The following is a 144179-nucleotide window of genomic DNA, read 5'->3' on the forward strand; positions in this document are numbered from 1 at the left end:
AATCAACTAATTAAATACATTAAAAATTTTTTTTTTCTGAGACAGAGTCTTGCTCTCTTTCCCAGGCTGAAGTGCAGTGGTGCAATCCTCCTACCTCAGCCTCCCGAGTAGCTGGGACCACAGGCATGCACCACCATGCCTGGCTAATTTTTGTATTTTTTATAGAGACAGGGTTTTGCCATGTTGCCCAGGCTGGTCTTGAACTCCTGAGCTCAAGCAATCCGCTAGCTTCAGCCTCCCAAGGTGCTGGGATTACAGGTATGAGCCATCATGCCTGGAGAAAAATATATTTTTTAAATGGTTAAAATGGTAAATTTTATGTTATGCATATTCTTACCATAATGATAAATAAAAGAATGTTTGTAACTGCCTAAACTTACCACATCATTAAAAAAAGATAGCATGTTGATCATTAAAGGGCAAACACTATGAAAGTCACGGGTGCTAAGTTTAGAGGAAGTGGGAGGCCCACACACCCCCTGTACCTCAGTGGTTTCATCTTGGGGTTGAGGATGGGTAGGACTGGATCCAGTACTCCTCCTAGCTCGGAGTCTCAGGACCTCTGCAGATGCCAAACATAATTTTTAAAATTCTCTGATTACTTGCAATATTTCCTAATAAAACTCATTATTTTACCTTCCAAAAGCCTTCCCAGAGCAATAAAAAACATCAGGCCTCTCTGCTGTAAACAGGAATTATAGGACCTCAGGGTGGACTCACAGGTTATTAGTTACAATTTTTATAGAGTGGGGAGGGATGGGTTCAAGCCACTTATGTAACAGCTAGTACTGGTGGTGGCGAGGAGACCTCGGCCATATAGGCTCACTGGAGAAGCACATCAGAGCCAGCAAAGGGGAGAGCAGTTTGAACGTGGGCTGCAGCAGCTGCAGCTGGAGAAGAAGTAAAGGATGTCATAGCTGTATGGGCACAGGTATTTGTGGTAGGGGCAGAAACAGCATCTTGGCTGATACAGTCACGCTTCCAGGTTCTGCAACAACCAGCGCTGGGCTCAGCAGAGGGAAGAGGAGAGGAGGAACATGGCACTCACTCCATGGCACCTGAGAAGACCAGAAAGTGATTCCCAACACTGTTGATTCCCTAAAGTAGTGGTTCTCAAACTTTAGCATGTTTCAGAATCACCTGCAGGGCTTGCAGAGTGCCATGCCCCGCCCCTAGAGATTCCATTTCAATTGTCTGCGGTAGGAATAAGAGGATTTGCATCTAAATTGTCCCAGGCAAGGCCTGATGCAGCTGGTTTGAGTACTACATTTTGAAAACCACTGCTGTACTATACTGATCCAGATAAACGGTGCTTTGCTACAGTAATAAATAAACTTCCAAATCTCAGAGGCTTAATGTCATAAAAGTTTATTTCTCACTCACATCTCAGTTCCATGCAGCTCAGATAATCTTCCCCCATAGTGAACCTATGCCAACTTAACTGTGGAAGAGTAAGAACTCTCTTACTCCACAGAAAGAAAGCGCTGGAAAACAACACAAGATGTTTTTAAAAGTGATGCCCAGAAGAGGTTTACATCACCTCTCCCCATCCCTCTTGGTCAGATCTTAATCCCAGGGACCCAACCTAACTGGGAAATGTAGTCTTCCTGGGTACCCAGAAAGAAGAAAACAGTGTGGTAAACACACATTATCTCTGACCCACCAACCCACTATCCATTTCCACCACTGTTCCTTGCTTCCTCCTTACTAGCAGATCTTGTTTTTGTCCAAGGGATTTACTCCACCTGTCTCATGGGGGTAAGCCAACAGCATGGTAAGCTCTAGGAGAGGGTCTATTAGACTAAGACAGTCCATCTTGCCATTGATTCGTTCAAGTACCCAAGTTCAAGCCAATCAGTGCATGTCATTCTCTCGTCAACTATTATTGGTCCAGGGGTGTGCATGTGACCCAATCACGCTGAAGGCAATCAGGAGGGTGGAGGGAGCTTTGTTCTATCCTACTGGACTTGGGTGACGACGCATCCTGCTTCAGTTGCCACCAGCAACCATCTTGAGACCAAGAAGCTAAGCCAGAGGAGGGTAGAACCTACAGATGAATAGAAAAATGGAGCCAGAGCCCTGAACATTTTTCAAAATGTAGTCCTCAGAAACCTACTTTACTTCTGAGTTTATATTAAGTTACACTGAGTCCAGATCTCTTCTGCGTAGCAGAAAGTCACCAAGTGGACACATTTCTTAAAGTATAAGGGTGGGAACAGAAATACTTTGTCTGCTAGCCCTGTGACCTTACTCTTACTGTATGGATTCTACACATGAAGAAATGGGATTACACTCAATACATGCAACCAGAGTTGTTATGAGACCAGAGTCTCATCATACTTAAAGTGCTGAAAGAAAAACCTGTCCATCTTGAATTCTCTACCCAGTAAAAATAACCCTCAGAAATTAAGAGGAGATAAAGACATTCTCAAATAACACAAAGAGAATTCATTGCCAGAAAACCCGGTCTAAGAGAATTGCTTAAGGAATTTCTTCAGACAGAAGGGAATCATACCAGTAGGAAAACTGAGCATCAGGAATAAAGGAAGAGAAACCACATGATCATACCAATTTATGCAGAAAACGAATTGGACAAAATGCAATATCCATTCACAACTAAAATGTGCAGTTTCCTCAACTTGATAATGGACATCTACAAAAAAGCCTACAACTGACATCACACATAAGGTTTAGGGAGACTGAAAGCTTTCCCCCTAAGATCCAGAATAAAGCAAGAATGCCCACTCTCACTACTTCTATTCAACTTTATACTGGAAGTCCTAGACAGTGCAATAAGACAAGGAAAGAAATATAAGTCACAGATGTTGGAAAGGAAGAAATAAAATTGGACCCATTCACAGATTACTTGATTTCTCTTTTCTTTTTTTTTTTTTTTTGAGACGGAGTCTCGCTCTGTCACCCAGGCTGGAGTGCAGTGGCGCAATCTCGGCTCACTGCAAGCTCTGACTCCCAGGTTCACACCATTCTCCTGCCTCAGCCTCTCCGAGTAGCTGGGACTACAGGCACCCGCCACCACGCCCGGCTAATTTTTTTGTATTTTTAGTAGAGACGGGGTTTCACCGTGGTCTCGATCTCCTGACCTCGTGATCCGCCCGCCTCGGCCTCCCAAAGTGCTGGGATTACAAGCATGAGCCACCGCGCCCGGCCTCTTTTCTTTTCTTTGAGACAGGATCTCACTGTGTCAGCCAGGCTAGAGTACAGTGGTGCCATCACAGCTTACTGTAGCCTCAACCTTCTAGGCTCAAGCGATCATTGCAAGTAGCTGGGACTACATCACATACCACCACACTCAATTAATTTTTAAATTTTTTTGTAGAGATGGGGTCTTACTATGTTGCCCAGGCTGGTCTCAAACTCCTGGGTTTGAGCAGACTTCCTGCCTCAGCTTCCCAATGTGCTGGGGTTACAGGCATGAACCACACGCCTGGCCTCTTAGTGATTTTTCTACATAGAAAATAAAGTTACTGGAAGTGATGGCTCACACCTGTAATACCAGCACTTTGGGAGGCTAAGGCAGGAGGATTGCTTGAGCCCAGGAGTTCAAGACCAGCCTGGGCAACATAGTGAGACCCCATCTCTACAAAAAATTAAAAGAGCATGATGGTGCATGTCTGTAGTCCCAGCTCCTGGGGAGGCTGAGATGGGAGGATCGGTTGAGGCTAGAAGGTCGAGGCTACAGTGAGCTGTGAGGGCACCACTGCACTCCGGCCTGGGCAACAGAGTGAGACCCTGTCTCAAAAAAAAAAAAGAAATGAAAAAGAAAATAAAAATCACAAGGAAGCTAAAAAAACTCTTGGAACTGATGAGTGAGCTTAGCACGGTTATAGGATACAAGATCAACATACAAAAATAAAATTTATCTCTACATACTAGCAGTGAACAATTAGAAAATGAAAATTTAAAGACAATGCCATTTACAAGAGTTTAAAAAACAAAACAAACAAAACTCTTAGGTAGAAATCTAACATAACATGTCCAGGATACATATGCTGAAAACTACAAAACAGAATTTCAGCCTTAGCTCCACTGCGTAAAGAGCCTGGAAGTCATCACTCCTGTCCATACAACAAGGAAGAGGCTCAGCAAACCAAAAACCAGTGACTTTTCTTGAGCCCATTAAAGAACTGAAATCTCAGGACAAACTGTACCCGCTGCCTGAAATCTGCAGAGATAGATGAATACAGAGTCACACCCGAGATCTGCTTCCCTGGAACAGAAGCTACTGGAGCTATAAGGTTGTAGAGATGTTGAAACAGTAATTCTGATGAATTGCTAAAGGCCAAGTGTGGACTAGCATGGGGGTGAGAAGCTCCTCAGGGCCACAGTCTTAGAGTGGGTTTTACTTTACCAGGTTCTCATGGTGAAGAGCCAGGAAAGATTTCCTCTTTGCTTTGGCAGGGGAAGGAGAAGAGTAACCATAGTAAAATTGCCCAGAGCATTGTGTATGGCAAAGGCTTACTCTCCAGGAGCCATTCAGAGCCTTATTCCACCTGGAGGAAGGGCAGCTCTCTGACTCTAGCTGCCTCACCCTTCCTGTCTCACCTAAAAGAGTAGAGGGAGAAACACGTATGAAGATCACAGCCTAGACACACAGGCCCACTAAAAGACTGAGATTTGAGGGTCCGGGTGCAGTGGCTCACGCTTGTAATCCCAGCACTTTGGGAGGCGGGCAGATCACGAGGTCAAGAGATCGAGACCATCCTGGCTAACATGGTGAAACCCCATTTCTACTAAAAATACAAAAAATTAGCCAGGCATGGTGGCAGGCACCTGTAGTCCCAGCTACTCCAGAGGCTGAGGCAGGAGAATCACTTGAACCTGGGAGGCAGAGGTTGCAGTGAGCTGACATCTCGCCACTGCACTCCAGCCTGGATGACACAGCAAGACTCTGTCTCACAAAAAAAAAAAAAAGACTGAAATTTCATTTGTAGAACACTTCCCCTCTCCCACACCTTACCAGCGTACTAACAGTGCTTCAGGATAATAATCGTGAATTACATCCGAAAAGGTGCAAGATACAGACTTGATCTGAAGCGGGCAGGGTACCTAGCAAAGCCCGAAGACAACAGAGAAGAGAGAACCAAGAAGCATGTGAAGCCTCTGGCAGCTGCAGCTACAGCAGAAATTAAACACAGCCCAACTGCGAGCTAAATTAACATAAAAACCTCATTCTAACGGCCTATATGCCTTAGTTCCCATTTTCTGACACAATATGCCCTACTTTGACCAAACTGTTACAAGGCAAGCTAAAAGGCAAGCGAAAAACACAGTCTGGAGAACAAGCATTAGAACCAGACTCAACACAGATGTTGGAATTACCAGATAGGAAATTTAAAAGAAGTATGATTAATACGTGAAGGCCTCTAATGGAAAATGTAGACAACAGACAAGAACAGATGGGTAATGCAAGCAGAGGGATAGAAACTCTAAAAAGGAATAAAAAGAAAATGCTGGGAATGAAAAACACTAACAGAGATGAAGATGCCTTTGATAGGGCTCACCTGTAGACTGAACACAACCAAGGAAAGCATCAGTGACCTTGAATGTAGGTGAACAGAAACATACCAAACCGAAATGCAAAGAGAAAAAAGGCAACTAACCAAAGAACAAAAGTTTCAAGAACTGTGGATCAATTTCAGCAGGTGAAATATATGCACAATTAGTGGTTCCAACAGGTAAACATAATAATTCATCTAACCCCATCTGATTCCTTCAGGAGCAAACACCATCTTGTTTTTGTGTGTACTTTCAGAGACACAGAAGGATGTAAATATAACTAAGAAATAGACACCCATCACAGGCCAGGCATGGTGGCTCACACCTGTAATCCTAGCACTTTGGGAGGCCTAGGTGGGTGGATCACCTGAGGTCAGGAGTTTGAGACCAGTCTGACCAACATGCAGAAACCCTGTCTCTACTAAAAATACAAAATTAGCCGGGCCTGGTGGTGCATGCCTGTGATCTCAGCTACTCGGAAGGCTGAGGCAAGAGAATCGCTTGAACCCAGGAGGCGGAAATTGCGGTGAGCAGAAATTGCACTATTGCACTCTAGCCTGGGCAACAAGAGCAAAACTCCATCTCAAGAAAAAAAAAAAAAAAAGAAATAGACATCTATCACCTACACATATGCTTATTGTAGTCACACTGTCCTTTACTTTCCTCTTTTAATATATTATGGAGATCAATTCACATGAACTCCTATAGAACTATGCATTCTTCCCTCAATGTCTCCATGGTACAGATGTGCTAGAGCTGAGTTAGCCACTCCTCTAATGGATTTAGATTTATTGACAGTATTTTGCTAATACAAAACATGAATCGAAAATTATAGTGCTCTTAGCAAATAAAACAATACAGAGATTGCATGGAACTTCTCTACAGTTGTCATTGTAGGTTGCAACTGTTTGTTCTTTGCCTTTTTCCCACTTCACATCTTGTTTCTCTTTGTTGCTTTTCCCCTCCTTTTCTGCCGGCGCCCCCCTACACACCTGTTCCTCCTGGGGAATTTCATTACTTCTTCACCACCCATCAATCAGACCCCTGCTGGGAGCTTTCCCAGACTGCGCCTCCGTTCCTGGCTCCTCTCTCTCTGCACCTCCCCAGCAGCATTTTGCAAGACAGTTTGTGATGCTGTAGTCTAACTCTGACACTTAGCCTAACTCTTGACAATTTGGTGACCTTTTTGCAGGGGAGGGGCCTGAGTCTTGTTGATCTGTGTTTCCACCACACAGATGCCAGGGCCTGTCATAGAATTAGCATTCAAAAAATGTTGGGTGAGTGATGATGTCTTAGATTGATTTATCCTATAGAGCTCACCACAGGACAATTTATGTTTCCCGTTTTGAGACTCATTTTATCTTTGCATTGGCAAACAATGCTATAGTGAAGCCCTTTCTACCCCTGGCCTTTTTCTCCTTGGTTTTCGAAGCAGTTTTACTGGACCAAAGGGTATGGAATTATTTTTTCTTGCCACTTTGCCTTGCAAAATTGTGCATACTGGTTGGTTTGTTTTGTTTTTGTTTGTTTGTTTTTTTAAGTTGGGGGGCTGGTAAGAATCAGAATAGTAATCAAAAAACCTGTATGTCTGGAATTGGTTCCTTCTGGTGGATTCTCCGTCTCGCTGACTTCAAGAATGAAGCCTCGGACCCTCGCGGTGAGTGTTACAGTTCTTAAAGATGGTGTGTCCGGAGTTTGTTCCCTCAGATGTTCAAGTGTGTCCGGAGTTTCTTCCTTTCGGTGGGTTCGTGGTCTCACTGACTTCAGGAGCGAAGCTGCAGACCTTCGCAGTGAGTGTTACCGCTCTTAAAGGTGGCGGTCTGGAGTTGTTTGTTCCTTGCAGTGGGTTCCTGGTCTCGCTGACTTCAGGAGCGAAGCCACAGACCTTGGCAGTGAGTGTTACAGCTCTTAAAGGTGGCGCGTCCCGAGTTGTTTGTTCCTTCCAGAGGGTTCGTGGTCTCACTAACTTCAGGAGCGAAGCCACAGACCCTCGCAGTGAGTGTTACAGCTCATAAAGGTAGTGTGGACCCAAAGAGAAAGCAGCAGCAAGATTTATTGTGAAGAGTGAAAGAACAAAGATCCCACAGTGTAGAAGGCGACCCGAGTAGATTGCCTCTGCTGGCTCAGGTGGCCAGCTGTTATTCCCTAATTTGGCCCCACCCACATCCTGCTGATTGGTCCATGTTACAGAGTGCTGATTGGTCCATTTTACAGAGTGCTGATTGGTCCGTTTTACAGAGTGCTGATTGGTGTGTTTACAAACCTTAGCTAGACACAGAGCACTGATTGGTGCATTTTTACAGAGTGCTGATTGGTGCGTCTACAAGCTTTTAGCTAGACACAGAGCACTGATTGGTGTGTTTCTACAGAGTGCTGATTGGTGCGTCTACAAACCTTTAGCTAGACACAGAGCGCTGATTGGTGCGTTTTTACAATCCTCTAGCTAGACAGAAAAGTTCTCCAAGTCCCCACTCGACCCAGGAAGTCCAGCTGGCTTCACCTCTCACGTTGACCTTCCTTGATGGTTTGTAATCGCCTGATGGGGTCTTCCTGCCCACTGCATAGGCCAAACCAATTCATTGAGGCTGTGGCATTGCAATAAAGAGTTTAACTGATGTGAGGCTAGCCATGCCACCTGGGAGACAGAGTTGCTACTCAAATCAATCTCCCTGAAAATGTGGAGGCTGGAGTTTTTCCAGGGTGGTTTGGTGGGCGGGGGCTAGAGGAATGGGTGCTGCTGACTGGTTGGGGATGCAGTCATAGGGGTGTGGGAAATGCTCTTTTTGCACTGAATCTGCTTCCAGGTGGGGCCACAGGACTGGTTGAGCCAACAGTCGAGGGTCCAGGTGGGACCATCCAGTTGTCAGAAATGCAAAAACCTGAAAGGATTTTTGGTTGAAATGAAAGGGTTGCATTTCAAAAGGCCAATCTTAGGTTCTATAATAGTGAACTGGGAAAGTTGCAAATCTTGTGACCTCCGGAATAATGACTGGTAACCATTTAACTGAATTCTGAGCAGAATTCAGGCAGCCTTTCATTAGTTGGCTCCGGGGGTGGTGGGAACCAAGTGGGCAAGATGGCTGAGGCTCGGCCACACACACAGAAAGCACCGACCCTATGTGAAATGACAGATGCTAGGACAAACGTGGGGACCTGATGTGACAGCCATGGGAACAGCAGTGCCATGGTGATGTCTAATGGATAATTGTCAGCAAGTGCTGTTGGCCCCACTTTCAAGGGACGTCCAGAACCCAGCCCTTTCCCCCACCCCTGCTGCCACCCCTCTGGTCCTGCCACTGTCATCACTTGCCTGGATCCTTGCAGTGGCCTCTCTGGGTTCCCTCCCTCCACCCACCCGCTCCTGGGTCCCTGGCCCACGCAGCATCCAGAGGGCTTCAGGTCCCCGATTGCATTCCTCCTCTGCTCAGAAGAGGCTTCCCTGCCGATGTAAAAGGCAGAGTCCTCCAGGGCCCTGTGCGAACTCCTGCTCCCTTGACCTCTGAGTCCATGCCTCCTCTTACCCTCCGCCGGCTCCCCCTCAGCCACACCAGCCTCCTCGTCATTCCCCCAACGAGCCAGGCACCTGCAGACCTCCAGGCCTTTGCACTGGCTGAGCCCTCAGGCCAAGCCGGCTCTTCCCAGATGCACACACGGCTCACTCACCCACTTATTTTAAGCCTTTGCTTCCACTCTACCTAACACGCCAACACCACCCACCCCAGCTCGATCTTTCTCCTGAGCACATTTCCAATCAAACACGCAACATATGATCTCTATTTACCACCATTATTGTCTGGCTTTCCTCACTGAAATCGGAACCCTGAAGACAGGAATTTTCCTGTTTTGTGCACTGTGGTAACTGCTCAGCAACTCGAACAGTGCTGGGCACATGGAGTAGAAGATCAATAAGTATTTATTGAATAAATGAATGAACAGTGTTTGCTGAAAGAACCTTCACACTCAGAAATATTTTAAGTATTGCTGCAATTCCCAACCAGCAAGATGCAGAGGAAAACCTTGAGAAGAGGACCCAGAGAAGGAAACCACAGTGTTTACACACCGGCACCTGAGATAGGGAAAATGCCAGCTCAGAGCTGGAGCCTGGCCAAGAGGACAAAGGTCCTGACAAGGACTGTACCATGCAGAGATCACTGCCTGCTACCTGGGGTATGAGACTCTCCTCAATTCAACAATATTCTGATGAGACAGTCAACCTGATTCCTAACAGGAGGGGCCAAGGCAAGGTGGTCTAGCCAGCCAGTAGGATTGAATGACAAGCACAGACCTATGCCAGAATTAGAGGCCAGGCAAGAGGTTCCACAAACGCACCTTCTAAGTGCTTGGTGCTGAGACCACATAGCCAAAGAAATGAGCCTTCTTGATTTGATTGCAGACTCAGCAAAAATGAACCTAAGCCTGCTCCCCATGGCTGGGTCATGTCCTGGGGAGGCACCAGCGTTCAGCTTGGCTTGCTTCAGTATCGTTTTTATCCGTGTGTGTGTTCTGTTGGGACTCTGGACATCTAGACATCTGTGCAGGGGGGCTGGTGAGACCAGTCTCCCTGGCAGGCCTGGATGTAGCCTAGCCTGAGGCGGGAGGGGACCACAGGTGGGGCTGGATGTTCTTTCAGCCTCCCTGGCAGAGATCAAGGTCAGCTTGGCCAAGCTTCTGCAGTGGCTGGCTCTCATGCGGGGGAGGGAGGCAGTTCCCAGAGCAAGAATGCCTTCCCTGGGGCTCGGGGCTCGTTTCCTTGCAGGGGAAGAGCCGGCCATCCTCCCCTCAGTGCCTCCTTCACTAAAGCCTATAGGAGGCGACTGACCTGGGGAATCCGTGCCCCAGGGGCAAACCTCTGGGCTCTAGCTTAGCCCCACCCTGGGGAAACATTCACAGCCCCTCGGGAGGAGAGCCCAGCTGCAGGAGGACTGTAGGGCAGGGCCCAGCTGCCAGGTCCTGGACTGTTGATGACAGTAGCCCCAGCTACAAACTCTCCTGGCCTGGGGGCAATTCCCTTCCCTGGTTACAACAGATTCCCACCCCACCCTGCCCTACTGCCCACCCGTGGGCAGGGAGGCATGGGAAGATGGTAGGAGAGGGGAATCAGGGGCCAGACAGGAGGAAGAGATGATGCCCTGGGCCAGGTGGTCACCACACCTGCTGAAGTGGGAAACTCTGGCTTCTCCCAGTAGAAATTTCAGGATTCCAAAAAATTGGACCAGCAAATAAACTTAGTGACAGTCACACCAGCCTTCTGGAAACTCATAGTAGGTGTCCACTGCCCCTGCAGGTTGCCAGGACCCCTCTGCCTGTGGCCTCGGGGACCCAGTACTGTACTTCCAATGCTCTGCAGACACACCTAGGGCTTGAATCCCATCTCACTGATTCCACAAATACTGATTTGTGGTCTACTGGGTGCGAGGACTCTGTGGCTGTGAGGGAGGCAAGGTCCCTGCTCCAGTGGGAGTGACAGGTGTAAAACAGGACGACTTCAGAACCTGGGAAGGGGTTCAAAGCAGAGTACTGGGAAGTGGGCGGGCGCGGGGCAGTCTGGGATGGGGGAAACAGCAAATCTTTGCCATCTGTTCCTGGCCGGATATCATTGGGGGTGCTACCTGATCTCTCTTCAGCCTCAGCTTCCTCACCTGGACAGTGGAGCTGGAGCCCCCCCACTCCTGGACCCTGCTCTCTGGGCTGCCTCTAGGAAGCCTGCCCTGCTAAGGCCTGCTCCCTGTCTCCATGGCTGTCAGTCCCTCCCGAGTATGTTCCCCGAAAAGGAGGCCGCTGGCCGCAGAGGGAGATGAACAACCCAAGGTGGCCCGGCCTGTACCTAGGGCCCCATGGCTCCTGAGGCCCAGCCTGGGTGGACCCTGGAAGGAGCTTTCTCTGTCTGTGGGTTTTGCCCTGGTTCCTGGAGCCCTTTCCCTATGGGCACCTCTCAGCATGATTAACACAGGCAGACGGGACCTGAAGGGGCCATTGGTCCTTCTGAAAATGCTCACCAGGCAGTGTGATTGTGGGGAGACCGCGCACAATGTGTGGGACTCTGCCCTGCACCCGCTCAGAGCCTCAGCCCTTCAGAGCCACTGGTAATGATTTGCTGTGGGTGGGGTCACCCTGATACTTCTCTGAGGTCTATTTTCCTTTCAGTTTTTCTGAGAAACTGAGAGGATCACATGACTGCATGCCGCCTAAACTAGGATGTGCACAGCCCGCGTTCTGTGCAAGGAGGGCGCAAAGCAGCAGAGTCTGTGACCCACCTGCCACCTTTCCAATGCTACTACAAGATTTGCAAGAAACCGTCATTTTTCAGGAAACATCTTTATTAAAAAAGATAAAATAGAGCAGGGCAGGGGAGAAGTGCTGCAGGCTCCCACGTTGCTGGGCACATGGCAGCGTGGACATCTCCCCCGGCTCCTCCCCAAAGCCGTTGGTGTCCACTGTCAATGTTCTTGGACCTCAGAGACTTCGTCCTCTCCAATCTAAATGCAGGGAGACATTTGACATGGACTCTCTCAGGTATTTTGCAAAATGCAAGACATTCTCATTGACTCTGGTCACTCTGCTGTGCACTAGATGTCAAAACCTCTTCCTCCTGTCCAGACTTTGGTCCTTTGACCGACAACCCCCCATCCCCTCCCTCTACCACTCTCCGGCCCCTGTTCACCATCCATCTACTCGCTACTACTATGGGGTCAACGTTTTTAGATCAGCACTTCCGGGACATCATGTGGAACTGGTCTCTCTGAGGTGGTGGAGATGCTAAGCAGCAGGATTTCCTCATTCCACAGTGCACATTGTACCGCATGAATGAATACAAGCATGATTTGCCAATTAAAATAATAGTAATAAAGACAGAATAAATATAGTAAAATACAAGAAGTGTGTCTTCACCTCCCCACCTACTTGATTTTTGTCTTCAGTCGTGCAACTATGTTGGGGTGATCTTATTACTCCTTTTCTTCGGTGGACGCATGCAACAAAATCTTAACAGAATTGAAAGGTGCATCGTCTGGCAGCCCTGCAGCAGCCCCAGCTTCTTTTTGGCAAGGCTGACGTCACAGCCTCAGGCTGCCCAGCTTAGACAACGCTGGCTTCCTACGATGGTTGTCGCTGGGCAAGGGAGGTTCTGTGTCTCTGCCACTGCTGCTGGTGCTCTGGGTGGAGAGGGAGGCCACAGGGTCATGCTGGGGGGCTTTACTAAAACTGTCTGGCTTCCTCTGCAGGCGGGCAGGTGCACTGGCAGGAACAGTGGTCTTCTTCTGAATGCTGAACATGGGACAAGCTGGCTCGCTGTGAGCCTGCTTCAGCGGGAGAGGGACAGTGGAAACTTCAGTGGGTAGAGAAGGACAGGTGGGAACCCCAGGAGGAAGGGACTGTGCTCTGATGGTGGACTGCTGCTTTTGTTTGTTCTAAAATGAGGTAGGTGTGGCCATAGGATAGTGAAATGATATTTTGTTTTTTTTTTTTAATTGGCACAGAGATGTTCTTGGCCTGGAATCCTGTTCTTGGCCACCATGAGCTGGGTTGTTTGGGGGTTCTGGTATCCAGGAGTGGCTTTTTGTATGTTGTCAGCGGCATCTCCTGGCCACAGTTCACCCACCGGTTCCTCATAACTTGTTTCAATGGGGGTCACTCCCTGGGGTCTAGTGTTAGTAACTTTTGAATGAGTCTTTCGAGTTGAAGGGGGAAAAAATGGTGGGGCATGGTAGCTTCCTGTGAGACTTGTATTCTCGAGGTCCATTGTGTTCCCTGAATAGAAGGGCAGGGTCCCGGACACCGTACGGTAGAGTATGACACCGAGGCCCTATATGTCCGTGGCAGGGCACTGGTACCCCAGCCCAGGAAGAGTTCTGAGCAGGAATGGTGGTTTTCTGCCCTGACTTCTGACCCTCCTCAGGCAACTGAAAATTAAAAGTGGGAACAGCTGGCTCCCTTTGAGCCCTGTTTGGTTCCACAAGGAAGGCAGACTTTGTCAGATGGGGAAGAACAGGTGGGACCCCCAGGAGGAAGGGCTGTGCTCCAATGATGGAGCGCTTCCTCCTCTGTAGTTTTCTCTACCCCAGGATTAGGTACGTGGCCATGGGATAATCATATATGTATTTTTTTGTGGGGGAGAATATTGATTCCGAGATGTGTGCTGCTTGGAATCCCATGGCCACCATGACCAGGGTTGTAGGGGGCACAGGTGTCCAGGGTCTCTGTATGGTGTCAGCAGTGTCTTCTGGCCGGCATTGACCCAGGGGTCCCACGTCAGCTGGTTTAGTGGGGGCCGCTCCCTGGGGTCGAGGCTGAGGAATTGTTTTACTAGTGTTTCCAGTGGAAATGAAGAAATAAGTGGGGAGTCATACTGTCACATAGCCTGAGGCAGGAAGGGACCGGGGTGGGACCCACGGAAGCTCTGAGAAAGGCCTGGGCCTCAGAAGATGGGGAAGCAGGAGGACCCACTTAGAGGCCTTCACAACCTTCTAGGGCACAGGCCAGAATGCAGTTTAGGTTTCAGAAGAGGGCTGGGTCCCTCACGCTCTTCTTGAGACTACAGAGCTCCAGCTCCTTGGGCCCTTTCCGTGCAGACATGGTTCTGGGGCCCTGGCTTACACAGACACCCTTCTGATGGTTGTCGTCTGCAGCCAGGCAGGGGGTGTGGGCCGACCCACCCCTTCCATTGCCAAGTGGACAGATTAAGGGAGCCTCTAGGGTCAGGATTGCTGGACTGGGAATTGGACTTGGAGTGTAATCCAAATGCCCCATGGGCCCCACCTCTTCTCTGGAGCTCGGCTTCAAGAAAACTGGGACAAGGGATGGCAAGACCAGCTCTCAGGACTCTTGCCCCTCCACCCCGTGATGCTTTTAGATGGTTCTCAGGGGCCACCTTTTTCAGGAAGAATTCTCAGGTTATAGGAAAGTAAAGGGAGGAACCGTGCTTTGAGTGGCACTTTGATCAGGCTCTAGACTAGGTGTTGGTTTGATGGGGTTTGCTTTTCCTCCTGCCTCATCCCACTTCACAAAACCTGAGTCCTGGCTAGGCCGGGAGTGAGATTCCTGTTTCTAGATTTTCATCATTCCGCGTTGCACAGGAGGAGGTCTGGGGGAAAAGGGGACAGATACTAGCAAGTATATAGAAGATATATATGCACCAGGCTCTGTAGCAGCTGCTGACATCTGGTCCAGCGGCCATGGAGACGGGGGCGGGGCCAGGTGGCAGTGACGCAGCGGGGGGCATCGCTCCCAACGGCCAACGGCCCCCCCAAGCCTGGGCAGAGTCGGAGCCAGGACTGGGAGGCAGAGCCAGAGACCCGTAAGCGGAGCAGAACCCCTACAAACTTGTCCAGTAGGGAACTCAGGATCCCCAAGATTGGACAGGCAAATAAGCTTAGCGACAGTCCCACCAGTCTTCCCGAGAGTCACAGTAGGCATCCACTTCCCCTGCGGGTCCCCAGGCCTGCTGTATCAGGCGACCTTGGGGACGGACCCAGGGCTGCATTTCCAATGCTCTGCAGACACACCTTGGACTTGAATCCCAGGATCTCACTGATTCCACAAATATTGATTGAGGGCCTCCTGGGTGCCAGGGCTGTGTGGCTGTCAGGGAGGCAAGCTCCCTGTTCCAGTAGGGGTGACAGGTGTAAAACAGGATGACTTCAGAACCCGAGAATGGGGACAAAGCAGAGTACTGGGAAGTGGCTGGGTGGGTGCGGGGCAGCCTGGGACGGGGTAAACAGCAAATCTTTGCCATCTGTTCCTGGCCAGATTTCATTGGGGATGCTACCTGATCTCTCTTCAGCCTCAGTTTCCTCACCTGGACAGTGGAGCTGAACCCACCCCCCACTATCTGACCCTGCTCTCTGGGCTGTCTTTCGGGAACCCGCCCTGCTCAGGCCTGCTCCCCACCCTCCGTAGCTGTCATCCCCCCAGGAGAAGAATGTCTGCCATATGGAGGCTGCTGGCAGCAAAGGGAGATGAACAAGCCAAGGTTGCCCGGCCTACACGCTGGCCCAGGTGGACATTTGAAAGGAGTTTCTCTGTTTGTGGGTTTTTGCCCTGGTGCCTGGAGCCCCTTCCCTATAGTCCCTTGACCCAGCCCAGCTCTATGGGCTGGAAGCCCTGGCTTCTGAAGAGGAGATGTCAAGTTCTACCATAGGTCACAGCCAGAAAGAATTCTGGCCTTGTCCAATGATAGTAAAAGCCAGGCCTGGGGAAGGTGCCCTCTCACAGGACAGCACTTCCAGAGGAGGCACAGCAGCAAGGTGGAGGGACAGACTCTGATGGGCCCTTGGGGAGCTCAAGCAGAATCCACAGGGGCCCTCTTTCTGGGAGTACAAACTGGCATTGGGTGGAGGGAGATCCAGTATTGACACTGGAGGGACCTTCACCCCCAATGTGGATTTAAAGGACAGCAGCTCACTGGGGAGACAAGGGGCTCCACAACACTCCCACCCTCTCCTGAGCCTGCTTCTTGCTTCCTGGTCCTGCTCTTTATTGGAGAAGGAGAATCTTACCTGACTCAACAGTGGGCAGGATCACTGCATGCTCAAGGCTGGGCACACTGAGATGCCGGCCATGCACAAGGGTGGTGCCTTCTGGACCTTCCTCAGGGTCCTTAGGAACCCACGAGGCAGCTCCCTGATAGGTGTTGATGGGGCATCTGCACCCATAGATTCACTGCCTGACACGGAAACACCGGGTTCCTGGGAAGCTGGAACCTGCCTTATGAAAGCCCCCATTCCCATCACCCTCTCCATCCCTCAGGGCTGCTGCTGTGTCTTGCCATTAACCCTCTTCTGACCCACAGGACACCTGCCTTGCCTAGAAGCACCCCTTCAACCTGGGCCTGGATGAAGGCTCACTCCTCCATCAGGCCTCTGAGGGCGATGGCGCTGTGCCACTTTTAGCAAAAGGGGAAACCATCGCAGCACAAAGGCAAATGCCACACTAGACAGCCAGGAGCCCAGCAGCACAAGTGGCCCCTTAAGGCGCTTTGGGGACCACACCCCGCCACTGACCCCAGCACAGCCTGGTTCCCAGGGCTTCGGGATCCTCCTGGGAAACTCTCAGAAGGATTAACACAGGCAGACAGGACCTGAAGGGGCTGCTGGTCCTTCTGAAAATGCTCATGAGGCAGTGTAATTGTGGGGAGGCCATGCGCAATGTGTGAGACTCTGCCCTGCACCCGCTCAGAGCCTCAGCCCTTCAGAGCCACTAATAATGATTTGCTGTGAGTGGGGTCACCCTGATTCTTCTCTGAGGTTTCGTTTCCTTTCAGTTTTTCTGAGTAACAGCGAGAACCACATGACTGCATGCCGCCTAAACTAGGGTGTGCATAGCCCCCGTTCTGTGCAGGGAGGGCGCAAAGCAGCAGAATGTCTGTGACCCACCTGCCACCTTTCCAATGCTACTACAAGATTTGGAAGAGATAGTCATTTATCAGGAACCATCTTTATTTAAAAAGATAAAATAGAGCAGGGCAGGGGAGAAGTGCTGCAGGCTCCAATGGTGCTGGGCACGTGGCAGCTTGGGCATCTCACCAGGCTCCTCCCCGCAGTTGTTGCCATCCACTGTCAGGTTTCAATGTTCTTGGACCTCAGGGCCTTCATCCTCTCCAATCTAAATGCAGGGACACATTTGACACGGACTGTCTCAGGTGTTTTGCAAAATGCAACACATTCTCATTGACTCTGGTCACCCTGCTGTGCACTAGATGTCAAAACTTCTTCCTCCTGTCCAGACTTTGGTCCTTTGACCAACAACCCCCCATCCCCTCCCTCTGCCGCTCTCTGACCCCTGGTCACCATTGATCTACTTGCTACTTCTATGGGGTCAATGTTTTTAGATCAACACTTCCGGGACATCATGTGGAATTGGCCTTTCTGAGGTGGTGGAGATGCTAAGCAGCGGGATTTCCTCATTCCACGGTACACACATCTATCGAATCCTCACATTGTACCCCATGAATGAATACAAGCCTGATTTACAAATTAAAATAATGCTAATAAAGACAGAATAAATATAGTAAAATGCAAGAAGTGTGGCCTGACCACCCCACCTACTTGATTTTTGTCTTCAGTCATGCAACTATGTTGGGGCAATCTTATTCCTCCTTTTCTTTGCTGGACACAGGCAAAAACATTTTATTTGAATGAAAAGGCATATCCTGGCAGCTCTGCAGCAGCACCAGCTTCTTGCTAGCTTGGATGACGTCATAGCCTCGGCTGCCCAGCTTGGAAGACGCTGGCTTTCTGCGATGGTTGTTGAGGCAGAAACGTTTCTGTGTCTCTACCACTGCTGCTGGTGCTCTGGGTGAAGTGGGAGGCCACAGGGTCATGCTGGGGGGCTTGTTTAGCCAGAGATGTTTCTGGGTCTGCACAACTGCTGCTGGTGCTCTGGGTAGAGGGTGAAGCCACAGGGTCATGCTGGAGCCTTGTTACAGAACACCACTGCTGCTGCTGGTGCTCAGGGTGGAGGGGGAAGCCACAGAGTCACGGGGAAGGCTTGCTGAGCCAAGGATGTTTCTGCATCACCGCCACTGCTGCTGGTGCTCTGGGTGGAGGGGGAGGCCACAGGGTCATGCTGGGAGGCTTGGTGAGCCAGGAAGGTTTCTGGCTCTCCACCACTGCTGCTGGTGCACTGGATAGAGAAGGAGGCCAGAGTGTCATACTTGAAGGATTGGAGAGCCAGGGAGGTTTTTGATTCTGAACCACTGCTGCGGGTGCTCTGGATGGAAGGAAAGCCCACAGGGTTATGCTAGGGAGCTGGTTGAGCCAGGGACGTTTCTGGGACTCCACCACCGCTGCTGTCGCTCTGGGTGGAGGGGGAGGCCCCAGGGTCATGCTTAAGGGTTTGTTGAGCCAGGGATGTTTCTGGGACTCCACCACTGCTGCAGGTACTCTGGGTGGAAGGGGAGGCCATGGGGTCATGCTGGGGGCTTGTTGAGCCAGGGATATTTCTGGTTCTCTATTACTGCTGCTGGTGCTCTGGGTGGAGAGAGAGGCCACAGGATCACACTGGGGGGCTTGATTGAAGCTCTCTGGCTTCCTCTGCAGGCCGGCAGATGCACTGGCCAGAAAAGGGCTCTTCTGCTGAATGCTATGAGTCCACTTCAGTGGGAGAAAAAAGGTGGAAACTTCAACGGATAGGGAAAAACAGTTGGGAACCCCAAAAGGAAGGGACTGTGGTCTGAGAGTAAACTGCTTCTTTCATTTTGTTTCTTCCAAAATAATGTAGGAGGCCATGGGAAATTTGAATAATTCTTCTTTGATTGCCATGGATAGGTTCTCAGCCTGGAATCCCATGGCCACCAAGAGCTGGGTTGTTTTGGGGTTTAAGTGGTCCAGGGTTTGTTCTTCATATGTTGTCAGAGGCAACTGTTCACCTACGGGCCCCTCATCACTTTTTCTAGTGCTGTCTGCTCCCTGGGGTCTACTGTTAATAGTTTATTATTGAGGCTTTTGAGACCTCGGGCAAAGCATACTGGGGAAAATTATCTTCCATTTTAAATTTTTGCTGTGAAGACCCTAATGCTGCGTGAGCAGAAGGGCAGAACTTTGCCCACCATGTGATAGAACGTTACTCCGAGGCTCCAAACATCCACGGCAGGGCATTGGTTGCCCTGGCCCAGGAAGAGTTCCAGGGCCATGCAGGGGTAGGTGCCACAAAGAGCTATCAGCTTCTGTTCCTCATGGAATATGGTACAGAAGCTGAAGTCCGCGATCGTAATGTTACCGTCCTCATCAAGGATGATGATTTCCAGGTTCAGGTCTCCCTCTATGTGAAATTTATTTGCTACGGCCATACTACATGGCCAACAGAATCGACCTGAACGTGGTCCAGGCCTTCTTCTCCCTCATGAGGCCACGGCGGTGTATCGGTTGTGTGAGTCTCCTCCTCTTGCACACTCTGTTACTAAATAAATAACTCATGATGGAGGTGTCAATCAGTTGATATAATTGTTCAATATTGAAGTGGCAGAGAGACTTCAAAATACTTCTCTCTCTCTAGAAAGTGATGCTGGGAGAGCCAGCCTTGGGTATGATTTCAATGGCCACCTGGGTCCCAGTCAGCACGTGATGAGCCAGTTTGACCTCACTGAACGTGCCACGGCCGATGGTGTCCAGGATTTTACAATTCTGGAGCTCCTGGTCAGGTGGAGTGGAGGCTGATCCCTGCTCCCTGGTACCACCACTCTATACTGACTATAAAACTACTCTCAGTGTAGTGACTATGCCAACAATACTGACCCCACCTACTTGATTTTTGTCTTCAGCCATGCAACTATGTTGTGGTAATCTAATTCCTCCTTTTCTGTGTGGACACAGGCAGAAACATTTTAAAAGAATGGAAATGCATGTCCTGGCAGCCCTGTGGCAGTGGCAGCCTCTTGTTGGCGGGGCTGACATCACAGCCTCAGGCTGCCCAGCTTGAATGACGCTGGCATCCTGGGGTGGTTGTTGCTGTATCAGGGACATTTCTGGGTCTCCGCCACTGCTACTGGTGCTCTTGGTGGAGAAGAAAGCCACAGGCTGATACTGGAAGGCTTGTTGAGCCAGGGACATTTCTGGGCCTCCGCCACTGCTGCTGTTGCTCTGGGTGGAGGAGGAGGCCACAGAAGTTTTCTGGCTCTCCACCACTGCTGCTGGTGCACTGGATAGAGAAGGAGACCAGAGTGTCATACTACAAGGACTGGAGAGCCAGGGAGGTTTTTGATTCTGAACCACTGCTGCTGGTGCTCTGGGTGTTAGGCAATTCAACCTAGCAAACATTTACCCAATGCCAGCTGGGCCCAAAGTCCAGTGTCAGACACAAAAGGGTCCAAAAGAACTTACTGATCCTAGTTCTGTCCTCCTAGTGCTGACCTTGGCAAGCCACAGTAGAAAATGCCCTGTACCCCAGGGTAGGGGCCACTGAAGAGCTGAGGGACATCGAAGGGAAGAACAAGTCCCAACTTGGGCAGCCAAGGAGGGCTCCCTGGAGGAGGGGACACCTGAGAGGCAATGCCGGAGGAAGCATGGCTTCTGAAAGCAGCGTTCAGGAGGGGTAGGTGCTCCAGGCAGAAGAGGCGGCATAAGGAAAGATGAGGAAGGGGCATCTTTAGAGACCCTGAGCTAGTTCAGTTCTGCTGATGCAAGAGCCATGGGTGGGCCAGGAAATAGCTATGACAACACTGACTGGAGGCAGGCACTCTGCAGGTGGCTTCTGTCCAAAAAGGCAGATCCCAGCCATGTGGGGAGGGCCCCCGATGCCCAGGAAAATGCAGCAGCAGGAGACAGGCAGTGCGTCCAGCGGGAAAGAGCTCAGGCGACAGAGTCAGACATCCTGGATCCCAGCTCCTGCTCAGCCACCCATGAGCTGTGTGACAATGGGCAAGTTACTGAAGCTTTCTGGGCTTCAGCCTCCTCATCTATACAGTGGGCATCAGACCATTTATAAGCACAATAAGACACTGTACTTACTAAGGGAATATCACATTTCCTGACACCCAGGGGCAGCCACCTACCACAGTTTGTTGAGCAATTATCTTTCTTGACACTCATCAGTCTAGATAAGGCACATCCTTTCTGGGACTGCCAGACTCTAAAAGCTTCCAAGGGTCGAGTTCATCTTCACAATGGAGACTCTGACCAGAAAAGAGGTTGCAGGCTCAGAAAAAAAAGGCAAAAGCGATGATGAAAATACTCATCAAAGTATTTCGGGGCGAGGAGGACCAAGTAGAAAGCATGACACCCTCATAGTGGGCAAGGAAGGGAGTTAACCGTTTCCTTGCTGCAAAGGTGGGGCCTTGAGATGGGCTGCTGGTAAATGACCCAGTCAGTGGAGACCAGATGACGTCCTACTCTGGAACTGGATGCAGGTGCCATCAACCCTTCAGGAGTGGGGGGAGTGTAAGAGAAAACCATCCAGGGTTGCTGGGACATCCTGGCATGATGGTGGCCAGGGAAGGCCCAGAGCAGGCACTTCCCCAGTCCCAACATCCCCACCACCCGCCTAGGGAGAACAGACCTGTTGGATAAATCAAAGACGCCGTCTTAGGCATCGGTTCCAGGTTCTTCCCCCTCCACTTGGCACCCCCTAAACCCACCAAGCACAGCCCGCCAAATAAGCACCCAATCAAAAGGAAACACCTCCTGCTAGCCCCGAGGTCCCGCCCTCCGACCAATCACCAATCACCACATCACTCTAAAGGACATAAATACTCAGCCCCAGCAGCTCTCTCTCTCTCTCTCCCCTTCTCTTCATCTTCTCGCACGCTGAGCCTCAAATAAAGATCTCTTGGCTGCCACTGGTGTCGTTTCTGACTAGCCTGTCGCCCTTCAAGACCCACACTCAGGAAAGAAGTGACTTTAAAGGGACTTAACTAGAACCACAAGGATGAGCCATAGCAAGTGCTGGCCAGGACATGGAGATGGTGGCACCTTCACACACTGCCCCTGGAAATCTGAAAAGGGGCAGCCACTTGGGAAATCACCTGGCAGCTCCCAAACAGTTAAACACAGAGTTATCCTATGCCCCAGCAATTCCACTCCTCCATGTCTACCCAAGGGACTGGAAAACACACATCCACATGTGAATGCTCACAGCACCATTATTCATAACCACCAAAATGTGAAAACAACCCGAGTCCATCAAAGGATGAACAGAGAAGCAAAATGCAGTTGATCACTGCAATGGAAAGTTATGTAGCAACACAAAGGAACAAAGTGTGGACACACGCAACAACACAGATGAACTTTGAAAACGTGCTCAGTGAGAGAAACTAGTCACAAAACACTGTACGCATGGATGTATATGGCTGCATGCACTGTGCGATTCTATTCCCATGAAACGTCCAGAACAGGCAAATGCAAAGAGACAGAAAGCAGATTCGTGGTTATCAGGGGCTGGAGAGAGGAGAGAAGAAGGGGTGACTGCCATGAGTATGGAGCTTCCTTTTGGGGTGATGAAAATGTTCTGAAATTGGATATTGGTGATGGTTGCACAGCTGTATGAATCTACCAAAAAATGCTGAATTGTATCCTGAAAATGGGTGAATTTCATGTGATACAAATGTTGATAAAAATAAACACCTATTTTTTAAAAAGTGACTTAAGGCAGGAAATAGAACAGAGTAGTCATGAACAGGGAGTGCAAACTACAGCCCCTGGGGCAAATCTAGCTCCCTATTTCTATAAATAAAGTTTTATTAGAACATGGCCATGCCCGTTCATTTCCACATCATCTAAGGCTGCTGTAGTGGGACAATGGCAGAGCTGAATGGTTGCCGCAGACACCATATGGCCAGGAAAGCCCACAATGTTTACATCCAGCCCTCCACAGAAGCTTGCCACCCCCCCTGCCCAGGAGGGTAAACTCTGGGGCCAGGCTTGGCTGCATATCAGCTCCACATCTGTTCTCTGTGTGTGCACACTTAGGTGAGCGTGTGGGTTCTCTGTGTGTGCACACTCGGGTGAGCATGTGGGTGTGTTCGTTCTCTGTGCATCATCCAGTTGCCATACGGGAAATGAGCTAGGGTGTGTGAAGTGCCCCTAGGAATGCCTGGCCACAAGGTGGACTCAAACTTTGCTCATTCTGCTCCCAAGAACATCTTATACTCCCCACAAACCCTGCAGACAGGATCCCATCACCTCCTGCACCCACTCTTTCCTCAGCTTCCCTCTGCTTTCAGAAAAAAGGTGAATCCCATGCTGATAGGCAGGACCCTGTACACCCTGCATCTCACCCCACTCCATGCTTCAGTCTCCTCCAGAATAAAAGGACCTTCCCCACCTGGCACACTGGCTCTAAGATCTGGACCAGGAAGTAAAACCCACCCCGAGAGTCGGAGCAGGAGGCATGGCCCCAGCCAACCTCTCCCAGCCTCCCATCATGGCTGAGAATGTTGGCTTCCCCAAGATGCGCTGCACCAAGGACCAGCGCTGTGACCAGCAGGGTCTGGCTCCAGGGTCCACCACAGCTCTGAGCACACAGGCCCTGCTACAGGGGCCCCTGAGCACCGGGAGTGACCATGGCTCGATTCTACCGAGGGCTTGGGGCCCACCTCGCAGATGGGTTCTGCCTCTTCAGCACCTCCGCCAGCAGCAACTTCACCTCCCTGACTGAAGCTGCCCTCCAGGGGACCTGCAGGGTTGGATGCCAGAGGAGTGGGGAACACAGAGAGGCCAGGGTCATAGTAGAGGGACGATCCAGCATGAGCTGCAGAGGACAAACAGGCAGGGGGACGTCCTCACCCTCAGAGTCCAGGGCCTGGATCTTCAGCTCCAGGGGGAGTCCTCCAGGTTGAGCTTGCGGGTGTTGGAGACGATCTGGATGTCATGGATGAGGTCCACGGTGGCGTCACAGTGCAGGACCTGGCCTGTGGCTGGAGGAACCCCAGGGAGGGGTCAGCACTGAAGACAGCACCTGCCTCTGGCTCCACCTCCAAGCCTTGCAGGCTTACACTCTGGCAAAGACCCCAGCGACCACCAGCTTCACCCTCAGAAGCCAAGCAGCTGCCTCGCACATGGCCCTGCTGACAGTTAACAGGGACTACCAGAAAGGAAGGGCTGTGGGGGCCTGGTCACCACCCATTCTGGCTTTTCCAGTGGGGCAACAGCATGTAAAGCTGTGGGCAAAGGAAACTCCAGGAAAACTTCATTTTGTTCAGGGTGTAAGCATTCCGTGAAGTGATGAGGGCTACAATATGGATGAGTTCCCAACCCAAAGATGAGAGCCCTGTCCCTCCACTGAGATTAGGGATTACACTAGTGATTTTGTTTATTTTTGTTTCTTTTGAGACAGGGTCTCAATTTATTGCCCAGACTGGAGTGCAGTGGCTCCCGGGATCAAGTGATTCTCCTGCCTTGGCCTCCCTAGTATCTGGGACCACAGGCATGCATACACCACCATGCCTGGCTAATTTTTAAAAACTTTTTATAGAGTCAAGGTCTTACTTTGTTGCCTAAGCTGGTCTTCTACTCCTGGGCTCAAGTAATCCTCCTGCCTTGGCCTCCCAAAGTGCTAGGATTGCAGGTGTGAGCCATTGCACCCGGCCTATGATGGTGTATTTATATGATTATTAAGTATATTGTAGAAGGGGCACATGGACACTCATACAGATGTTTTTTACTTGCTCCATAAAAAAGGTACGTAAATGGCATTACCTGGGGAATTCTCAAATATATGGATAGCAGCAGGATACAGCATTTTTCTGACTCTTCTCCAGGTACTTGTGCATTGTTAACATTGTTTTGTTGGAAAGCAATACAGTCCCATGTATCAAAAGCCTTACAAATAGGCTGAGCGAGGTGGCTTATGCACGTAAGGGCACTCAGCCCTTACTGATGTCCTCTGCGAAGATGATGCTGGTGGGGCGGGCAGGCTGGGTCAGGCGGGCCTGTACCACCGCCTTCTGGGAGCACTGCTGCTCGTCCAGGCCCAGAGGCTCGATGCTGGCCACTTCCGGCCGGGTGGACAACCTGCAGTGGAAGAAGACAGCATTTACTCTCTGGAGCTGCACTGCAAGGCACAGCAGGGTCCAGACACCAGGCTGTAGCTCCCGTCTAGGGCGCAGTCCTGGACCCAAAGACAATTGAGGTGGGCCACCTAAAACCAGCTTGAAACCCAGAGGAGACATGGGGCCCTGCCGAGGCCTCTCCAGTTAAGACCTCCACAAGCTGAGGGCTCCGGGCCTGTGCACACCGTCCCCGTGGAGTAAATCAAACAGGAGACCTCACACCTGGAAATGACCTCAAGGTTCAACAGATGGCCACTGTCCAAGACTCCTGCAGATGTGGGAGTCGTTCAGTACCAGCAGGAAAGCTGCTCAAGGGATCCCGTGAGGGGACATATGGCACAGGGAGGGGGCACAGGCATCTTGGCCGACCTCTAACCCAGGCCGAGCACACAGCAAGCTCCAGATGTCAGCTTCCAACCTCGACGGGTTCTACTAATCCTGGAAATCACTGCCTGTAATGATAACCATGATCAAGAGCTCCCAGCACCTGTGGAGCAGACATTATAGCTATGGTGGGGGCACAGGCAAATAAACACATCCACAAATGAGCCTGGACAGTCTGTGAGCCAATTTCCCTAGGGAGGATAACAGGAGGAAGCGAAGTGTGTGCATGTGTGTGTGTGTGTGGAGGGGGTAGCTATCTGGTGTCAGTGCCTTGATTTCTTAGGCATGGGCTGGGATAACAGCCCCAGGCCCAGGTGAGAGGGGGATGAGTGGCAGAGGACAGCAGACTCCACACTGAGCTTGCCCAGCTAGCACATGCTGTCTGCAGATGGGCACTCAGGCCTGGTGCACAGGTGGAGTATGCAGCCTCCCAGGGAATGCAGGACCTGGGGTGAGGCAGGGCCATGGGAAGCGGCGGGCCGTGGTGCACTCAGAGAGCTTACAGTGTGACCAAGGCCCCAGGAGGGGCCACTGAGCAGTGCCTGGTGCTTGTCTCTCGGGCCACACCCAGCACAGCACCCAACACAGAGCAGACACTCCAGGGTTTCCTCATCCTCCTCAACTTTGCCTAAATTCACTGGCACATCCAGCCTGGGGTATTCTGAAGGAGACTTTTCAGAAACTGCCTGGAGTCAAAAAGCAATGGTGTGGAACACATCCAGGCAGACGTTCCACCTTCTGGCTGGATGCCAAGTGAGGCCAGGCTGGCACAGGGGGCCGGCCCTCCAACACACCTGAGCATGCTGACCACTCCAACACTGCCTGGCCATGCGTGGCCTGCAGACGGACCTTATAGCCTAGACCACCTCTACTGGAAGTTCATGGAAAATGAGCCGCACCCATCAGTGAAGGAAAGCAATCTATGCCCCAAGAAGTGCGTCTGTGGCCCCTCGTGGATTTCTTCCGAGAAAATAGCATGGCACAGACTCCAAGAAGACAGCAAAGCAGGCACAAGTGCACACAGGAGACCAGAAGCAGGTGCCTGTGAACACGGCCCATACCCGCTGGAAACACTGTGTCCAACTGTTGGCAGCACCAGAGCCTTATGGTGTTTTTTGAAGGGCATTAAACTTCCCACACACAAGCACACAAAACAGAATGTGGAAACGAGGACAAATTAGAAAAGTCACATAGGGCAGAGGAGACTAACAAGGCTCGACAAATCCATAAAATGCAGGGTCCTGGATTCCATCGGGGGACAGAAAGAGGACCTTCGTGGAAAAAACAGTGAAGCTGAAATTGTCTAGAGTTTAGTGCGTAGTCAGGTACCAATGGTAACCTCTCACTCTGACAAATATACCTGGTTACCTATGATGTCGGTATTAGGAGAGGCTGCCTGATGGTTCACAGGAACCCTTCCATATTAGCTCTGAAATTGTCCTATAAATCTTTTTTTTTTTTTTTTTTTTTGAGACGGAGTCTCGCTCTGTTGCCCAGGCTGGAGTGCAGTGGCGCAATCTCGGCTCACTGCAAGCTCCGCCTCCTGGGTTCACGCCATTCTCCTGCCTCAGCCTCTCCGAGTAGCTGAGACTACAGGCGCCCGCCACCACGCCCGGCTAATTTTTGGTATTTTTAGTAGAGACGGGGTTTCACCGTGGTCTCGATCTTCTGACCTCGTGATTCGCCCGCCTCGGCCTCCCAAAGTGCTGGGATTACAAGCGTGAGCCACCGCGCCCGGCCAAATTGTCCTATAAATCTAAAATTATTCCAAAATTTACAATTAAAAAAAGAAAGACTGGGGGAGAGAGGGCTGAATAGGCAGAGCACAGAGGACTTTTAGGGCAGTGATGCTATTCTGTGTGATGCTGTAATGGTGGCTAAGGGTCGTTATGAATCTGTCTAAACCCACAGACTGTGCAACAGCAAGAGTGAGCCCGTGTGGAAACTGGGGACTCTGGGTGATACTGAGGTGTCCTGCAGGCTCCCAGAGTGTAACAGATGCACACTCTGGTGGGGCGGTTCATGATGTGGGGGGCGCAAATATGCATTTCTTTAATGCAAAAAATTACATTTTCATTATAACACCAACTTCCTCTAGCCAAAGTCTCTAAATATTCCCAAGACAGAGCACCGAATTTAAGATGGGGATACAATTCGGCTGTGAATCCATCTGGTCCTGGACTTTTTTTGGTTGGTAGGCTATCAATTATTGCCTCAATTTCAGAGCCTGTTATTGTTCTGTTCAGGGATTCAACTTCTTCCTGGTTTAATCTTGGGAGGGTGTATGTGTCCAGGAATTTATCCATTTCTTCTAGATTTTCTGGTTTGTATAGAGGTGTTTATAGTATTCTCTGATAGTAGTTTGTATTTCTGTGGGATCGGTGGTGATATCCCCTTTATCATTTTTTATTGCATCTATTTGATTCTTCTCTCTTTTCTTCTTTATTAATCTTGCTAACGGTCTATCAATTTTGTTGATCTTTTCAAAAAACCAGCACCTGGATTCATTGATTTTTGAAGGGTTTTTTGTGTCTCTATCTCCTTCAGTTCCTCCCTGATCTTAGTTATTTCTTGCCTTCTGCTAGCTTTTGAATGTGTTTGCTCTTGCTTCTCTAGTTCTTTTAATTGTGATGTTAGGGTGTCAATTTTAGACCTTTCCTGCTTTCTCTTGTGGGCATTTAGTGCTATAAATGTCCCTCTACACACTGCTTTAAATGTGTCCCAGAGATTCTGGTACACTGTGTCTTTGTTCTCATTGGTTTCAAAGAACATCTTTATTTCTGCCTTCATTTCGTTATGTACTCAGTAGTCATTCAGGAGCAGGTTGTTCAGTTTCCATGTAGTTGTGTGGTTTTGAGTGAGTTTCTTAATCCTGAGTTCTAATTTGATTGCACTGTGGTCTGAGAGACAGTTTGTTATGATTTCTGTTCTTTTATATTTGCTGAGGAGGGCTTTACTTCCAATTTTGTGGTCAATTTTGGAATAAGTGTGATGTGGTGCTAAGAGGAATGTATATTCTGTTGATTTGGGGTGGAGAGTTCTGTAGATGTCTATTAGGTCCGCTTGGTGCAGAGCTGAATTCAAGTCCTGGATATCCTTGTTAACTTCCTGTCTCATTGATCTGTCTAATGTTGACAGTGGGGTGTTAAAATCTCTCATTATTATTGTATGGGAGTCTACATCTCTTTGTAGGTCTCTAAGGACTTGCTTTTATGAATCTGGGTGCTCCTGTATTGGGTGCATATATATTTAGGATAGTTAGCTCTTCTTGCTGAATTGATCCCTTTACCATTATGCAATGGCCTTCTGTGTCTCTTTTGATCTTTGTTGGTTTAAAGTCTATTTTATCAGAGACTAGGATTGCAACCCCTGCTTTTTTTTGTTTTCCATTTGCCCGGTAGATCTTCCTCCATCCCTTTATTTTGAGCCTATGTGTGTCTCTGCACGTGAGATGGGTTTCCTGAATACAGCACACTGATGGGTCTTGACTCTTTATCCAATTTGCCAGTCTGTGTCTTTTAATTGGGGCATTTAGCCCATTTACAATTAAGGTTAATATTGTTATGTGTGAATTTGATCCTGTCATTATGATGTTAGCTGGTTATTTTGCCCATTAATTGATGCAGTTTCTTCATAGCATGGATGGTCTTTACAATTTGGCATGTTTTTGCAGTGGCTGATACCAATTGTTCCTTTCCATGTTTAATGCTCCCTTCAGGAGCTCTTGTAAGGCAGGCCTGGTGGTGACAAAATCTCTCAGCATTTGCTTGTCTGTAAAGTATTTTATTTCTCCTTCACTTATGAAGCTTAGTTTGTCTGGATATGAAATTCTGGGTAGAAAATTATCTTCTTTAAGAATGTTTAAAAAAAAAAAAAGAATGTTGAATATTGGCCTCCACTCTCTTCTGGTTTGTAGAGTTTCTGCTGAGAGATCCCACTCTCTTCTGGCTTGTAGAGTTTCTGCTGTTAGTCTGATGGGCTTCCCTTTGTGGGAACCTGACCTTTCTCTCTGGCTGCCCTTAACATTTTTTCTTTCATTTCAACCTTGGTGAATCTGACAATTATGTGTCTTGGGGTTGCTCTTCTCAAGGAATATCTTTGTGGTGTTCTCTGTATTTCCTGAATTTGAATGTTGGCCTGCCTTGCTAGGTTGGGGAAGTTCTCCTGGATAATATCCTGAAGAGTGTTTTCCAGCTTGGTTCCATTCTCCCTGTCACTTTCAGGTACACCAGTGAAATGTAGATTTAGTCTTTTCACATAGTCCCATATTTCTTGGAGGCTTTGTTTCTTTTTACTCTTTTTTCTCTAAACTTCTCTTCTTGCTTCATTTCATTCATTTGATCTTCAATCACTGATACCCTTTCTTCCACTTGATCAAATCAGCTACTGAAGCTTGTGCATGTGTCACGTAGTTCTCGTGACATGGTTTTCAGCTCCATCAGGTCATTTAAGGCCTTCTCTATGCTGTTTATCCTAGTTAGCCATTCTTCTAGTCTTTTTTCCAGGTTTTTTGCTTCCTTGCAATGGGTTCAAACATCCTCCTTTAGCTCAGAGAAGTTTGTTATTACCGACCTTCTGAAGCCTACTTCTGTCAACTCGTCGAAGTCATTCTCTGTCCAGCTTTGTTCTGTTGCTGGTGAGGAGCTGCGATCCTTTGGAGGAGAAGAGGCACTCTGGTTTTTAGAATTTTCAGCTTTTCTGTTCTGATTTCTCCCTATCTTTGTGGTTTTATCTACCTTTGGTCTTTGATGATGGTGACCTACAGATGGGGTTTTGGTGTGGATGTCCTTTTTGTTGATGTTGATGCTATTCCTTTCTGTTTTTTAGTTTTCCTTCTAACAGTCAGGACCCTCAGCTGTGGGTCTGTTGGAGTATGCTGGAGGTCCACTCCAGACCTTGTTTGCCTGGGTATCACCAGCGGAGGCTGCAGAACAGCAAATATTGCAGAAAAGCAAATGTTGCTGCCTGATTCTTCCTCTGGAAGCTGCGTCTCTCAGGGGCACCCAGGTTTATGGGTGTCAGTTGGCCCCTACTGGGAGTCACAGCCGAATTCTACCAGAGGTACAAAGAAGAGCTGGTACAATTCCTTCTGAAACTATTCCAATAATAGAAAAAGAGGGAATCCTCCCTAACTCATTTTATGAGGCCAACATCATCCTGATACCAAAGCCTGGCAGAAACACAACAACAACAAAAAGAGAATTTTAGACCAATATCCCTGATGAACATCAATGTGAAAATCTTCAATAAAATACTGGCAAACTGAATCCAGCAGCACATCAAAAAGCCTATCCACCACGATCAAGTTGGCTTCATCCTTGGGATGCAAGGCTGGTTCAACATACGCAAATCAATAAACGTAATCCATCATATAAACAGAACCAAAGACAAAAACCACATGATTATCTCAATAGATGCAGAAAAGGCCTTTGACAAAATTCAACAACCCTTCATGCTAAAAACTCTCAATAAACTAGGTATTGATGGGACATATCTCAAAATAATAAGAGCTATCTATGACAAACCCACAGCCAATACATACTGAATGGGCAAAAACCGGAAGCATTCCCTTTGAAAACTGGCACAAGACAGGGATGCCCTCTCTCACCACTCCTATTCAACATAGTATTGGAAGTTCTGGCCAGGGCAATCAGGCAGGAGAAAGAAATAAAGGGTATTCAATTAGGAATTCCTAATTCAATAGGAAAAGAGGAAGTCAAATTGTCCCTCTTTGCAGATGACATGATTGTATATTTAGAAAACCCCATCGTCTCAGCCCAAAATCTCCTTAAGTTTATAAGCAACTTCTGCAAAGTCTCAGGATACGAAATCAATGTGCAAAAATCACAAGCATTCCTATAGACCAATAACAGGCAAACAGAGAGCCAAATCATGAGTGAACTCCCATTCACAATTGCTACAAAGAGAATAAAATACCTAGGAATCCAACTTACAAGGGATGTGAAGGACCTCTTCAAGGAGAACTACAAACCAGTGCTCAATGAAATAAAAGATGACACAAACAAATGGAAGAATACTCCATGCTCATGGATAGGAAGAATCAATATTGTGAAAATGGCCATACTGCCCAAGGTAATTTATAGACTCAATGCCATCCCCATCAAGCTACCAATGACTTTCTTCACAGAATTGGAAAAAACTACTTTAAAGTTCATATAGAACCAAAAAAGAGCCCTCATTGCCAAGACAATCCTAAGCAAAAAGAACAAAGCTGGAGGCATCATGCTACCTGACTTCAAACTATACTACAAGGCTACAGTAACCAAAACAGCATGGTACTGGTACCAAAACAGAGATATAGACCAATGGAACTGAACAGAGACCTCAGAAATAATACCACACATCTACAACCATCTGATCTTTGACAAACCTGACAAAAACAAGAAATGGGGAAAGGATTCCCTATTTAATAAATGGTGCTGGGAAAACTGGCTAGCCATATGTAGAAAGCTGAAACTGGATCCCTTCCTTACGCCTTATACAAAAATTAATTCAAGATGCATTAAAGACTTAAATGTCAGACCTAAAACCATAAAAACCCTAGAAGAAAACCTAGGCAATACCATTCAGGACATAGGCATGGGCAAGGACTTCATGACTAAAATACCAAAAGCAATGACAACAAAAGCCAAAATAGACAAACGGGATCTAATTAAACCAAAGAGCTTTTGCACAGAAAAATAAACTACCATCAGAGTGAACAGGCAACCTACAGAATGGGAGAAAATTTTTGCAATCTACCCATCTGACAAAGGGCTAATATCCAGAATCTACAAAGAACTCAAACAAATTTACAAGAAAAAGACAAACAACCCCATCAAAACGTGGGCGAAGGATATGAACAGACACTTCTCAAAAGAAGACATTTATGCAGCCAACAGACACATGAAAAAATGCTCATCATCACTGGCCATCAGAGAAATGCAAATCAAAACCACAATGAGATACCATCTCACACCAGTTAGAATGGCAATCATTAAAAAGTCAGGAAACAACAGATGCTGGAGACGATGTGGAGAAATAGGAACACTTTTACACTGTTGGTGGGACTGTAAACTAGTTCAGCCATTGTGGAAGACAGTGTGGCGATTCCTCAAGGATCTAGAACTAGAAATACCATTTGACCCAGAGATCACATTACTGGGTATATACCCAAAAGATTATAAATCATGCTACTATAAAGACACATGCACGTGTATGTTTATTGTGGCACTATTCACAATAGCAAAGACTTGGAACCAACCCAAATGTCCATTAGTGATAGACTGGATTAAGAAAATGTGGCACATATACACCATGGAATACTATGCAGCCATAAAAAAGGATGAGTTCATGTCCTTTGTAGGGACATGGATGAAGCTGGAAACCATCATTCTCAGCAAACTATTGCAAGGGCAGAAAACCAAACACCGCATGTTCTCACTCATAGGTGGGAATTCAACAATGAGAACACTTGGACATAGGGTGGGGCACATCACACACCAGGGCCTGTCGTGGAGTCGGGGGAGCGGGGAGGGATAGCATTAGGAGAAATACCTAATGTAAATGACGAGTTAACAGGTGCAGCACACCAACATGTCACATGTGTACATATGTAACAAACCTGCACGTTGTGCACATGTACCCTAGAACTTAAAGTATATAAAAAAAAAAGATGGGGATACAAGTCACACATCAAGACCCTTAGCTGGTTTCTATTTAGGGATGATCTATTAGACAAATCAAGGCATTAAGGTCTAGTATAGAAAACCATGAGCTTAGGGGCCAGAATGATCTGGCTTCAAACCCTAGCTCCAGCGTTTATTAACTGTGTGACTTTGGGCAAGTCCCTTGCCCTCCCTGGGTCTTAGTTTCCTCCTTTATTAAATGTGGTATTAATATGAAACTATACCTAATAAATATACAATAAATGGTGGCTGATCAACAGAAATAATTGGGATCTATGTGGTCCAGGCAATTTCGAACACATGAAACTCATTCTGCGAACAGTACAAATGTAAAGTAAAAGGGAACTACTGATAATCAAGTAGCTCAAGAGAGAATTCAATGTACTGCTGGGGTACAAAAAAGGGAGTAAAACAGTCAAGAAAATAATTAGAAAAAACAGTCAACAGTGTGTGGCAGGAATAAGGACCTAAAGTCTAATCTGAACTTTGCTACTAAGGAGATTACTCCAAGGCCTAAGAGAGTTTTGGCTCACTGTTTCCTAATTTTTTTTCTTTGTAAAATGCAGAGAATAAAGCTTGGTTTCTGTTAATCTCACTGGGATGTCACAAACCTTCATGGATACCCATCATTCCAATACCTTGTTCATCTGGCCTCTAGGAGATGGCGTAGGGTCACATTCTGAATTTTTCTCTTCTGAAAGTGTGTCAGAGGAGGATGTCTTGCTGCCATCTGCTTTTTGTTTCCTTTCTTTTATATTAAAAAGAGAAAAGTGACTCAAGTAATTAATAATCATGTTTGCCAAATATCATTGCCCTCAGAAAACAACCTGTTGGAAACTGCCTAGAGGTAGAAGAGGTAATTTTATAACCCTAAATTACAGTGTATTTATAAATCTAATAAAGAAAGAGTTCAGTTTTACAATTGTTCCAATTACTGATGCCATGATACACATAACTTTTAGGTTAATTCAATGAAGCTTATTTGGAGACACAAGACAAGAGGAAAAGAACATACTTACCTATTTTTCCTTTCTTTCTGATTTTTGCTGAAATAGCAGTAACAGTATGAGGTGTTATATCTAAAATTTCCACGTCAAAGTTTCCAAGAGGAGGGACATAGTCTGGGGTGACTGAAACAAACAGCAGGCTGAAGCTCAATGTGTACCAATTACACACCACCATTAGACTTGAAATTCAGTCACTCCGTTGGCTAAAAACTAGTTTCCAAAATTACCAAGCATGGCTGAATGCTTATAAGACATATTCGAGTTGCTGGGCGCGGTGGCCCACGCCTGTAATCCCAGCACTTTGGGAGGCCGAGGCGGGTGGATCACGAGGTCAGGAGATCAAGACCATCCTGGCTAACACAGTGAAACCCCGTCTCTACTAAAAATACAAAAAAAAAAAAAAAAAAAAAAAGAGAGAGAGAGATTAGCTGGGCATGGTGGCAGGCGTCTGTAGTCCCAGCTACCCGAGAAGCTGAGGCAGGAGAATGGTGTGAACCCGGGAGGCGGAGCTTGCAGTGAGCCGAGATCGCACCACTGCACTCCAGCCTGGGCGACAGAGTGAGACTCCGTCTCGAAAGAGAGAGAGAGAGAGAGAAAAAGACATATTTGAGTCATCTGACATTGTTTTGCCATAGCAACATGGCCAGAGATAACATAGAAATATCATATTAAGTATGATCAATTATCATAAAACCACTCTAAATAATGATATATAACTAACACACAGATAAGGACTAAAACAAACATTTAAAATCTAAATTGTTTCTAGGTGGGTTGGCTCACACCTGTAATCCCAAGCACTTTGGGAGGTTGAAGCACGTGGATCACCTGAGGTCAGGAGTTCGAGACCAGCCTAGCCAACATGGTGAAACCCTGTCTTTACCAGAAATGCAAAAATTAGCCAGGTGCGGTGGCGGGCACCTGTAATGCCAGCTACTCGGTAGGCTGAGGCAGGAGAATTGCTTGAACCCGGGAGGCAGAGGTTGTAGTGAGCAGAGATTGCACCCCCGTACTCCAGCATGGGCGACAAAGCAAGACCCTGTCTCGAAAAAAAAAAAAAAGGAAAGGTGTATATATTTATGGAGTACATGAGATATTTTGATACAGGCACACAATGTATAATAATCACATCGGTAAAGGGATCCATCACCTCAAGCATTTACCCTTTGTTTGTGTTACAAACAATACAATTATGCTATTTTAGTTATTTTAAAATGTACAGTAAGTTATTGTTGACTGTAGTCACCCTGTTGTGCTATCAAAAACTAGGTCTTGGCTGGGCTCTCTGGCTCATGCCTGTAATCCCAGCACTTTGGGAGGTCAAGGCAGGTGGATCACTTGAGGTCAGGAGTTTGAGACCAGCCTGGCCAACATGGTGAAACCCCAACTCTACTAAAAAAAAAAAAAAGTACAAAAATTAGCAGGGTGTGGTGGCACACACCTGTAGTCCCAGGTACTCTACTTGGGAGGCTGAGGCAGGAGAATTGCTTGAATCCAGGAATCCAGGAGGCAGAGGTTGCAGTGAGCCAAACTGCACTCCAGCCTGGGCAACAGGGCAAGAAAGACTCTATCTCAAAAAACAAAAACCAAAACAAACAAAATCCACGAATGTTTATAGTGACCCTATTCATAACCACCAAAAATTGGAAACAACCCAAATGTCCTTCAGCAAGTGAACAGATAGACAAACTGGTACAGCAATACAATGGAATACTATGCAGCAATGAAAAGGTATAAACTATTGATGCATGCAGCAACTTAAATGAATCTCAAAAGCATTATGTTGAACAACAAAAGCCAGACTCAAAAGGTTACATATTCTATGACATTCCACAAAGGACAAAACTATAGTGACAAGATCAATGGTTGCCTGGACTTGGGGCATGGGAGGGAGGATAGGACTACAAAAGGATAACACAGGGAGGTTTTGGGGAAGGGGGGGTGAAGGAATTGTTTTATACCCTGATTGCAGTGGTATTCACATGAATCTACATGTATTAAAATTCACAGAACTATATACATCAACAGAAAGTCTATTTTGCTACAGAATTTAAAAGCAAAAATAATATTATAATAACAGTACTTCTCTCATAGGACTTTGGTGTTTCATAAATAGAAGCTACTAACAGAGAGGTGTCTAGGGTGTTTTCCAATGCCAACCAACAATTCTCCAATTCTCCAGACACCAGCTGAATATTCTACAATTTATTTCAGTTCTGATGCTTACTACTTGGAGTTAGCACAGACCCCTCAGGTTAAGGGCTCAGTCTCACAAAACTGCACCTCCCCAACTTTAGATGCCAATTGCAAACAGTGGGTCTCCAGGTTATCCACTCTTCTGTCTAATTTGGCTACAAATCAAGGGTTCCCATGACCCTCTCCTCCGGCTTAATATTTTGCAATAACAGTTCACAGAACTCAAGGAAACAACACTTACCAGCAAGATGAAGAGGTACACAGTGCAAAGTATGAGAAAGGAAGGTGGGGCTTACATGCCCTCTCCTGGCACACCACCCCTCCAGCACCTTGATGTGTTTGCCAACCTAGCAGCTCATCAACTCTGTTCAAGAGTTTTTATAGAGCATAATCTCCAGCCCCACCTCCCTTGCAGCAGTGAATTCTAAATTCGGTCTTTTTGACTTCAAACTAACTTTTAGGATATTAGGGTCCCTGGAAGTCCAAGAGAGACATATTAAGCTTATTTGGTATGTTAAAATCATACAAAAAAAATATCAAATAAGAAATGCTGGCCAGGCGCAGTGGCTCATGCCTGTAATGCCAGCATTTTGGGAGGCCGAGGTGGATGGATCACTTGGGGTCAGGAGTTTGAGACCAGCCTGACGAACATGCCGAAACCCCATCCCTACTAAAAATACAAAAATTAGCCAGGCGTGGTAGTGCACGTCTGTAACCCAAACTACAGGGGAGGCTGAGGCAGGAGAATTGCTTGCACCTGGGAGGTGGAGGTTGCAGTGAGCCAAGATCACGCCACTGCACTCTAGCCTGGGTGACAGAGCAAGACTCTGCCTCAAAAAAAACAAAACAAAACAAAACAAAACAAAACAAAACAAAACACTGCTGTTTAACTTTCTCTGGGTTATATTTACATATGTGTACTATTAATATATGTTCCAAAATTGTGTATGATTCCTAAAATTCTAATATGTCTTAGTATTTTTCATCAGGAATAATTCTGATTATTACGCTTCATTGCAGTATGCCACAAAAACAATCAAATTTCCTTGACAATTGTGTCTTTAACCATGAATGTCGTCTTTCCTATCCACAGACAATTACTGTTTTACTTTGGTTATTCTCAGAAAGTGGTTTATGATCAGCTACAGTCCAAAATCTGCTTCTTTTAAAAAAATCATAGAAAAGGCTCTGCCACGGACTTTTAAATACAGGTTTCTGATAACTTTAGCTATCATACCCTTAGACTACGAAAGAACTTCCAGGACTCTAACTAAAAGGCTGATGTGTTTATAAAGGTAGCTAACTCAACATCAAGCGAACAAGGTTAATTACATTGAACTAAACTAATAAAAGACTAAACTGATTTTTTCACAGCCTTTTTTTTAAAAAAACATTGCCAGTCCTTTTAATGTTTTGTTTTCAGAGTCAAAAAACTTTTCGTTTTAGCTATTCGTAGCTTATAACAAATTGGGTAAAGTATACTTTTGTCAGCAAAATTTAAAACAGGTATCTTTCTCTTTACCTGGTTTATTTGGAATTTAGAAACTATTTGTGAATATTCTTATTTTATGACAATATAGTTATGTATATAAGTTCAGTAAGAATCTGTTTTGTTTTGTAACATGACACAATTAGAGACACTGATTATGGTACCAAGGCTTTGACTGGAATGACCTATTTTCAGATACGACCAGACTATGTTGAGGAATTGACATTGACTTTACAGTGTTAATAAAAAGCCCCTTGAAAAGACTGGCCTAGGCCAGGCATGGCGGCTCACACCTGTAATCCCAGCACTTTGAAAGGCCGAAGCGGTAGGATCACTTGAGACCAGGTGTTCAAGACCAGCCTGGGCAACATGGCAAGACCTTGTCTCTACAAAAAAAAAAAAGCCAGGAGTGGTGGCATACATGTTTAGTCCCACCTAACTGAGGGATTGAGGCAGAGGAATGCTTGAGCCTAGGAGTTCAAGGCTGCAGTGAGCTGTGATTACCACTGCACTCAGCCTGTGGAACAGAGGGAGGCCCTGTCTCAAAGCAAACAAACAAACAAAAGATTGGCCTGGTACCTTGTCTACATAGTTTCTTTACAAGGTTCCTGACCTGTGGTAAGTAAAGAATGTCACTTCCTAACAGGCCCAGGAAGCTCAAGATATTTTGGGACCCCAAAAAGAGAGGAATTCACCCAGGTAAAAGATGTCATGGGTAAGTGGCAACTATCTGAGCTGGTGGCGTGGGAGTAAGAAAACTTTACCAAGATAGTTGTAGGTAAAGAAAGGCAGATTTAGTAGAGAAAGTATGAAAGTACATTGCAAGGGAGCAACAGGCAGAATCAGCAAGAGAGAAGCTGACTGCAAGGAAACAAAGGCTTGCTGGAGATTTTATAGGATGGTTCTTCGCTGTGTACTGAAAAGAGCTTTGTGCAGTATTGATAACACCAAGGTTACAGCGAGCTAACTTGCAGGTGTCTGGTGGTAAGTTGGGCACAGGAGGGCTACATGTCCTGGACCACAAAGAAAGGCAGACTCATAGCTTATCTGCTTTCTCTCTTTGCTTTCCCATCCTCCCACCAGCCTGACTCCTTTTCTCTAATTAGGACTTCACAAAAGGGTTACATATTCAGACCCTGGAGGTTTGGAAAGTGTCATTCTAAATGCATTGTAGGAAGTAAGTCTAGGAAGATTGTACCTAGAGTTTTGTCAGTTCTGGGTCTGAACAAAGACATCCTCAGAGTCCAAAGCATAGAAATTCTTGGCTTTTTACACCCACAAGTTATAACCGTAATTCGTGTGTTGAGAAATTTCTCAATCTCTCTCTTAGGCTATAGGATCCCCTGGTGCTTCAGGCAAAAGAGGTCCGTGAAAATTAGTCTTGATTGGTTTGGGACACTGAGATGATTCTGGGACAGCAAGGGAGTGCTTGGCACCAGCGCTTCCTAAATTTATGCCACAGAATATGAATCCCAGAAGACACTGAGAGAGAAGGTGGAGGGAGCAGGGGATGGAGGAAAACCTAGTCTGGGAGATTGGAAAATGCTACATGTTCTGCTTCTCTCTTGGAGATTCACAATGCGTATTAATATATTAATACTCTGAGTAATCCCACATCAAAGATCTCGATTTGCCTCTATTTAATCCAGAATTTCCCAAATTTAGCTGATAGAATTTTTTAATCAAATAACCCTCCTTGGGACAAGCTGCTTTACACCAAACCCAGATCGCAGGTGTTCATGCCAGAGACAGACTTGGTATATGGTAACTAATTCTTTCTCTTCTAACTCAGTTCTTTGCCAATTCAGTTTCTCCCAAAATTCAGGACCAGTTCTACAGAGAGATAAAGTGGGCAGCTGCTGACCAGCTTGAATTTCAGGGATCGTAGAGAATCACAAGCACAAACACATACGTAGTACTCACTACATGTCAGGGATTGATCTAACCAGCTTAGTTGTCATGACAACTCTGGGAGGTAGATGCTATTATTATCCCCATTTTATACTTGTGGAAACTGAGACACAGAGCCAACTCGTGCCAGGTCACACAGATCATCAGTGGCTGAGAATTGAAACCAAGCAATCTGAATCCAGATTCCACATTCTGCCTCTCAGATGAGATACCTGCTCTGTTCTTTGGAATTCCACCATTATTTATTCATTTCTTTGGTACTGTAAGAGTCCATGGTCTTCCTGAACTCCATTGGAAAACAGTGTCCTCCTAGAATGAGGATTCTAAGACCCAGTATGGAGGCCATTCTTTCTCCTCAGAATTTTTTCACGGTGTACTCTCTGGTGAACTGCTGGTCATCTTCCAAGGTCTAACCCAAATGTCATCCCTCTAAGAAGCTTTCCCAGAAACCCTGAAGACCAAGTAACCCCTGCAGTCTTACCATAGTGGTGGTATAGATCTGGTTTGTACTCTCCATAGTGTATTTTTTTTTTTTGCATGCTTGTGATATTTTTGCCACGAGACTATAATATTTGCAAATGTAGAAATTTTGTTTCAGGCACTGTACTAGGCACTAAAGGATAGAAAGATTAATAAGATATGGTTCCTGACCTCAAAGGGCCCCTAAGCCTTTTATAACTGTACTTGATGGACATATCTGATATTTAAGACAAGAGCTAGAGAGCTAAAAGCAAAGGGTTAGGAAGGCACAGAGAACAGAACACTTTGATAGCTGAGCTGGGACTAAAGGATGAGGAAGGTTTCAACAGAAGAATGAATCAATGAATGAATGGGTCCCTTGGTGAAATTGTGTGCGGAATTGGTGGGTTCTTGGTCTCACTGACTTCAAGAATGAAGCCGTGGACCCTCACGGTGAGTGTTACAGTTCTTAAAAGCGGTGTGTCCGGAGTTTGTTCCTTCTGATGTTCAGATGTATTCAGAGTTTCTTCCTTCTGGTGGGTTCGTGGTCTCGCTGGTTCAGGAGTTAAGCTGCAGACCTTCGCGGTGAGTGTTACAGCTCTTAAGGCGGCGTGTCTGGAGTTGTTCGTTCCTCCCAGTGGGCTGGTGGTCTCGCTGGCTTCAGGAGTGAAGCTGCAGACCTTCGCGGTGAGTGTTACAGCTCATAAAAGCAGTCTAGACCCAAAGAGTGAGCAGTAGCAAGATTTATTGCAAAGAGCGAAAGAACAAAGCTTCCACAGTGTGGAAGGGGACCCGAGTGGGTTGCCACTGCTGGCTCGGGCAGCCTGCTTTTATTCTCTTATCTGGCCCCACCCATGTCCTGCTGATTGGTAGAGCCGAGTGGTCTGTTTTGACAGGGTACTGATTGGTGTGTTTACAATCCCTGAGCTAGACATAAAGGTTCTCCACGTCCCCATCAGATCAGTTAGATACAGAGTATCAACACAAAGGTTCTCCAAGGCCCCACCAGAGCAGCTAGATACAGAGTGTCGACTGGTGCATCCACAGACCCTGAGCTAGACACAGGGTGCTGATTGGTGTGTTTACAAACCTTGAGCTAGATACAGAGTGCCGATTGGTGTATTTACAATCCTTGAGCTAGACATAAAGGTTCTCCACATTTCCACCAGATTCAGGAGCCCAGCTGGCTTCACCCAGTGGATCCTGCACCGGGGCTGCAGGTGGAGCTGCCTGCCAGTCCCATGCCATGCGCTCACACTCCTCAGCCCTTGGGTGGTCAATGGGACTGGGCGCCGTGGAGCAGGGGGTGGCGCTTGTCAGGGAGGCTCGGGCCGCACAGGAGCCCATGGATGGGGTGGGAGGCTCAGGCATGGCGGGCTGCAGGTCCCGAGCCCTGCCCCGTGGGAAGGCAGCTAAGGCCAGGTGAGAAATCCAGCGCAGCGCTAGTGGGTTGGCACTGCTGGGGGACCCGGTACACCCTCCGCAGCCGCTGGCCCGGGTGCCAAGCCCCTCATTGCCCGGGGCCGGCAGGGCCGACCGGCTGTTCCGAGTGTGGGGCCCGCCAAGCCCACGCCCACCCAGAACTCCAGCTGGCCCGCAAGGCAGCCCCGGTTCCCGCTGGTGCTTCTCCCTCCACACCTCCCTGCAAGCTGAAGGAGCCGGCTCCCGCCTTGGCCAGCCCAGAAAGGGGCTCCCACAGTGCAGCGGTGGGCTGAAGGGCTCCTCAAGTGCCGCCAAAGTGAGAGCCCGGGCAGAGGAGGCGCCGAGAGCAAGTGAGGGCTGTGAGGACAGCCAGCACGCTGTCACCTCTCAAAATGAACACCCTGTGTTATTTTTCTCGTGCAAGAGAAGAGGGATTGGACTTGGAGGCTGTATTAGCAGCTGCCATTAGCCCTGTGACTTCAGGCACATCACTTCTTTTTTCTAAGCTTCAGTTTATCCATCTGTAAAACTGAAATAATAGCCACTAATTTCCCAGGATTTGTTTTAAGAGCTAAATAAAATCATGTCTGGAAAGTGCTTTGTGTAAAATGCTAAATGCCATAAAGATGTAGGTATAATTATGCTTCTTAATTCCTTTTGTACATTGTCTCTTAAGAATTCAGGAAGATGTTCTCCATTTATTGAAAGCTTACTCCAGGCACTATTCTATGTACTTTCTAGACACTGTTTCATTTACTGTCACAACAACCCTGTGAGTGAGGTGTCATTACTCTCCCCAGGCTGCAGATGAGGAAAGGAAAGCACAAAGAGGCTAAGTCTTCTTGTCCAAGGTCACACAGCTATTAAATCCTGGGGCCTGGATTCCAACCCAGGTGGTACCTCAGAGCCCCTCATCAGACACTAAAGATTTATTAAGATGCTTTCAGGTGGCTGAGCATAATTCCAGCACTTTGGGAGGCCTAGGTGGGTGGATTGTTCGAGCTCAGGGGTTCAAGACCAGCCTGGGCAACATGGTGAAACCCCATTCTCTACAAAAATACAAAAATTAGCCAGGCGTGGTGGTACATGCCTGTAATCCCAGCTACTCAGAAGGCTGAGGTGCAAGGACCACATAAGCCTGGGAGGCAGAGGTTACAGTGAGCCGAGACCGTGCCATTGCACTCCAGCCTGGGTGACAAAGTGAAACCCTGTCTAAAAAAAGAAAGGAAGGAAGGAAGGAAGGAAGGAAGGAAGGAAGGAAGGAAGGAAAGAAAGAAGGAAGGAACGGAAAAGAAAAGAAAAAAAAGAAAAGAAAAAACGAAAAAATGCTCCCAGTCTGTTCCAGTTCTAACGATGAATCAGCCAAGAATGGACAAATGGGACAGGGTGACCCACCTCTGACAAGATGGAGATCAAGACCCCTTTCCTTCCCCTCCATCAGCAGACCAATTGAACATGTGGCTAATTGTAAGAACCACTGAGCCTGGATTTTTATTCTTCCCCAAACATTTTTCTCTCCTGTACTTAAACACTGATTAGAAAAAAAAAAAAAAAAGCATTAAAGCCATAGACATTTTTTTACAGGGCTTTTTAAAAAAATGGATTAGATGGATTAGATGAATCTTCTCCTAGTGAAAGTTAGCCTGACAAGGTCATTATTAAGGAATACAAAGACAACTGCTAGATAAATCAGAAGAACGAGGCCCAATATTCACTCGTGTCACCAGGCATTTATCTATATTTGTAAGTGGCTCTCTAACATGTTTATTTCATTGGTATAAGCTTTCCAACAGAACCTTAAAGCGATTATATAGAACACTGGGGCTTCCTAATAGCCTCTAATTTCGCAAGCCATGGTAATTTAAAAGAGAGTGGGTGGATGAAGGGCCAGGAGCAGGGAGATATCTGCTGAAGAATATAAATGTGTTCGTGGCTACATTGCTTCTGCCTCTTTCTGGGGAAAGGCAAAATGCACACAGGAATGTGATGGAAACTTCCAGCTGGTGGTTTTGCGTTGCAGGAAGAAAAGTGTTTGTGAACATGAAAATTGCTGATAATTGGGTGTGAACGCCTGTAAGGGAGACAAATGGAGAGACATTGCAGAATCTTTATTTCTATCAAGGGCTGAACTCTGCTGGTGGGTGTGTGAATTGGCACCATCTTTTGGAGAATTTAGCAGTGTGCTGACACTCTGACCCAGCAATTCCCTTCTAGGAATCTATCTTATAGCAATACTTGTTCATACACAAAAAATGTACAAGGATGCTCACGATAGCATTGTTTGCAGGTGGGAAAACTAGAAATACCCTACATCCATCAACAATAAAATGTTTAAACAGGCCGGGAGCAGTGGCTCATGCCTGTAACCCCAGCACTTTGGGAGGCCGAGGCGGGCGGATCACTTGAGGTCAGGAGTTCGAGACCAGCCTGGCCAACATAGTGAAACCCCTGTCTTTACGAAAAATACAAAACTTAGCCGGTTGTGGTGGCAGGCACCCGTAATCCCAGCTACTCGGGAGGCTGAGGCAGGAGAATCACTGGAACCCAGATGGTGGAGGTTGCAGGGAGCCTACATTGTGCCACTGCTCTCCAGCCTGGGTGACAGAGCAAGACTCAGTCTCAAAAAAAAAAAAAAAAAAAAAAAAAAAAAGAAGGAAAGAAAAGAAAAGAAAGAAAGAAAATGTTTAAACACTTTATTTTAAACAAAAAATTTTAAACAAAATTATGGCATATCCATATTTTAGAATAATTTGCTACTAATACATGGAATGAGGGAAATCTATATATTCTGACACAGAACATTGTCCCTGATATGCTAAGTGCAAAAAAAGCAAATTGCAAAATAGTATCTATCCTAGGAATCCACTTAAAATTGTTTTTAATGTTAATATATTCGTAGAAAAATATCGGAAGGAATATGTGCCAAAGATTACCAGTGGCTATTTCTGGGGCATGATGTATGTATTTAATAGTGTTTACATTTTTACGATCATGGATTACTTTTGCAAACAGGAAAAATCCAATGAAGTTCAATTATTTCCCCAAGGGAAGGAAGGAAATCAAAAAGGCACCAGCTGGTAATGGGATTTATTCACTGTCTTTGGGTGAGAGGCTTCAGTGTAATTCCACAGTGAGTGCACTGTGATTCCGGCACCCTGGGCAAGGGCGATATGTAGTAAAAATGATCGGAAGTGACCATGCCCACACCAGGGGCCGCAGACAAATGGCCTCTCTCCACTCCCTTGCCCTGGTCTCCTGCTTGTTGCTGTGGCTACTGCTGCCGCTCCTGACCCTTGGCTGATGCCTGAGTGCCAGCTTTCTTCCCATTTGCTTCTCTCACCCTGCAAGCCACTGCAGAGGACACTTAAACATGGTGGTAAAGACCTTGGCCTTTAGAGGTAGGTAGCCCTAGGTTCAAACCCCGACTTTGCCACTTTCCTGTGTGACTTTGGGACATTTACTGCTCCTTTTAGGACCTCTGTTTCCTCATATGAAAAATATCATCATCTTAGAGAACCTGCCTCATAGGATCTTTGGAGTGATGAAAAGAAACAAGTATAAAAAACCTGGGCACGGTGACTCACGCCTGTAATTCCGGCACTTTGGGAGGCTGAGGTGGGCAAATCACTAGAGGTCAGGAGTTCGAGACCAGCCTGGCCAACATAGTGAAACCCCATCTCTACTAAAAATACAACAATTAGCCAGGCATGCTCGCTTGAACTCAGGAGGCAGAGGTCACAGTGAGCTGAGATCGTGCCACTGCACTCCAGCCTAGGCAACAGAGCAAGACTCGGTCTCAGAAAGAATAAAAACAAACCCAAAGAAGTATAAAAAGTACCTGGGTATACTAAGTGCTTAATAATGACACGTATTATTAGTATTATTATTGTCACCGAGTCCTTTCAATTCTTTCTTGGTAGAATTTTCCCATTTATCTTCTGCCTGATAAACTCCTACCCAACTTCCAGGGCTGGCTCAAAAGGCCATCAATGTGAAACCTCTTCTGGTCCCTTTCCTGAACACCCAGAACTGATTGACGTTCCCATTACATTCCTGCACTGCGCTGGGTACGTGGCTGCATTACCCAAATTCTATTCTGATTTGCAGGTCTGTCTCCTCTCCTCTATAGACCCCTAGCTCCTGCAGGGCCGCAGGCAGCTCAGATCTCTTCATCTCAGTGCAGGCCCAGAGTGTGAGCTCATGTAATCATTTTTCCAATTGATTTAATCCCATCCCTGCTTCTAAGACCTTGGCCTAGCCATTTCCAGTTCACGGGGGAACTATGATAACAACTGTCTAATTAGTCCCCCCTAATTCAGGCTAACATGTGAATTACATAAGTCCTTGCTCAAAACCCTTCAAGGACAGAGCAGAATTTTCGAAAAAATCCCAGAGGGTGGAGCCAGACCTGGGTTTAGCTCTAGTTTTGCCACAGGCTGATGTGATCCCAAGCACCTGGCTTTACCTCTCTAAGCCTTAGCTTGGCCATCGGTAAAACCAAGGCCCTCCTGCCACAGGGCACTAGAGGGGACTCAGTGAGAAGTGCATGTGAAAATGTATCAACATTACCTGAATGTTAGCTATTACTATTTCTGTTATTTTTGAGAGGTAGTGTATTTTGGGGAGGAAGGAGAGGGTAGCTGAAAAAGCTTCTGTCCTGGAAGTCAAACCACCTCCTGAATGGTAATCTTCAGCAAGTTTCTCTAGTTATACAAAAAAAAAAAGAGGAGAGCGCTAAGATTTTTCTACTGCTAGGGTCCTGTTTCCTCCAGAAACTGCATTTGAAGCACCCTTTGTGAGACCAATCCCCAAGGCAAGGGGGCAAAAACTATTATCCACCCTTGAAATTAAATGCAAGTATCAGAGAACGTCTGTGCAGCCCTTCACCACGCACTCCCATATCCACCCTTGTATTTGAAAAGGGCTTTAACGTGAAGAAGTCTCGGTCAAATCTTGACGGTGGTATTCGCTACATGGTGGGATTGGGCATCATTTTAATTTCGTGTTTTTCTAAATCTTCGAAATCTGCAATTTTGGAACTAGAGAGATGATGGGTGCACAATATTGTGAAGGTACTAAATACTACTACGCTGTCCATTTCAGAACGGCCAGTTTCATATTATGTGAGTGTCGCCTCATTTAGAAACCTTCAATATGCTCACGATTTTATAGTAATTCTTTAAACCGTGGTTTGAAGAGAGAAGTACATAAGATATCAAGGCTCAGGGTCCGCGGAGTCGGGTGACGCTCGGCTCCGCCGATTTGTCCTAGTCGCAACCGAGCCGCCAGCCTGTAGGGCACTCCTCCGACCACAAGGGGACAATGCAAAGCCTCGCGTTCCCCACACTGCACCGCCTCTTGCGTCTAGGAAGCGCCTGTGCGTGCGTGGGGCGTAGCAAGGGACGGAAGCTCTGCCGGCACGACCGCCGCCCACCCGAGCCTATCTGGGCTGCGTCTCGCCGCCGCTGCTCTTCGTGGCCCAAGGCCCAAATCCTTGCCCGTCCTTGCAGTCCCACCCCACACTCAGCCTTGTGTCCCTCGATCTGGTCTCCGACTTCCATTTCCCACCCTAAACCGCCTACCCGGTGTCTGTTCCCCGCCCGGTCGTCCTCGCCCTGCTGCGCTGAGGGTCCCCTGTCAGCCTCGACCCCATGGCGCTGCAGACGCTGCAGAGCTCGTGGGTGACCTTCCGCAAGATCCTGTCTCACTTCCCCGAGGAGCTGAGTCTGGCTTTCGTCTACGGCTCCGGGGTGTACCGCCAGGCAGGGCCCAGTTCAGACCAGAAGGTGAGCCCGGGCAGCCCCACGACGGGGAACTGTCTGTTCTCACGAGTCCCGTTTTGCCCTCGATTCCTTCAGAGCCGGAGAGCTGCCTGTCCGCTCTGCACACTTCACGTGTCCACTAGCAGAGTGAACCATAGGCCTGCGTTCCTAGTATAACGACAGCGCGATAAGCGACGGTGTTGAAGGACACTTAGCAATCCACGTGAGTCTAGAGCAGGAGAAGCAGTTAGGCAGAAGGAAAAACTGCTGCAGGGGCAAGTGGAAGAAAGGAAAAGAAATCGTTATCAGGTTATTTCAGTGTTTTCAGTCGGCTGGACATCGGAATTTTCTGGGGAACTTTTAAGAAAATCCTAATGCTCGGGTTCCGCCGATGGAGATTCTGATTTAATTGGTTTGGGATGAGGCCTGGGCTTCAGGAATTTAAGAAACGTCCCAGGTGATTCTAATGCGCAGCCAAGCTTGTTGAGAGTCACCTCTATAAATGTAGGAGGAGATGCAAAATGATCTTCTGACTTCAGGAAGTTTGCGGACTGGTTGTAGGGCCAGGGCAGGTGCAGTGAAAGTAACATCAAAAGTTAGTGCCTGACCAGTATATTTACCCTCGCTCAGCACTTTTAACAAGGGTCTGTTTGAGACTAGGCTTTGTTACTTTTCAGAGTTGGCTCAGCGCAGCCTCAGTAAGGGTACAGTTTTCCTTGTAATTTGCAGAATTCAGTGTTCAAGTTTTAATTGGGCCCCCTGCGTCTGGATACCTGGCTGTAGTCTGTCTTCTGATTAACATCCTGCCTGTTCACTTCCTGGTGAGGCCATCTATGCTGTTGCTTGGATTTCCTCTGTTTCCCACTTATACTACTATTTAACATTTTTCTTTAAATTGGCAGCGTATGAGAAATTATAGGTTATTATAGGCTAGTTATTTTTCCCGAATATACCTTATCATAATTGCACATTTTTAAAAAAACATGTTTATTCCATACCTGCCTCGCCACCAAATCTTAAGTGTCCCCAGTGGTCTGTAGAGTCACACTGTGGGAAACGGAGCAGGCGTTACCCTCCTGATGGCCACCTCTTCATTCTTCCATGGAGGTTTTCCTTTGAGTAGACCTGGAATTCCCTGCAAGAAAAGGTCTTTCCTTCCCATTCCCTCACTTTTGATTCCTTACATTCAAGTGAACAAGTTGTAGATTCCAACACCTACATCTTTCTCACATCAGTCCCCATCCTTAGTGCCTTAGCTAATATAATTTCATTTCTCACCTGGAATCTTGCCATGGCTTCAGATCTAATTCCCCCCACCCCCTTAGTCCCTCTTCTCTCCAGTCAGCTCTTCTGCAGGAAAATTTTCTAGCATGGCAAACAGCCTCCCTTTCTGATCTCATCTCCCACCGCATAAATATGTTCTATTTCAGTCATATCTGATGGCAGCTTCCAGAACATGCTGGCTCCCATATCCACAGAGCACTTTCCTCCAACATGGCTCCCTACCTTTCCCTATGCTTCCCCCCAGTGCTTCCAGCAAGTCTGTTTAACTCACATGTCCTTCAAGACTCAGATTTGTCATCTCTAGGAGAATTTCTCCCTCCTGTGCCCCTGATCTGATCGCTATTCTGAGTGCAGTTAGTACATTTTGCATTCCTCTATCAAGTCAATGTAGTGATAATTTGTTTATTCTCTCCAGTAGACTCTGAGCTCTATACTTCTACCTTAGGGCCTGTCAGAGCTCATTATAAGTACTCAATGAGTGGTTGGTGAATGGGTAAGAGATAAAATAACTGACTTCTCTTTATATAGTATTTCGTAGAGTTTATCCAAATGGTGCTAATTTGATCTGGAAGGAAAGTGGAGCACATTTAGCTACATTTGTGAAAGGCAGTGTAGTGCAGTGGTTCAGCACACACAATTTGGAGCCAGACCATTTAGGTCTGCCACTCACAAGCTCTGTGTCCTTGGTCAAAGAGCATCCCCTGTGCCTTGGTTTCTTATAAAATTGAGATAATAGCAGTAGCTACCTTGTAGAGTTGTGTTGAGGATAAATGGAGTGACTGCGTATGTTACCCATAAAGTGTTTAAAGAATGCTGGCACAACAATACATGTTAAAGAAGTGTTTGCTATTATTACATTGATGAAAACAGCTCACATTGGTTCCAGAGACTCGCTCACGTTTTCTGATGGCAGCACCAGGCCTTCTGACTATTGATCATAATTGCGTAGTATGTTAGAGCTTTTCCGTCCTCTGTTGCTGCCTTTCTAGGAATTAATACTGAAATTATTCTCTTTTCTTCACTCCACAGAATGCTGTGCTGGACTTTGTGTTCACAGTAGATGACCCTGTCGCATGGCATTCAAAGAACCTGAAGAAAAATTGGAGCCACTATTCTTTCCTAAAAGTTTTAGGGCCCAAGACTATCACATCCATCCAGAATAACTATGGCGCTGGAGTTTACTACAATTCATTGATCATGTGTAATGGTAGGGTAAGTGACTGCTGGCCTTTGTCTTAACTTGGCTGGTTATTGACCTGGATTATTAGAGTGCCAGCTAAATATGTATGTTCTTGTAGTCAGGAAACATTCACACTCCTGCTGGACGTTGTTACAGTCAGGAAATATGTATGTTTTTATAGTATATATGTTCTTATAGTCAGGAAACATTCACACTCCTGCCAGGTGTCTTGACCTTGGGGACAGAGCAGGGACTGGAGTCCTTCCTCATCTCCCATTAACTGTCATTGCAGTGTGAGGAGGTGGTTGGGTGTGACTGACTTTTTAAATTTTTTTTATTTTTTTGAGACGGAGTTTTGCTCTTGTTGCCCAGGCTGGAGCGCAGTGGTGTGATCTCGGCTCACTGCAACCTCCACCTCACGGGTTCAAGTGATTCTCCCCCCTCAGCCTCCCAGTTAGCTGGGATTACAGGCGTGTGCCACCTTTTAGTAGAGACAGGGTTTCACCACGTTGGCCAGGCTGGTCTCGAACTCCTGACCTCAGGTGATCTGCCCGCCTCAGCCTCCCAAAGTGCTGGGATTACAGGTGTGAGCCACTGAGCCCGGCCAGACTGACTTTATTTTTTTGTCTTTGGCCAAGTGGTTCTCAAGTTTTAGTGTGCATCAGAATCCCCTAGGCTGTGTGTCTGTTGGACACACAGATTGCTGGGCCCCACCCCCAGAGTTCTGATCACTAGGTCTGGGGTAGGGATTGAAGATTTGCATGTCTTAACACACTTCCAAACAGTGCTGAAGCTGCTGGTATAGAACCATTGGTCTGGTCAGTGGGAGGAATAGGCAGGCCAATTTAGGGTCAGGTTGGAGATTGATTTTATCTAGAAGGAGGGGCAGACACCCCCAGGAAGAAGTTGGAAGTGAAGAGGATATCACAGGTGATTGAGAGCATGTGTGTCAGGTGATAGGAACCTCTTGGTGCCAGGAGATGGGTGGAATTTGACAGTGGGATATTGGAGAGCAGGTAAGTTGCATGGATTCCTGCTGGTGGGTCATCTGACAGCAGGAACTTTGCTGAACTGTCTTTCAGCTGAAGCATCCCAGTCTCCAAGAGACCTGTCAAGAGCTAGGCAGAACCCCAACCTGCAAGGACCAGTAGGGGTCTAAATCACATGCTTCCTAGAGCTTCCCTGGGCCAGGGATGACATATGGGTTTCACTTGCTCTGCCAACTCTGCCACTCATTGCTCAAAGCCGTCAAACTTTGACAGGCATCGACCCACCTGGAGATCACATTTAAATGCAGATCGTGACTCAGTTGGTCTGAGATGGAACCTGAGATTCTGCTTTTTTTTTTTCTTTTTCTTTTTTTGAAACAGGGTCTGGCTCTGTCACCCAGGCTGGAATGCAGTGGCACCATCTCAGCTCACTGCAACCTCTGCCTCCTGGGCTCAAGCCATCTACCCGCCTCAGCCTCCCAAGTAGCTGGGACTACAGGCACATACCACCATACCTGGCTAATTGTTGTATTTTTTGTAGAGATAGGGTTCTGCCGTGTTGCCCAGGCTGGTCTCGAACTCCTGACCCCAAACAATCCGACTGTCTTGGCCTCCCAAAGTACTGGGATTACAGGTGTGAGCCACCATGCCCTGCCAAGATTCTGCTTTTTTTTTTTTTTTTTTGAGATGGAGTTTTGCTCTTGTTGCCCAGGCTGGAATGCAATGGCGCGATCTCCGCTCACTGCAACCTCTGCCTCCCGGGTTCAGGCGATTCTCCTGCCTCAGCCTCCCGAGTAGCTGGGATTACAGAGCCCACTACTATAATCATGCCCAGCTAATTTTTTGTGTTTTTAGTAGAGTGGGGTTTCACCATGTTGGCCAGGCTGGTCACGAACTCCTGACCTCAGGTGATCCACCCGTCTCGGCCTCCCAAAGTGCTAGGATTACAGGCGTGATTCTGCATTTGTTGTAAGCTCTCAAGTGATGCCGATGCCACTGGTCAAAGGCCCATGCTTTAAAGGGCAGGAGGTTGGAGTACTAACTTGAGAAGGATTTGAAGATCTGTCTGAACTTGGCTAAGGAGTGAGTGTTGTGATTGACCAGTGATGTCTGCATACCCCTTGGGCCATATATTTGCTTTTCCAGTTGAGATCCAACCCTGCTTCGCCTGTATTTTGCAGTTGAGGAAACTGAAGTTCAAAGAGAGGAAATGACTTCCATAAGGTCGTGCAGCTAGTTTGCAACAGGTCCCCTGACTTCTAGGCCTGTGGTGTTTCCGTTACTTCCCGGTAGTTACTTGCCTGCAGCTAGAAGGGCTTTCTGCAGTGCTGCTGCTGGAGTTGGGGGAAAAAGGCTGACACTCAGCACAGCCTTCTAGATCCACTTGAGTCACACAGAACCCTTAGCTTTGTTCTTTCTCCACAGTTAATATTATGCCAAACCTATCTCTCATTAGTAATATTCAAACAATATTATAAGTTCCAGTAACCAAATGTTTGGGCATAATTATATGCCAAAAGACTACTTTTTAATTGACAATTTTTAGCTACTTTTTATATATTTGCAGCCTGAGAAGGCTGTTTGGATACTGAAGTTCAGCAAAGTGGGTCTGAAGATACTTGTTTATGCAAATGGGACTTTGTAACCTGGGAAATCTACAGGATTTATACAAATTATTATTGAAATAGGCTTAACTGTCCAGGCATGGCAGCTCATGCCTGTAATCCCAGCACTTTGGGAGGCCAGGGTGGGTGGATTGCTTGAGCCCAGGAGTTCAAGACCAGCCTGGGCAACATGGTGAAACCCTGTCTCTATAAAAAATACAAAAATTAGTCAGGCATGATGGTGCATGCCTGTGGTTCCAGCTACTCTGGAGACTGAGGTGGGAGGATCACTGCAGTGAGCCAAAATCATGCCACTGCACTCCAGCATGGGCAACAGAGTAAGACTCTTGTCTCAAAAAAAAAAAAAAAAAAGAAAGAGAAATGGGCTGAACTATAATTTCTTTTTTTAGCATGAATAAAGAAGTTTTATTTTTGGATGTTGCTTTGTAATTACAAAAGTGTTTGAAATAGTCAATAGCAAAAGAGAAATTCACTGTGTAAAGGATGTCAGTGAAAACTTTTAATTAAAGGAAAATTTCTTGTTCTTTGTAATGAAAAGAGCATTGGAGACCAGACTGAAATTCTGGGACCTAGTTTTGACTCTGCTACTACTGGTACCACCTTGAGCATGTCATTTGTTCTCTCTGAGCTTTAGGTTTTTTATTTCTCAAATGAGAAACATGAACTAAATTATCACTTCTCAAACTGTCTTTGGGGAAGGACCAGTTTTTTTTACTCCCAATCCACTGAGGACCAATACTAGATAGCATCTAAGAGCCATTCCACCTTTAACATCACATGGACCTAAGTTGAAATAGTGGTCACCTTGTAATTACCTGATGGGTTCTTCCTACCTGTCGCATGGACAAAATCGGTTCACTCTGACTGTGGTATTGCTGTAAAGAGTTTAATTAGGCTGGGCGCGGTGGCTCATGCCTGTAATCCCAACACTTTGGGAGGCCGAGGTGAGTGGATCACCTGAGGTCAGGAGTTTGAGACCAGCCTGGCCAAGATGATGAAATCCTGTCTCTACTAAAAATACAAAAAATTAGCCAGATGTAGGCCGGGCGCGGTAACTCACGCTTATAATCCCAGCACTTTGGGAGGCCGAGGCGGGCGGATCACGAGGTCAGGAGATCGAGACCACGGTGAAACCCCGTCACTACTAAAAATACAAAAAAGTAGCCGGGTGTGGTGGCGGGCGCCTGTAGTCCCAGCTACTTGGAGAGGCTGAGGCAGGAGAATGGCATGAACCCGGGAGGCAGAGCTTGCAGTGAGCCGAGATCGCGCCACTGCACTTCAGCCTGGGTGACAGAGCGAGACTCTGTCTCAAAAAAAAAAAAAAAAAAAAAAAAAAAAATTAGCCAGATGTGGTACCGTGCGCCTGTAATCCCAGCTACTCAGGAGGCTGAGGTGCAAGAATGGCTTGAACCCGGGAGGCGGAGGTTGTGGTGAGCTGAGATTGCACCACTGCACTCCAGCCTGGATGACAGAGTGAGACTCTGTCTCAAAAAAAAAAAAAAGAGTTTAATTAACATTAATGTGAGAGTGGGCACACAGGAGAACTGGCGTTGTCACTCAAATCACTCTCCCTGAAAGCTCAGAAGTTAGGGTTTTTGAAGGATAGTTTGTTGAGCAGGGGACTAGGGAATGGGTGCTGCTGATTGGTTGGGGTTGCAATCATACAGGTGTGGAAAACAGTCTTCATTGACTGAGTGGGCCTTTTGGTGACGGAGGGGCAACAGGACCAATTCAGTGTTGAGTCATGGTTCTTCTGGGTGGGGTCAGTCAGTTGCCAGAATGCAAAAGTCTGAAAACATCTCAAAAGACCAATCTTAGGTTCTACAGTAGTGATGTTATCTATAGGATTAATTGGAGAACTCACAAGTCTTGTGACCTCTGGACACATGTTTCCTGAGCAGTAAGATATCATAGAAACTATGCCAACATTTTAGCAGAATTCAGGCCCTTCCCATAATCCTAATCTTGTGGACTTTCTTTAGTTTTACAAAGGTGATTTCAGCTCTGGACTGGAGAGGGGAACAGTTTTAGGGAGGGACTATTATCATCCTTGCTTCAAAATTAAACTATAAACTATATTCCTCCCCCTTGGTTGGCTTGACCTATGCCCAGGCATGAGCTTGGATAGCCAGCCTGTGAGGCTGGTAGCAAGATGGAGTCAGCCATGCTAGACTTCTCTCACCGTTATAATCTTATGAAAACAGTTTCAACCTCGCCTCACATACCCTAGGGGTTAAATCAGTTTTGGACACTAAACCTCTCAAAGGTTTTGGTAGAGATGTGTGTTTTCACAGGGCAGGTGTTTTGAGTGGCTTTGGAATCAAGGTACTGCTCTGGTCAAGAATTTTATCTATTTCCGTATATTTTGTACTTGTATAAGCAGTAACATGGTATTTTACTCCTTTTTGTGCCATTTCTTTTTTCCTTCAGCTTATCAAATATGGAGTTATTAGCACTAATATTCTGATTGAAGATCTCCTCAACTGGAATAACTTATACATTGCTGGACGACTCCAAAAACCGGTGAGTGTTTTATAGGCTGCACAGTTAGGGATACCCTTCCTCTCTGAGCCTAACCTTACTTTGATCATTGTGATTGCAATGAGATGGAACTCTGGAAACAGAGATGAGTTTCTGACTAGAAATGAGTTTCTGACTCTTCCTATTCCCTATAAAATTTATTGCCAAATAAGATCCACATATTCTCTTGTGATATTGTGATATAAGAAGAAATATGTATTTGGTTTTTCTCCTTGGGCTCCTGGTTCAGAGGTCCTAAAACCCTTGGAATATCTGAGTGATAGGGATGAGAGTCTTTTATTATTCATAACAAGTTCCTTTCAGTCATACCTGAGTTTATACTAGTAAAGTGACTCTTGATGGGGGCCCCTAGATAGATTCAGGATAGGGCTGGTTGCCAGGGAGCCAGCCGTGTGATGAGAGGCTGGACCTTTCAGGCCCCCAACTCCCACCTTCACAGAGGGGAAAAGGGCTGGAGATTGGGCCGGTCACCAATGGCCAATGATTTAATCAGTTGTGCATAGGCAGTGGAACCTCCATATAAAACAAAAGCGTTCTGAGAACTCCTGGGCTGGTAAGCACATTAAGGTGCTGGGAGGGTGGCGTGCCCGGAGAAGTCGTGGAGCTCCACACCCTTCTGCTACCCCGTATCTTGCCAAGCATTTCTTCCATTTGGCAGTTCCTGAGTTGTGTCCTTTATAATAACTGAGTACATGCAAGAAAAGTGCCTTCCTGGCTGGGTGCGGTGGCTCACACCTGTAATCCCAGGACTTTGGTAGGCCAAGGTGGGTGGATCATTTGAGGTCAGGAGTTCAAGACCAGCCTAGTCCAAGTGGTGAAACTCCATCTCTACTAAAAATACAAAAAAGGTAGCTGGGCGTGGTGGCACATGCCTGCAATCCCAGCTACTTGGGGAGGCTGAGGCAGGAGAATCGCTTGAACCTGGGAGATGGAAATTGCAATGAGCCGAGATCACACCACTGCACCCCAGCCTGGGCAACAGAGTGAGACTCCGTCTTAAAAAAAAAAAAAAAAAAAAAAAAAAAAAAAAAAAAAAAAAGTGCCTTCCTGAGCTCTGTGAGCCATTCTAGCAAATTATGAAACCAGAGGAAAGGGGAAGTAGCCCCCATCCCTTTCTAGTGAACGATCAGAGTACAGGCAGCCTGGACTTGTGATTGGTGTCTGAAGTGGGGGAGGCTTGTGGAACTGAGCGCGTAACCTGTGGGATCTGACTCTGACTCCAGGTAGCTAGGGTCAGAATCGAATTCAGTTGTAGGCCACTCAGTTGGTGTCTGGAGGGCTGGAGAATTGGTTGATGTGACACCCACATTTGGTGTCAGAAGTGCTGGGAGTAGAAGCTGGGTCGTAGTCCACTCTCCCTCCTGCTGCTCTCCCCGTCAAGATTATCCAATGACTGGATCGGGCTCCAAGTTGACCCATTTGGGCTGGGGGAGGGTGGCAGAGGAGGTGCCTAGTGCCTCAGTGGAGCCTCCCTTAGCACCACCCAGTCACCTTGTCTCCTAGGACATGTACCACGGAGGCACTGTTTGTCCACTGATGCATCCCAAGGGCAGTGCCTGGGTCGTGGGATCCTTCAGTAACCGTTGAATAAATGAATGCACCAAGTAGTCATTCCAAGGGACAGGTGTTCCCATCCCTTTTATTCTCGTTCTCAGGCTAATGGTGATGCTTTCTCTATTGTCTTAGCTCTTTTGGGGCACAGCTAGAGGAGGCTGTGGGGAGTAGGCTTCTCCCTGGGCTTTAGTAGAAACAGGAAACAAACACAAAACAGGAAAAAAAAAAAGTGGGAGAGAACTTAAACTTTTAAAAAGTATTTGCAGTATCAGTTTTCTTCTTTTTTTTTTTTTTTTTTTTTTTCAGATAATCAGTCTGTGTTCTGAGAAAGGGTCTTTCCATAGTTTGAGAACTGTGTTAAATAGTTACAGTTGCTAATCTCACACTTCCTACTGTAAGGAAGATTTTCATTGTGCGTGAGAGGGTCCCAGGCTCCACAAGAGGCCGATGGATTGTTCTCTAGTGTCTCCCCCGACAGTGATGTGCTGCTTCTATAGCTACCTACGGGAAAAATGACAGATTTCCATAGCCTTAGTTCACTGGTTTGTGTCATAAACATCTCTTTATTGATGTGCATGGGCTGTCTGGATTCTCCTGCTTTGCACCTGGGCTTACAGTTTCATAGTGTAGCTCCTTAAAATGTCCAGAAACACTCGATCCGGGCAGGGGTTACACAGGTATACACATGGACAAATTTATCAAACTGTACCCTTAAGATGTGTGCACTTCACTGTAACTTTTACTTTAATTAAAAACATTTTTTAAAGTCCAGAAATGATAGGCTTACTGAAATTTCATGTCTATACAGACACATTTCTCATTTCTAAGTTGGATGACTAGTAAAGCTCATAACTGAGCAATTGGAAATTTGTAAATATTTTATTTCCGGGTTTTTTTATTTTGTTTGTTTGTTTTAAATATACAAAAGATCGGCCAGGCACGGTGGCTTATGCCTGTAATCTCAGCATTTTGGGAGGCTGAGGCGGGTGGATCACTTGAGGTCAGGAGTTCGAGACCAGCCTGCCCATCATAGTGAAACCCCGTCTCTTCTGAAAATACAAAAATTAGCCAGGCATGGTGGCACACGCCGGTAATCCCAGCCATTCGGGAGGCTGAGGCAGGAGAACCACTTGAACCCGGAAAGTGGAGGTTGCAGTGAGCTGAGATTGCGCTACTGCACTCCAGCCTGGGTAACAAAGCGAGACTCTGTCTCAAAACCAACAAACAAAAACATAATATATAGCTTGATGGGAAGAATAATGGACATGAAATTAGAAGCCTTGAGTCATATTCAGTCCTGCCACCTATTAGCTGTTACATAAACTTGGGCATCTTGTTTTATCTTTCTGAACTTCAGTTATCTGTAGAATAAAGGTCCACAAAGGTATTGAAAATTGGAAGCAGGGCTGGGTGCAGTGACTCATGCCTGTAATCCCAGCACTTTGGGAGGCTGAGGCAGATAGATCACTTGAGGCCAGGAGTTCAAGAACAGCCTGGACAACATGGCAAAACCCCATCTCTACTAAAAATACAATAATTAACTGGGCGTGGTGGCATGCACCTGTAATCCCAACTACTCGGGAGGCTGACGCAGGAGAATCGCTGGAACCTGGGAGGCAGAGGTGAGCCGAGATCGTGCCATTGCACTCTGCGCTCCAGCCTAGGTGACACAGCGAGACCCAGTCTCGAAAAAAGAAAAAAAAAAAAAAGGAAAAGGAATATTGGAAGCAGAGTAGTACTGCTGGGAAGAACGCAGTGTTTCAGAATCCAACAGATGTAGGGTTAGGATCCCAGCTCTGATGCTTCCTAATGTTGTGACCCTGCACCACTGACAGTCTCCCTAAGCCTTGGGGTGTTCTCATCTGTAGATGAGTCTGATGGCGCTGACCTCAGAGGGTTCTGAAATGCCTGATACTTAGTAGACACTCAGAAAATGGTCTTTCCCTTCTCTCTCTGCCTTTGCTTATCTCAGTTATTTTGAGATAGAAAGGAAATTGAATGTTAAATTGTTGTATTATTCTTTGTATTATACTTTATGCTTAGAATATTTCAAAATTTTAAAAAAGGCTTTAGAAACCTGAAATGCCATGAAATCTCAGAATGTAAGCACTGGAAATGACCTCAGGTTTTATCTAACTGTTATATCCTTATAAAACAAAAACAGCAATTCAAGACAAGTAGTAGCAGCCATGCTCATTTCATGCAAAACTCTGCATTTCTCAGCTGACGTGGAGAAGAAAATGTTACTGATAGCAGTGATTATTTTCTAAGGCTTTTTATGCTTCTAGCACAAGAAAATTAGGGTATCATAAAATCATTTGAAGGTGTTGAACATATGTTTTTTTTATTGAGAATGATAAATGGGCAAATTAACTCTCTCTTTACCTTGCTCCCAATTTTCAACATGTGGAAATCACTGTTAACCAGAATGATGATTTTTAAACAAACTATACCTCTAGGTGGCAGCAAATATTAATCAGACTTGAACAAATCTAATGATAGTATTTTGGACAAGAAAGTTGGGTAAATAAGAATTATGAGAATATGAGTATGAATTCTTCATTTTTTGTGTTTTAAAAGGAGTCACATTAAATTATGTTGTCTAAAGCCCCAGAATTGTCTTGCAGCTAACAAATTGAAATAGAATTTCTCAATCACTAGTAATTTAAGTCTTTAAAAGGGATATAGGCCAAGTGCGGTGGCTCATGCCTATAATCCTAGCACTTTGGGAGGCTGAGGTAGGGGGATCACCTGAGGTCAGGAGTTCGAGACCAGCCTGGCCAACATGGTGAAACCCCGTCTCTACTAAAAAATGCAAAAATTAGCCGGGCATGGTGGCACACACCTGTAATCCCAGCTACTAGGGAGGCTGAGGCAGGAGAATCACTTGAACCCAGGAGGTGGAGGTTGCAGTGAGTCAAGATCATGCCACTGCACTCCAACCTGGGTGACAGAGCAAGACCCTGTCTCCAGATAGATATATATGAGTATCTTGCTTAAAAAGATGGACTTTCTGGGAAAAGTTGAGTGTAAATTAAATTTTTATCATACTTTACCATTAACTTATCTCATAATTGATGGAATACCCTATTTTTATTTCCAGTACAACCTTAAGTTTCTGAGTTTACTAATATTTTCCCAAGTAAAAAACCGTGGAATTTAAAGTGTTTAATATAGCACTGTGACCAAACTTTTTTTAAGCCAAGAAACCTCTAAAGTAGTAATTAATAGTTATTTTCATGCGCGTCCGTGTGAAGAGACCACCAAACAGGCTTTGTGTGAGCAACATGGCTGTTTATTTCACCTGGGTGCAGGCGGGCTGAGTCCGAACAGAGAGTCAGCGAAGGGAGATAGGGGTGGGGCCGTTTTATAGGATTTGGGTAGGTAAAGGAAAATTACAGTCAAAGGGGGGTTGTTCTCTGGCGGGCAGGAGTGGGGGTCACAGGGTGCTCAGTGGGGGAGCTTTTTGAGCCAGGATGAGCCAGGAAAAGGACCTTCTCAAGGTAATGTCATCACTTAAGGCAAGGGCCGGCCATTTACACTTCTTTTGTGGTGGAATGTCATCAGTTAAGGCAGGGCAGGGCCTTTTCACTTCTTTTGTGATTCTTCAGTTACTTCAGGCCATCTGGGCGTATACGTGCAAGTCACAGGGGATGCGATGGCTTGGCTTGGGCTCAGAGGCCTGACAGTTATTTCCCTAGTTAACATAATTTTGGATTTTTGTATTTTACATTGTTTTTAGTGTATAGATAATTGTGCTTGAGTTTTTAAGGCATTTATATTGACATGCAGTGGTTTTTTTGCCACCTTTTAAGAGGATTTTGATTTAATGTATTCATCGCAATATATTTTGCCTTTTAGTAATGTAGCTTTATTTTATTTTAATTTTATTTTTGAGACAGAGTGTTGCTTTGTCACCCAGGCTGAAGTGGAGTGGCATGAACACAATTTACTCCACCTCCCGGGTTCAACCAATCCTCCCATCTCAGCCTCCTGAGTAGCTGGAACTATAGGCACGTGCCACCATGCCCAGCTAATTTTTGTATTTTTTTGTGAAGATGGGGTTTTGCCATGTTGCCCAGACTGGTCTTGAACTCCTGGGCTGAAGGGATCCACCTGCCTCAACCTCTCAAAGTGCTAGGATTACAGGAATGAGCCCCCATGTCTGGCCTATTTTTTAATAACAGCTTTATTGAGATAAAATTCACATACCACACAGCTCAACCGTTTAAAGAGTACAATTCAATGATTTTTACTATATTCACAGAGTTCAACTATCACCATATTGTAGCTTTGTTGATTAATTTTTTATGTGGATAGAAAAACCCCCAGTGGTATAAAAGATCTCTAAACTGGGAGTTGGAAAACCTGGCTTACTAGTTTTGGCTCTGCCCTACTATAAGCAAATGTTTGGGCCGCTAGCGTTTGAAATGCACAGATTGAGTCATTCATTTCTATATTCAAAAGACAACTGTTTCTTCTCTGTGTATGCCAAAGGATTTTTAAAAATGATACCATGTTGCTTGTCCTCGAAGAGCCCGGAGTCCAGCAGGTAGATATGGAGTAAGGTTTCATCCAGCTGTAATGTTCAGCGTTTCTTCTTCATCCTTAAGCAGTGACTATTTAGAAGAGTTAAACCTCCTGGTCGTTTGGAATGGAAAAGTTCTGGTGGGCGGTTGAGTATTTGAACAGTAGGTAGGGCTATGGTCTTTGTGATTAAAATTTCACTCTGCAATTCAAGTAGTCTGCTTGTGACAATTTTAGAGGAGCCCACATGTGACTTTCTCTTTTTTCCTGTCTTGAAAGGTACTCAGAAATCTCTCCTTTGAAAGTCCCTTTAAGCAATGCCCCTTTCTCTCCAGTAAAGATTTTCCTCCCTGGCAGTCGTGCTAATGTTATCTATGCAGTTCAGGTCGGGGCATTCCCAGTAAGATACAAACAGCTATTCACAAATCTGAGCACTTTCTTTTCTTCCCAGGCCTCTCTGGCAGTGTCCCAAGAGTTCACTGGCTTTTCACTCTGAACAACAAATAACAGTGCTGCTGAGACAAGTTCCTAGTTCACCTTTCATTGAAGAACCAGATCAGCACAGTAGCAGAATCTTCCGAACTGACATTTTTCCTTTGAGTAAGGATGCTTTTATTTTCACCCTCTTAACCTTAGACAGCAAACAGACTGCTTTCTTACAGCCTATGTAGAATAACTTCCTTGGAGAACAACTGGTATTTTGTTAACTAGGAAAATTTCCCAAAACTTAGTCTTCTCTTTGCATCTTTGAATTGTTAGCATCTCAAAATAGCTTCTAATTTCACTGGGCTTCTATAAAAGCCATCAAAAAAGAGAGTTGAAGAATTATTGAGAAGGATGTGTGATGAATGGGGATGAAGAACGGGAATGTGGAAGTAGAGAGACATCACAGAGTTGTGGAAAGAGCACTGGGTGAATCCTGGGACTGGAGCCCGGTCCAGTTTGCCACTACTTCTCTTGGAGAAATCTTTTAACCCCTCCGGGCCTACGTTTTCGGTCAGTAAGATGAAGCAGTTGCCCTCCTAGATTAATCATTCAGTATGGAATACTGTTATCCCTTGGTGTCCATTGGGATTGGTTTTAGGACCTGCACCCACCCTCAGAATTCACGTCTCTGATATAAAATGGCCTAGTATTAGCATATAACCTATGCACATCCTCCTGTATATTTTAGATCACCTCTAGATGACTGGTAATACCTAATACCGTGCTTACACATCACATCATTCGCCTGCCTTCAACGTAGTAATTGGCATGTGGCAGCAAATTCAACATTTGCTTTTTGGAACTTTGTGGATTTTTTTTTTTTTTTCTGAATGTTTCCCATCTGTGATTGGTTGAATCCCACGGGTGCAGAACCCACAGATACGAAGAGCCAACTCTATAAGGTTTAGGAAAGTTATTCAAGGAATAAGCATAGGTGTTTTTATAGGACTTTAAAATTTGTTTTAATCATCTTTCAAGATAAGTTAACCAGAATATAACTGTAAATGAATGCATGAGAATAATTCAGAATATTCAGAGCTGAATTTGCTAAGTAAAAGGATGTGATCCTGATTTTTGTTGTCAACTCATTATGCAACTGTAGGCAAGTCATGTTCCTGGCTGGTCATGGGTTACTCTCTGCAGATGATTCAGTAATACTAAACTCACCTTAGTGCTGAAAGGCTTAATTAAGGTCCATTAAGTCCTCAGAATTGTAAGGGAGGAGGGGGTGTTATTGAATCAAGTGGCTTACCTGCCATATATGATGTTTGTATGTTATAAATATTCCCTTAGAAAAAAGTAGGGAAAAAAGGTAAAAGAATTTGAGTTCTGAAGCCTGATTTATAAAATAGTAGTTATGTGTTTTATAATACTGTTTTTTACAATCAGAAGAGAAGAAGCTATGCCTTGTGATACTGCAGCATTCTCTTCTTTCCTTGCTTTCTAATATTTATTTTGGAGTTTCTTATAGTGTGTCTTTTATGTGCTATCTTAATTTTGTCAGAAATTATCTGTATTTGACAAATAAAAGGCAACTTATGCCCTGTTTTCTAGAATAGGTAGAAAATGTGTCGATAGTACCAAATGATTTAGAGATGGTAGATACATTTTGGACATATGGGAGTCCTTATTAGGGACTTCTAGACCCTTTCCTTTGTGTAGAAAGTCAATCAGAAACAGTACGATGTTTTTAAAAGATCATGGTAGGAGTGTAAATTGGTATAACCACTCCGAAGAGCAATTTGACAGTGCTAAGTATGTGCCTTAGAGCAGTAATTCTCAAAATGTGGTCCCTGGGCATTGCTTAAGAACTTGTTAGAAATGTACATTTTTCAGCCCTCACCCAGTCCTCCTGAAACAGAACTCTGGGAGTTGCATCCGATAATACACGTTTTAACAAGTTCTCCAGGTGATGCTAATGCTAGCTAAAGATGAGAACCCCTGGCCCAGAGAAGCTCTTGCCTTGTGCACTGAGAAGCACACACAAGGAAGCTCATTTCACTAAGGGTTTGTGTGCAGTAACTCACTTGCTCTTTCTAGCAGCCTTATGAACTTGATTCTGTTATTTACTCCATTTTACTGATAAGGAATTATGCCCATAGTCACAGAGCTAGTAAGAGGTGGAGTTGGGATTTGAACACATCTCTTAACTACAGTGCAGTCTTTAAAAGTAAGAATCTCAGAACAGACTGGAGCTCTTAGTATTTTTTTTTTGAGACAGGGTCTCACTGTGTCTTTCAGGCTGGAGTGTAGTGTCATGATCATGGCTCACTGCAACCCACTGCAGCCTCAACCACCTAGACTGAAGCTGTCTTCCTACCTCAACCTCCTGAATATCTGGGACCACACATGTGCATCACTATGCCTGGCTAGGTGTTTGTTTTTTATGTTTTTGTTTTATAGAGATGGGGTCTCACTATGTTGGCCAGGCTGGTCTCATGATCCCCCTGCTTTGGCCTCCCAAAGTGCTGAGATTACAGGTGTGAGCCACCACACCCAGTCACTCTTTGTATTTTAATGGATTTGCGGAAAGTCTCAGATGGAAGCTTCTACTCTGTATTGAGGAGAAAAATTCTTTCTGAGCGAAGCAGTTGCTAGTATTCTAGGCACTTTACATTTATTATTATAGTCAATCTTTGTGACGGTTCTTTGATGCAAATCATTTGCCCAAACTCACATAGCTAGTAAGTACCTGGACTTGAGCCCATACCTATCTCTACAACCCATTGTTTTTCTACTGTAGCTAGTTTTCTTTCATTTTTCCTTAGCCAAGTTCAAAATTGATGTATCTAGAAATTGCAAACTACACCATGAACTTCCTATGTTAGATATGGTCCAAGATTACAGACGAAGTCTAAATAAAAAGGTAAAATGCCTCTGTCAACTAAAAAATTAAGTGACGACAGTGAGATTATAAAATTTAAAAATATTAAAGTTTCCAAAGGACTTTTGCTCTTTTTCTAAACCTGTGATGCACTTCCTCATTTAAGAAGAATATTTGTTTCCTTTGGCATTTTGATCCTTTCCTGTGTCATGATTTCTTTGACCTTGGCATAAAACAAGGAGATTCTGGGATTACTTATTAGAGGAACAATTTTGTGTCACCTGAACCAATATTCCAAGATCTTCAGTGGGAAGAGTTTGAGATAGTTCCAGTGCATGTGTAACCCATGCTTGAGCAATACTCCACTTCTGGAATTTTTCTTCCCAATATTCTGCTTCTTTTAGGTGAAAATTATCTCAATGAACGAGGATGTCACTCTTAGATCAGCCCTCGATAGAAATCTGAAGAGTGCTGTGACCGCCGCTTTCCTCATGCTCCCCGAAAGCTTTTCTGAAGAAGACCTCTTCATAGAGATTGCCGGTCTCTCCTATTCAGGTTAGTATAGTTGCTGCCCAGATGTTCTACAAGGAAGAGATTTATATTTGAAGACTGCAGATATCCTGTTACCACTCGGCACTGGAGCTGCTACAGTCTTAGTTGTAAATCACATTACCTCTTGAGTGGTTCCTGCACTAACCTCGTGATTTGCCTCCCTACCTCCCAGGTCCCCTCTCCACATCTCCATGCTTATTGTCCCAGGGTAATTTTGTTGTTGTTAATTTTTATTTTGAAGTAATTTCAAACTTATAGAAAAGTTTCAAGAATAATACAGAAAACTCCCTATGCCCTTCTCCCAGATTCTCCAATTTTAACATTTCACCATTATTTGTTTTCTCATTATTTCTGTATCAGTGGTTTTCAAACTTTAGCCTGTGTCTGAACAACTAGGAAGTCTCAGGTTAAAACACAGACTCCTGGGCCTTACCCCAGACAGTTGATTTAATAGGTTTGAGGTAGGGCCCAATAATTTTCATTTTTAGAAACAAGTTCCCAAGTGATGCTGATGCCCCTCCAGGGGTCCCACTTTGAGAACCACTGTTCTCTGTATGTGTAAACATACTATATATGTATTTATTTTCTAAACTGTTTGAGAGTAGGTCACACATATTATGTCCCAAACTGAGACAACTGAGAGGGTAGAGCCCCTGGCTTCTCACCCTCGCTGCAACCAGAGGAGCCCCCATCTATCTGTTTACTATAGTAAGGTTCCATTTAAGATTTCATTTACAAAACAAGTGCTCTGCCACTTTTTAAAAAGTTTGAAAACCACCATCTTAAAAAATATCAGCTTTCCCGATTTTTAAGTATGAGTCAAAGAACTTTATGCTCAGAACATTGGAAAAGCAGTTTACTTAGTCTCCGAATCCCAGTACAGACAGGTAAGATTTCATGGAAATTTAATGCTGTAAGAGACCTTAGAGGTTTTGTTCTTCCATCTTCCCAAAATTTATCTACCGTGACTACAGCTGTATTTGCAACACTATAGAGAAAGGCATTGAAGCAACCTTGGTCTCGGTGCTTCCAGCTTCACCTGGCAGCCTCCCTGCCTTCCAACAAAAGACATAGGGGCAAAGAGTGGCATGGCCCTGTGCTGGAATGAGAAGGCCACATGCACACTGTGTGAGCAAAGGAAGTCACTTTATTAGAGTGATTACTTTCCCATACTCCCCTGTGAAAAATGATGGAACGGAAGCCTTTTATGAAAGCTGACTTGGTGGGAGAAGATGCAGGACTGTTCTCTACTCTGCCCCTACCACTACCAGTCCTCCATTTCTTCCCTTCTAGTCAACATCTTCGTAGCATTGGATGGATTCTGGGAGTTCCTTCTAAATTCTGAATATTACTAAGGAAATTTACCAAATGACATAGCCGCTTTCACCTCTTTGAAGACTTTAAGTTAGCCTTCAAGCTGCTACCAATTTTAGCTGATTTTTGCTGGAACTAGAAGAGAGTAATGAGGGTAGAAAATGACATAGGCTCTGTAGGTAGATCTCTTTCATAGGTATGAGACCTACCCCAGGCAAAGTGTTGAAAGGCACATTTTCCTCCTGACTTTTGTAGGCTTCTGAGAACCCAGTGTCCTAGAATTGATTGGTTTCTATCCCTTGGCAAACCACCCAAATCTCCCAAGCCCTGAGAATATGCCAAAATTCATATTGTCTACTAATCTCATTTTTATTTATAACTTTGCATTGTCTATCTTTTTCCATTTGTGAGATTATATATGGTCCCTAATCTGTGAAGTTCAGTATCTTTCCTGGGAGTGGTCAGGAGAAGGAACAGAAAAACCATGTCTGTCCATATTGTTGGACAAGTTCCTGGCAGTAATTACTTAGGCAGAGGCGAGATTGGTATTATTTGTAGCAAGAACAATCCTTTACATTTTATATAGTATTTTAGGACTACTTTGACTGCCCTGAGGTCAGTATTATCATAAATGATGGGTGAGAAGAGAGTAGGTGGAGGATGAGAGGCTGCAAACTGGGAAGGAGAAAGCTTTATCTTTTTTTATTTTTTATTTTTATTATTTTTCCTCTACCCCCTCCTTTTTTTTTTTTTTTTTTTTTTTTTTTTCTCTTTTCTGTTTTAAGACAGCTTTCTAACCCAGCCAGGTGTGGTGGCCCTGTAATCCCAGCAATTTGAGAGGCCAAGGCAGGCAGATCACTTGAGGTCAGGAGTTCAAGACCAGCCTGGCCAACATGGCGAAACTCCATCTCTACTAAAAATACAAAAATTAGTCAGGCGTGGTGGTGCATGCCTGTAATCCCAGCTACTTGCGAGGTTGAGGCAGGAGAATCACTTGAACCGGCGAGGTGGAGGTTGCAGTGAGCCGAGATCATGCCAGTGCACTCTAGCCTGGCTGACACAGTGAGACTATGTCTTGTGTCTCAAAAAAAAAAAAAAAAGAAAAGAAAGAAAGCAAGCTTTCTAACCCTTTAGTTTTTCTTAGAAGTCAGCATTTAAATGAACGGGAAAGGAGCACCAAATGCATTTTAAAGAGTCACCTTGACCTTTTATGTCAGTACAACTATTAAAATGACTAATTTTAGGCAATGGTCCTTGGTTTAATATTTATCAAGCAAATCAGCATCCCATACCCTAAAGAACTGCAGATGGAATTTCTGCTCTAAGGAGCTTCACATTAATAACATGCAGTCACAGTGAGTCAGTGGTAGACTTTAAAAACAACACGTGTGAAAAAGGCAAGAAGAGTGTGAAAGAACATGATGTGTTTAGAAGGAAAGCAGTAGATTGATGTGACTGAATGAAGTCTATGGCTTAATGGCAGGGAAAATAGCCTTTATTATTGGGTGCCAAGGACTACTCTCAGTACTTTAAATTTGATAACTAGTTTAATCCTCACAATAACCTTTTGATTTGGGTGCTATATCATTGCCCCATTTTACAGATGAGAAAACCGAGGCCCAGAGTGGTTCCCTGTCTAAGGTCACTCATCTGGTGCATGATGGACTAGTTTGAATACCAGCTTTCTAAAGGTATTTGAACCTTTCTTTTTTTTTGTTGTTTTATTTGTTTTTCATTATTTTACTTCCTGAAACACAAGCTTGAACCTTTCTGAGCCCCTAGTTTTCTTATTTGTAAAACAGAAATAACTATCTCAAAGAAATTTTCAATGAGATAATACATATAATAGCTTCCAACATCATCTTTTTTTTTTTTTTTTTTTTTTTTTTTTTTTGAGAGACAAGGTCTCACTCTGTCACCCAAGCTAGAGTGCAGTGGTGAGATCATAGCTCACTGCAGCCTCGACCTCCCGGGCACAAGCAACCCTCCCACCTCAGACTCCCAAGTAGCTGGGACCACAGGTGCATGCCACCACGGCTGGCTAATTTCGTTTGTGTAGCGACAGGGGCTCACTGTGTGCCTCTGCTGGTCTCAAATTCCTGAGCTCAAATGATCCTTCTGCCTCAGCCTCCCCGAGTGCTGGGATTATAGGTGTGGGCCACTGTGCCTGGCTGCCTCCAGCATCTTATCTCATTAATAGTCAGTGTTCAGAAAATGATTGCTGTTATTATTATTTTTATGTATTATTGTTGGTCACATGGGTTTTCCTCAGGTTGAGAAACTGTTATTTGCTCAGTCATCCAGTGATTGATGGACACTTATGTTAGCTCCGTTTATCACTGTTTTATTAGCAACACTGCTGTGACATCACTTTGTACAGATTACTTTCGTTGGGAAAGGGGCAAAGGAGGCACTGACTTCCTTGGATGTGTTGTCCAAAGTGGAATTATGTTGTCAGCTATAAAAATTATAAAACTTGTTACACATTGATAAATAATGCCTGTCAAAATTTGCAGGGTGCTGTGGCTCACACGTGTAATCCCAACTTCCAGGCTGCAGTGAACTATGATCACACCACTGCACTCCAGCCTGGGCAACAGAGCCAGACCCTGTTTCTTAAATTAAAAAAAAAAAAATTAGCTGAGTACTTAGATCAGATGGATTGAAACATGACAGCCCCATTTCATCTGACTGGTTAAGGTCCTCATGGAATGAAAAACACCTTCGGGCACTCTCCTATGAGAGAGAGAATGGGTTTCTTTAATTGCCAGATTGTCTGAACACAGCCTCAGCTACTTCTAGGAATAAGACGAAGCAGTGAGGAAGTTGCCAGTTGAGTGATTCTTGGGGAAAAAAATTAGCATTCAGTGCCAGCTCTCTAAAGTGTGGATTCTGGATTCTGGTAGAAGCCAGTAAAGAAACGTTTTCTCTGGAGTGGAAGCTAGTTAAGATTTATTCTGTGGTGGTGAAGCCATCTGAAACCTTACAAGCGGTGTGGTTGGATCGGCATACGGGAGCTGACTGCCTCAGGACTGTGGAAGCCTGCCTCTCTGTGCCTCAGCCGGAACTCAGGGTATTCAGTAGTCACTTGCTAATTTCTGAGAACACAGCACTCCTGAAGGGATAGAAAGCATGAATAATACCCAACGTTTTTAGACTAGTACTGTGTGTCAGGTATTGTAACATTCATTCAGTCCCTGAAATTTACAAACTAGTTATTGCTGCCCTTTTTCATTTGAGGATACTGATGCCCACATAAGTTAAGTGGCTTGCCCTGGGTCACATAGCTCGTAAATGCCCAGCTAGCATTTGAACCCAGGCAGTCTTCTTCTTGGAATGCTTGCTCTTAACACTTTACTGTTCTATGAAAGGTCTTTGGTGGTGGGCGTCACTCCTGGTTCACACTTGGGTCACTCCTTCCACAGGACCTACTGGGTCACACCTCCCCTCCCCCCACCCACCCCAGTGGGCCTCAGTTCTGGCTTATCATGGAGGCCTTCCCTGACCGCTCCTGCAACTCCACCACTCCCTATGTCTTTCCCTGTTTTTGTTTTCCCCATAGCACTTTCCACAGTTGGCTACACTGTATCTTATTGTTTGTTGGTTGGCTGGTTGATCTTTGGTCTTTGTTCCACCACTGAGGATGTGGAGGGAAGGAATTTTGTCTTGTTTTGCTCCTTGTGTTTGGATGCTTCCAATAGTATGTGACATGTACTAGGTGCTCAGTAAATATTTGATGAGTGGATTATACTGCTTCCTTCCTGAACCAATATAGTGAACCTGAGTCCTCCCTATTGCTCCCTACTTTTGTATTTTCTAATGTATAGAAAAGGAAGGCCGGGCATGGTGGCTTACGCCTGTAATCCCAGCAATTTGGGAGGTAGAGGCGGACGGATCACTTGAGGTCAGGAGTTCGAGACCAACCTGGCCAACATGATGAAACCCCATCTCTACTAAAAATACAGAAATTAGCTGGGCGGGGCGAAGTGAGCCAAGATGGTGCCACTGCACTCCAGCCTGGCAACAGAGCAAGACTCTGTCTCAAAAAAAAAAAAAAAAAAATTAGCCGGGCATGGTGGCACACACCTGTAGTCCCAGCTACTAGGGAGGCTGAGGCAGGAGAATTGCTTGAACCCAGGAAGCAGAGGTTGCAGTGAGCTGAGATCATGCCGCTGCACTCTAGCCTGGGTGACAGAGTGAGACTCTGTCTAAAAAAGAAAGTAAAAAGGCAGCTAACAAAATGGAAGAAAATACTTACAAATCATGTATCTGATAAGGGACTACTATCCAGAATATATAAAGAATTTTAAAAATACGATGGAAAGTCCGGGCGCAGTGGCTCACGCCTGTAATCCCAACACTTTGGGAGGCCGAGGCTGATGGATCACTTGAGGTCAGGAGTTCAAGACCAGACTGGCCAACATGGTGAAACCCTGTCTCTACTGAAAATACAAAAAATTAGTTGGACGTGGTGGTGTGCACCTGTAATCCCAGTTACTTGGAAAGCTGAGGCAGGAGAATAGCTTGACCCCAGGAGGCGGAGGTTGCAGTGAGCCAAGATCATGCCACTGCACTCCAGCCTGGGCAACAGAGCAGGACTCTGTCTCAAAATAAAACAACAACAACAACAACAAAACAACGAAAAGACAACCCAGTTTAAAAACAAGAGAAGGATTTGAATAGCCATTTCTTCAGAAAAGATATTCAAAGGGCCAGTAAGCACATGAAAAGTTGTTAAACATCATAGGTATTAGGGAAATGGAAATACCAGTACAAATCACAGAGATGCCATTCTATACCTGCTACAATGGCTGTGATAAAAAAAAAGAAAGGCAAGAACAAGTGTTGAGAATGTGGAGAAATTGGGACCCTCATACATTGCTGATTAGATTGTAAAGTGGTACAGCTGCTTTGGAAAAAAAGCTTGGCAGTTCCTCCAAATGTTAAACATAGCTACCACATGACCCAGCAGTTCTACTCCTATATACCTATAAGAAATGAAACATATGTCCACACAAAAACTCATACATAGCAGCATTATTCATAATGAATCACCCAAAAGTGGAAACAGCACAAATGTTCATCAACTGAGAAATGGATAAATAAAATTGGTGCATCTGTACGATGGAATATTATCTAACCATAAGCAGGAGTGAAGTACTGATAAATGCTACAGTGTGATGACCCTTGAAAACATTTTGCTAAGGTCGTAAAAATAACTCCAGATAGTGTATAATTCAATGTGTATAAAATGTCCAGAATAGGCAAATCTGTGGCAAGAAAGTAGATTAGATCCAACCTGGATCTCCATTGTCTAGCACAGCTCCTGGTACTTTGTAGCCCGCCAAATATTCACTGAACCAAAATGACAGCCATGTTTCAATTCAGGCTGGGGATGGGGAGTGAAGGGAGATGGGGAGTGATCACTTAGGAGTATGGGGTTTCTTGTGGGGAGGCTGGAATATTCTAGTGTTAGATTGGAGAGATGATTGTACAACTCTGTAAACAGAATTAAAAATACTGAATTATTTACTTTAAATGGATGAATTACATGGTATGTGAATTATATCTGAAAAACAGTCATGAAAATGAATATTATTTTGCCATATCAATATCCAGTTTGGGCTGCAGCCCTTAAACACTACCGCATAAAAACCTGCACTGAAATGGTCTTTTTTTCATACTGTTTGCTGCCTGAGGTAGAGCCTGTATCTGGACAGGCTGAGTATCCCTTATCTGAAATACTTGGGGCCAGAAGTGTTTTAGATTTTGGAATTTTTCAGATTTTGGAGTGTTTGCACATATATAATGAGATCTCTTGGGGACGGCCCAAGTCTAAACACGAAGTTCATTTATGTTTCATATACGCCTCATACACATCGCCTGAAAGTGATTTTATATGATATTTTTGGAATTTTCCACTTGTGGTGTCATGCCAGTGCTCAAAAGGTTTCAGGTTTGGAGGTATTTTGCATTTTTGGTGTTCAGATTAGGGTTGTCCAACCTGGATCTCCATTGCCTAGCACTGTAGCCACTCAGATATTCACTGAACTGAAATGACAGCAGTCTTGCAATTCGTTTAAAGGGAGAAAAGTTAGCCGGTAATTATTATCTCCAAGACCCAGCGCTTCCTCTACCCTCCATCCTTCGACTAGGCTATATACATATCATAAGTAGTATCTGCTTTACTACTTACAGAGTATTTTCTAATACCTTAACTCTGGGTTCCCCAACCCTTGGGAACCCCGTTAGGAACCAGGACGCACAGCGGGAGGTGAGTGGTGGGCGAGCTTCATTTGTATTGACAGCCAATCTCCATCACTTGCGTTACTGCCTGAGCTCTGCCTCCTGTCAGATCAGCAGCTGTGTTGGATTCTTATAGGAGCGCAATACCTATTTGAACTGCATATGTGAGGAATCTCGGTTGCAGGCTTTTTATGAGAATCAAATGCCTGATCTGTCACTGTCTCCCATGACCCCCAGAGGGACTGTCTAGTTGCAGGAAAATAATCTCAGGGCTCCCACTGATTCTACATTATGGTGAGTTGTATAATTCTTTCATTACATATTACAATGTAATAATAACAAATAAAGTGCACAATAAATGTAATGTGCTTGAGTCATCCTGAAACCACTGTCCCCTGGACCCACATCCATGGAAAAATTGTCTTCCACAAAACCTCTTCCTGGTACCAAAAAGTTTGGAGACTGCTGCCCTAACTCATTAAATCTGAAAGCAACTTGGTAAAGTTAGTGTGATTAAGCCATTTTACAGAGAAGGAAGCTGACTCAGAAAGTTTAAGTAAGTTGACCTCAGGCATCCTGGGACATTGCCAGACTTGAAAGCCAGGGCCTTGCCGCTGTACTATGCAGCCCTTCACATCTGCATACTTGTAATGAGGTCCCTGACGGCTGGCTGCATGCCTGAATCACAGGGAAGGCCACCTACAGGTGGTTTACAGGCCTTGGAGTTTGTATCATTTCAAGGTCAAGGAGAAATTATCCTTTTGGATGCCTATTTTACTGGCAGTTCTAGAGGCATAAAATAAAGTCAGCAGTCAGTTTTAATCCATTGCTGTTGTTTTGTTGCAAACAAATCTCCGAAGGTAAGAAAAATTGATTGTTATGATCAGATGCTGGTTCATGCTGTGCCCATGATGTTATTCATTTTGTTCTGAAGAAATGAGTCATAAGCCCATTTGCTTCCTATCCCCTGTGGCTGAACTAGTTCAGCTGCACAGCAGTGAGAGAAATTCAGTTCTGCACACATTTATTGATGTGTGTGTTCCCTGTGCCAGGCAGTGCACAAGGAGCTAAGGATGCAGACATAAATAAGCCCCAGTCCTTGTTCTCCGAGAGCCTGGAGTGTTTTCTAGGTCCTTTAATCATGGCATGCAATTGTTCTTTTAGGGGGAAGATTTGGATTGTAAAACATAATCCTTGATATTTTAAAATGGTAAATCCTTCTCTCAGAAAGTGATTCTCTTAAAATTGAGGAACTTTTTGTTTGTGGAATGTGCAGAAAGAAGGAATGACACAAATATTTAGAATTCAACAGTTTTAGAAACTGATCTTTCACTTCAGGGCCAGCCTTGTTAGAGTCAGAATTTGATGACATTTCATCTCTTCAAAGATTAATGGAATCCATTTTTATACATGTAAGGATTTACACAGTTGAAAGTTAACTCAGCCACCACTCCATTCACATTTGTCAGGTCATCATCTGTGTATCCCATAAATTTGTTTTAAAATGCTAGAAAGTAATATGCCAACATTATAGAAGTGAGGGAAATGGAGGGAAATTATAGAGTAAAATCATCACCTAAAATTTCACTACCCTAATACCGAGAGGCTGGACCTGAGGCGTGTTATCTTCGCACCTCCATCTCCTCATCTGTAAAATTAAGAATAATAGTACCTATTTTATGGAGCTTTGCCATGACCAAATGAGATAGCAAATTAAAGCACACATGCAAAAACCCACAATAAATGTATTTTATTAGAGCAAAAATAAGCATTTTTATATAGTCTCTTTGTCTTGTTTTTCTCATTTTTTATGAAGTTTTTTTTGTTTTGGTATGCTTAAAGAAAGAAATTATATAGAGACAGAGTCTCGCTATGTTACCCAGGCTGGTCTCAAACTCCTGAGCTCAAACATTCCCCTGGCCTTGGCCTCACAAAGCGCTAGGACTATAGATGTGAGCCACTATGCCCAGCCTGTTAGACTTTTGTATCTTTGTTTCTTACTGCATATTAAATGATCACTTTCCATCTTGTGTGTGATTCCTGTCTGTGATAGTAACAGTATGCCATCATAGTGCATCCTTTCCTCTGTCGTTGGACGTTTGGGATGCTTTCAATATTATAAGTAGTGCTTCAGTGAGCAATTTTATATATGTAGTATATTTTTACTTCCTGGAAACCTTACGCAAGTTTCTTAATCACTGTCTTTGTTCCCTTGTGTATGAATGGGGATAGAATCCTATCTACCTGAGAGGAGAGCTTTGTGTATTAAATGAAGCAATACCACAACACACGTGGCACAGTGGCTGGTATTTACCAGATGCTCAGTAAACGTTACCTCTTACTCTGTGTTTCTGGCTTATTTCTTTAAGCTTGCTCCAGAGATGGGGTTTCTTGCTTCAGTGCTTTCCAGAAGAATTTTATGCAGTTAACAGCAATATGTGAAAGGACTGATTTCTCAACCTCCTTATTAGCAGTGATCCCAGGTTTTAACTAACTCTCTTTCCCTTCAAAATAATAGTGAAAAAAACAAGTTCATCCATACTTGAGCAGATTTTTAGGACTGGGACTTGCTTCTGCTCACTCACCTGAACAGTCAGACCCCCTGTACACCAAGGTCAGGTTCCAGAGGCTCTTTAGAAGTCTTTTTTTTTTTTTTTTGAGATAGAGTCTCGCTTTGTCACCCAGGCTGGAGTGCAGTGGCGCGATCTCGGCTCACTGCAAGCTCTGCCTCCTGGGTTCACGCCATTCTCCTGCCTCAGCCTCCCAAGTAGCTGGGACTACAGGTACCTGCCACCACGTCTGGCTAATTTTTTTGTATTTTTTAGTAGAGACGGGGTTTCACTGTGTTAGCCAGGATGGTTTGGATCTCCTGACCTTGTGATCTGCCTGCCTCTGCTTCCCAAAGTGCTGGAATTACAGGCATGAGCCACGCGCCCAGCCTGGAAGTCTGTTTTTCTAAGCCTGCAGTCCCCAGTTGCATTCCACCAAATTGTAGTGTAAGTTGGTACTTTGAAGCTTAAAACCTAGCATATTTTATTCCTTACTCAATGAAGTACATATTGTTGGTCTTCCTTGTATTTTTACTTTTTCTAAAACAAGCCAACAGTTTGCACTAGGAAAATCCATTGTGGCAAATAACGACCTCTACGATCCCTTCCCCTCTCCAGAAAAAAGAAATTGGCAAGGGTAACCATAAGTCCTGGTTTGCTCAGTTTATACTCGTCCTAGTGTAATTATTTATAGCGATCCCTTCACCCTCAGAAGTGACCTAGTTTGGATGATAAATTATATCGTCATCCTAGCCCCAGGGGATTCCTCAGCAGCTGGGTTATCTGCCTACACTTGCCACCTCTCTACTCCCCCTGACAACTTGCTGTCTCTCCAACAAAGGATTCAGCCACATTGCTTTCACCACGCTTGACTCAGAAGGTTCTGCGTGTGTCCAGCCTCTTCTGATTTCACATTAGCCCAGTGTGTCCACTTTCCCATTCCTTTCTCCTCCATCTTGCCAATGGTTGTCAGTGGCATTGGCAGGGCACTTTTCATTTGATTCAGAAATGCTTTTGTCTTTCAGAATTATGTGTTTTTCAGCTCAATTCATCCCATAGGCAAATGTAACATTCCTCATTTCTCATCACTTGCAATTTAAGAAGTTATGTCTGTTTTCAATTTCATCTTAAATGCAAACCTCCTCTTACAGAACTTTTAAGCCTTATTTTGCCCTTGTAAAATATGATAAGATTATCTTCATAAAGTGCCTCAAAAGCCCTCATGAACAGACAGGTCAACGATGAGGAAGCAATGGCAAGGACAAGTCTACAGTGATAATGTACAGCTCCTGTCTCCCTCATTGGCCACAGGCAGAGTTTGTCCCATAAGACAAGACTTTGTAGGTACAGAAGCTTCCACATTGGAAAAGCTAAAACAAGTTAGCTACTCGCTTGTGATTACCTTGTGTACCTAGGTAACTATAATTTAACTGGCATAAAGGGCTTTGTGATTTGAGAGACCCTCTTTTCCTCCAAACAAGTGCTCACATTTCTTGGGGTAAAGTGTCCACGTTTTGAGGAGGAAAAGCGAGTGTTTTGATGAGGGATCCTGCCAGAGTGAACCCTTGCAGTGTCAGTGTGGGGAGTGTCGTTCATAGGTAAGAGTGTGGATTCTTAATGGAAGACAAGTTTATCTCTTTGTTTTAACTAGGTGACTTTCGGATGGTGGTTGGAGAAGATAAAACAAAAGTGTTGAATATTGTGAAGCCCAATATAGCCCACTTTCGAGAGCTCTATGGCAGCATACTACAGGAAAATCCTCAAGTGGTGTATAAAAGCCAACAAGGCTGGCTGGAGGTAAACTGTATGTGGAAGATAGCTTGTATTATTTCTAAGACAAGGGCTATTTGCAGGAAGAAAGTCAGGGGTGGAACAGCATGACTGGTGTGAGAACATGTATAATTTAAAAAGTAAGTACTGTATGTAAACATAGGCTTCTGTGTATCTGGAATAATGCTAAAAGGTAACAGACTAGTAATAAGAGGCTGCCTTTGGAGAAGGGAACTAGGGGCAGAAGTGGGAGAGGGACTTGTTTTGACCATGTATATCTTTTTTGCCATTGGAAATTCTTACCATGTCTATCAATTACCAATCAAAACAAGTGAAAAGAAACTTTTAGATCACTCTCATTCCATCCCCAGACCCATTTAGCTCCCCAGAGGTAACTGTACTGACAGTTTGATGTCCGGTTGCTGTTTTTTTTTTTTCCTTTTTTTGGGACAGAGTCTGACTCTGTTGCCCAAGCTGGAGTGCAGTGGCATGATCTCAGCTTATTGCAGCCTCAAACCCCCCAGCCTGGGATCAAGCCATCCTCCCACCTCAGCCTCCTGAGTAGCTGGGACTACAGGTGCATGCCACCACGCCTGGCCAATTTTTGTATTTTTTTTGTAGAGACAGGGTTTTGCCGTGTTGCACAGGCTGGTCTCAAACTCCTGAGCTCAAGCAGTCTGCCCGCCCCAGCGTCCAAAAGTACTGGGATTATAGGGATGAGCCACGCACCCAGCCTGCTGTCTGTTCTTCCAGATCTTTTCACGTGTACTTTTGTATATGTTTGTATGCATATATGAAGAGGTTTGGTTTTGTTATACATTAATGGGCTCATACATATTCAAAATTCTCTTCTTTCCCCACTTGTTATGTTTATTACGTCTGGGAATTTTTCTTTTTGATATATCAAATAAAACTTTCTTATCAAGGTGTTGTTTAAATTAATATTAAGTGTTTGTTTGAAAATAAAAACCAGGCAGGGCCACAGGTTTTTTTTTTTTCCTTTAATGTAAAGAACACTGTATTTTTCTTCATTTATGCTCTTCTCCATCCACATAATAGGGGCAACTAACATTGTAATGAGTAATAGATTAACGGAATTTCTAGAGCTAAAAAGGGAATTTAAAAAAATAAGAATTATTTTAAAATAAGAATAGAGAGTGACATATGAAATGCAAGAATACCCACCACTCAGTTTAACAGATTTTGCCACATTTGGTTCAGGTTGAGGTTTTTCGTTTTATGCATGTACATGATTTAAAAGCCAAATGATACCTCAAGTTTATGACAAAAAGAGCAGTTCCGTGCTGCGTACCTTCCCACATTCTCAGCCCTGCTTACCAGAGGCAGCTGCTTTCGTCTCTACAGCTGATTCTTCTGATATTCACCTCCATGTTCTAAATAATATGCTTTGACTATTATTTCTTGATTTTTTTTCAATCTTACACTTTATTTTTGCCATCCTGGAAGAAGGGGATTTTTTTTACCGTCTTACACTACCCCATCAATTCATATACCAGTACACACACTCACACACACGCACTTAGCACACACATTCTCTTCCCCTTCTACCTCACGCCCTCATGCTTCACATAAAGTCACTTCATAATTTTCGGTTAGGTTAATATTCAATATTTATTTTATTGTGACAGCCTTTTCTTTATTGATGAGCTGTGGCATTATGAAGTTCCTTTTCCTGTACAACTTTGTTTCTCCTGGAGTTAATAGTTGTCTTTTTTTTTCAGTTGCTTAGGTCAGTCATCCTCAAACTCTTGACAGATCCGTGAAACTCTTCCCATTATAGACAGATTTATTGGGTATTTTCTGTTTCTTGTTTTTCATAGGCATGTTTTTCCTGGAGCCCCCTGCCCTGTTCCTTTCTCGACTGGTTGTTTTCTAGCTCACTGCACAGCCGCACTCCTCCACCTTCCCTTCATTATCACCCCGACAATTCCCTTTGCCTCCCTTGCGCTAGTTTTTGGTTTTGTGGGTCTTGCATTTTTCCTCTTCCATGGTTTACACTCTGATATTAGTGAAGTTTCTCTTTTATTACCTTCTTAAAGGGTGTGAGGGAGGTAAGTTTTTGAGACTATGTATCTCTGAAAATTCTACCCTCCCTTTGATAGATAGTATTGGCTAGATATCAAATTCTAGGGTGGAAATAATTTTCCCTCTTTATTTATATCTGTTTCCCATTCATTATTCAGTCACTTGGTGGACTCTTTCTTTGTTTCTTTTCTTTCTTTCTCTTGACCAGGGCCTTGCTCAGTTGCCCTGCCTAGAGTGCAGTGGCATAATCCTGGCTCACTGCGGCCTCAAACTCCCAAGCTCAAGTGACTCTCCCACCTCAAACTCCTGAGTAACTGGGACTACAGGCACGCGCCACCACGCCCAACTGGTTTTTGCATTTTTAGCAGAAACGGTTTCACCGTATTGCCCAGGCTGGTCTCGAACTCCTGGGCTCAAGCCATCCTCCCACCTTGGTCTTCCAAAATATTGGATTAACTGGTGTGAGCCACAGCGCCCAGCCTCAGTGAGCCTTTTCTATCTGGAATTTTATAAGCTTCAATTCTAAGGAATTTTTAAAAATTATTTCTGTAATTATTTCTTCAAACCCATTTTCTTAGTTTGTTCTTCCTGGGATTCCTGTTAAGTGGTTGCTAGACCTCCTGGTTTAACCTTTTTTCCTTTCTCTCTATCTTTCTCTCTCTCTCTCTCTCGTCTCTTTGTTTATTAAATTTAGCTTTATGGGAGAATATTTCTGATTGGTTTTTTAACACTTCTACTGAATTTTTAATTTTCCCAAAATGTTCTTTCTTATAGCTTCCTATTCTTGTATTATGGATGCATTATTTTCTCCTAATCTCTTTAATGATCTTTATTATAACTTTTGAAGATTTTGTCTTGTTCTCTCACATTGTTTTTTTCTCTTAGTTCCTCTTGTCTGTTTTTACTCTAGTCTGTTATGTTAGAAGCTTTTTTCAAATGTCTGAGTTTCCTTCCTGGCCTGATTTTTTAAATTAATTAATGAATTAATCAATTTGAGAGGGGATTTCACTCTGTCACCTAGGCTACAGTGTAGTGGCATGATCATAGCTCACTGCAGCCTTGAACTCTTGCACTCAAGTGATCCTCTCACCTCAGCCCCTTGAGGACCTGGGACTACAGGCCCATGCCACTATGCCCAGCTGATTTTTTTATATATGTGTGTGTGTGTATATACATATATATATATATATGTGTATGTATATACACACACACACATATATATTTGTACCCATATGATCTGAGACATTAAATTTTTTTTTGTCGAGACAGGGTCTCACTTTGTTGCCCTGGCTGGTCTTGAACTCCTAGGCTCAAGCGATCCTCCCGCCTTGGCCTCCCAAAGTACTGGGATTACAGGCAAGAGCCACCATGCCTGGCTCTGGCCTGTTTTTAAAGAATGAGGCACTAAAATACAGGCTGGAAATTCTTTGTGATATATCAGGCTTGTCAACTGGTGGGCTTGACTATAGGATTATGAGGCAAAGACCTAGCTATTTTGTTTTGTTTTGTTTTGAGATGGAGTCTCTCTCTGTCACCCAGGCTGGAGTACAGTGGCACAATCTCGGCTCACTGCAACCTCTGCCTCCCAAGTTCAAGCGATTCTTGTGCCTCAGCCTCCCAAATAGCTGGAACTACAGGCATGCGCCATCACACCCAGCTAATTTTTGTATTTTTAGTAGAGACGGGGTTTCACCATGTTGGCCAAGCTAGTCTTGAACTCCTGACCTCAAGTGATCTGCCCGCCTCGGCCTCCCAAAGTGCTGGGATTACTGGTGTCAGCCACTGCACCTGGCCAAGGACCTAGCTGTTTTATTGGAGGATCTCAAATATCAGTGTCTGTAGAATTTCTCCAGAGATCTTCTATTGTGTGGCTAGAGGACAGGGAAGTATAATGTATCTGTCTACCAAGGTCACTTCTCCTTCTACCCTTGGTCCCCAGGCCCATGTCTTCTGCCAGTTGGGAATATAGTACTGTGTAATGGTGATTGATTCAGGATGTGTCGCACAGCTCATCCTCACAGGACAGTGTCTTCAAGCTGTGCCGCTGCTCTGAGTTGACACATAAAATTATCTGCTTACCCTTGCAAGTTTTAGGTCTACAGGTGGTGCTCATCTCTGCCATTCCTCTTGGGATATGGTTTTATTTTTTTCTTTACTCTTTTGGCCAGGGGGAAAGAATGGCAGCTTCACGCCTTTAATCCCAGCACTTTGGGAGGCTGAGGTGGGTGGATCACTTGAGGCTAGGAGTTCAAAACTAGCCTGGCCAACGTGGTGAAACCCCATCTCTACTAAAAATACAAAAATTAGTCAGGCATGGTGGCGTGCACCTGTAATCACAGCTTCTCGGGAGGCCAAGGCCTGAGAATCACTTGAGCCTAGGAGATGGAGGTTGTAGCGAGCTGAGATCACACCACTGCACTCCAGCCTGGGCAACAGAGCGAGACTCTGTCTCAAAAATAATAATAATAATAACAGAATATTAGCTTTATTGATGAATACCTCATACACCATAAAAGCTAGTGTTTATAGTATAGTCACAGAACTGCACAGCCATCACCACAATGTAATTTTAGAATATTTCTGTCACTCCATACCCATTAGCAGTCCCCAGCTCTCCCCTCCCCCAGGCAACCACTAATCCACTTCTGTCTCTGTAGATTTGTCTGTTCTGGACAATTCATATGAATGGAATCATATAAAGTTTTTTCCATATCTGCTTTTTTCTTAAGTTGACATATAATAATTGTATCCATGTCTGCTTTTAAAATGCAATTTGACTTTCACAATTTAGCTGAATGCTTTCACTTTTGTTATTTTAATAAGAGTTAGTGTAAGGAAAATGAGAATTTACCAAATTTTTAAATCATGTCACCTGGTATTTTATCTTTACACACATGCTTTCAAGTGAAAATTCCAGTGTATTATTTTCCTCAAGAGAAAGCAGTGGCAAATACTACTTTCTAATTTTTTATATGTCATTCAAGCCATTGGAAGCTTCATAGGTAAAGCATAACTTAAATATAAGTTTATTCTAACTAATCCCAATATTGGCCTCAAAACATCAGTCCGTAAATGTCATTTCTAAGATTATTTTACATAAATACTCAAATTTGTTGTCATTTTTATAGCCAAAGCTAAGTAGAGGATGGGGCCTGTGAATTTAGAACCATCCTAGTGATAAATGTCAAATATTTAGATAAAAACCTAAATATTTACCCCCTAACTTTACAGAGCCATTAAATAATAACATTTTTCTCCTTCTCTGCATAGATTTTATAGACAAAACTAGAAAATTCAGGTATTTGGTATATACTTTTTTTTTTTTTTTTGAGACTGTCTTGGTCTTGTCACCCAGGCTGTAGTGCAGTGGCACAATCACCGCTCGTCGTAGCCTCAACTTCCCAGGCTCAAATGATTCTCCCACCTCGGCCTCCCAAGTAGACAGAACTATAGGCTTGCACCACCATGTCTGGCTATTTTTATTTATTTATTTTTCGTAGAGCTGGATATCTCACTCTTTTGCCAGGGCTGATCTTGAATTTTTGGGCTTAAACAATTCTCCTGCCTCAGCCTCCCAAACTGTTGGGATTACAGGTGTGAACCTGTGCGCCTGGCCCATTTGGTATATACTTAATAAATATTTATTCAATTTAAAAAATGGGGCCGGGCGCGGTGGCTTACGCTTGTAATCCCAGCACTTTGGGAGGCCGAGGCGGGCGGATCACGAGGTCAGGAGATCGCGACCACGGTGAAACCCCATCTCTACTAAAAATACAAAAAAATTAGCCGGGCGTAGTGGCGGGCGCCTGTAGTCCCAGCTACTCGGAGAGGCTGAGGCAGAAGAATGGCGTGAACCCGGGAGGCGGAGCTTGCAGTGAGCCGAGATTGCGCCACTGCACTCCAGCCTGGGCGACAGAGCGAGACTCCGTCTCAAAAAAAAAAAAAAAAAAATGGTAGAATGAGTGGATTCTAATTATTAAGAAAGTTGGTCATATCTGTAAACTCTAAGCCTAAAATGTAATACATTCATCTGATTTTTTCTTACTGTTCTCTTAGTTGAAGTTAAAACCTAAATATTTGTTAAAAGGATACAAGACAGATTCTTCCTTGGGAAATAATATGATGAGCTGTGTACACAGGGCAGTGTTACTGGTTCTGCACTTGGCAGGAATTCAATGTTTACAAGGTTTTTAAAAATTCACTCCATGAGGCACAGTGTATGAAACTGGGAGTTAGGAAAGCTAGCTCTGGCCTCAGCTCTGTGGCTAACTTTTGATTCAAGGGCTTCTGAGTAAAGTCTGACACATAGTTTTACATGTTTTATTTATACATTTATCTTCAGCATCTTAATATGTTTTATAATACTTTGGGAACTGAAGCCACTGGCATAGTAGCTTTAGGACAACTAAGTCGTATTGATTCAGTTACTCATTTCCTTAGTGTTTTTTGAGTACCTACTGTGTGCTGGCGATTAAAAGTGAGTAAGATTAGTTTCTGTCATCAGTGTATTCCTACAGTTTGTGAAATACAGCATACTAAAAGGACCTACGGGCAGGAGACACAATTCAGATCCCACTCACTCTCATTGATTTGAAATGGGAGGGGTCATCTCAGTGCCTGGATTTGACGCGGCCTCCGTGAGTGTCAACTGCAGCACTACTTCCTTTGACTGCTGGATTTAAGACAAATATAAATTTTAAAACCAAAAGTCAGAAACTGATCCTTGAGAGTGGCTTCTTTTCTCAGGTAGAAATGGAATATTATAGGACAAGAATTATCCTTTTTGAAGGGACTTAGACTCCTGAACACTTACCCATTCAGTTTCAGAAAAAGAGAGTCTCCTTAGCTTGCTGCCTCCCGAGGGGTGTGAGTGCATATATGTTTGTGTGATTTTTAAAGAGAAGCCCTGTGTCTTTGAGTATTTGTAGAATTTAAAGCACTTCCATAGACATCGTCTTTTTTTCCCCCCTTCAGATAGATAAAAGCCCAGAAGGACAGTTCACTCAGCTGATGACATTGCCCAAAAGCTTACAGCAACAGATAAATCATATTATGGACCCTCCTGGAAAAAACAGAGATGTGGAAGAAACTTTATTCCAAGTGGCTCATGATCCCGACTGTGGAGATGTGGTGCGACTAGGTACGTTTATGAATTTGATGTTGAGGAAATGCCAGCCATGAGGAAAAGCAGACTTTGTGATTGGAATGTAGTATTTCTTCCTTTTTGTTTAGCGAGATAGAGAGATTGCCTCTCAGAAGAAGAAAGCACGAAAAATTTGAGGGTTTTCTAAATCTGAATTTTTACTTGTTTGAAGTAAGGTGGTGAAAATACTTCTATTTTTAAATTCCTGGATCCTAAATCACTGTCAAAGGGAGAAACAATGTTTCTTTTGGTTGCTAGAGCACAACTTCTAGAATTTATTTAAAAGATGTGTCTGTGTTCTTTGTGGTGGTCTGAGAAAAGAGATTGGTGGCATTTTTTTATGCTTTTATAACATGGAGAACACAGCTTTCCTCAATCAACTCCATTTGATGTGTCTCTTACAGTGTTCAGTACATTCCCTCAGACATGGCCCACGTTCCACAGCATGTTCCCCAGAACTGCCCTGATGTTTATCCAAAACTCTGAACCCAGGCCAGGTGCAGTGGCTCATGCCGGTAATCGCAACACTTTAGGAAGTCCAGGAGGGAGAATCACTTGAGGCCAGGAGTTTGAGACCAGCTTGGGCAACAGAGCAAGACCCTGTCTCTGCAAAAATTAAAAAAGTAGCTGGGCATGGTGGCACGTGCCTATAATCTCAGCTAACTTGGGAGTCTGAGGTGGGAGGATCGCTTGAGTAGTTGGAGGCCGCAGTGAGCTAGGATCGCACCACTACACTCCAGGCTGAGTGATAGAGCAGCCCGTATCTCTTAAAAAACAACAACAACAAAAAGCCTGAACCTTATCTTCAGAGACTAACTTCCCTTTAAGGTGCTGAAGGTAATTTATGAGATCAGTCAATCAAGAAATATTTATGAAATTGAGAATGAGTCCCTCTGTCAGTTGAGTGCATCCTTCTGTTTTCTTTGAGTAAATATTTACTGAGCTCCTCCAGGTGCCAGATAGAATTTCCAGTAATGCTTTGCAAAGACCATCACACTGCAGTGGAACATGAGCTGCAGCAGGCGCTCCACTCCCACTCTCCTGCTGGGCCTGCACTAGGTTTGCAGAGTGTGTGTTTAGGTCACCAGCGCCCCATCCTGAAGATAGCTCTGTACGAGGCACACTGTTGTTTGTTTGAGCATGATCCTGGCAACAGTGTGATCTGGGCTGTCTCTTTGAGGGGAGTGAAACTTGTTCCTCACTGTGGAATCCATATGTGTGTTTTCAGAATGAAAGTTTTTCTCATAGATGTAATCATTTGGTTTTTATCTTTTCATGTTATGGAATTGAAAACCAGAAATCTCAAGCAGATTTGAGTCACAAAATGCCCTTTGAGGGTCAGCTAACCCATCCCCTCGTTTTAAGGGGAAGAGGCACAGAGCTGTTCGGTCATCGGCTTGGATTCACACAGCCGGGTGATGCCACTGCTGGCTGCTCTGGTCTCCTGGCCCTCAATCCCAATGCCCTTTTCATTGTCACTGTGACAGCAGGACAGAGATAGATTTGGTGGTTTGATTGGCTAACTAGAAAGAATAGTTAGTTTCAAGTTTTAAAACTGTTAAGATGACTAACAACTGTTTTGGGTTTTTTTGGTCTCCTTTTTGGTTTTTTCTCACAGGGCTTTCAGCAATCGTGAGACCGTCTAGTATAAGACAGAGCACAAAAGGCATTTTTACTGCTGGTAAGAGCTTTGGAAATCCATGTATAACATACCTGCTGACTGAGTGGCTTCCACACTCTTGGTTACAGTGTAAAGCTTTGTATCTTTTAAGTGCTTGTGAAATGCTGAGCTTTGATGGCCATAAACTGGGATATTGCAGTAAGGTACAAACAGGCATAACAGCAGCAGAATCTGGTGGTCTAACAATGTCAGACCATTGGCAGTGCTGTTGGAAGCTTTATTGCCCTTCTGAATTTTCTGAGAAACTTCCTGTGTGCAGGGTTTTCCCCTCATGTTGTTTTATTTATCGAAGTTACAGATGCATAGGATTGCAAAAACAGCAGCACCTGTGCTCCCTCTCCTCTTCCCCTTCTCTGAGACAACTGCTTCCATCTGTCTTAGTGGGTTATTTTTGTTTTTACTGCCATTTCTCTAAATGGTAAGTTTTCGTTGCTCCTTCTCTGCGTTTCAACTTTAGGTATCATCTATTGACTTCTCTCTATGGGAGGTTAGAATTCAACTCTGGCACCCACTCTCATCAAATGTACACACGCTCCCATCCCTCTGTCCTCCCAATATAGTTGTCTTGTGGTTTTGGCTAATTAGTTTTCAGTTTGATGGTATGGTGAGCCACAGAGTACACCTTTCCTTCCCTGCACAATGTTCTTCTCTCATGGAGAGTGTCTCCACTGTCCCCTCTAGGGGGTCCCCCATTTCCTGTATCTCATGTCTTTCACTTGCTTGGTGCACACTCTCATTTTGGTGAAGCACATTTTCCAGTAATTTCCTGAGAAAGGGAACATGGAAGGCACATTTGGAGACCACGTATGTCTGAAAGTCTTTTTTGTCTGCCTTCACCAATAATTAATACTTAGGCTGGATATAGATTAGAAATCACTTTCCTTGGCCGGGCACGGTGGCTCACGCTTGTAATCCCAGCACTTTGGGAGGCCGAGGCGGGCGGATCACGAGGTCAGGAGATCGAGACCACGGTGAAACCCCGTCTCTACTAAAAATACAAAAAAATTAGCCAGTCGTGGTGGCGGGCGCCTGTAGTCCCAGCTACTCGGAGAGGCTGAGGCAGGAGAATAGCGTGAACCCGGGAGGCGGAGCTTGCAGTGAGCCGAGATTGCACCACTGCACTCCAGACTGGGCGACAGAGCGAGACTCTGTCTCAAAAAAAAAAAAAGAAATCACTTTCCTTTAAGATTTTGAGATCATTGCTGCATTTGTCTTTTACTTCTAGGATTGTTGTCTATGTCTGAAGCCAATCTGATTCTTCATCCTTTGTGTATGTTATTTCTGGAAGCATGTTAGGTCTTTATTTTTTCCCAGTGCTCTGAATTCTCTCAGTGATGTGCTTTGATGTGAGTCTGTTTTTATCTGTTTTATCTGTTTTACCGGGAACTCATTGCCCTTTCTGTTGGGAAACTCAGAATATAAGCATATAAGAAAAATGTTTTAAATTTTTTCTTTAATTTTGTCCCTCTGTTTTCTCTGTTCTCTTTCTGGAACTCCTTTTATTCAGATATTGCACCTCCTAGATTAGTCTTTGGTTTTCTTTCTTTTGTCTTCTATTTTTTGTCTGTTTGTTCTTTTGCTCTGCTTTGGAAGATTTTCTCGAATTTCTCAACTTTAGCTTCCAACCCTTCTGTTAAGTGTTAATAATTTCCAGGAACTCTCTCTTTTCTTGCTGTTCTCTGAATGCTCCTGTTTTTTGCATCCTATTCTTGTTTTATGGCCTAAATATTTGAAATCTCTTTGGAGGACAAAGTGGCTGTATCAGTTCATCGTCCCACAAGCAGAGTAGGAGAATACTCTTTTCTTCCCATTTTTTCCAACATTTGGCATCATTAAATGATTGACTTTTCTAGTTCAGGCTTTCTTCATGCAAGCATCCATTGAGCATCTCTCATGTGCCAGCTGCTCGGGATACAAAAGTGAACACAACGCTGCATTAGTCTGTTCTCACGCTGCTAATAAAGACATACCTCAGACTGGGTAATTTATAAAGGAAACAGGGTTAATTGATGAGCAGTTCCACATGGCTGGGGAGGTCTCAGGATCATGGCAGAAGGTGAATGAGGAGCAAAATCATGACTTACATGGCGGCAGGCAAGAGAGCATGTGCAGGGGAGCTCCCTTTTATAGAACCATCAGATCTCGCAACACTTATTCACTGTTATGAAAACAGCACAGTAAAGACCTGCCTCCGTGATTCAATTACCTCCCACCGGGTCCCTCCCATGACGTGGGGATTATTACAATTCAGGGTGAGATTTGGGTGGAAACACAGAGCCAAACCATATCAAATGCTATACTGACTTCCAGAAGCTTATAATTTAGAAGGGAAAAGAGATGTGCTAACAGAAATTTGCAAGAGAGGGAGAAATAGCACAGAGGTAGCCCAAAAAGGGGAGTGATCTTTCAACCTAATTCTAATCCCTGGGTTTGAGATTGCTGGGGAGCTGGTGTGGTCACACCTCTCAGTGTCTCATAGCCCAGCTGCTTGGATACTCCTCTGAGCATTTGGCCCTCAAGGACCGTGTTGCCCTCCTGAATCACTGGAAAGATTCAACAAGGCCAGGCGTGGTGGCTCACACTTATAATCCCAGCACTTTGGGAGGCCAGGGCGGGAGAATTGCTTGGGCTCAAGAGTTCAGGACCAGCCTGGGCAACACAGCAAGACCCTGTCTCTTTAAAAATAACAAAAATAGGCCAGATGCGGTGGCTCACACCTATAATCCCAGCACTTTGGGAGGCCAAGGCGGGAGGATCACTTGAGTCCTGGAGTTCGAGATCAGCCTGGGCAACATGGTGGAACCCTGTCTCTACAAAAAATACAAAAAATAAGCTGGGTATGCTGACTCATGCCTGTAATCCTAGTACTTTGGGAGGCCGAGACAGGCGGATTGCCTGAGCTCAGGGGTTTGAGACCAGCCTGGGCAACATGGTGAAACCCCGTCTCTACTAAAATACAAGAAATTAGCTGGGCGTGGTGGCGCATGCCTATAGTCCCACCTTTGAGAGGCTGAGGCAGGAGAATTGCTTGAACCTGGGAGGCGGAAGTTGCAGTGAGCCAAGATTGTGCCACTGCACTCCGGCCCGGGCGACAGAGTGAGACTTCGTCTCAAAAGAAAAAAAAAAAAAAAAGTGCTGGGCGTGATGGTGCGCGCCCATAGTCCTGAGCCCAGGAAGTTGAGGCGGCATTGAGCTGAGAATGCACCGCTGCACTTCAGTCTGGGTGACAGAGTGAGACCCTGTCTCAAAAAAAAATTAATAAAAATATTGTATAAATTAAAATTTCAACAGACTTAGTAGCGCTTGTGTCACATCTGCTGAACTAAAAGATTTTCCTACCATTTGGGTGCATGGCTTTGCATTTCCAGTTAAGATATTCATTTAATCTATGTTCCTGCTAGTTTACTCTGGCAAGACTGAAGATGAGGTACTTGTGTTTGTTTGGGTGATTCATGCTGTCAATCTGAATTTTGCGTAATTGCCTTTCCCTTGCCATGATCCTCCTTGGGTGAGGCTTAATGATTTGTTTTGTTGTTGGTGTCCCATGCTATAAAGAATTATTGGAATTATTAGAATTATTGTTAATTATTTTTCAGTTGTAACAATGGTGGTGTTAATGGAGCTTTTTAAAAAATTCCCTTTCTTTTAGAGATGCATACTAAAATAATTCCAGATGCAATGATACGTTGTCTGGGGTTTGCTTCAAAATAAAACATGGCAGAGGGCAGTGGGTAATGGGTAGATGACACAGGATTGGCCATGAGCTGATATATTGTCAAAGCTAGGTAAAGATACATGGGGCTGTTTTATACTATTCTGTCTGTTATTTAAGTTTGAATTTTTCTCTAATAAAAGGCTGAAAAAGATGACACCTTCAACCTGAAATGAGCCTTTGGTCCTCTTCCCACTCATTATTTCCACTCACCAGCAGAGGGCAGTTGATCACAGAACCCACAGCTCAGCTGTCCTTGTGGCCCTGGAGTGCTGATGCTGCTTCCCGAGTGCTTACTGCTTGCTTCCCCTTCACTTTTTTTTTCTTTTTAATTTTTAAAATGTTTAAGGAATACAAGTGCGTTTTTCTTACATGGGGAAGTCTGGGCTTTTAATGTACCCATCATCACCCAAATAGTGAACATTGTACCCGGTAGGTAATTTTCCAACCCTCACCTCCTCCCACCCTCACACTTTCTATAGTCACCAGTGTCATTCTATTCTGTATGCTCATGCATACACATTGTTTAGCACCCACTTAAAGTGAGAACGTGTGATACTTGAATTTCTGTTTCTGAGTTATTTCACTTAGAGACGTGGCCTCCGGTTCTGTCCATCTTGCTGCAAAAGACATGATTTCATTCTTTGTTATGGCTAAGTAGTATTCAAGGTGAGATATAGATGTAGATATACACACACTTTTGTTATCCAGTCCTCCATTGATGGACACTTTGCTTAATTCCATATCATTGCTATTGTGACTAGTGCTGCCGTAAACATACAAGTGGTTTTTTTTGTTTTTGTTTTTGATATAATGATTTCTTTCCCTTTGGATGTATACACAGTAATGGGATTGCTAGATCAAAGGTTAATTCTATTTTTAGTTCTTTTAAGAAATCTCCATACTGTTTCCCATAAAGGCTGTACTAATTTAGATTCCCTTCAACAGTGTATAAGCATTCCCTTTTCTCCACATCTGCACCAACATCTGTTTTTTGTTTTTTGTTTTTTTGCGAGACAGCAACAGCCTCGCTCTGTTGCTCAGGCTGGAGTACAGTGGCGCGATCTCACCTCACTGCAACCTCCACCTCCTGGGTTCAACTGATTCTCCGCCCTCAGCCTCCTGAGTAGCTGCGATTACAGGTGTGTGTCACCACACTTGGCTAATTTTTGTATTTTTAGTAGAGATGGGGTTTCACCATATTGGCCAGGCTAGACTCAAACTCCTGGCCTCAAGTGATCCACCCAGCTCAGCCTCCAAAGTACTGGGATTATAGACATGAGCCACAATGCCCAGCCTCAACATCTGTTGTTTTTTTGATTTTTTAGTAATAGCCATTCTGACTGGTATAAGATGGTATTTCATTGTGGTTTTAATTTGCATTTCTCTCGTGATAAGTGATGTTGAGCATTTTTTTCATGTTTGTTGGTAGTTTGCATGTCTTCTTTTGAAAAAATGTCTGTTCATGTCCTTTCCCCACTTTTTAATGAAGTTATTTTTTTTCCTTGTTGAGTTGTTTGAGTTCCTTATAGATTCTGGATATTAGCCTTTGTTGGATGCCTTCTTCTGCAAATATTTTTTTCCTCGTTTTGTAGGTTGTCTTTTGGTGCTCTGTTGATTGTTTCTTTTGCTATGCAAAAGCTTTTTAGTTTAAGTCCCATTTATCTATTTTGTTGTGTTCGCTTTTGAGGACTTGATCATAAATTCTGTGTCTCGGCCAGTGTCCAGAAGACATAGGTTTTCTTCTAGGGTTTTTATAGTTTCAGGTCATACATTTGGGTCTTTAATCCATTTTAAGTTAATTTTTTTATATGGTGAGAAGTTTGTGTCCAGTTTCATTCTTCTGCATATGGCTATGCAGTTTCCCCAGCACCATTTATTGAATAGAGTATCTTTTCCCCATGTATATTTTTGTTGACTTTGTCAACGATCAGTTAGTTGTAGGTATGTGGCTTTATTTTTGGGTTGCCTGTTCTAATCTGTGTGTCTGTTTTTATTTATTTATGTTTAGTTTTTTGAGATGGAGTTCCACTCTTATTGCCCAGGCTGGAGTGTAGTGGCACGATCTTAGCTCTCTGCAACCCCCACCTCCCGGGTTCAAGTGATTCTCCAGCCTCAGCCTCCCGAGTAGCTGGGATTACAGGCACCCACCACCAAGCCCGGCTAATTTTTGTATTTTTAGTAGAGACGGAGTTTCACCATGTTGGCCAGGCTGGTCTCAGAACTCCTGACCCCAGGTGATCTGCCTGCCTCGGCCTCCCAAAGTGCTGGGATTACAGATGTGAGCCACTGGGTGCCCAGCCATGTGTTTGTTTTTATATCAGTACTGTGCTATTTTGGTTACTACAGCCTTGTAGTATAATTTTAAGTCAGATAATGTGATGCCCTTGTTCTTTTTGCTTAGGATTGCTTTGGCTATTTGGACTTTTTTTTTGGTTCCCTATGAATTGTAGGATTATTTCTTTCTGATGCTATGCATAATGATATTGGTAATTTGATAGGGATTGTGTTGAATCTGTAGATTGCTTTGTACAGTATGGTCATTTTAACAATATTCTTCCAATCCATGAGTATGGGATATTTTTCCTTTTTTGTGTATCACCTACAATTTCTTTTCTTTTTTTTTTTTTTTTTTTTTTTTTTTTTTTTTTTTTTTTGAGACAGAGTCTCGCTCTGTCGCCCAGGCTGGAGTGCAGTGGCGCAATCTCGGCTCACTGCAAGCTCCGCCTCCCGGGTTCACGCCATTCTCCTGCCTCAGCCTCTCCGAGTAGCTGGGACTACAGGTGCCCGCCACCACGCCCGGCTAATTTTTTTTGTATTTTTAGTAGAGACAGGGTTTCACCGTGGTCTCGATCTCCTGACCTCATGATCCGCCTGCCTCGGCCTCCCAAAGTGCTGGGATTACAAGCGTGAGCCACCGCGCCCGGCTACAATTTCTTTCATCAGCATTTTGCAGTTCTCCTTATAGAGATCTTTCACCTCCTTGGTTAACTATATTCCTGGGTTGTCTTTCTTCTTTATTTGTGGCTACTATAAATGGGATTGCCTTCTAGATTTGGTCTTCAGCTAGATTGTTATTGATGTATAGATTTCTGTACATTAATTTTATATTCTGAAACTCTACTGAATTCATTTATCAAATCTAAGAGTTTTCTGGTGGAGTCTTTAGGGTTTTCTAGATATAAGATAATATCATCAGTGATAGGAATAATTTGACTTCCTCTTTTTCCATATGGATACTCTTTTTTGTTTTTGGAGACGGAGTCTCGCTCTGTTGCCCAGGCTGGAGTGCAGGTGCAGTGGCGTGATCTTAACTCACCATAACCTCCATCTCCAGGGTTTAAGCGATTCTCCTCCCTCAGCCTCTCGACTAGCTGGGACTACAGGTGCATGCCACCATGCCTGGCTAATTTTTGTATTTTTAGTAGAGATGGAGTTTCACTGTGTTGGCCAGGCTGGTCTCGAACTCCTGACCTCGTGATCCACCCACCTCTGCCTCCCAAAGTGCTGGGATTACAAGCGTGAGCCACCACATTTGACTTCCATATGGATCCTTTTTACTTTTTCTCTTGCCCAATTGTTCTTGTGAGAACTTCCAGTATTACATTGTATAACAGTGGTAAAAGGGGGCACGTTTGTCTTGTTCCAGTTCTTAGAGGGCGTGCTTTCAACTTTTCCCTATCAAGTATGATGTTAGGTGTGGATTTGTCATATATGACCTTTATTATGTTGAGGTATGTTCCTTCTGTGCCCAATTTGTTGAGGATTTTTATCAGGAAAGGATGCTGAACTTTATTGACTGCTTTTTTTTTTTTTTTTTTTTGAGACAGAGTCTTGCTCTGTCACCCAGGCTAGAGTGCAGTGGTGCAATCTCAGCTCACAGCAACCTCTGCCTCCTGGTTCAAGCAATTCTACTGCCTCAGCCTCCCAAGTAGCTGGGACTACAGGCACGCATCACCACGCCTGGCTAATTTTTGTATTTTTAGTAAAATCGGAGTTTCACCATGTTGGCCAGGCTGGCCTTGAACTCCTGATCTCAAGTGATCTGCCTGCCTTGGCCTCTCAAAGTGCTGGGATTACAGGTATGAGTCACTGTGCCCAGCCTATTGAATGCTTTTTCTGCATCTATTTAGACGATCATGTGGTTTTTGTCCTTAGTTCTGTTAATGTGATGTATCACATTTATTGATTTGTGTATATTGAACCATCCTTGCATTCCTGGGATAAATCCCACCTGATCATAATGTATTCTCTTTTTGATGTGCTGTTGGATTTAATTTGCTAGTATTTTGTTGAGGATTTTTATGCCTGTGTTCATCAGGGATATTGGTCTATAATTTTCTTTTTTGGTGGTGTTGTGTCCTTGTCTGTTTGGTACCAAGGTGATAGCAGCCTCATAGAATGAGTTAGGGAGAATTCCCTCCTTTATCTTTTTAGAATAGTTTCAGAAGGATTGGTATTCATTCTTTCTGTGTTTAGTAGAGTTCAGCTGTGAATCCATCAGGTCCTGGGCTTCTTTTTGTTGTTGGGAGATTTTTATTAGTGATTCAATCTTGCTACTACATTACTGATCTTTTCAGATACTCTGTTTCTTCCTGGTTCAATCTTGAAGATTATGTTTCCATGAATGTATCAATTTCCTCTGGGTTTTCTAGTTTGTGGGCATCTAGTTGTTTATAATAGTCTCTGATGATCTTCTGTATGTCTGTGGTATCAGTTGTAATGTCTCCTTTTTCATTTCTGATTGTGTTTATTTGTATCTCTTCTTGTCTTGTATCTTGTTTATTTGTATCTCTCCTGTCTTCTTACTCTTAGCTAGTGGTTTATCAATTTTGTGTCTCTTTCAAAGAACCAACTTTTCTTTTCTTTTTTTTTTGAGTCAGGGTCTGGCTCTATCGCTCAGGCTACAGTGCAGTGGCACAATCATGGCTTACTAAAATATTTGCCTCCCAGGCTTAAGCAATCCTCCAACCTCAGTCTCTCGAGTAGGTGGGACTACAGTGCATACTACCATGCCTGGCTAACTTTTGTATTTTTTGTCAAGATGAGATTTTGCCACATTGCCCTGGCTGGTCTTGAACTCCTGGAATCTCGATCCGCCAGCCTCGGCCTCCCAAAGTGCAGGGATTACAGGCATGAGCCACTGCACCTGGTCCCAACTTTTCATTTTGTTGATACTTTGTATGGTTTTTTGGTCTCTATTTTATTTAGTTCTGCTCTGATCTTTGTTATTTCTTTTCTTCTGCTAAGTTTTTGAGTTTAGTTCTTTTTTTTCTTGTTCCTTGAGGTATGGCATTAGGTTGTTAATTTGTGATCTTCCTACTTTTTTATGTAGACATGTAATGCTGTAAACATTAGTAGTGCCCTCTTAGCACTGCTTTTGCTGCATCCCACAGGCTTTGGTATGTTGTGTTTTCATTTTTATTTGTTTCCAAAAATTTTTAAGGTCAGGCATGGTGGCTCATGCCTGTAATCCCAGCACTTTGGGAGTCTAAGGTGGGTGGATTGCTTGAGCCTAGGAGTTTGAAACCAGCCTGGGCAACATGGAAAAACCCCATTTCTACAAAAAGTTAGTTGTGCAGCTGTGCATGGTGGTATGTGCCTGTAGTCCCAGCTACTCAGGAGGCTGAGGCAGGAGGATCACTCGAGCCAAAGGAGTTTGAGGCTACAGTGAGCCATGTTTGTACCACAGCCTGAGTGACACAGTAAGACCCGGTCTCAGGGGAAGAAAATCTTCATTGACCCAGTGATTAAGTGATTATTTAGGGGCATGCTGTTTAATTTCCATGTATTTGTATCATTTCTGAAGTTCCTCTTAGGTTGATTTCTAGCTTTATTCTACTATTGTCTGAGAAGATACTTGGTTTTTAAAAATTTGTTAAGACTTGTTTTGTAGCCTAATGTGTGATGTGTGATCTATCTTTAAGAATGTTTCTTCTCCCTTTTTTTTTCTTTGTTGAGACAGGGTCTTGCTCTGTTGCCCAGGGTGGAGTGCAGTGGTGTGATCATGGCTTACTGTAGCCTTGACCTCCTAGGGTTAAGCAGTCCTCCCACCTCAGCCTCCTGAGTAGCTGGGACCACAGGCACATACCACCATGCCTGGCTACATTTATTTTTAATCTTCTTTTTTGTAGAGACAAAGTCTCCCTATGTAGCCCATGCTTGAAGAATGTTTTATGTGCTGATGAAGAGAAGATATATTCTGTAGATGTTGGGAAGAATGTTCTGTAAATGTCTGTTAAGTCTATTTGGTCTAAAGTCCAGTGTTTCTTTGTTAATTTTTTGCCTCGATGGTCTGTATAGTGCTGTGAGTGGAATGTTGAAGTCCCCCACTGTTATTGTATTGCTATCTATCTCTTTCTTTAGAGCTAGTAATATTTGTTTTGTGAATTTGGGTGGTCCTATGTTGGGTGCATATATATTTAGGATTTGCTATACCCTCTTGGTGAACTGATCCCTTTATCATTATATGATGACCTTCTTAGTCTTTTTTTTTTTTTTAACTGTTTTTGATTTAGAGTCTGTTTTATTTGACATATATATAGTTCTCCTTTTGATTTCCTTTTGGATGGAATATCTTTTTCCACCCCTTTACTTTCAGTCTATTTGTGTCTTCACAGGTAAGGTGAGTTTCTTGCAGGTAGCATATAGGTGGATTATGTTTTTTTAATCCGTTCTGCCAGTCTGTATCTTTTAAATGAAGCATTTAATCCATTTACATTTAAAGTTAATATTGATATGTGAGGTATTGTTTCTGTCATATGGTTATTTTCAAGTTATTTTATAAATTCTTTGTTTTCTTTTTCTCTTTTTGTCCTTGTGTTTTGATGAAATTCTGTCATTTGATTTCTTTCTTTTCCTTTTTTGTGAGATTGTTTTATAAGAACTGTGAGTTTTATATTTCTGTGCATTTTTGTGATGGTGAATATCAACGTTTTATTTCCAGGTTTAAGACTCCTTTGAGCATTTCCTATAGGGCTGGTCTAGTGGTGACAGATTCCCTAGTATTTGTCTAGGAAAGACTAGTCTCTTTCATTTATGAAGCTTATTCTAGCTAGGATGTAAAATTCTTGGCTGACAGGGTTTTTTTCCTTCAGCACTTTGAAAATGCTGTCCCATTCTCTTCTGGCCTTTAAGGTTTCTGCTGAAAAGCCCACTGTTAGTCTGATGAGGTTTCCTTTATGGGTGACTAGATGCTTTTCTCTTGCTTATTTTAAAATTGTTTCTTTTACTTTCACTTTAGACCTTCTGATTATAATATGCTATGTTGAAGTCCTTTTTGCAGTGTATTCACCTGGGGGTCATTGGGTCTCTTGTATCTGGATATCTGACACACTTGCTAGACTTGGGAAGCTTTCATTGATTATTTCCTTAAATAAATTTTTCTAAACATTTTAACCTCTCTTCCTGCTCAGCTTTTTCTTCACTTGATGAAAAATGATGATCAAATGATGCCACATTGCATTGTGGAAGTCCAGAATGACAGAATGTATGTTACCTCACACTGAGGTGACATAAAGCATGGAAAGTTATGAGAACCCCTTCAGATTCTGTGGGTTAAATGGCCTTATGCTCTGGCTTCTCTGTTTATTATGGCCAAGGGCTGTGACAAAGGTTTCCTAGCATAGTGCTGAGGGCAGAGGTTTGTGAGCCGCAGAGACTAGACCTCAAATTACAACCTAACCAGTGTGACTTGGGCAAGTTACCTAATTTTTCTGAGTTTTAACTTCATAGGAATAATTATGCCTGCCTCACCAGGTTGTGAAGATTATGTTTGTTTTTTTTGTTTGTTTTGGGTTTTGTTTTTTTGGAGACAGGTTCTAGCTCAGGCCAGAGTGCAGTGGTGTATTTTATGGTTTTTTGTTTTTGTTTTTGTTTTGTTTTTTTGGAGACAGGTTCTAGCCCAGGCTAGAGTACAATGGTGTGATCCTCCCACTTTAGCCTCCCGAGTAGCTGGGTGTAAAGGATGCAGTACCACACCTGGCTGTTTTTTTGTTTTGCTTTTGTTTTTTGTAGAGATGGAGTCCCACTATGTTGCCCAGGCTTGTCTCAAACTCCTGGGCTCAAGTGATCCTCCCACCTCAGCCTCCCAAAGTGCTGGAATTATAGGGTTGAGCCACTGCACCTGGCCGGGAGATTATATTTTAAGATATATTAAGGCATCTAGCATTGTGTCTGGTTTTTCTTCTTTTGGTATCATTACCTAAAAGTTTCCTGACCTCTCTTTAAAACAAGCCTCTTTACAATGTCATATTCAAATAGTGTTAGCCCCTGGCCCAGGTCTCCAGCTGGGGTAAACTAACAGTGACAGGCACCGATTGGCTGGTTTGCCTGTTTCTCTTTCCTCATCCTCACAGTAAGTTTCAGAACCTCTATCCTTCTCCACCTTGTTCTTTTTTTTTAACTTTTATTTTAAGTTTGGGGTACATGTGCAAGTTTGTTATGTAGGTAAACTTGTGCCATAGAGGTTTGTTATACAGATTATTTTGTCACCTATTTATTAAGCCTAGTTAGAACCCATTAGTTATTTTTCCTGATCCTCTCACCCCTCCCATCCTCCACACATCAGTAGGCCCCAGTGTCTGTTGTTCCCTTCTATGTGTCTATGTGTTCTCATCATTTAAGTCCCACTTGTAACTGAGAATATGCAGCATTTAGTTTTCTGTTCCTGTGTTAGTTTGCTGAGGATAATGGCCTCCAGCTCCATCTATATCCCTGCAAAGGACATGATCTCTTTTTTAATTATGGCTGCATAGTATTCCGTGGTGTATATGTACCACGTTTTCTTTATGCAGTCTACGATTGATGGGCATTCAGGTTGATTCCATGTCTTCGCTATTGTGAATAATGCTGCAATGAGTATACACATGCATGTGTCTTTGTGATATAATGATTTATATTCCTTTGGGTATGTACTCCAGTAATGGACTTGCTGGGTCAAATGGCAGTTCTCTTTTTAGGTTTTTGAGGAATCGGCACATTGTCTTCCACAATGATTGAACTAATTTACACCCCTGCCAGCAGTGTATAAATGTTCCTTTTTCTCCACAACCTCACCAGCTTCTGTTGTTTCTTGACTTAATAACAACCATTCTGACTGCTGTGAGATGGAATCTCATTGTGATTTTGATTTGCATTCCTCTAATTATCAGTCAGTCATGTTGAGCTTTTTTTCCATGATTGTTGGCTGCATGTATGTCTTCCTTTGAAAAGTGTCTGTTCATGTCCTTTGCCCACTTTTTAATGGGGCTGTTTGTTTTTTTCTTGTAAATTTGTTTAGGTTCCTTATAGATGCTGGACATAAGGCCTTTGTCAGATGCATAGTTTGCAAAATTTTCTCCCATTTCGTAGGTTGTCTGTTCACTCTGTTCTTCACTGTCTTGTTCTTTCGCTGTGCAGAAGCTCTTTAGTTTAATTAGATCCCATTAAAAATTTTTGCTTTTGTTGTAATTGCTTTTGGCATCTTTGTCATGAAATCTTTGCCCATTCTTATGTCCAGAATGGTATTGTCTAAGTTGTCTTCCAGGGTTTTTATAGCTTTGCATTTAAGTCTTTATAATCCATCTTGACGTAATTTTTGTATATGGTATGAGGAAGGGTCCAGTTTCAATCTTCGGCATATGGCTAACCAGTTATCCCAGCACCATTTATTGAATAGGGAGTTCTTTCCCCATTGCTTGTTTTTACCTGCTTTGTCAAAGATCAGATGGTTGTAGGTGTGCAGCCTTATTTCCGGGTTCTCTGTTCTGTTCCATTGGTCTGTCTGTTTTTGTACCAGTACCGTGCTGTTTTGGTTACTGTAGCCCTGTAGTTATAGTTTGAAGTCGGGTAGCATGAGGCCTCCAGCTTTGTTCTTTTTGCTCAGTGTTGCCTTGGCTATTCGGGCTCTTTTGGTTCCATATGAATTTTAAAATAGTTATTTTCTAGTTCTGTGAAGAATGTCGTTGGTAGTTTAATAGGAATAGCATTGAATATATAAATTGCTTTAGGCAGTATGACCATTTTAACAGTATTGATTCTTTCTATCTATGAACATGGAATAGTTTTCCATTTGTTTGTGTCATCTCTGATTTCTTTGAGCAGTGTTTTGTAGTTCTCCTTGTAGAGATCTTTCACCTCCCTGATTAGGTGTATTCCTTTTTGTGGCAGTTGTGAGTGGGGTTGCGTTCTTAATTTGGCTCTTGGCTTGACTGTTGTTGGTGTATTGGAATGCTGGTGATTTTTGCACATTGATTTTTGTATCCTGAGACTTTACTGAAGTTGTTTATCAGCCGAAGGAGCTTTTGGGCTGAGATCCACCTTGCTCTTTATGAGTCCTTTTGTTGTCATCATAGCTGTTGTTGTTCTGCCTTACTTTTTCTAGGTCCTTCTTCCCAAAATTTCTCAAGTTCTGCCTCTGTTCAGTTTTTCAGCCAGCTCGTATGTCATCTGTAGGATGAGAAAACCCTAGCATATTTGGTTTACTTTTTATTCTTTTGTAGCCATTACCTCTCCTCCCCTGTGCAACCTCCTACTCATAAATGGGATAAAAAGGAAGATTTGGTCTTCCCCTTAGCCAGCCAATACAAAGGTCAAATTCAGTTAAATTCCGGGAACCCGCTTAGTGAAGGAGCTAAGCTTGGGGTCAGAGGATAGGGTTTTGGGGTTCTGAATTATTCATTTCTTCACTCTATGACTATAGTATGTTATTGTCTCTTCTGTGAGGTGGTGGGAATACTAATACCCAACTCACGAGGTGTTCCAAGGCTTACATGAGAGCGTCCAGGGTGTTATCCAGAGGTGCTTTATAAATTTAGATGAATGTAGATCTAAATTTCACTCTAATCCTACAAAAGATGGAAGCCAGGCATCTATAACCAGCTCGGAGGACTGCCCTTCCTAGTAAACACTGTTGGATAACATGGCAGTATGTCCTCAATGCAGTCTCACTGACGCTTTGTCTTTATTAGTTCCCTTGAAATTCCCTGACCATCACATACACTCATGTTCAAATGTGACTAGAGAATTGCTTCCAAAACCAAACACTGTTTTCCTTTTCCTTTAGCCTGGGAGTTGATTATTTAGCAAATCATTTTAATTTCCCTTAGACTGTGCTGCTAGTAGAATAACATCATTCTCATCAGATCAGTAACTGAAGCCAGCTGGCTTAGGAGTACTAAAAGACTATTTAGCCTCCTAAAACTTGCCTGCTCCTCCTTTCATGGTAGCAGCAGATGACCTCACATCTCAGACTGGCAACAAAAGACCAGCTAAGCAAACTGCATATTCGAGCAGCAGCCTTTTATAAAGTTTCTAACGCGAGTGGAGAGAATGGGAACTGTCTGAGTACTCTGATGTGGGAACAGGTAGTTGAGAAATGGGGGAGTTTAGTGATCAGATGGAGAGGTAAGCAGGGGCCAAACAAAGACTTTAAAAGCCATGTTAAGGAGTTCAAGTTTTCTTTTGAGGGCAGAGGGAAGTCACCATAGGACTGCAGAAAGACTACTTTAGTTAGAGTATAGAGATCAAATGGAAGGACAGTAAAACCATTGCGAAGGAGACCGAATAGATATGGCTACAGCCAGTCAGTTGAGGAGTTACAGCAGCCTGAACTCAGGTCATTGCAGTTCAGACAGGAAAGATTCACCGTGTTTAGAAGGGAACGACTGGGTCTTGGTGACTAAAGGGATATGGGACATGAAGGAGGAGTCAGAACTAACTCCCAGGTTTTTGGCCTGGGAAGCAGTAGAGCCATTCATTCCCTGAGCAGAGGGGGAGGTTGGGCGAGGATGATGAGTTTAATTTTTAAATCTTATTTTTTTCCCACCTGACTTTGTGGTCAATCAGAATTAACTCTGGGGACAAATACCTGTTTACCTCTCTAGCTTCAAAAGATTCAACTGAACTAAATTAACAAGACAGGTTCAGTCTTGCTCCTAAAAGGCATGCCTCAGTTGATCCTTACCAGCCTTTTCCGGGAACACAGTAGAACGGATTAGTCATTATCCTCTGCTTCTGATTTCTTAAAACTGAAGCATTTCTTCCATTTGTTGGTACCTATATATTTAAATTAGAAGAACACTGGTGCTCTGATGCTGATTTGCTTATCACTTAAGCCTGTGAGTTCTTAAAATAAGTTGTACTTTTGCCTCAGAAGAGATTTTCTTTGTAGGTATATCTGCTTATGGTTGGAAATGAACTGGAAGGATATTTGGGGGATACTAATTTTATCAAAGGTCTGAAATGTAAGATTATGGAAAGGTAGAGATCTTTCACAGCCTAGCCATATTTCTACCTCACATTGTTTCCTGGAGAGTTTCTCTGTCAGTAGACCCATCTGTTTTAAGATCACACGGGGAGTTCATAGTCTTACGTGTTTATTAACTTTGCTGTAGGTCATGTGAAACAAGCTGGAAATCAGAAGAGAAACCTTAGGAGCCATATAGTGACATAGCTTTCTGCATGCTTCTAAAACAAAATCCTGACTTTAGATTCTAACCAGAATTCATAATGACTAGCTTTAGGTAAATAAGGATCTCTCTACAGGGGATGCATCTAAAGAGATGTTGCATTTTTATCCATCGGGGAAGGAGTGAGCAGAATTCCTAAATCATCATCCTTTCCTGTAGAAAGAGTAAGCTTAATGTAATCTGGGCACAGTAGCTCACACCTGTAATCTTAGCGCTTTGGGAGGCTAAGGTGGGAGGATGGCTTGAGGCCAAGGGTTCAAGACCAGCCTGGGCAACAAAGCAAGACCCCATCTCTACAAAAATAAAATAAAATTAGCCAGGCGTGGTGGCACGTACCTGTAGCCCCAGCTACTCAGGAAGATGAGGAGAGAGGATCTCTTGAGCCCAGAAGATGGAGGCTCCAGGGAGCTTTGATGATGCCACTGCACTCCAACCTGGGCGACAGAGTAAAAAAAAAAAAAAAAAAGTGAGCTTAATGTAGACCAAGTAGAAGTCTATGGATTGTGGACTCTGTGAGGGCAGAGACCATAGCTGTTGTCTATACCAGTATCCCTAGCAACTAGTTCAGTGTCTTGCTTATACAGTCAATAAATATTTGTTCTATGTGTGACCAAATAAATGAAAGATTCTAAATTTCCTAGTAGTAGGAAATATCTCCATATAGATAGAAAAATGCAAAAATCATAAATCTGATGAATTTTCACAAAGGGAACACCTTATAGACCTAGTGCCCAGGTGAAGAAATACAGTCATGCCAGTTCCCAGTACCCCTCATGCCCGTCACAGGCATTGCTTCTCCGAGAGTAAGCACCAGCCTGACTCCCAGTGCCACGGTTCTGTTTTACCCATTTTTTAACCATGTATAAGCATGTCCTCTTTTGTGTCTTTCCCTGTTCATTTATAACATAGAGAGATTCATCGTGTTGGGAGTAGCAGTGGTTCATTTCTGCCCAGTGCAGTATTCTGCTGTGTGAATATACCGCAATTTATCCATTCTACTATTGATGGATACGTGGGTTGTTCCTGCTTGGGACTATTACAAGTTGTGCTGCTGTGAATATTTTTGTACCTGTCTTTTGGTGGGTGGGTGTATGCATTCCTGTCAGGTATGTACTGAGGGGTAGAATTCCTGGATGATAAAGCATGTGACTGTTCAGCTTTAGTAGAAACTGCTAAACAGTTGTCCACATTTATACTTGCACTAGCAGAGCTTCTGCTGCAGCACCTCCCTGAATACTTGTATAGGTCTTTTTCATTTTAGGCACTTTAGTGGGTGACTAGTGGTACCATATTGGGCTTTTAATTTACATTTTCCTCATGACTGAGGAAGTCGAGCATTTTTCATTTGTTTATTTGGATATCCTCTTTTGTGAAGCATCTATTCTAGTCTTTTGCTCATTTTCCTACTGAGTTGTCTGTTTTGCTTACTGAATTCTCTCTGCAGTCGGGGCACACCTCCATTGTTGGATACATGTGATGCCAAAATCCCCCACTCTGTGGCTTGTCATTTCACTCTTTTTTTTTTTTTTGAGATGGAGCCTTGCTCTGTCGCCAGGCTGGAGTGGAGTGGCGTGATCTCAGCTCACTGTAACCTCCACTTCCTGGGCTCAAGCGATTCCCCTGTCCCAGCCTCCCAAGTAGCTGGGACTACAGGCACATGCCACCGCGCCCGGCTAATTTTTTGTATTTTAGTAGAGACGGGGTTTCACCATGTTGGCCAGGTTGGTCTTGATCTCCTGACCTCGTGGTCCGCCTGCCTCGGCCTCCCTAAGTATTGGGATTATAGCCGTAAGCCATGTCATTTCACTCTCTTAATGGTGTCTTTTGGTGAAAAGAAGTTCATAATTTCATGTAGTCCGATTTATCCATTTTGTCTTCTATATGTTTAGCAGTTTTTTGTGTCCTGTTTAGAAAATTTTTGCCTATTCCAAAATCGTGAAATTTAAATTCTCCACCTCTGTTGAAATTATAATATTAAGGCAGAAAAGACTCTTCATTCTGACCTGTTGGTTCTTAGCCTTTTGCAAGTCCAGGATTCCTGTGAAAATCTGGCTAGAACTCTGGATGCCCTGCACAGAAGTGCACATACACACACACACAGTAGATTTTCCTGCACTGTTAGGGAGTTCACAAGACACTTAGACTTATCTGTGGACCCCTTGTTAGAGAACCCCTCATCTATTCCAACCTAGTCATTTTACAGATAAGGAAATTGAGGCCCAGGGAAAGGCCACTGTTAGTTTGTGGCCCACCTGAGACTGGAATCCAGGTCTCTTGACTCCGATCCTAGTGCTCTTTCTAACAGATTTCCCTGCTGCAGTCTTTCTGAAAATGTCTCACTGGCAAAGGGAGAATGTTTTAGTCAAGGGAGATTTCTGTCCACTAGCAGCAAAAAAAAATGGCTACATGGTGACACTCTTCTACTTTATGTGTTTACCTTAAATGTTTAAGCTCCAAGGAACTGCTTTTTGAAGTTGAGCTGGGAATTATCATGGCCCATGCATCCTCCTCTAGCTGTGACTCAGTGCCCTGGGGTTGCTATATGAACCTTTCCATGTACAACTACCTGTATTCAGCTTGGTCTTTTGGTTGGTTCTGGCTGGAATTTTAAAAAGCACCTTATATAATAAGCTTCTAGTCTCAATGCTGAAGTGGGTGGGGTTTACCAGAGTGGTTGCTCCAGGGAGAAAATTAAAAGGGGTGGAGGCACGGAAAGGAACTCTGAGTTTCACAGTTGACTAGGTTATGTGGGTTTGCCAGTAGTCAGCTGGTAGACAAACGAAGCCAGAGTGTCTAGAAGTATTCATTAATGATTTTACTGCTCCCCTGCCACTGTCTGCAGTGGTCTTTTCCAAGGCTGTAAGTGGACTAAGCAGTTTACAGGTAACAGGGCCAGATATTTTCAAGCCATCACTCAAACCCCAGTGCTAGGCATGTCCAGAGAGAAACCTGTTACCTTGTCAGCATGCTCACTAAAGTGCACTGCCGGGGTGTGCACTTCACACTCATAGCACAGACCACAGTTTGTGTCTCACAGTGAAAAAGACTGTTCATATCTTTGGGCCACACCCTCAAACACAAACTGAATGATCTCACCCTCAACACAAAGGAAGTTGAGTCCATAATAGCATCCACAAATAGGATACTCTTAGATCTGACAAATAACACCTGTTTATTTTATTCCATTTTTCTTCTTTCCCCTATGCCCCTGGAGAGCCTTTTTCCAGTTTCATCACACACTCGTGACTAAGTAGATGGGGGTGTTAGGGGGCCAGCTGTCCGAATGAGGCACATTTGTCCTGTCATTTCAAAAGCTTTTACAGAGCACCTGCTGTGTTCTGGGTCCTGTACTAGGTGACGGGGCCACCTAGGTGAATAGGACAAGGTCCCTATCCTCAGGAAGCTCCCAGTCCAGGCAGAGGCATGGGTGAATCAGCCCACACGTACTGCGCAGTGTGTTGAGTGAGCACAGATGCTGTGGGGCCACCCTGTGGGTCCAGGGAAGCGCTTCCTAGAGAAGAAATCTAAACAGAGATTCCAAGTCAACGAGGCAGAAAGTGATGGGAACAGCATTTGTCATAGGCAGACAGGTGGCTTTTCACAGTGACATAGAGACAGTGAGGTGGGGTTGGAATTTAGGCCTGAGAGAGAGAACAGGGACCCAGTGGCATACAGAGTCTTATCCTTGTCCTACCTTTTTGAAAGAGCTAAATTCAGAGGCTGCCAGTATGTTCATAACTCAAAAGGATCAGTTATCCCAATAACTTAGGAACCGTTGGCATCCATATCCCTAAATCGGAAAATGCCAAAATCAGAATCATTTCCCCCTACATTGATCACAGTGACCTGTAATCATCTTCAGCTCCCTGGTCTCCTAGAGCCACTGGTCAGCCCCTCGCTGCCCTCCTCCAAGGACAAGTCTCTGCTCAGACTGTCCCTGAAACTCTGAGCATCCACTCAACAAGCCTCCATTTTCTTACTTTCTCATCTTTTCTCTTTTAGGCCTGAAGAAGTCAGTGATTTATAGTTCACTAAAACTGCACAAAATGTGGAAAGGGTGGCTGAGGAAAACATCTTGATTTTGCTTGCTTTTATATATGTTATGTATAGATGAATAAAGTGTTTGATCCTTTTTGACAGAACAGTGTTTGTTACTTTGACCCATTGCTTCAATTCGAAGATACTCTGGTTTATATAATACTTGGTTTTTTAAATGTATGCATCAGCCATTTACCCAGTTGGGACCCAAATATATTAGAGGGCTTAGCATCAGAAGAAAAGAACCCTCTCCATGTACAAAGCCATGTGGGTCCTGCAGAATAGCTTTGCCTGTGGCCTGCATTCTGTAGGTACGTGAGAGTCAGACATGACAAATTGCATGTATGCTGTGAACACGCAGCCCAGGAAACTTACAGGGTGGGGAAGCTTGGCTTTCTCTGCCTGGCTTGTAATGTCTCTAGTCTCCATCCTGTTCACTTGTTTTTTTTCCGACAGGAGCTCGCAAGTGTCACATCAACATTTCCCTGGATCTAGGCTTTTTGTGTTTTTCTTTGTTCTCCACTAAAGTGTATGGCAGTGACTTTTGGGTTAGGAGCCTGGAACAGACACCTTGCAGAACCTGCCTTATTGTAACAGTTAGGATGTGTTTGGGCAACAGGAAACCCGCTGCAGAGTGCCTTGAACAGCAGAGGACAGAATCATGCACCCCAGTTTCTCTCCATCTCTCTGCCCTCTGCCGTTTTAGCATCATGCTGAGGCTGGCTTTGCTCTGTCGTGAGACTGCTGGCAGCAGCTTCAAGGGCTGTGTGCTTCCAAATCACAACTGGGAGCCACAGAGAAGACTCCTTTCAGATGGCCTCTTAGAAAAGCAAGAAACCTTCCCAACAGCCCCTAGCAAGCCTCTGTTTGGTTTCACGGATGCTGATTGGGTTACATGCCCATCCCAGAGCCAGTAAATGGACAAAGGATGGAACTAAGCTGATAGGCTCAGGCCTGAGCCACCAGCCCCAGCCCAAGAGGTAACTTCCCTCCCCTCGGCTCTGAAGCTCACAGGCTGTGAAGCTCACAGCCCTCCCTCCCCTCTGAAGCTCACAGGCTTCAGAGAAGGAGTAGACACTTAAATGGGAGTTGAGGAGGAAGGGCTGTTGGGAAGCAACCACCTCCTCCCACCTCATCCACCTCACAAGCCATACGAATCTATTTGATTGAACCTCAACTTGTCTTTTTTTCCTGCAAATCGTCTTTGTCCCACCTCACACTCTGTATTTCCATTGCCAAGTATTGTAATGCAGACCCGTAGGCTCTCTTGTACATTTGAACAATCCCTTGTCTACTTTTTTTTGTTTACTATTGGGTTTAGCTCATTCTAACCCATAGCATAGTGAAGAGTGCAGACTTCAGATTCAGCCAAACTGAGTTACATCTCATCCCCACTACTAACCAGCTATGTGATTTTCGGCAAGTTATCAAGCCTCTGAATAGTTTCACCATCTGTGAGATGGAAATAACATTACAGACCTCTTGAGTCGTGCTGGTCTGTGCACTCACCCCTGTAGAACACCTAGGGTAGTGCCTTGTGCCTAGCATTGAGCAAATGGTTGTTGCTGCTGTGGTACCTTTGTATTATTGGTTTTGTTATTATTTTCTTTTTCTTTTCTTTTTTTTTTTTTTTTTTTGAGATGGAGTTTCGCTCTTGTTGTCCAGGCTGGAGTGCAGTGGCATGATCTTGGCTCACTGTAACCTCCGCCTCCTGGGTTCAAGCAATTCTCCTGCTTCAGCCTCCTGAGTAGCTGGGATTACAGGTGCCTGCCACCACGCCCAGCTAATTTTTTCTATTTTTAGTAGAAACAGGGTTTCATCATATTGGCCAGGCTGGTCTTGAACTCCTGACCTCAGGTGATCCACCTGCCTCGGCCTCCCAAAGTGCTGGGATTACAGGCGTGAGCCACTGTGCTTGGCCTATTATTTTCTTCTATAAGCCTTTTTGTTTATTTGTGTAAGTTTTTTCCTTAAGAACCCCAAATAGACTGGGCGTGGTGGCTCATGCTTGGAATCCCAGCACTTTGGAAGGCTGAGGCTGGAGAGTTGCTTGAGCCCAGGAATTCAAGAGCAGCCTGGGCAACATAGCGAGAGCACATCAGTACAAAAAGTTTTTTTTAAATTAGCTAGATGTGGTGGCACATGCCTGTGGTCCCAGCCACTTGGGAGGGAGGACCACTTGAGCCCAGGAGGTCAAGGCTACAGTGATCTGTGATTGTGCCGCTGTATTCCAGCCTGGGAGACAAAATGGATTCTCTACTGCTTATGCGATACGAATTTTTCCTCATCCTATTCAAGACTCACTATAATCTGGCTTTATTTTAACTTCTGTCCTCTGTATCTGATAGAGCTTTTTATATTCCCAAAGTAGATACTTTACCAGCTAGATACTCGTTGGATCACAGAACACCAGGGTCACTCTCCAGCTATGGCATCTGAGGCCTCTGGAGAGGAAGTGACTGCCTGGGGTCATAACATATGTGAGTAACATTGCCGGGGCTTGAATCCTGGCCTCCAGACTCTGGTGTAGTGCCTTTTCTCACACAGCCTGCAGCTTTCACAAATGATGAATACTTGTGTCTTTGTGTTCCACTGCCCCTAGATGTATTCTTCCTTTTCCTCAATCTAAGGTGATTCGTCAAAAAGGCATATAAGGAGGAGAGGTAAGACTTTCTCTGAGGAAAGTGGAACTCTTCGGGAGTAAGTAGCTCTTCTCATTCCAGAAGGCTCAAGAAATAAATGTATTTTGGTGTCACACCTAGAGTTGGTTCTCAACTCTTTCCAGCTGCGTCCTTGGTCAAGTTGCTAAACCCTTCTGAACCTCAGTTTCTGTATCCATGATGTAGGTATTCTTATACCCATCTGTCAGGTTTGGTGTTAGAATTAAATGACATAACATGTAAATTACCTAACGTGGTTCTTGGCACATCATGATAGTATCTCTGCTATCCAGTTCAGATGGTGAGTTTAGATGGCATGGGATAGTCCCTCATATATTAGTCAGTCTAGTCAAGAAAATGGAAACAACCCTAAGTATATCAAATAGAAGGAATTTAATATAGGGAATTTGTTAGATGTTGGGAGGCTGGGAAACAAAAAAGAAAGGGTACCCTGGAGGAGGAAGAAGGGATGACGTGCAGAGAATCTGCACATCAGGACGGTGCTAGCATCCCTGGACTGGAACTTACAAGCCCACACCTGCTGCTGTGTTGCTGGAGATGCTCCCTGTAGTGGTTTCAAAATATGTTCACAAATTCTTTGGCCCTCCTCCTAGCAGTAGCATTCATTTTCCCTCCTTGAATATCGGCGGGCCTTAGTGACTTGCTTCTAACACGTAGAATATAACAGATGAGATGCTCTATGACTTCCAAGGCTAGATCCTAAAAGGTAACACAACTTCCACCCGGCTCTCTCTCAGGACACTTGGCTTGGAACCCAGCTGCCATGTTGTGAGGGCGCCAGGCCACTGGGAGAGGCCACATGTAGGTGTTTTGGCTGACGTCCAACATCAGTTGCCGGACGAGTGAGCAAGCCTGTAACTCCAGCCCCAGCCACTGTGACTATGACAGAACAAGAGAGCCCAAGCAGGACCTGCCTAGCCAAGCCCAGTCAGCTTTTGGAAGTCTGAGGGAGAATAAGAAAATGATCATCGTCATTTAAAGTCATTGAGTAGTCCAGGCGTGGTGGCTCACGTGTAATCCCAGCACTTTGGGAGGCTGAGGTGGGAGAATTGCTTGAGCCCAGGAGTTCGAGACCAGCCCAGGCAACATAGTGAGACTTCCGCATCTCTACAAAAACTTTAAAATGAGGTAGCACACACCTGTAGCCCCAGCTACTCAGGAGGTTGAGGTGGGAGGATTGCTTGAGCCTAGAAGGTTGAGGCTGCAGTGAGCTGTGATTGTGCCACTGCACAATCTAGTCAAGAAAAATGGAAACAACCCTAAGTATAATACATAGAAGGGGCTGGCCGCAGTGGCTCACGCCTGTAATCCCAGCACTTTGGGAGGCTGAGGCAGGTGGATCACGAGGTCGGGAGTTCGAAACCAGCCTGGCTAACACGGTGAAACCCCATCTCTACTAAAAATACAAAACTTAACTGGGCATGGTAGGGGGTGCCTGTAGTCCCATCTACTCAGGAGGCTGAGGCAGGAGAATCACTTGAACCTGGGAGGTGGAGGTTGCAGTGAGCCAAGATTGCGCCACTGCACTCCAGCCTGGTAACAGAGCAAGACTCCATCTCAAAACAAAACAAAACAAAAACAAAAACCAGATGCCACTTGACAACCACCAGTAACTGCTGCTGCAGTTGTAGTCAAACCCAGGAACTTCTCTTCCTCCTATCTTCTGATCTGGCACCATGGTCTCCAATCAGCAAAACCTAATAGAAAGCCAGCTGGTAAGAAAGCCTGGGCAACATAGTTTGCAGGCTCCTACCCCAGCAGTAGAGAGTGGAGTACAGAGGAATGGCTGAGCTCACCAGAGAAACACCTGCCTGTGGTGACTGAGCATCCAGATCCACCCTTCAATCATATATAAATTTCCATACACCAGCAGCAGCTTCCTGTTTCTACCCAACGTGATGCAGCTATCCTTTGTACAAAAGAAAATGCTCTCAAATTAGCCAGGGGTGGTGGTGGGCACCTGTAGTCCCAGCTACTTGGGAGGCTGAGGTGGGAGAATCACTTGAACCCAGGAGGCGGAAGTTGCAGTGAGCCATGATTGCACCACTGCACTCCACCCTGGGGGACAGAGCGAGACTCCTCCTCCTCAAAAAAAAAAAAAAAAGAAATGTTCTCACTTTTCTGGCAGGAAAGAGTAAACAAAGTCCCTACAGTTACTGTATTCATCTCTGGGTGATGTTAATGCCTCTTTAATTATAATCCCAACTGGATATTGTATAATTTAGAAACTAGCCTATAACGTTAACCACTACCCACTCTCCTTACATAAAATAGTTGAAGAGAAGGGGTTAAAAATACCCGTGTGCCTGTCTGTGAGTGTGTATATACACATTACCACGCAAGGAAGGAAATAGGCCTACCTTTTTTGGTTTGGTTTTGGTTTTGGTTTCTTTTGTTTTTTGAGGCAGAGTCTTGCTCTGTTGCCCAGGCTGGAGTGCAGTGGCGCGATCTTTGCTCACTGCAACCTCCGCCTCCTGGGTTCAAGCGATTCTGCCACCTCAGCCTCCTGAGTAGCTGGGATTACAGGCTCACACCACTACACCTGGCTAATTTTTTGTATTGTTAGTAGAGACAGGGTTTCACCATGTTGACCAGGCTAGTCTCGAACTCCTGAACTCAAGTGATCTGCCCTCCTTGGCCTCCCAAAGTGCCAGAATTACAGGCATGAGCCACCGCATCATTTTTTAAAAAGGTTATGATATCACAGTAGATACGGCATCTTTCTCCCTTTACCCATTGTGTTCCTGTTGCCCTCAGCCTGTACTTCATTTGGGCAGAGTTCCTTACCTGGTTGGGGCCCAAATCTCCACTACCGAAGAGCTGTCCCTATGGGTCCTGTCTATATAGGGTTGTTGTAGTCTTTAACTTTTAGTGAACATGGTTCCACGTTTTACATTTTGAGTCGTGAGAATTTAATAGTGCTTACTATTCAGAGCAATGTTTCTTGTATCAACTCACTCATCCTTACGCAACCCAATAAGGCAAGTACAATTATTCTAACTTTACAAATCAGGAAACAGGCTCAAAGAGGTTAAGTACCTTGCCTAAAGTCACACAGCTAGTTAAGTGGTAGAACCAGGATTCAAGCCCACGTTTGAATGGTCTGAATCTGGTCTCAGTGCTCATAACCACTGCTCAGTCACCATGGGCAGGTGTTTCTCTATACCATACCACAGCTGAGCACACAATAGGTGCTCATTAAATGGTAGCTGTTATTGTTGATATTACTGCCATTTGATAACCGTCTCTTGGAGTTATGAATCTTATACTCACTTATAAAAACAACCGGTTATTTAAACAATGCCTGGCAAATGACATCGTCCTGATTTGTGGCTAGAATTCCTTAAAACACTGTTTCAGAATTTACAACTATCTCATGAAAAGTCTGATTCCTAAAAGAGAGCTTGTCTCCAGGTTGCTTGCCCTGGCTTCTAATCATAACATTTCCCTTTATTAGCCATGGGAAAAGCTTTGGATTTGGTGACCAAAGGCGTCAGGTCAAACCCCCCAGGTCAGCTCTGACACAGATCAGCCAGGTGATGTTTGGAGCTGATGGTTGAGTTTCCTCACTGTGCTGCAAGATCATCAGTCCCTGGGAGACTGGAGAAAAAGTGGTTTGGCAAAACCATAAATGCAAGAGAGCCCAGCACCGATGAGCTGCCTCTGCCCACAAGTGTAATAATATCAGCCCAAGTGACCCCTAAATGAGAGTCAAAATAGCCATGTGCTCAGTGAGATTCTTTTATACTCTGGCACATAAGCAGGACTTTAGAAAGGAGAAGCTCTTCTCCAGCACCCTGGGGGTTGCTGAGGGTCTCCATGGCCAGAGTTCTCTTCTGCAGCTCCAGCTGAATCATGGATCCCTACTCCTTTGAGGCTCTCCATGGCAGTGAGTCTTCAAGCCCCGAGTACTACGTGAGCCCTCTCCCTCCAAAACACCTTCAGTGAGCTAGAGGACACACAGGACTGAATCTCATCAGACACACTGCATTAGACTAAGGGAAGATGCTCATCGACCCAGGCACTCTGTCCCACCAAAAACTCACTGAGCTGCTTGAACCCACAGAAAGGTCCATGCCCCAAACTCCAACCATGTGGTGAGGAGTAAGGGAGTAAACTAAAGTTTCACAGGCACAGGCCAGCATCTGTGAAAGTACTTTGAACTAGTAGATGGTATAAAAATGGAGAAAACCTAAGATTTATGGAAGGCCTATGGTTTATGGAAGGTGATACATAAACAGCCTCACTTAATCCTTATCCTACTTCTACAACATACATACAATCCCACTTGTGTGTGTGTGTGTGTGTGTGTGTGACAGGGTCTCATTCTGTCACCCAGGCAGGAGTGCAGTAGCACGATCTCAGCTTACTGCAGCCTTGACTTCCTGGGCTCAGGCCGTCCTCCCACCTTAGCCTCCCAAGTAACTGAGACTATGGGCACGCACCACCACCCCTGGCTAATTTTTTGTGTTTTTAGTAGAGATAGGGTTTTACCATGTTGCCTAGGCTGGTCTTGAACTGCTGGGCTCAAGTGATCCATCCACCTTGGCCTCTTAAAGTGCTGGGACTACAGGTGTGAGCCACCACACCCAGCCCAACTTTTTAAAAAAAATTTTTACAACCAAGAAAACAGGATTACAGAGGTTAATCTAGCCCCATAGCAGGATTTGAATTCAGTTCTGTATGACTCAAAAATCCATTCACTTTCCAGTATCACACCCCATCTTTGGGCCATGCCTGCAGGATGTGGGTTGTTCTCTCCATGTGTATCCAGGTGATCTGACCCATGATTATTTTCAGCCATCACTGGCCATGCAGCTAAAGACAGCTGGTGTCATTTCTTTTTTCTGTTCCTTCTGAGATGAAGTGGGACCATAGAAAATTCCTTCCTAGAATGAGCTACGTCGGAAGAGATGATACATGCATGATATGTCAGAATTAATAGGAAACTTTAAAACCGTCTAAACTCCTTCACCTTACCGGTGGGATGAGTGAACCCAGGCAGGCTGTGACTTCCAAGGTCACATCAATTTGTTGACGGCCGGGACAAAAACCTGGGTCTCTTATTTTTTTATTATTATTATTATTATTATTATTATTATTATTATTATTATTTTGAGATGGAGTCCCACTTTGTCACCCAGGCTGGAGTGTAGTGGTATGATCTTGGCTCACTGCAACCTCCACCTCCCAGGTTCAAGCAATTCTCCTGCCTCAGCCTCCTGAGTAGCTGGGATTCCAGATGTGCACCACCATGCCCGGCTAATTTTTGTATTTTTAGTAGAGATGGGGTTTTGCCATGTTGGCCAGGCTGGTCTCGAACTCCTGACCTCAGGTGATCCGCCAGCCTTGGCCTCCCAAAGTGCTGGGATTACAGGCATGAGCCACCGCGCCTGACCGGGTCTCTTACTTTTTACTTAATTACCCTTTCGCTTCAGCATGCTGTTCTACCCACCCCACATATGGGTAAATTATAACAGGGCTAAGAGCTTCAGCAGCATTTCTGAGATCAGGAAGAACAAAACGTCTGAGCCCATCATTCTTTCCAAACACTACAGGACATCTACCTAAATTTAGCTCCTAACTAACTTGAATTTCATTGTCCCCAACTCCTTCTTGTATAACTATCCTACTGTGACAACTGAGCTACAGATACGAGAAAGTCCCTAAAATTCCAGGTTGCAGTGGGTTACATAGAAGAGGATGACAGGATGTGGCAGATGAAAAGCAGAAGTCTAAAGGCTATTCCCAGAGAGGAGGCTTTAGTTCAACTGGCATTAGTTGAATTACAGGAATAAAATGTTCCCAGACAGTGTTGGTTGGAGGAGATGGGATATGCCAAGATGATGGTGTTGTGGTGCTGCCTCAGTAAGCTTACGGTAAATCAAATAGGGAAGATAAAATCCACCCTCATAACACAAGGTGAGAAGCGATCAATGCTGTGAACAGAAGTTCATTCATTCACTGATTTAGTCAAGTATTTAACAAAAATTTAATAAATGCCCTCTGCATACCAAGAGCTGGAGCCCTGGAGAGTTGTCCCAATTGTAAGGATCTTACAATGCAGAAAAGTAAAGTAAATTGTGAATTAGATTTCTCTGATAAGTACTTAATTATAGGGGTAACTGTAGTGTGCTATAGAGATACCTCAAAGTGACAGGAAACTGGTTGAGCCATTACAGTGTGCCAGGCACTCTTCTAAGCACTTTCTATATATTTATTCATTTGATCCTCACCACAGCCTTATGTAACAGGGACTCTTATTATTCCCTATTGCATGCATGAGGAAACGGAGGCACAGAAAACTAACAGGACAGCCTGGATCCCAAACCGGGCCATCAGGTTCCAAAGCCCTCCCTCTTAACCTCTTGACTAAACTGTCTTTCAGTCACTTGGTGTTCTCCCAATCTGGAGGGAAGCAGCAAGTGATGTCCAGCCTGTTACTTTAAGAACAAGTAGGGGTTAACCAGAGGAGAAGGAAGAGTATTCCAGACATAGGACTATGGATATTCAAAAGCCCTAAATGAAGAGATCACAGTGTGTTCAGGGAAGTAAAGTTAGTTCAAGATGAATAAAGTGCCAGACATATACTGTGCAGGAGTGAGGCTGGAGAAATGACTGAGGCCAGATCACGAAAGGTCTTACGATTCTTGTTAGTCTGTTCATTGTTATCCCCAGAGCAATGGAGAGCCAGCCAGGGATTTTTGAGCTAGAGAGTGACAAAAGTGGATTTGCATTTCATAAACATCAGTGTGGCTGCACTATGGAGAATAGACTAGAAAGGGGAAGACTGTAGTCATCTAGTTGAGAGATGATGGTAGTCCAGGGCAGGATCACTGAGAATGGACCAAAAGGGACAGATTGAAGTGATGTCTAGGAAGTGGACTCAGTACAACTTGATGACTGACTATGGAGAAGGGCTTGCCAAGGCTCCCGCTGGCACAAATGGGAGAATGGTGTGCCTGTTTCCTCAGCTGGGGATCCAGGAGGAGGGGCATATTTGGGGACAGCAGGAGGATGGTGATGAATTCAGGTCTGCACATGCTGGGTTTGGAATGTCTGTGGGAGATGTTGAGTAAACAGTTGGTTCCCCAGGTCTGGAGCTGGAAATGGAAATGTGAGAATTGGCAGCTAATCGATGGTGATTAAAGCCACCATGGGAGTGAATGAGGTTCTCTCAGGAAGTCTATGGAGTACAAAGAGAAGAGAGCCAAGGGCACACCAACAACAAACACCAGCATGAAGGGAACAAACAAACCCCAGAGGTAATCAGAGGAAAACACAGAGAGCAGGGGTCAGGTCGCAGGAGATGGATGGTGACTGTGTAGTTCGGACATTTGTCCCCTCCAAATCTCATGTTGAACTTGGATCCTTGGTGTTGGAGGTAGGGCCTGGTGAGAGGTGTGTTGGTCATGGGGCTGGCTCCCTCATGAAGAGCTTTACCATTCTCACTAGAGCGAGTGAGTTCTCACTCTTAGTTCCTGCATGACCTGGCAGTTAAAAGGAGCCTGGCACCTTCCTCCTCCTCTCTTTGCTCTCCCTTCAATTTGTAAAGAGTAAAGGTTTATTTGGCTCATGATTCTGATGGCTAGAAAGTTCAAGATTGAGCATCTGCATCTGGTGAGGGCCTCATGCTGCCCCCACTCATGGCAGACGGGGAAGGGGAACCAGTGTGCAGAGGTCACATGGCCCGAGAGAGAGCCGGCAAAGGCGGTGCCAGACTCTTTTTAACAACCTGCTCTCACAGGAGCTAACAGAGTGAGAACTCACCACTGAGGGAGGGCATTAATCTATTCATTAGGGATCTGCCCTCGTGACCCAAACACCTCCTATTAGGCCCCATTTCCAATGGTGGGCATCAAATTTCAATATTAGCTTTGGAGGGGACAGACATCCAAACCATAGCATAGCAGATGCCCTCAAAAAAGTGAAAGGCTAACCTAAAGAATGGGAAAAAATATTTGTAAATCATGTATCTGATAAGGTACTTATAACTAGGATATAAAGACAACCATAGTAAAAATAGGCAAAGGATCTGAACACACACTTCTCCAAAAAAGATATACGAATGGCCAATAAACACATGAGAAGGTGCTCAACATCACTCATCATCAGGGAATGCAAATCAAATCACAATGAGATACCACCTCACACCCACTAGGAAGGCTAAATAAAAAAGACACAGTCATTTTCTGAGGTTTTTTCCAAAAAAGAGATTAAAGGAGAAGAAAAAAAGGACAAAAAGCAAGTGTTATTTTACAAAGATGTGAAGACAGTGGAGCCCTCGTGTGCTGCTAATGGGAATGTGAAGTGGGGCAGTTGCTAAGGAAAACAGTCAGTTCCTCAAGTGGTTAAATACAGAGTTCCTGGGACACAGAGGCGGGCCATTGCATGAGCCCAGGAGTTTGAGACTGGGCAACATAGCAAGACCCTGTGTCTACAAAAAATTTAAAAATTATCTGGGTTTGGCGTGTGTGCCTGTAGCCCCAGCTACTTGAGAGGCTGAAGCGGGAGGATCACTTGACAAGCCTAGGAGTTGGAGGTTGCAGTGAGCTGTGATTGCACCACTGCACTCCAGCCTGGGTGACAGAATGAGACCCTGTCTCTAAAAAAGAAAAAAAAAACCATAGAGTTCTCATATGACCCAGAAATTCTATTCCCAGGTATATATACCCAAGAGAAATGAAAATATGTGTCCACACAAAAACTGGACAATGGACTGTTAACCGACAATAAAAAAGAGTGAAATGCTGATGCAGACTATGACACGGATGAGCCTCGAAAACATGATGCCAAGTGGAAGAAGCCTCACACAAGAGACCACTTACTATACGATTTCACATACATGAAATGCCAGAATAGCCAGATATACCGAGACAGGATGTAGAACTGTGGCTGCTGAGGGCTGGAAGTGGGTAATGGGGGCTTAGGAGTGAAGCTAAGAATTGGGAAGTTTTCTTTTTAGGTTAATGGGAATGTTCTAAAACTGTATGATGGCAGTACAACTCTATAAATAAAAACACTGAATTTACACTTTTTTTCTTTTTTGAGATGGAGTCTCGTTCCCTCACCCAGGCTGGAGTGCAGTGGCAGGATCTTGGCTCACTGCAGCCTCCACCTCCCGGGTTCAAGCAATTCTCCTGCCTCAGCCTCCCGAGTAGCTGGGATTATAGGTGCACACTGCCACACCCGGCTAATTTTTGTATTTTTAGTAGAGACAGAGTTTCACCATGTTGGCCAGGCTGGTCTCGAAGTCTGGATAGCAAGTGATCCACCTGCCTAGGCCTCCCAAAGTGTTGGGATTACAGGTGTAAGCCACCGCACCCGGCCTGCTGAACTGTACACTTTAAATGGCTGAATTCTATGGTATGTAAATTATATCTCAGTGAAGCTGTTAAAAAGTTTTTCAGTGCTGCTTCTTGGTTGGTTAAAACATTAATCCTGACATCATTTGGTAGTACCTCAACTCCTTTTTGGAAATGCCCAAAGCCTTTTATGCTAGATTAGCTCTAATTGAATAAGTAAAAGCTCAAATAGTTACCTTTTTTTCCTCTTCCAGCTTTATTGAAGTATAACTGACAAAAAAAATTATATGTATTTAAGGTATATGATCTCATGATTTGATGCATGTATACATTGTGAAAAGATCACCACAATCAAGTTAATTAGCATACCCATATCCTCACATAGTTAGCATTTTTGTCTGTGTGGTGAGAACACTTAGGAGCTATTCTCTTAGCAAATTTCAAGTAGACAATACATTATTTTTAAATGTAGTCACCATACTGTACATTAGATCCCCAGAACTGAATGTTTGTACCCTTTCACCAAAATCTTCCCATTCCACCTACCGCTGGGAACTACGATTCTACTGTTTATGAGTTTGATACTTTCAGATTCCACACAGAAGTGAGATCACACAGTCTTTGTCTTTCCATATCTGGTTTATTTTACTAAGCATAATATCTCCAATGTTTCATCCAGGTTGTCACAAATGGCAAGATGTCTTTCTTTTTTTTGGTGAAATAATGTTTGCAAGCTCCTTGACTTACAGTGGGGCTACGTCCCCATAAATTCATCGTAAAGTCGAAAGAGCATTAAGTCCTGGATGGTCTGTCTGTGCAGTCATGTGTCACTTAGTGACAGGGATACCCTCTGAGAAATGCGTTGTCCGGCAATTTTCTTCTTATGTGAGCGTCATACAGTGCACTTACAGAAACCTAGATGGCCGGCCGGGCGCGGTGGCTCACGCTTGTAATCCCAGCACTTTAGGAGGCCGAGGCGGGCGGATCACGAGGTCAGGAGATCGAGACCACGGTGAAACCCCGTCTCTACTAAAAATACAAAAAATTAGCCGGGCGTGGTGGCAGGCGCCTGTAGTCCCAGCTACTCGGAGAGGCTGAGGCAGGAGAATGGCGTGAACCCAGGAGGCGGAGGTTGCAGTGAGCCGAGATTGCGCCACTGCACTCCAGCCTGGGTGACAGAGCGAGACTCCGTCTCAAAAAAAAAAAAAAAGAAAAAAAAGAAACCTAGATGGCTTAACCTACCACTGCACACCTAGGCTACATGGGATGGCCTACTGCTCCGAGGCCACAAACCTGTCCAGCAGGTTACTGTGCTGAATACTGAGGCATTTGTAACACAGTGGTGAGCATTGTGTGTCTAGATGTGTCCACGCACAGCGAAGGTACAGTAAGTCAGGCACAGTGGTCCACATCTGTAGTCCCACCTACTTTGGAGGCCGAAGCAGAAGGATTGCTTCAGTTCATGAATTCAAGGCCAGCCTGGGCAACATGGTGAGACCCTGTCTCTAAAAAAAAATTTTAAAATGGCCGGGCACAGTGGCTCATGCCTGTAATTCCAACACTTTGGGAGGCTGAGGTGGGCAGATCACGAGGTCAGGAGATCAAGAGCATCCTGGCTAACACGGTGAAACCCCGTCTCTACTAAAAAAAATACAAAAAATTAGCTGGGTGTGGTGGCGGGCGCCTGTAGTCCCAGCTACTCGGAGAGGCTGAGGCAGGAGAATGGCGTGAACCTGGGAGGCGGAGCTTGCAGTGAGCTGAGATCGGGCCACTGCACCCCAACCTGGGCAACAGAGCCAGACTCTGTCTCAAAAAAAAAAATTAAAAAATAAAAGATCTATTTCTAGAAAAATTACCAGCCAAAAGAAAAACATTTGCAAACAGGTGGAAGACAAATGTAGAATGTACTGAGTTCATGGGGACACTGAAATTCTAATCTTACACACACACACACACACACACACACACACACACACACCTCTTAAAAAAGAAACAGTTCGGTAAGAATACGGTATTGTAATCTTAAGGGACCACTGTTGTGTCTGTGATCCATCACTGAAACATCGGCATGCAGTGCATGGCTGTATATATACATAAACACACCCCACGTTTTCTTGATCTGTTCATCTGTCAACAGATGCTTAGGTTGTTTCCATATCTTGGCTATTGTGAATAATGCTGCGCAAATGGTTATCTTTAGGATCAAATGGGACGACAGAGATGGTCACACCTAGCTCACATTAGGAGCTCAGTAAATAATTATTATATCTGAATCTGAGTTAAGTTACTTCCACCAGTGCAGTGGTGTGACTTTATTTAAACTCAGCACACACATCTCTCTAAATCTATAATGATTTGCACACAAGTGTTGGAGATGTGACTGCAGAGTGGCTAGGTCCTGGCCACCTTGGTGAAATTGTAACACTGTACTGAAAGACAGTTGAGGGGTAAGTTGTTCACATGGGTTTCGGAAACCCCCAGGGTGGTGGCAGGGAATGTGACAGGAAGAGGGGGACTAGGGCCCCAAAGCCTGGCAAACGTGGGGCCTGACCAGTGGTCCTTCAGTGATAGTGATAAGGAAAGTATTCTGGCTTATGGCTGGAACCTTGCTATGGTCTGAATTTTGTGTGTCCCCCAACCAAAAAAAATTCCTGTGTTGAAATACTTTGATGACAAAAATAATGCATCTTAATATTTAAAAAGGCCAGGTGCGGTGGCTCATGCCTGTAATCCCAGCACTTTGGGAGGCTGAGGCGGGTGGATCACGAGGTCAGGAGTTCAAGACCAGCCTGGCCAAGATGGTGAAACCCCATCTCTACTAAAAATACAAAAATTAGCCGGGCGCGGTGGCAGGCGCCTGTAATCCCAGCTACTTGGGAGGCTGAGGGCAGGAGAATCACTTGAACCTGGGGAGCGGAAATCGCAGTAAGCCGAGATCGCACCACTGCACTCCAACCTGGGTAACAAAGCAAGACTCTGTCTCAAAAAAAAAAAAAAGCTTTCAATGTGATGGTATTAGGAGATGAGGATTTGGGAGTTTATTGGGTCATGAGGGCAGATTAGGACACTATCAACAAGACCCAGGGAGATCCTTTCTTCCTTCTTCTATGTGAGGTTGCAATGAGAAGTGGCCATCTATGAACCAGAAAGCCCTCACTAGACACTGAATCTGCCAATGCCTTGATCTCAGACTTCCCAGCCTCCAGGCTGAGAAATACATTTCTGTTGTTTATAAGCCACCCAGTCTATGGCATTTTGTTATAGCAACCCAACAGACCAAGACGAACCTCCCAGGGAGAGCAGTAGGGCCTTGGGCAGTCTCGGGAGCCAGAGGATTGCAGGCGGCAGCTGGGGCCTGTGACATGTGGCTGTTTCACGGAAAGTGCTCCCTCTTCTGTCCATCTTGGGCTAGCCTGGCCATCTAGATAATAGTCCCTCTGGCACTCAGTTACTGCTCTTGTTGGCAGGGTGGAGAGCCTGCCTGTCAGCTTGGTTTGATGGAGAACTTTCCAGGTGCACATAGAAAGGGGCAGAGCACCTTTCTGATTCCCAAGGAAGCAAAGAAAGCAGCTTTCATTCTAACATGGTGAGAGAGCTCTCCCTGGCTCTGTTTTGTCCAGGAAGTTTTCCTGTGCACAAAGTGTGCGTTCATAGCGTCAGAGAGCAAGAGTGCTCAAACCTGTTTTAGGTGGCAGAACACCTGGAAATTATAGCTTCCTTTGCATAAGATGATGAAACACTGACTTTTCTTTTTTGTTGTTTGTTTTGGTTTGGTTTTTTTGAGATGGAGTCTTGCTCTGTCTCCCAGGCTGGAGTGCAGCAGCATGATCTTGGCTTACTGCAACCTCCGCTTCCCGGGTTCAAGTGATTCTCCTGCCTCAGCCTCCCAAGTAACTGGGATTACAGGCATGCACCACCATGCCCTGCTAATTTTTGTACTTTTAGTAGAGACGAGGTTTTGCCATGTTGGCCAGGCTGGTCTCGAACTCCTGACCTCAGGTGATCCACCCACCTCAGCTTCCCAAAGTGCTGGGATTACAGGCGTGAGCCACTGCACCTGGCCCTCAACACTGACTTTTCTATTTCTCACTGTATGAACCACAATTTAGCTCGGAACACATTGATGGATTTAGCATCTAGGTTGGGCAAGAAACGTTCTGCTTAATTAAATGTGCATACTGTTATAAATTAATGAAATCACAGCTAGAAGCCTACTGGCTCATGGAGAAAACAAGCTGTTGAGCTACTCAGGGTCAAGTTTCCAAGTGTCTCCATTCCTGCTTGTTTGCCAACAGGTCTGGATGTTCTGCTAGTACTTGGTGGTAGTCATCAAAGAAAATGTTGGGGTGGGGCTGGGCACAGTGGCTCACGCCTGTAATCCTAGCACTTTTGGAAGCCAAGGCAGGAGGGCTGTTTGAGGCCAGGAGTTCAAGACCAACCTGGCCAAAATAGCGAGACCCCACCTCTAGTTTTTAAATTTTATAAAAAATTAAAAATGTTGGGAGAAAAATAGTTCACAAAGTGCTAGTCATTAACTAGCTTTTTTTTAAAAGCAAATCAAAAATAAAATAAAGCATACTTGGAGGCTTTGGAATCAGAAAGACCTGGGTTTGGCCAGGGGCGGTGGCTCACACCTGTAATCCCAGCACTTTGGGAGGCTGAGGCAGGTAGATCACTTGAGGTTAGGAGTTTGAGACCAGCCTGCCCCATATGGTGAAACCCCGACTCTACTAAAAATATAAAAATTAGCTGGACGTGGTGATGTGTGCCTGTAATCCCAGCTACTCAGGAGGATGAGGCAGGAGAATTGCTTGAACCCAGGAGGCGGAGGTTGCAGTGAGCTGAGATCGCACCACTGCACTCCAACCTGGGCAACAGAGCTAGACTCCATCTCAAAAAAAAAAAAAAAAAAAGAGAGAGAAAGAAAGGCCTGAGTTTGAATCAAGAGTATATACTGTGTGACAGCAGGCAAGTTACTTAATCTCTCAGAACCTGCCTCCTGGTCTTTAAGATGGAGACGATAAAGACCCTACTTGGCAGAATGATTCTCAAGATTAGCATCAATGTATGTAAAGCCCCTGGCACGGTGCCTCGCCCTGAATAGGAGGCTTAATAAAGGACAGGACAACTCTTTGAAAAACATTATGGGGATTCTCAAAGAACTAAAAATAGAACTACCATTAGACTCCAATCCCATTACTGGGTATCTACCGAAAGGGAAAAGACACGTGCACTCATGTGTTTATGACAGCACTGTTCACAATCACACAGATACACTGTCCATCAACCAAGGATCAGATAAAGAAAATGTAATACACACACACACCATGGATATACTCAGCCATTAAGAAAAAAGAATGAAATCACGTCTTTTGCAGCAACATGGAACTGGAGGTCATTATCCTAAGTGAAATAACTCAGAAACAGCCAGATACAGCTTGTTCTCACTTGTGACAGCCAAACAATGGGTACACATGAACATACAGAGTAGAAAAACAGACACTGGGCCGGGCCCAGTGGCTCACGCCTGTAATCCCAGTGCTTTGGGAGGCCAAGGAGGGCGAATCACGAGGTCAGGAGATCAAGACCATCCTGGCTAACACGGTGAAAGCCCGTCTCTACTAAAACTACCAAAAAAAAAAATTAGCCAGTTGTGGTGGCGGGCACCTGTAGTCCCAGCTAGTCGGGAGGCTGAGGCAGGAGAATGGTGTGAACCCGGGAGGCGGAGCTTACAGTGAGCTGAGATTGCGCCACTGCACTCCAGCCTGGGTGACAGAGCGAGACTCCGTTTCCAAAAAAAAAAAAAAGAAAAAAAAGAAAAAAAAAAAGAAAGACACTGGAGACTAAAAAGTGGGAGGGATTGAGGGTTGGAAAATCACCTGTTGGGTACAGTGTTCACTATTTGGGTGATGATGGGTACACCACTGCGCAATATACACATAAGAAAAATGCACCTGTACCCCCTAAATATATACACTTTTTTAAAATTAAAAATAAACAGGCTGGGCGTGGTGGCTCACGCCTGTAATCCCAGCACCTTGGGAGGCCAAGGTGGGTCGATCACCTGAGGGTCAGGAGTTTGATACCAGCCTGGCAAACATGGTGAAACCCCATCTGTACTAAAAGTACAAAAATTAGCCGGGTATGGTGGCGGGCGCCTCTAATCCCAGCTACTCGGGAGGCTGAGACAGGAGAATTGCTTGATCCTGGGAGGCGGAGGTTGCAGTGAGCGGAGATCGCACCATTACACTCCAGCCTGGGCAACAAGAGCGAAACTCCATCTCAAAAATAAATAAATAATCCATCTCAAAAATAAACAAATCTCGCCATTGCACTCCAGCCTGGGCAACAAAGAGCAAAACTCCGTCTTAAAAATAAATAATCCGTCTCAAAAATAAACAAACAAGCAAACAAACAAATGAGGCAACAGAGACTCTGAAAAGAGCCCAAAGTCATCCAGCAGGTTTGCCGTGAGCCAGGCATAGAATCCCAACCTCCAGCAGCCTCCCCACCATGCTGTGCTGTTCTCTTCTGCAAACCCAGGGACTTTCTAAAATGCCCAGCCCATCCCTGGAGGCCACAGGTTATTGCCTGTGTTCTCTTCTCTTTTGATAGCCAGCCAAGAAGAGGGAACGCAGGGTGACTCACCAGGTGAGCCAGTCCCCCATCCCTAGTGACTCTTCCTGTTCAAGGAAGCACCTTTTGTGTTTCTTGTTATTTTTATTCCTCCCACTGTGGCTGTGCTCTGCTCAGATAATTCATAAAGGGGGTACCTGTTGCTGCTTGAGGCCGCAGCTTGAGATGCTGACATCGAGACCACCTAGAGCAGGGAAGGACCTGGGTCCTTAGCCTAGAGAGAGCTGCAGGGGATAAGGGTGGACCAGCTGCCCGCTTCAGGGCTGTGGAGAGCAGGTCTGGGCAGAGAGGAGGGAACTGGGTGTGAAGGGGGTACATGTACCCACTTGTCTGCGAGCCTGGCCTGGCCCTCCAGCCCTCTGGGGAGAGACACCTGGGACTAGGGGGAGACAGGAGCTACACAAAAGAGGACCTTAGAGATGATGCATAGTTTTCAGTATCTTGAAGACTGTTATTTAACACATGCCTCCCCTGCCCCCATGCTTGAGGATGTTAGTAGACTGTCGCTGGTACTTCTGTTCCTGCTCTAAGCGTGCTCTGTTCACATCCAACACACCTTCCTGGTATGTGGCTCAGCCAGTCTCAGCTGTCAGCCAATCGTTCCTGACCTTCCTATTATGTCACCAGCAGCCAATCAGAGCTTCGGATCAGCATGCGCTTAGCAGTGTTACTACCCCGAGCTGACAGAATCGTAGCCGAGAGCAAAGAAACCACAGCTTTCATCGGCAAGCAGAGCATTTTAAATGGCTTTTTGAAAGCCAAAAGTGCTTGCAAGTCGACCTCATTACTACTTTGGGAGAAATCTCAGTTGAGAACCAGTGATGGAACCTGCCCCTTTATTTTGCCCAGCGAGGGGAAGGAGCTTGGCCAGAGAGGTGCAGGAGTTGTTAGAGAGGCTGGACCAGACCCCCAATCAGCTGCCCTCCAGTGTAGTGGTAGGGTGCGTGTTTTTATGGGGCCACTCATGTACTCCTGAACTTTCTCTGTGTCTCCGTCCCACACTGTCTGCTGAGCAGTCCACACATGGATGCCAATTCTGCAGGAGAGATGGAGAAAGAGTCTGTGCAGCCCCAGAGAGGCCAGAAGAGGCATCTGCTTCTCACTCTCCATCTCCTAGAGTGCGGGACCAATCACACATCTCCCCTGTGGATTCTATGAGATTGAACCAATTCTTCTTTACTTCAATTAACTGGAATCAAGTTTTCTTATATTGCAGACCAAATGAGGCTTTTCCAAGACTTTCTACCTTGTTTTCTAGGCTTCTCCTTGCCTGGGCCTGTGAGTTCCTTGGCAGGCTTGTCACAGATAGAAGCTCCACACCTCCCAGGTGGCTGCAGTGGCCGTGAGTGATACTCTTTGCATTACTAGGTGCTCTGCCTGCTTTGTAGGAAATGCGAGCTGGGCCGTGAGGAGTGTAGTCACACTTTCCAGCACAGCCGAGGTAGAGGACCTGACTCCTCTTGAGGCTGAAAGATACCCTCTGCCTCGGTCACACTTCCCTCACCCCATTCTGATTTTCTCCATTCATGAGAGAACTTCCACGTAGTCAGTGGTCTCCTTGCCTTCACTCCCACCATAGTCTAATATAGGAGTTGGTAAATGATGGTCTTCAGGACAGATCCATATCTCCTGGCTTTGTAATACATGTGCATTAGAACACAGCCAGGTTCTTTCTTAAATGAAATACTTAAATGTATTGTCTCATGGCTGCTTTCACACTACAGCAGCAGAGTTGAGAAGTTGTGACAAAGACTGAGGGGTCCACGAGGCCACAAATATTTACCTTTGGCCTGCTGACCCCTTAATCCATCCACCTGGCTGCCTCTGAGTGACCTCTTAAACCTCAGATCGAACCACACCACTCTTCTGCTTACAAAAAAAAAAAAAATCTCTTGGGAGGCCAAGGCAGACGGATCACTTGAGGTTAGGAGTTCAAGACAAGTCTGGCCAACATGGTGAAACCCCATCTTTACTAAAAATACAAAAATTAGCTGTGCGTGGTGGCACACACCTGTAATCCCAGCTACTCAGGAGGCTGAGGCAGGAGAATCGCTTGAACCCGGCAGGTAGAGGTTGCAGTGAGCCCAGAGCACGCCATAGCACTCCAGCCTGGGCGCAGAGTGAGACTGTCTGTAGATGGATGCTCCTTAGTGAGGCTCTTCATGACCTGGTCCACTCCCTTCCACTCCTCCCCTCCACCGTCTGTCTCTGCTCACCCTCAGCTCTCACATCCTCAGCCTTGCCCTTGACCAGGCTGTGCCTGATAGCTAGAATGTCCTCCTTTCACCATCTGTCAAAATGTCTGAATATCTCAAGACCAAATTCAAATGTCACCTCCTCCTGCACCCCTCCTAGGTGCCTAGCAGAATTACCTGCTCCCTCCTCTGTGCTCCTAAGCTCTATGGGTAGATAACCATCTGTGACTGCAATGACATGTTTATGTGTTTCTCTCTGCCACTAGATAGTGAGCTACTGGAAATCAGGAACCTTGTCTCATTGCCTTTTCTGCCCTGCCAGGAATGGAGCTGAACCATTTGGATAAGTCAGAAGCAGACTGTTACAAAAGTGCCAGGAGGACTATAACATCTTGTCTATGCCATTTCTGATAATCGACTAACTGGTTTCTCCTTCTTCTCTAAATTTCCTGGTGTCTGGAATAGCATAGGTAGTTGGAAAATGAATGAGTGAGTATGTAATTGCATAAAACATATGTTTTTCTTCTATTCTAACCTAAAGTTGTGGGAAATACCTTGTCACATTCACTTTATCATCAAGTACATTCAAGACTTTAAAAAGGATTTGGCTGGGTGCAGTGGCTCACGCCTGTAATCCAAACACTTTGGGAGGCTAAGGCAGGAGGATTACTTGAACCCAGGAGTTCAAGACCAGCCTGGGCAATATAGGGAGACCCCATCTCTATAAATAATTTTTAAAATTAGCCTAGTATGCTGGCACATGCATGTAGTCCCAGCTACTCAGGAGACAGAGGTGAGAGGATTGCTTGAGCCCTGGAGGCAGAGGTTGCAGTGACCTGAGGTCGTGCCACTACACTCCAGCCAGGCTACAGAATGAAACCCCATCTCAAAAACAAAAACAAAAAAGTTTTCCACCTCTATCCAAAGAAGATATGCAAATGGCCAATAAGCACATAAAAAGATGCTCAACATCATTAGCCATCAGGGCAGTGCAAATAAAAGCCACAGTAAGATGCCACTTCACACCTATTCACTCCCACAGGTGTGAAGTGGTGTCTTACTGTGGCTTTGATTTGCACCCATTTTGATCTAGAATCAAAATCTATAATCAAAAGGACAGATGGCCAGGCATGGTGGCTCACGTCTGTAATCCCAGCACTTTGGGAGGCCGAGGCGGGCGGATCATGAGGTCAGGAGTTCGAGGCCAGCCTGACCAACATGCTGAAACCCCATCTCTACTAAAAGTTCAAAAATTAGCCAGGTGTGGTGGCACACGCCTGTAATCCCAGGCACTGAGGTGGCTGAGGCAGGAGAATTGCTTGAACCTGGGAGGCGGAGGTTGCAGTGAGCTGAGATTGCACCACTGCACTCCAGCCTGGGCGACAGAGCAAAAAAAAAAAAAAAAAAAAAAGGACAGACAACATGTTGACAAGGATGGGGAGTAAGTGGAACCCTCGTACATTGCTGGTGGGAATGTAACGTAGTAAAGCTATTACAGAAAACAGTTTGATAGTTCTGTGTAGTCATCATATGACCCAGCAATTCTGCCTCTAGGTATATACCCAAGAGAAATGAAAACATGCATCCACACAAAAACTCATGCAGCAATATCCATAGCAACATCACAACACCATTCATAATAGCAAGATAGTAGAAACAAGGTAAGTACCCTGGCTGGACATGGTGGCTCACGCCTGTAATCCCAGCACTTTGGGAGGCTGAGGTGGGCAGATTTGAAGTCAGGAGTTCGAGACCAGCCTGGCCAATATGGTGAAACCCTGTCTCTACTAAAAATACAAAAATTAGCTGGACATGGTGGCGCATGCCTGTAGTCCCAGCTACTCGGGTGGCTGAGGCATGAGAATTGCTTGAACCCAGGAGGCGGAGGTTGCAGTGAGCTGAGATCACACCACTGCACTCCAGCCTGGGCGACAGAGTGAGACTCTGTCTGAAAAAAAGATACTCTACATCAAATAAGAGCTAAAATCAGTGAATCTATCAATATCCTGGTTGGGAAATTGTATTAATATTACAGCTTTGCAAGATGTTACCAGCAGGGGGGAGCTAGGTAAAGGTTACATGGGACCACTGTCTATCATTTATTACAACTGCATATGAATCTACAATGATCTCAAAATAAAAAAACTTAATTTAAAAACATACTCTAGGTTGGACGCAGTGGCTCACACCTGTAATCCCACACTTTAGGAGGTTGAGGCAGAAAGGTCCCCTCAGGCCAGGAGTTTGAGACCAGCCTGGGCAACAAAGTGAGACCCTCATCTCTACAAAAAAGTAAAAAAGTCCGCCAGATGTGGTAGCGCACACACCTGGTCCCAGCTACAAGGGAGGCTGAGGCAGGAGAATTTCTTGAACCCAGGAGGTCAAGGCTGCAGTGAGCCATTTGTACCCACGGCACTCCAGCCTGAGTGACAGAGTGAAACTCTGTCTCAAAAAATAAAAATAAAAACATCTAGCCTAAAGAAAATAATAAAATAAAATAAATAAATAAAAATAAAAACATACTCTACCTCTTTTCTGTACTTCTCCTTCCAAAATAAGAATTTCCCAGCTAGGCACGGTGGCTCACACCTGTATTCCCAGCACTTTGGGAGGCCAAGATGGGCTGATTGATTGAATCCAGAAGTTCAAGACCAGCCTGGGCAATATAGCAAGACCCCCGTCTCTACAAAAAAACACAAAAAATTCACCAAGCATGGTGGTGCACGCCTGTAGCCCCAGCTACCTGGGAGTCTGAGGTGGGAGGATCACCTGAGCCTGGGAGGTTGAGGCTGTAGTGAGCTGTGGTCCTCACTCTGCACTCCAGCCTGGGTGACATAGTGAGACCCTGTCTCAAAAAAAACCAACAATAAATAAAGAATTTCCCAGGAGTAGCACGTCTGTGTTCTTTAAATGATGTTGCTGTTTGATGGCATTGTTTTATTTGTCAGGAATCCTAGGCCTACCCTGTGGACTCTATGAGTCTCTCAAGAGCTGACCAAAGTTTTGGATGGAGCAAAAATCTTTATTGACTCCAGGCCGGGTGTGGTTGCTCACGCCTGTAATCCCAGCACTTTAAAGGCTGAGGTGGGTGGATCACATGAGGCCAGGGGTTCGAGACCAGCCTGGCTAACATGGCGAAACCCAGTCTCTACTAAAAATAGAAAAATTAGCCGGGTGTGGCGGTACACATCTGTAATCCCACCTACTAGGGAGGCTGAAGCAGGAGAGTCACTTGAACCTGGGAGGCAGAGCTTGCAGTGAGCTGAGATCACACCACTGCACTCCAGCCTGGGCGACAGAATGAGACTCCATCTCAAAAAAAAAATTTGACTCCAGAAGGTGAAAAGATAACCATAATAACGTCATTAACAAATGTTTAAATGTCTCTAAAATACGGTCTTATATCAAATAGCTGCAACTCAATTCTCATATGTCTGTATGTGTGTGTTATATGTACAGACTGCATATTTAATATGGGGGTATCCTGAGGATTTGAAACTGGAAATGACCCGGTGTTGAATCCTGTCTTTACCGCTTGTAGCTCTGTGGCTTTGGAGAAGTTTTCTTAACTTATTTGAGTCTCAATTTCATTATATATTAAAAGAACATTGTAGTATTTACTCCATAGTGGTGTTGTGGCAGTTAAAATTACATGAATTCCTGATTCGTGTGAAAGCTCAGTAAGTACCTACCTCATAGTAAGGGCTCAGCTAGTGGTGGCTATTGTGATGATGAAATACCAAGGATGGCGGTGACGGGTATTTGTGGTTGACTGTCAGGGTGGTGGTAGTAAGAGCCTGGAACCCAGTAAGTCCCTGGGTCCACTTGATCATGGGTTTGTACTTAACCAGGGCCAGAGAAAAGGCTTATATTGTCAGTTCTTCAGGAGGAAAAACAGGAGGAAGAGAACAAAGGCTTGGTTTCATTGGAGGCTCAACTGAATATTATTTTAAATGAAAGCTACAAAAACAGTGTGGGAAAACCACAGAAAGGGTGAGGCCAACTAAGGTTTGTATCGTGAGGTCAGCTGGTGGTTGACTGAGTCACAAAGCATTTTATACAAATCGTGATCTGACAATAACTGTTTTCCTGGCTAAAACTCAGGAAAACTGAGTTTCGAAAACAATTGTAAAAATATGTGTGACTTGTGGTATTTTATATATGAAAAGGTTTGTATATAACTTACATCAAATTTGGTTATACATTTACCTAGCTGTCTTTATTGAAAAAGAGTAAGATTATGTGACATTGGGACCTTGCTGGTTAGCCTGAGCCTTCAGGTTGTGTGGCCTTCGGGATAAAGGTCTGGGAGCTCTGCAAACATGTGTCAGGGTCTGGCTCTTCACAAGGCACTGGGAACGCAAAGCAGCCCCTGACCCCAGGCACACACAGCATTGCACCTATAAAATTCAATAGAACGGGGCTGGGCGCCATGGCTCACACCTGTAATCCCAGCACTTTGGGAGGCTGAAGCAGGAGGATCATTTGAGCCCAGGACTTCAAGACCAGCCTAGGCAACATAGTGAGACCCTGTCTCTACAAAAAATTAGCTGGACACGGTGGCATGCACCTGTAGTCCAAGCTGCTCGGGAGGCTGAGGTGGGAGGATCGCTTGAGCCTGGAAGGTAGAGCCTTCAGTGAGCTGAGATCACGCCACTTCACCCCAGCCTGGGCGACAGAGTTAGACCCTGTCTCAACAACAACCAAAAAAGTAAGAAAACAAAAAGAAAGAGAGACACGTAATATAAAAGTCAGTGACCTGTGAATGCTTTATATATTATTCAAAGATAATATTGAAACAAAAATGACTATGAAGGTCATCTTCATGTTTCTGACACTTGAAAATTAGTGTATAGCAGTGACGTATTAGGCAACAGAAGGCTTAGAAATGGAAAGAAAGATCTGGGTTTGGGTACGGGCTCTGCCCTTTATCCATTGTGTGACTTTCGCCAGGACACTTAACCTCTCTGCTTCGGTTGCATCATGTGTTAAAACATGAACGATAACACCCACGTAATTGGTTTGGTATGAAATTGAGATGAGTGTTATTGAAATATAAAGTAATATTATGGGAAATTACCGTGAATTTTCTTAGTTGGAGGCTGCTTATAGATAACCCAGGATCACAGAATTGCATTATGTCGAGATGTGTTTGTTTTTCACATTTTAGGCCAAAATTAAAGAGAGAAGTAAAATTCCAGATCACTCCTTCAGACCACTGCATGAGCTTAATTTATCAATTTTCCCATCTTTTTTCTTTCAAAAGCTTTAAGGGACTGGGTATGGTGGCTCACACTTGTAATCCCAGCACTTTGGGAGGCCAAGGTGGGAGGATCACTTGAGCCCAGGAGTTCAAGACCAGCCTGGGCAAAATAGTAAGATCTCCTCTCTACAAATAAATTTTTAAAAATTAACTGGGCATTGTGGCACATGCCTGTAGTACCAGCCACACAGTAGGCTGAGGCAAGAGGATCACTTGAGTCCAAGGGGTCAAGGCTGCAGTGAGCCATGATCAGGCCACTGCACCCCAGCATGGGTGACAGGTAGACCCTGTCTCAAAAAAAAAAAAAAGGTGGAGGATGGCTTTAGGATTTCCAGTTGGCAAAAGATAAATCTCTGTCTACACTGGGAGGGCAAATGATTATCAAAATCAATTTCTTTTATTTATTTATTTATTTTTTGAGACGGAGTTTCGCTCTTGTTGCCCCGGCTAGAATGCAGTGGTGCAATCTTGGCTTACTGCAACCTCTGCCTTCCGGGTTCAAGTGATTCCCCTGCATCCCCAGGCATCTGCCACTGCCCAGATAATTTTTTGTATTTTTAGTAGAGACGGGTTTTCACCATGTTGGCCAGGCTGGTCTCGAACTCCTGACCTCAGGTGATCCACCTGCCTTGGCCTCCCAAAGTGCTAGGATTACAAGAGTGAGCCAACGTACCCAGCCTCAAAATCAATTTCTTAAAAGGTTTTACAGAAAGGGTCAGACCCATGAGAGAGAGAGTTCTTTGGCCATGATGTTTGTTATGGGCACAGGAAGGCCAGGATAGGGAGAGAGTCAGGAGTTCACTTACCTTGCATGTCTAAATAGAGGGATACTGTGCTAGATTTAGGGGGAATAAAAGGACAAGGGAATTATGATAAATCTAGGAGACAGTAGTGGGAGTCTAAGTTTAGCTTACTCAACAAATAATAACTGAGCACATATTTTTGCCAGAGCTTGTGCAAGGCACTAGGGATGGGAAGATGTAAATGGTTGTATTCATCCATTGGTGTTCTAGGTAAGAGGACTTGGTGTCAGTAGACTGAGGTTCAAATCCTGGCTCTGCCACTTGACCCATGGCTTTGGAGAACTGGTGGTGTCAGCAACGTAGACAGTTATTACTCCATGTAATAAGTGCACTAGCAAAGGTCTGTGCAGGCAGTGTGGGAAGCTCAGGTCAAGATAGTTTCTAAAGATTGTGCTTCGAGGGTTTCCCTTTTCTAAATATATGAAATGACAGATAAACGATAAAAAGAGACAAAAAAACCCACTATACTGAAACATGTAATACATATCTCTGTGGAGTAGTAACAAAGATACATGAGTGACAAATGGGCCTGCAGGGCTCTGGGTGGAGAAGCAGGAATTGGGTTTTTACGCAGTGACAGTCATGGCAAGGGCACCAAGCAAAGTGCAAGAACAACTCAGACCTCCTGCTTCAAATTGAGCCTGGGGAAGGGTCTCTTTTTTCTTTTTCTTTTTCTTTTTTTTTTTTTTTTTGAGACAGAGTCTTGCTCTGTTGCCCAGGCTGGAGTGCGATGGCATGATCTCGGCTCACTGCAACCTCCGCCTTCCGGGTTCAAGTGATTCCCCTGCCTCAACCTCCCGAGCAACTGGGATTACAGGTGCCCGCCACCACGCCCGGGTAATTTTTGTATTTTTAGTAGAGATGGGGTTTCACCATGTTGGTCAGGCTGGTCTTGAACTCCTAACCTTGGGTGATCCACCCGCCTTGGCCTCCCAAAGTGCTGGGATTACAGGTGTAAGCCACCGCGCCTGGAAGGGGAAGGGTCTCTTTATTCAAATATGCATATGCACATGCACATGCACAGATACCTTGCATCTGTGAAAGGAAGCTAAGCAATCTGCAGTTGGCAGCTATTTGGAACTACGGCTTATAAACTTATGTTTCTCAGGAGACAGAGAAACCAAGACTTGGGCCAGTCTTTGCAGTGACTTGGGGCCTGGAACTGCATTTCCCTTCTATGAGTGGAGAGCCCAGGCACCAACAGAGACTCAATTCTGGACTAGGAGCCAGACGGGCTGGATAGAGGCAACTAGAAAGACGGAGTGCAGCAGAGAGACTGGGGTGATCAAGAGGGGAAAGGTGCCCTCAAAAGGACTGAGCAAACCAAAATCCCAAAGTCTATTAGGAAAATCAATGATAATAAGATACAGAACCAAACAAAATCAACAATCAAGAAGAGATGAATTCATTTCAGATAAAATGAAAATAAAACAACAACCTGAAGATGATTTTTTTTTTTTTTTTTTTTTTTTTTTTGAGACGGAGTCTCGCTCTGTCGCCCAGGCTGGAGTGCAGTGGCACAATCTCAGCTCACTGCAAGCTCTGCCTCCCGGGTTCACGCCATTCTCCTGCCTCAGCCTCCCGAGTAGCTGGGACTACAGGTGCCTACCACCATGCCCGGGTAACTTTTTGTAGTTTTTTAGTAGAGACGGGGTTTCACTGTGTTAGCCAGGATGGTCTCGATCTCCTGACCTAATGATCTGCCCACCTTGGCCTCCCAAAGTGCTAGGATTACAGGCGTGAGCCACCGTGCCTGGCCCTGAAGATGATTTTAAGATGACTTGGTCGAGCGTGGTGGTTCATACCTGTAATCCCAGCACTTTGGGAGGCCAAGGCAGGTGGATCACTTGAGGCCAGGAGTTCGAGACCAGCCTGGCCAACATGGTGAAACCCCATCCCTACTAAAAATTCAAAAATTAGCCGGGCGTGGTGGCGGGCTCCTGTAGTCCCAGCTACTCAGGAGGCTGAGGCACGAGAATCGCTTAAGCTCAGGAGGTGGAGGTTGCAGTGAGCCAAGATTGCACCACTGCACTCCAGCCTGGGCAACAGAGCAAGACCCTATCTCAACAAAACAAAACAAAACAAAACAAACAAAACAAAAAATTTTATTCTTTTAAGGGATAGAAGAAGCAATAGCATCATCATCCATTTCTTTTATAAAAGGTCAAGACATTAGAAAATTAAAACTGGAAGAAATTAGAAAAACAAGCAAATGCTAAAAATGAAAAATAAAATTATTAACAACTAAGTTTATGAAGAAGTGAAAACGAAGCAACTGATTCAGCTTGAAGAGAGCTCAAGAGGAAATGTTGAGTTAGCGCTTTAAGGATTCTAGGAGGCCTCCAGGGAGAGAGCACCTTGGCAAATCCTGGAATATTAGTCTAACTGGCCATTGGGTCAGTGTCAGCAGTGGCGGTAGATTGGCCTCCAGGCTTTGGGAAGCGTAGGCAATTGCTTGCATTATAGGGAAGAAACAAGTTTGACAGGTAAGCTAATATATTTCCTTAAGGGAAAAAAGCTTCCTGAGAGGGCAGCTACTTGCCCATGCAGAATGATGACAATAGATGTGTTCTGGAAATATTATTATTAGGTCTGTCCACTTTGTGAGGGTTTTCTACTCAGGAATGTTTTCTTCTTCTTTTTTTTTTTTTTTTTTTTGAGATGGAGTTTAATTCTTGTCCCCCAGGCTGGAGTGCAATGGCGCAATCTCGGCTCACTGCAACCTCTGCCTCCCCGGTTCAAGCGATTCTCCTGCCTCAGCCTCCCAAATAGCTGGGATTACAGGCATGTGCCACCACACCCAGCTAATTTTCATATTTTTAGTAGAGACGGAGTTTCACATGTTGGCCAGGCTAGTCTCGGACTCCTGACCTCAAGTGATCCGCCCACCTCAGCCTCCCAAAGTGCTAGAATTACAGGCGTGAGCCACCATGCCCAGCCAGGAATGTTTTCTTAAACCTGATTTATAGAATTTGGTTTTCATCTAGATGCTAAAACCTGGAAGGTGGAGGAACTGGGGTAGGGTGGGAGGAATTCGTATGTATTGAGCAATTGCTTTCTGTATGCATTCCCATTCATCCATACATGGGCTGTGGAAGCCAGGTGTCTATTCCAGTATTACACGTGAGGACATCAGGGTCCTAAAAGGTCAAAGGAGTTCTCTCAGGAGGTGCTTGGGTAGGAGCTTGAGCCCATGTCTGCCTGGCCCAATGCCCTGTCCACTGTACCAATTCCAAGCAGAGTTGGCATCTCGTTTACAGGGCCTTGTGCAGTGCCTGGCACATGAGAGATGCTTACTATTAAGCGTCTAGGTGTTTCCTGAAAGAATGGATGTGCCGTTGATCACCCCCTAAGCTCCTAGATGGCGATCACTCCTTCCATGTGAGCAGTACGGAGTGGGGCTGAGTAGTGCGGAGCACACGCAGGTGGGTCTCTGACAAATTTTTTTTTTAATGAGAAAGATGAAAAATAATTGATTTTTTACCATTATATTCTTTAATCTCCCCAAATCCCATTAATTGTTGCTCTTAAAAATTATTGCTCTTAAATAATTAATGGGATTTGGGGAGATTAAAGAATATAATGGTAAATTATATTTCTCAGGCTGGGCAAGGTGGCTCACGCCTATAATCCCAGCACTTTGGGAGGCTGAGGTGGGTGGATCACGAGGTCAGGAGTTCAAAACCAGTCTGGCCAACATGGTGAAACTCCGTCTCTACTAAAAATACAAAAATTAGCCGGGCGTGGTGGTGCATGGCTGTAATCCCAGTTACTCAGGAGGCTGAGGCGGGAGAATCACTTCAGCCTGGGAGGCGGGGGTTGCAGTGAGCTGAGATAGCACCACTGCACTCCAGCCTGGGCGACACAGCAAGATTCCATCTCAAAAACAAAAACAGAATTAAAAACTAAAAATACACAGATTTGACCGGGTGCAGTGGCTCACGCCTGTAATCCCAACACTTTGGGAGGCCGAGGTGGGTGGAGGTCAGGAATTTGAGACAGCCTGACCAACATGGTGAAACCCTGTCTCTACTAAAAATACAAAAATTAGCTGGGCATGGTGGCACGTGCCTGTAATCCCAGCTACTCAGGAGACTGAGGCAGGCGGAGGTTGCAGTGAGCCAAGATCGTGCCACTGCACTCCAACCTGGGCAACAGAGCGAGACTCCGTCTCAAAAATAAAACAAAAACCCCACGGATCCGATCATGTTGCTCCCAACTTAAAATCCTGGAATGTCTCCATTGCCCTTCAAAAGCAAAATGTCCCGGAACCCTTAACAGCTCACCTCGGCCTCCAGCATTGTGTCCTAGCAGCTCCCGCTCACCTTGAGATGTGGGCTCTCTAACCTCCAGACAACTGGGATCGTCTCCATTCCTGGGGCTTTGCTGTCTGCTGCCACCACTTGTGCTGTTCTTTCCTTCTTTCACCCAACTGACTCGTACTTAACCTGCTGGCTCAGCTTAGACATCAGTTCCTCTGGGAAGCATCCTCTGCCCTCCCAAGACTGAATGGGGGCCCCAGACTTACACATCCATGGCTCTCTGTAACTCTCCTTTATAAAAACTCCCAGTACAACTTGGTTTCTCCAGTGTCCCCCTACCCTGCTGGACTCAGTTCCTAAACAACGAGGACCCTGCTATTCTCATTCACCAACGCCTCCTGAGCAGCTGCTCGGGGAGCAGGATTAGAAAGAGGCTCTCAGCGGCTACATGTTTTCTGTATGAATGATTGTCACCCTGCACTGCTATGGTGACATGGCCAGTGATTGAGGGGAAGTGACACAGAATTGCTTCTAAATCGCAGACTCAGAGCAAAGATTAAAGCACCAGGATAAGTTACAAAGCGTTGTCATTTTGCTGTCTGTGGCCGGCAGTTCATCAGGCCCACTGGGGCCTGATATCCACGCGAGGAATAAACAAGGTGACATCATGGTGACGCACTCCCAGGGGATTGTGCAAGAGTGCCAACTCTGTTTGCTGGTTGGAAGAGCTGTCTGTGGTCTCGTGAGCTGCTAATCATCTTTGTAAGGCTTATGGTTCTGCAGCTCTCCAGGGACAGGTGACAGATGTCATCTCTGAGTTCCTCTGACTGCTGCATGATTCTCGGAATCTACCCTGCTTTCCTGGGGGGACGGCCGCCCCTGGACTCTCAGAGTTCCAGGAGAACAGTGCTCTCGTTCCCTGGTTTTCAAACTCTGAGTCCACTCAGAATTTCCCCTCACTCAACTTTCAACATAACAGCGAACATCTCTGAAGCACTTTACAGTTTGTAAAATGTTCCCACTTATTCTCTCTCATGTGAACATGGATCTTACCATGCTCATTGAAAGAAGAAATAGAATGAAGACTGTAATTTCTATGCACACAGATTCAGCTCAGTGACCTGGGCAGGTTATTTAACCCCTCTGTGCCTCAGTTATCTGTACAATGGGATAATAATAGGAATGATGGCATGGGATGTTTGCAAAGGTTAATTAAATTAACACAAGTACTCAGCTAGAATAGTTCCCAGTCCATATGTAATCACTAAGTGTTAACTATTTTTATTACTGTTACTGGTATATAGTATCCTTTGTGACACGAAATGGAGTCCATTTGTAAGAACCTGGGCTTTGGAATCTGGAAGACTGGATTTCTTTTTTCGTTTTTTGTTTTTTTTTTGAGACGGAATTCTGCTCTTGTTGCCCAGGCTGGAGTGCAGTGGCGCAATCTCAGCTCACCGCAACCTCTGCGTCCCGGGTTCAAGCAATTCTCCTGCCTCAACCTCCCAAGTAACTGGGATTACAGGCATGCGCCACCACACCCAGCTAATTTTGTATGTTTAGTAGAGACGGGATTTCTCCATGTTGGTCAGGCTGGTCTCGAACTCCCTACCTCATGTGATCCACCTGCCTCGGCCTCCCAAAGTGCTGGGATTACAGGCGTGAGCCACCACACCTGGCCCCAGAAGACCGGATTTCTATCTTGGCTATGTCAGTCCTGGCTGTTTAATCTCAGCAAGGTTATTTAACTTCCCAGAGTCTCAATTTGCTCATATATAAGATAGTGATTAATACAACAAACCTCAAAGAGTCATTGTGAATGTTAACTGAGAGACTATCTGGAAAACACCTCGTGAAGGTCAGGCACAGAGTGGACCCCCAGTACATGACAGGTCCTGCCTATTCCTCTGCATGGCCAGCACATCAGTTCCAATGCATGAGAAAAGAGAATCACGCTCAGGATAAGAGTGGTCATGGAAAAGGAGAAAAGACAGTGCCACCAGACACTTGGTAGCTTCCAACAAATGGTAGCTGTTCAGTGACTCTAGAATTGAAAACCATTAATCGAGTGCCTCAAGGGCAGAGAAGGGGCGCTAACATTTATTGAGCACCTACTATGTGCAGAGCACTTTATATAAGTCATGTGAGCCTCAAATAGTCCTGGAAGAAACTCCATTTCACTCATAGTAAGATGGACACAGTGATTGCTAAGGTCTTAAAGGGAGTGCAAAGGAAAGCTGGAATTCTAATCCAGGGAGTGCAGAGGAAAGCTGGAATTCTAATCCAAGACTGTGTGATGCCCAAACATGTTTTGCCCCCCATTATATAATACTCGTCCGTGCTAACATCAGTCAGGGGACGAACAGACAGCAGGCAGGAGAAAGCTCAGGGAGGAAGTGCTTCATCGGATGAAATTATTGCAGACAGTGAGAACAGCATGGCATGTGTGGACCTTAAGGAGTGTAAGAGCTGGTTCTGGGAGTGGTGAGAGGGTGAGGCTGGAGAGGTGTGTGGGAGGAGAGCAGAGCCTGACAGGGCCTTTGTGGCACTGTGAGCTTGCAGGGAGGGATACGTTGCCAGGCAGCCTTAGTGCTGGCCATCCGGTGCACGTGGGTCACGACCAAGGGCACGTGAAATGCCCTTCTTTTTAGGTTCAAGCTGGACATCCCCGCCTGACAGTACACAGAATGTTGAGAGTGTTCGGCAGCGGTTCTCCCCATGTGAATTCCTTTCCCCAGCTCCTTAACAGGAATCTGTTCTCTGACTCCAGTGCTTGGAGCACCGTACCATCCTCCCACAGTCCCTCAGAAACAAAGCCTCTGGTCTTGATCACCTCTTCTTTCTCTCCTGCAACAGGCCTTCCTCAATCCCTTTAGTCCTTCCACATTCCTTCCCCACAAGCCGACTCTTCTTAGTTTCTTCCTGGATCCCTTGTGAGAGGGTCCCATGCCAGTGCCTGCGGGGCTGGGAGAGACATCTACACGTCACAGACTTTTCTCAAAGCCCGATAGTGGCCTTGGATGCAGAAAGCCCGTGTGCGTTAGGCCGAGTCTCCTCTCTGCTTCTACCCTGAGTCCACCCTTTGTTATCCAGGCTTTGGTGTCTGCCAGAGTCAGGAAGAGAAGGATGGGAGGAGGAGGGGAGGCCTGTATTTGAGGGCAGGGGCTCTGATTAGGGGTTACTGCAGCTCCCTAGGGAAGAGCTGTGGTCATCAGTTCAGAATTCTAGAAGGAAGGACAGTGAGGAAAAGAGAGATCTGAGGCCAGGTGCAGTGGCTCACGCCTGTAATCCCAGCACTTTGGGAGGCTGAGGCAGGTGGATCACCTGAGGTCAGGAGTTCAAAACCAGCCTGGCCAACATGGTGAAACCCTGTCTCTACTAAAAATACAGAAAATTAGCCGGGCATGGTGGCTCATACCTGTGATCCCAGTTACTCGGCAGGCTGAGGCAGGAGAATCACTTGAGCCAGGGAGGCAGAAGATCATGCCGCTGCGCTCCAGCCTGGGCGACAGAGCAAGACTCTGTCTCAAAAAAAAAAAAAAAAAAAGAGAGATCTGAGAAATGTTTCAGAGGTTAAAAAGAATTGATGGTTGGATGCAGTGGCTCATGTTGTAATCCCAGCACTTTTGGGAGTTCAAGGCAGGAGGATCACTTAAGCCTAGGAGTTCAAAACCAACCTGGGCAACATAAAGAGACCCCTTCTCTACAAAAAATTTTTTTAAAAAATCAGCCAGGCATGATGGCCTGCACCAGCTACTCAAGAAGCTGAGGTGGGAGGATCACTTTAATCCAGGAGGTCGAGGCTGCAGTAAGCCATGATTGCACCACTGCACTCCAGCCTGGGTTATAGAGTGAGACCCTGCCTAAATAGATAATGAGAAGAAAAAATTTTAAAAAAGAATTGGTAATGCATTGGCAGTAGTTGGTGAGGAGTGGGGGAAATCATAGTGACACTTGGGTTCTAGATTAGATGCCTGGGTAGTGGGTCATGTTGGTAGCTGAGCTGGAGACACAGGGAATGGAGGAGATTGACAGATGATGCTGGGTGGCTTTGCACAAGTTTTGAGGAACCCACAGGATATACAGACAGAGGGTCCTGCCAGTGTTTGATACCTGAGTCCCTAGCCGAGGAGCAGGGGGTCTCGGATACCACGTGAAAGTAACCAAGATTCCTGCAGGTAGAATGAGAGGAGCTGGGAAAACAGCAGCACTTAGGAGCAGGTGGAGAAACAGCAGCTGGCAAAAAACAGAGATGGACAAGGATGTGAGGAGAACACGAGGCCACCCCTTGCACTGAGAATGAACCTGGTCTCCTTGCTGCATCCTGAAGCACTCAGTGGGATCTAGCCATGCCCCCTTTATCTCGTCATTGGCTTCCTCGCCCCTTGCCCTTCCTTCTTCACATCAGACATACAACCTCCTTCTTTATTGGGGTGCACCAAGCACACTCCTGTTTTAGGTCTGCTCCTCCTGGAGTTCATCACCTCCCAAGACAGCCAGTTTATTTTATTTTATTTATTTATTTTTTGAGACGGAGTCTTGCTCTGTTGCCCAGGCTGGAGTGCAGTGGTGCAATCTCAGCTCACTGCAAGCTCCGCCTCCTGCCTCCACGCCATTCTCCTGTCTCAGCCTCCCGAGTAGCTGGGACTACAGGCGCCCACCACCACGCCTACTTTTTTTTTTTTTTTTTTTTGTATTTTCAGTAGAGATGGGTTTTCACCGTGTTAGCCAGGATGGTCTCAATCTCTTGACCTTGTGATCCACATGCCTCGGCCTCCCAAAATGCTGGGATTACAGGCGTGAGCCACTGCGCCTAGCCTATATTTTTTGGATACAGTCTTGCTCTGTCACTCAGGCTGGGGTGCAGTGGTGCATTCTTGGCTCACTGCATCCTTTGCCTCCCAGGCTCAAATGATCTTCCCACCTCAGCCTCCCAAGTAGCTGGGACTACAAGGCCACACCACCATGCCCCACTATTTTTTTTTTTTTTGTATTTTTAGTAGAGATGGGGGTCTCACCATGTTGCCCAGGCTGGTCTTGAACTCCTGGGCTCAAGTGATCCTCCCGCCTCAGCCTACCAAAGTGCTGGGATTGCAGGTATGAGCCACTGTGCTGGCCAGGGCAGCCAGTGTTGAGCATCCTATCTAAGACAGCTCTCCATTCCCCCATCACTTCAGCCTGATTGACTTCCTCCATTCCTCCTATCAGCTTCATCCTGATAGTTGACAGCACTATCTGAAGCCCTTTGAACATGTACTTATTTAGTTGTCTCTCTCAACATCCCCCACTGTGATATAAGCTTCATAAGGGCCAGACGTGGTGGCGCACACCATAATTTCAGCAGTTTGGGAGGCTAAGGCAGGATGATCGCTAGAGCCCAGGAGTTCCAGACCAGCCTGGGCAACATAGCAAGACCCTATCTCTACAAAAAATTAAAAAATAAAAATTAACCAGCCATGGTGGCATGCGCCTATAGCACCTGTAGTCCCAGTTACTCTGAAGGGTCAGGCAGGAGGATCACTCCAGCCCATCAATTGGAGGCTGCAGTGAGCTATGATTGTGCAGCTGCACCCAAGCCTGGGTGACAGAGAGCAAGACTCTGTCTCAAAAAAAAAAAAAAAAAAAAAAAAAAAAAAAAAAAGCTTTGTAGGAACAATTGAGAGGTGAAGCCAGCTGGACTTCCTGGGTCGAGTGGGGACTTGGAGAACTTTTCTGCCTAACAAGAGGATTGTAAAATGCCCCAATCAGCACTCTGTAGCTAGGATGGTAAAACGCACCAATCAGCACTCTGTGGCTAGCTAGAGGTTTGTAAAATGGACCAATCAGTGCTCTGTAAAATGGACCAATCAGCACTCTCTAAAATGGACCAACCAGCAGGATGTGAGCAGGGACAAATAAGGGAATAAAAGCTGGCCACCCCCCGCCAGCAGCGGCAGCCCACTCAGGTACCCTTCCATGCTGTGGAAACTTTGTTCTTTCGCTCTTCACAATAAATCTTGCTGCTGCTCACTCTGGGTCCGTGTCACCTTTGAGAGCTGTAACACTCACTGCAAAGGTCCATGGCTTCATTCTTGAAGTCAGCAAGACCATGAACCCACTGGAAGGAAGAAACTCCGGACACACCACCTTTAAGAGCTGTAACACTCAACGCAAAGGTCCGCAGCTTCATTCTTGAAGTCCGCAAGACCACAAACCCACCGGAAGGAACACACTCCGGACACACAATAACCTTGTTTTGTTCATCTCTGATGCTCAGCACCCGCCTGAGTGTCCCTCACATACTCAGTAAATACCTGCACAGTGGACCAGGAGAGGGTGATGCCACAGAAGCCTAGTGGTTCCCAGTTGGAGCTATTTGCATCAAAGTCACCCAGGACTCTCTGTAAGCGAACAGACACCTGAACCCTACCCCAATCTCATACCCATCATATCTGAACCCCCTGGCTATCGATAAGTGCAAAATTCTCCACATTAACGTAGTCAGAAGACAGACAGGGTCAAGAACCATTAAAGTAGAGAATTTCAGGAAGGATCAGCAGTGGCAAATGCGGCAGGGAGTTTCACAATCTAAGGCCTGAACAATGTCCAGACTTGACACACTTCAGGGATAAGCCGGTCAGTTCAAGGTAAGGAGGATGCAGCTCTGGAGGAAATACGCTGGTGGCCCTCCAGGGTTGGCCCCATCTTCTGCCAACAATGCCCTGGTTGTCCTCAGAGAGATTCATTCTCTATCATTCTCAACCATGAGGTTCAGTAGGCTTGGCCCCAGCAGGGCAGGCTCTGACTGGCCACGAAAATGGGGTTACCTCCCAAGGCATTTTGCTCAGTGCTATTCGTGTGGCCAAATCAGAGCTCAGGATGTCCACGAAGATGCTGCTTGGGCTCATAAGGAAAAGTCTTGGCTGGACGTGGTGGTTCATGCCTGTAATCCCAGCTCTTTGGGAGGCCGAGGCAGGCAGATCACTTGAGGTCAGGAGTTTGAGACCAGTCTGGCCAACATGGTGAAACCCCGTCTCTACTGAAAATACAAAAATTAGCCAGGTGTGGTGGCACACACCTGTAATCCCAGCTACTCGGGAGGCTGAGGCAGGAGAATTGCTTGAACCTGGGAGGCAGAGGTTGCAGTGATCTGAGATCAGGCCACTGCGTTCCAGCCTGGGCAATAGAGTGAGACTCTGTCTCAAAAAAAAAAAAAAAATCTTCTGTAAGCTC

General features: G+C 45.0%; 1 protein-coding gene across 3 annotated transcripts; it reads left to right on the top strand.

The window, feature by feature from the left end:
- The first annotated feature begins 46918 nt into the window (after positions 1-46918).
- Positions 46919-105926, top strand: TAMM41 (TAM41 mitochondrial translocator assembly and maintenance homolog). Of its 3 annotated transcripts, XM_030801776.1 has the most exons (9): positions 46953-47336; positions 49626-49808; positions 54821-54913; positions 61464-61612; positions 64727-64877; positions 76635-76780; positions 83774-83939; positions 85561-85623; positions 105787-105926. In XM_030801776.1, the coding sequence occupies exons 5-9, from the start codon at positions 64742-64744 to the stop codon at positions 105861-105863; spliced, it is 588 nt and encodes a 195-aa protein (XP_030657636.1). In that variant the 5' UTR covers positions 46953-47336; positions 49626-49808; positions 54821-54913; positions 61464-61612; positions 64727-64741; the 3' UTR covers positions 105864-105926. The 3 variants fall into 3 exon arrangements, with proteins under 3 accessions (XP_003265031.1, XP_003265033.1, XP_030657636.1); XM_003264983.1 differs by lacking the exon at positions 61464-61612 and having other exon boundaries at positions 46919-47336; XM_003264985.4 differs by lacking the exons at positions 61464-61612; positions 105787-105926 and having other exon boundaries at positions 46919-47336; positions 85561-86478.
- Positions 105927-144179: the final 38253 nt, after the last annotated feature.

Source organism: Nomascus leucogenys, chromosome 21 (genome assembly GCF_006542625.1).
Source record: "Nomascus leucogenys isolate Asia chromosome 21, Asia_NLE_v1, whole genome shotgun sequence".
Taxonomy (NCBI): Eukaryota; Metazoa; Chordata; class Mammalia; order Primates; family Hylobatidae; genus Nomascus; species Nomascus leucogenys.

What these genes read in the sequence shown, in the direction of transcription:
- TAMM41 (XM_003264985.4), top strand. Translation starts at nt 47,202, where the DNA reads ATGGCGCTGCAGACGCTGCAGAGCTCGTGGGTGACCTTCCGCAAGATC. An exon ending in GGCCCAGTTCAGACCAGAAG is followed by an intron (nt 47,337 to 49,625) that starts GTGAGCCCGGGC and finishes TTCACTCCACAG; the next exon opens with AATGCTGTGCTGGACTTTGT. An exon ending in GCCAACAAGGCTGGCTGGAG is followed by an intron (nt 76,781 to 83,773) that starts GTAAACTGTATG and finishes TCCCCCCTTCAG; the next exon opens with ATAGATAAAAGCCCAGAAGG.